Below are 144,179 nucleotides of genomic sequence, written 5' to 3'. Positions count from 1 at the left end.
CTTTACTTATTTCTCACAGATTAATTATTTAATTAAGATTTCGCGTTTCCGAGGAAACTCACGCACGGCATGCAAATGTGCCTTTATATTGCCCCCTGAATTGCGAGGCGAAAGGACACACCTGCAGGCGAGCAATTCACCTAAAGGCACAAGAAAATCTAAGTTATCTACAACTATTTACATGACTTACATTATACTGTATACTATATACAAAATTTGAATGACGCGCGTGCCCCGAAAAGTTCTTATGTTGGCAGATAGAGTGCGCGCATGCGCAGAAGCGTCTGTGTAACTGCGGCACTGCCGTTATTTCGTAAATTTAGATCACGCGGCACAGTATTGCAGTTCATATTGTTCGTGTGCGCGCGCATTTCTTAGTCGTTGCACAAAGAAAATATTCCACCAAGATTACATCTGAAGACTACATTCTATGACAGGTAACGTAGTTTTAAAATTACAATATTTGTTATAATACAATACAACTTTAGATTGTTGAATGTTCTTAGTTACATAGCATTGCAATGAAATGCTTCAACGAAAAATGTTCTGTTGTTTCAGGTGCGTTGACCTATACACATCGCGTCGTTATTACAGTTTATATTCATCTACTGCACAGTACTGTTTCACAGGTTAGTGTCGTCGTGGTAAAGTTTTTTGATCACAGTAACATCGCTGTATAACAACGTTATTGATACATAAGCATGTCCATTTCCTATTTCCATTATAGTCGTTGTGATGCAGTTCGTTGTGACAAAAAGCATTGTTTATTACAGATCAGACGTGACCCGTCGAGTAATTAGTCCATATGCAGTTCGTTTTCGATATTCCGTGGAAGCTTGGTTGCAGAACCTCGAACGGCACATAGCTGGCGTCGATCCTTGGACAGTCCAGGTAAGAGTGTCCGTCACATTTCGAGAACATTTCATTCCCTGAAGTTCCAACCAGAATTCTTCCACCCGTCGTGTTGTTTTCTGGACAGGCACTTTGTGTCCATTTAATCCAGTTAACATCTTGAAGTTGGGTACTGTAGTAATGTCACTAGACGATGCACGAATTATGCACTTCACATATTCAGTTTTTTTTTTTTAAATATAGCTCACCTAAATGCTCGTAGTTATTAATCAAGGAAATCGTTCTTCGGGTTTACATAGGTACGATGCATAATGAATGGCATTAACCGTTTCCTTCACATAGGTTTCTGCGTAGTTGCAGACTTAGTAATGTACGTTAATGTCCGTGAACAGTGGTTCACTACGCATTTTTTTTTTTAAAGTTTTTCACATTTTGGCACTCGTTATCGTTCAAATTTTCACACAGTAACAGTTACATTATACATCAGTTAAAAAAAAACATAAGTAATCATACATATACACGTCACATATTTTCTTAGCATAAACATAATACAGTTACACATAAACATGTTTTCATCATTATTACATAGCTATAAATTATTACATTGTGTCACATTTGATTACATGGATTGCAGATATTTACGTCCTCTTTAATGGTTTTGCTGGGATTTTATCGATGTTTTTTGTGATGTCATCTGAAATTAAGATAGGTTAGACACAACATTCATTACATCAGTAGGCAAGACCAGGCGTTTTCACTACTCAATAAATATTCAAAATAATAAGAGACGGAAAGCTGTTAGATTCCTCGCGTTTTGTGCGTGTGTGTATAGTGTCTGTGTGGCCTTGGCTACTGGTAGATGCTTTTCTTGCTGAGAGATGTGCGTCTAATCTATTTCTCGAAGTAAAAGATCGCTTCACAGATGACGTCTGTCGGTTCTTCAGGTGTCATACCAAGTCAGTGGTACCTACAGTCACAAATGTTCCGTGAAAAATTTATATATCATTCACTGCTACGTAATCATAAATTTTACTTTAATATTCAGTCTTCTCGGTGGTGCCGCGGCGTTGAAAGAAAAGTTCTTCTGTCTTCAACTGCGTCACTGGAACCGCTGAAATGAAAATTTCTATACTACTTATAATCTATGTTGTAATTTGTTTTAGTTCTTGCCACACAGCAGGTCGTTGAGATAACGGTACGTTATATGTCTTGTGGTAGAAGATCTTGTGAGGCTTAACTTCAATCTTGTACACATACGTGTTGATAACACCTAATCGTTTGGTAAAAACTTGTAAATATTTGGATAACACTTCCTGTAGTTTTATACGTTCATGTACACTGAGAGCTGTAGCTTCACTTATCTTATGATCAAGCAATGTTTTCAAGTCCATTAGCTCTGTGTCAGATGAGTGTGTTTGCATGTCTTGAATGTCTTTGTCAAGTACTAACTGAACCTTGTACCCTGTACAGTGTTTGTCAAGCTTTAGAGTTCTCCTGTCCAAATCAATAATAATTACACTGCCTTTATCATTTAAAATACATTTACCTTTGGAGAAGTCTATAATGCAGTCCTTCTCGCTCATAATATCTATTCCTAATATGCAATCTGTCACAAGGTTTTGTACAACCAGGAATGGCCATTGTACGGTTCCATTACCTATTTTAACGTTTACAAAAACTTGCTTTGTAACCCTACATGACTTATTACCTAGAGCGGTAGTTATTTTACAGTTTTGGGCAGGAAACTCAGGCACAGGCTCCAATTCACACATCTTTTTATAGAAATTAAAAGACAAAACGCTCACAGCTGCACCTGTATCTAAGATAATAGTAGTTGGAATCCCACCTACTACACCAGTAGTAGATGCTAAAACAATTTCATTTGTGTTTAAACGACATTGTGTACTGTCTTGTAAAAGTTCATCTGATATATTGTCATTGTGGTTGTATCTTATAAATAAAACAGGTAGCTTTTGTTTAGAATTATTAGGCACATCAATATTTTGTTGTTCAATTGTGGTGTCAAATAACTGATTAACATTGACGTCGCCCCCCAAGAATTCTTCAGCCACGACCTGGGGAAAGGTAGTGACTGTTTCTAGTTTGTTGGATTATCGTTTGTACTAGGTACTGACACAGATTGGGGTTGTGCATCAGGTGTCATTTCTATTATATTCACATTCGGATATTGCCTATTATGATCTCCAAACTTTTGCGGTTGTTGTTGCTGTTGCGCATTATAACTTACCTGTCGGTCGTAAGGTATGCTCCAATTTTGTCCTGGTGGCTGCTGTGGTAAAGCAGTATTTGAATCAAAGTATTGATCGCAACGAGTCCAGCCTTGATGCTGTCTTGGCTCGTAGTTATTATTATTTCTATTTCTGTTTGTGTTTTTGTTGTTACATTTGTATCCGTTGTTACCGTTGTTGTTATTACCGCGGTGCCTTTTGTATGGATTGCCGCATGAAGTGTTATTACTGTTGTAATTGTTGTTTGTATTGGAATACGCGTGTTGATTTTGATTTCCGTATTGAGACGGCATGTGAGTTTGCTGTTTTTGCTGTACCGCGTATCCAACTGTGGGCGCGCCAGAATTGTGTTGGCAAGCCTGCATGTTTTGCATACCACTAGTGTAAACATTGTGGCTGCTGTTTTGCCGCGCGAAGCGCTGATCTTCAAGTAACATGTCAACCGAATCTAAAGCTGTTAAAAAATAATCTGAATCGTCATCCGGGATATGTAGAAGTTTTTCCTTAATGTTGAAAGGCAATTTGGCCTTCAACGCTCGGAGTATATCACGCGTTGCGACTGGTTCGTCTAAAAAATGTCCCATGTTCAAGTATTTTTCAAAATATCTGCGTAAGTTACCATTTTTACTGTTAAAAGTTTCAGGTTCTAAAATTTGTCTTCTGAGTCGCTCCTGGACGGATTGCGACCAGAATTTGTTCAGAAAAGCACGCTCAAACTCACTGTACGTGGTACATACGTCAGCTTGACTGTATGCCCAGACAGCTGCATCGCCTTGGATGTAACCGACAATATATGAAATCTTTTTCCGGTCACTCCAAGTGCGTGGAAATGCGTTACTAAAAGATTTAAGAAAAATCACCGGATGAATGGTTCGTTTTTCTGGGATAAAAGCCTGAAATTGCCTGTGTTTTATTAAGCTTTCTTCTTCCTTTGCATTATGATATGGATTTGTTCCACTGTAATTACTGCAATGCTCAGCTGGCGAGTAATTACGATAATGTTGCTGTGGTTTACCATGATAATAGCTTGTGTTTGTGGTTGCACGTCGTGGTATGTGTTGTAGTCGTGGTGTGTTTTGTTCTTGTGTGTATGTTGTGTGCGGTATGTGTGCGTCACACTCGTATGTATATTGGTTTCTGAACTGTACATTTTGACTGATATTTTCGTTACATTCAGACTGTGGTTGATCGGTGAATTGTCTCATGGGTGCAGTGACGGATTGTACTGCGTCACTAATCAGCTGTTTGTTATTAGTGATGTATTCCGCTATGGAGTCGTGCACAATTGTTGGTAAATTTTCACGTATGCATCTATCAAAATGTTTGTCTTTGTTGACTACCCAATCATGAAATTCTTTATTAATATTTTGAAAATGAGCTGTGGCATCAGATTGTAAGATGTCAGTCAGGTGTTGTTCAACATTGTCAAATTTATTCTGTACGTCAGTAATTCGTTTTTCAAGGTTGTCATGTACTGAAGGATATGTTTGAATTTGTTCAGTAAGAACTTCACACGTGACATTAAGGTTTTTTACTTGTGTCTGTAAAAGTGCTACGTCATTTGTAGTCTTTTCTTGTCTCGTATTAAGCTTGGAAAATTTCGTACTGAGTTCAGTCATCTGTTTGGTCAGTGTGGCGTCTATAAGTTCCACACGTTTACACAAAGTGTCATTACATGCCTTGATTGCTATGAGGTCAGATTTAATTTCGTCATTTTGTGTCTTTAAGGTTGCCATGTTTTCCGCGTTCTGTTTCATTAGCATTTGTAACATGTTGGCAATGTTTACTGTTTGCAAGGTCTCTGCCCCCGCCGCGTCATTAGACGTGACGTCATGCATTAACATGGGCTCTGATTGAGACTTTGAAATTTTTGTGGTGGAAGGCCTATTGTCAAAATTTTCGTCAACACTTGCCTCAATGTTTGATGAATCGTCACTACCGGTTGCTGTCGTAAAGTCATTTTCTAACATTTGTCTCTCGTCCGAGTCGGATTGCGTCTGAATAGTACGTCTTTGCTGTTCCATTTTTGCGTATTGTTTTCTAGTTATTACCATGCCACACGTGATATATATTTCAAGAAATTAATGTTTGACACTGGTTTTAAAATAAAATGCAGTTGAGCATGAATCGCTCGTAGCAACAATGGCTGTCTGTTAATTTAAAAATATAAACTGAATTTGAGATTATTGGTAATGGCTGCTGGCCATGTTACATGATATCGTACAGAAGTCGGCCATATTGTACACTCGTGTATTGGTATTGTTGCAGAAGTTATTGTTTAAGGAAAAATACTGAGAATGAAATTTATCACTGAAAACTGCTACGCGCGAAAGAAATACTACAGAATCTACTGAAGAGCTAATACACTGAATTATGCGTCTGGTCAAGCCTGCCAATGCAAAGATGCTGCGTCTTACCTTATTTTGCTGGAAGCTTCATTGCGTCTTCCCACAAAATTTTAGAATTGGAAAATATCTTCAGATCTTTGTTATTTCTCATACATTCACGTCCAGAACCAGAAAGTTGATTTTTCACATGAAACAAAGAGAACAATGTAACAAATGACAAAATAACAAGTCCTGTCACGGTCGCCAATATAAAATAAATAAAATAAAATAAAATAAAATATTAATTATGTATTATTGTATGATAGTGATTGGTTGTAATTAATATTTGCGTGACGTTTAATTATTCGGTATCAGACGCTTGACAATGGCTTTTTCGTAAATGTAATGTTATTCGTAGTTGACCGTGAAATAAGACTCAAATAATCGGACTTCGTATTTAAATCGTTTCCAAAGACTGCTGCGGTAGGTGCGGACTCAAATCTAAATCTCAATATTAGAATAATTTGCCAGCCATGTCAATACGTCGTACAGAGGTGACTGTCTACTAAACATAAAAAGTTTACACAGTTAGTTAAATCAGATATATTCAACGAATAAGCCTACAGTTAAATAATTCTACTTACTTTCATAAATATAAATTCTTTACAGATTCGAGTGCCTAGTATGGTTGCAACTCGCAGTAATTTTCTATAACATGAAATATGGCGGTGTGCCAGACAATAAAATAAAAATACGTGCTTCTCGCACCACTTCAACCACAGCTCTCCTTTCTTAATCAAACATCAGAGTATCGTAATTCTGTTTTTGTTTTATCAGCGACACAGCGCTGCAGTTCTGTGCCATAGGCCTTATTTATTTCTCACAGATTAATTATTTAATTAAGATTTCGCGTTTCCGAGGAAACTCACGCACGGCATGCAAATGTGCCTTTATAAACGCTATCACAAAAAGATTTATTAACTGAAATCAATGTCAAGAGAGAACACATATAAGCAGAAACTTCAACTGTATAACATTTAATTAACATGAACTCACGTTGGTTGGCAATAGACTTGTGGAACCCAACTGGAAATTACGCATAAATGAGACTGGCTACTAGGAGCGGAAGGCTGCCAATCTAGGCAAGCACACTCTTCTGTAACGTTCCACTGATTGGTCTCTCACGTCAAGATACAGTTAAGCAAAATGTGGACACTGGGAGTGGCTGCTGCGGGTACAAGGCTGCTATGAATATAGATGGTTGTGGAAACGATTGAGAGGCTTCTGAATTTGCCGAAGCTGCGCGACATTACCGATATAGCCGGTGAAAGACGAGATGCAATCGTCTGTGTGAGGATGCTGCCGAAGCATCGCACTAAGGTAATGACACCCCTGTCCATCGGTGATTGTCTCACATCTGCAAAAATATATAGTTTCACCGGCATGTCCAGACGTCTTTACAACTAACTGCTCTCTCCGTAGAATACGGAAGAGCTCTAGCGATTGTACTCTGTGATGGTCGAGAAGCAAGTCACTGGCTCTCCCTTTTGTCCAGAACCTTCCAAAAACCAACCGTTCTCCCGATGTTCTCAAATTAAGCTATCATGGAAAACCAATAGTTACCGTACCAATCATGTTTTCTAGCAAGGAGACTCGATCTTCTTCAATCAGTCGCAGTACACATTCTGTTCTACAAAAGACAGCACACAATGACTAGAGGTCCTGCAGCCAAACCTCCGGCGCATTTCAAAGATGAGGGAAGCTTCCTAGTTAAAATAAGCACCATCTCGCCCATAAAACGATTTAGTGGGGGCTGTTTTGGCGGGACGCGGTGCCATCTGAGAAACGCGGCATCCGGAGAAATTCGTGATCCAAGTACGCTGTTCTTGTAATAAATACATTAGCCGGGTGCCAGCCTGACGCCGCTTTACCTGGACCTGCACAGAGGATAAGGAGACCAGACTCCCACATGATGTCCACTTGCTAATAAAACGGTTATGCCGGCTCCAGGATGCCCGGCGCTGCCAGTTAGTGTCATTTTGCATTCAGTCATGGCGTTCATATCCTCTTGCTTGGCCACTAGCGGAACAAGGCCGGCCGCCAGAATGGCGGCCCATAAACCACTGCCCTGCCAGGCCCACGGCCTGCTTTGCTAATCACAAATGAATCCGTGAACTTGCTTGCTGGTTGGGGAAAGTTCTAAAGCTGCCACTAATGCAGTGGCTACCTCCAGCGTCCACAAATCCGTCTCTATAGCCGGGTTTAATTCTACTACTGCAACTAACAAAGTACGCTGTTCTTGTAATAAATACATTAGCCAGGTGCCAGCCTGACGACGGTTTACCTGGACCCTAACCATCAGCTTAATATCAATAAGGGAAAATTTAGACACGCTAAAGGCGAATGAGATTATACGATAATCATCGAAACAAAATGAAAGTGGAGGTGCCTCATGGGTGCTATCATGGCAGTGACCTGCCGGGAAGGCAGCGCCATCTTTCATTACCCCCCACCCCAGTACATTATTTTGCGGCGTTTGTGGCTCACTTAAGGCAAGGGATAGTGTGACACAACAGAATGAAAGTGTTTCAATTAAAACATCGTAAGAGCCACTAGTCGTCGTAAAGCAAGAAAGGGCAGATATCATTGAGGCGAATACTGCCAAACTCATTGCCAAGTTTACTCTCATACCTAAAGGGACACTCAATCATTCACAGAGATGCCCACATGCGCTCACACATCCTCTTCTCCACTTGCAAGAAAGTTGAGCGCTGCTTACTGAAAGATGGCGGTGCCTTCCATGGAAAGCCACTGCCATGGTAATACCCATGAGGCACCTCCACTTCCAGTGCTACATTTCAGGTGACTTCCAGTAATCGGCTATTTAATTAGTTGTTATTAAATGTTTCATAACAATTCCTGTACCACATTTCTTCTGATAGTTTTTGATCTATCATACAGTATTTGGTTAACTATGAAACAATTCCCTGTGAATCACCTCCAGTTTTCAGAAAAACAAACACCTTCCTTCGACCAGGCACAACTAATAAAACAAAGTTATCTCGTTCTGGCACTTCACAGTAATTACTAATTTATTTAGACAGAACTGGATGGTCATGGCCTTTGTTCTGCATCTTGTGCTACGTACCAGGCAACCTGTATCAAATTCGTAAAATGTGATGACACAGACTGGCAGTGCAGAAATGACTAAAGTTTAACAATACTGTTCTGCTGATAAACCTGAAATGCAAAGTACTGTCGGTAATTATATTGTCTGACACTTATCTGAAACCTACTTTACAACACTAAATTTTTTTTTAATCGAGAGGCTGAATTACACTATTGGTTCCTAAAGGAATTCGAATTACATTAGGTCTTTCCGTCCTTCTCCTAAAGACAGAGCTATCGTTATGACCACGCCAAGAGTCCAACAAAACCAATGAATCATTTTCTGCAGATGGTAAGAAGACGTTTCTGATTCAAAATTCATAGTCATTTTCCCCGATTTTTCTAGATTTCGGTATGTGAATTACAAGCCTTCTGCAAGCAAACAGTCCTGTTTTTTTTTTTAATTTTTGGTCCTAATTTGCATTTTATATTCCTGAAGACAGAGATAAAGTTGCAGAAACAATAATCCACGGAAACTTACCACTGGCGTTGTCGTACACGATTGTGTCGTGGCGTTCATTGACTGCACAAGCGACTCTGTCTTTTTTTCGCTCAAATTCATAAAGTCCAGTTTCCACGAAACCTGACCGATTGGCTTTGTACTGCGCTTGTGAGGGATAACAAGAAGCTTGAACTCCACGTCAACTAGGAAATCCTCTACAGTGTTACCGACTAATGATGCCTCCTCTAAACGTTTGCTTGAGGTAAACTTCATAATTTTCCGACTTCCTGCTCCGTGTAATTTCCTGAACCTGTTTAATCAGTTCGAAGAAGGGTGTAAATCTGTAGTGTTCATCTCACTTGCAATTCAGTGCGCCCAGTGTCGTAAATGTTCCTGAGTAACAGTGCATTGACTCTCAATAGCAATTCTGAATCTATCGAAACGTTTTTCTTTCACATTTATGCGAATTTCATTTTGGTGCACATTTCGTTCATCATGTATATCTTTTCTCCATTTTTAAAACTCATGTTGAGATTTTACGGGACACAGCCGGCGATGCACACTGCTAAGGTTTAAGTGTTTCCTTCTTTCTTCGTTTGACAAAAAAAGTGTACAGCCTATCCTTTGTCACTGAAAGCTATTACCATACATGTTTTCTTTGGGCTTAAAGGTACTAAATTTTTGGTCTGAACCTTACTTAGTACAACAATCGTCGGTCGAACCACAATTCTCGAAACTGTCAGAGTCAATTCCTGTTTCTTCGAAAGATACCATCATTTCTACGAAATGTCGACATCGTAGAAATGGATGTTCAAGAAATTCACTAATAAATAAAACATATGTAGGTTTTCAGGAGAAGTAGGTAATTGCGATTGCATACCATGTTCTTCATATTTTATGTTTGCTGGAATGAAATCATTAAATCGATTTCTCATTACTGTGAAATTCTGGAACTTGCAGAAAGGCAGATGCTATTAGCAAGCATATGCCATGAAATCACAAAGGAAATTAATTCAGTTTTGCTCCATTGTTAACACTTAGCAATACCTCAAAGATAACGCTAATTATTATGGATATTAAATGAATTGCAAATTCGGGTGAACAGCAACTGAGCAATTGTGTCAGAGAAACTACCAACGGAAACTGAAATTTGCCTTACAAATTACGATCGTATTGTGCCGTGTTATCTGTTTACCGATGTGCCGTCAATCAAAGATATGTGTCCGCTGTGTGGAGCGTGCAATGTCTGCCACTGCTACGACTGCCTGCGAGCGAGGGATTTGACAAATTTCAACATTTATTTTAAATACTTGCAGTGTTCCTCTTCAGCTAAATATGTCACTATATTCCTTTCGGACTGTTCTTAGTGTATAAAAACATCAGGGCTGATGTCACATGTCGGATTCGACACTTCCTTTGTCAATGCATTCAAAATCTGCTGAAGTAATTGCCTGTTTAAAATCAGAACTTGTAGTTGTCGCTCATGAAATTACCTCATAGTATAAATGTCCTTCACTTCTCGTTATGGTCAAAAGTTTTTATGCCCTCAGACTATTGGTTTCGGTCTATAATGACCATATTCAGATATGCAGCAAAGTTTTGGAAAATACACAAATACAAATAGCAGATTGTCTACAGCTTAAAATAATACAACAAAGCATGATAAAAGTATTACTGACATACATGTGCATTTGCGCGCTTTACATATGGAGAGGCATGCCTGTTATATAAAACCTTGTCCCAATATACTGCAACCATAGAGACTAAACGCAAAATCAGCACGAGCATCGCGAAACACAAGCAAATGATAGTATACACAAGTCATCTTGTCAGCAGCACTACTGTTCAAATCAAACTGCCGTACAGTAGGCACAAAATGTTTGTGTTGCAAGTTCGCCAGAGGTTGCTACTGTAGGAGTACATATATTCTTCGGTGATAACTGTATGATGTAAAATAAAGGAGGATACAATCCGTAAAGTCTGTAATGGGCTTATAAGTTGTACAAGGCATTGCAGTAAGAAAAAGCGATGAAATAAAACACAACAAAAGTTGCATTGTTAAAAAGGAAAAATTTAAGGGACAGTAATGGACATACGGACAAGTGGTGATATTTTATAGAACGACAAAAATAATAAGCAGCTTTCCAAGTACACAGAATAATACAAAAATTACAAAACAAATAACTAAAGGAACACAATGTGAGGAAACAGGCTGCCGCATATAAGCATCACCCTCTGCTAGCGCTAACGCCAGAACGCCTCATAGGCGAGAAATCGTTAAAGGTACGTGACCGCAATAGGGCGCCTCGTACTCTGCGGCACGCCTTTCCAAGAAAAGAAGGATAAAATCCCGTACCAGTGCATGAGGAAGATTATCTAGTGTATTATATAAACAGAGAAGAAACAAGGAAACACTAGAGTTATGCGCACAACGTCACAAAACAAGGTAAATATGTAAGGCACTCTGTAGTAGGTAAAAGTATCAGCAACACATGTAAAACAGAGGCGTTCAATAAGTAAGACTCTTCCATTCCATGACATCGATATCTGGTTCCTGTAACCATCATAGAGGAATCGGATACCGACCTTGGCTACCGATAGGTGTGGCACGCCTATCGCTGGTAGATCCTTCGACGCAGCTACATTGTTCTGTGATATAATTTACTGCCGCAACAACACACTTCGACTGCGATCGAACGGTGATGGTGCACTGTGCCACACCACATGAAAATAACAATAATTAAAGTAGAACATTATAAAATAAAACACAGGAGATTTTGGGCATGAAATCGCTTTGCCAATTGGTGTGGCCGAGCGGTTCTAAGCGCTTCAGTCTGGAACTGCGAGACCGCTACGTTCGCAGGTTCGAATTCTGCCTCGGACACGGATGTGTGTGATGTCCTTAGGTTAGTTAGGTTTAAGTAGTTCAAAGCTCTAGAGGACTGATGACTTCAGATGTTAAGTCCCGTAGTGCTCAGAGCCATTTGAACCATTTTGAACCGCTTTGCGAATTAAGCTGTATTATTGGCTCTTGTTTGTTCGGTTTATAAATTTCAAGCTGCTATAAGAAAATAGGAGCACCGCCTTTTACCGTCATACTATTCTTAATATTCGATATAGAATGACCAGTTTCAGATAAATGCTGTCCCAAAGCAACGTTTTTCATTTTCTTTAAACCTTACGTTACAGGAGCGGCCGTTTGAGTGATACAGTATTTGTCACGAATACTTCAAAAATTTGTGGTCATAGACGTGAAGTAAAGGAAACTTATTGTATTTTCTCGTTGCAGTTCAATTTGTGACAATGTCGCAGCTTGTGAAGTTACCTCATACGCTCAAAACTAACACTGCGGTCTGCGTAGTGAGAAAATGTCACCAGTCTACAGAGAAGATTGCTAACAAATCACTTATACAAAACATCCTAGAATATAGCTGAAATGTGTGTGATGTCAGCAGATATTGAACGTATACATTGAAGAGCATCACAAGTTTTCGCACGCTTGTTTCACCCAAGGAAAAGCGCAACGGAAAGGCAGAATGAATCTGCGTTGACAGATGCTTGAACACTGACGAAAACTTGCGAAAAACTACATGCAGTATTGACCGAGAAATCTAGGATTTTAAGCAGTTATTTTTCCCACGATCCAAATGCATATGATGCGGGAAGAAACCTTAACGTGTGGTATAAAGCGAGGAAGGCCTACCCTCCGACATGTATCTGACAGTATGAACGAAGATGGAGATGGAGGTAAATACGAAGATGCATGTTGTTGAGGAACGGTGTACATAAGGAGCAGTTCGCTAAACGAAAGCGCTGCTAAAGCAACCTCGAAGTAGGAAATCACAGATCAAGTTTCAGGGCGAGCGGCGATGGTAGCAGCATGAAATACAAATGGTTTGATATCCTCGCCTGGCCAGGTTCAAAGCGAGCAGAGCAGTGGGGAGCGATGGTGCACGCGTAACTCGCCGACTTGGTGGACGTTTTGATTAGCACTGCGCTACGGCCGTGAGCCACGAGCAGCGAGTTACTGAAAAAGTGCACCCTGGTAGTACGGGGCGAGAGCAAGCTGCAGTTGAGAGGCTACGCAGGATGTGGCAGTGTCCCAGTTAGCCAGGTAGAGAAATCATCGGTTCCAAAAGATGTGAAAGACATCAATCAATCCGCTTCTCATATAATTTTGTGATTTCACTGTATCAAGTTCGGCCGAGTATCTTTTCTATGCCTGCATTTCCTCATATTATTCACTCTAATATTTTCCATGCCACTGAGGAAGAAACTTATTTATGTGTGTTTAGACTCCTCTTAATTACACGGATACGGATCCTCTACACCTCCCATAAACTCGATCCTCCTCACCCGTTTGTCTCACCCATCCTCTCCCACCCTCGCCCACTGCCGCGCCTGTATTCCCACGTCCCACCTGCTCTCCGTCTCTCCACCCTCCTTACCCTCTCCCAAGGTGGCTACCGCCAGTTCCCCCTCTCTGATGATGCCCTCCTCCCATCCATCTACCCCTCCTACCAACTTTGATCCTCCCTCCCTGTTTCTTTGTTTGTTTCTTTGGGCACCCTCCCGCCCTTCTCTTCTACTTCCCTCCCTCCTCCCTTTCTCCCCACTCCTCCCCCAGGCTTCCCCTACCCTCGTCCCTCTACTCCTTCTCCCATCTCCTCTGCCATTGGCATCTTTGCTCTCCCATCTCCCTCCCCCTCACCCTTCTCCCCCTCTTGGCTGGTACCCGGACTCACACATGTTACGAGACCATTCGCGGGCTGGAGATCATCGCCATCCGTTTCTCGTGTGTGCCGTCGTGTTTTGTGTTTAGTGTTCACCGTCACTCTCCATCGTTCACATGTGCCATCGATATCATCAGTGTTTGTGCATCGTGTCAACAGTTTGTCTTGTGGATTAACGTCGAGTGTGAACGGCTTCATGTTTTTTTCTGTTACTGTGTCTACTGTTTTTTACTCGCCGATTGTTCAAATTTATGTCGCTTCTATATTTTTATCATTGTTAACTTTTGGGCTGAAGAGCGGCGTAAGGTGCTGCTGCCACCCTACCTGTTGTTGTACGGGTATCAAAATCACAATAAAGAAAGAAAAAATATATCTCTTAATTACAATTGATAGACAGCATAACATATACCTATAATTAGCTGTCCCTAACAAGAATGATAGATTGTGTTGAATGAATGTTGGGTGCAATTAAAAATACGTGGAAATAGGCAAAATCAGGTAGAAGTTGTTGGTGCAACTTGCAATAGCAGCCTGGAAAGACAGCTGAATGTTATTTTCGAAGCCACACGGAGCTGTGCGACCCCAGGGTTGACCCTTTCTAGTTCAAGCCCTGGGACATCGTCTACAAAATTGAAGACGTTCAACGAAGTGAAAAATTTTAGGCCGAAAGGACCAGGCGGTTCAGCATCTGTCTTCATTCTGGAAAAAGCATCTTGGTGATTAACCACTGCTCCCCCATCAAGTTTGTCGAGCTCTGTACGCAGAGTCAGGACAGCTGAGAATTTGGACACAACTTCCCGGGGAGCAGATGAGGCCAGACGTAGCAAACAGTATCTGCTACGTGAGCTACTAAGAAGTGATATTTGGATGGGAGTTAGTTCCATTTTGAGTATTGATTCTCTATAACGAGTAGGCCCAATCGTTAAGAGGAGTGCAGTAGTTTTGCGACTGATGATTCCAGCACCCTTTTAAGTAAATTTAGGTAGGATAGAAATCGGTCTTTAATCGGCCACGATCCACTTCGTGCATCGTACGCCCAGTTGATTTCCACGATTCTTTTATCCGTGAGTCACGAGCTGGCTCTGATGATTCACTTACTAATGGAGACTGATGAGCTGTGTATTCGAATCGTTGTGCGTGAGTAATTTGGTATCTATGATGTGTTTATTTAATGTAACTAATCCTTTGCTGAAAAATGTTTGGTACGTTGTTTTCGTTAGCTCGTAAGGAAACATAGGATTAGTATTTTGACTTACACGCCTTGTAAGTGTTGTTTCCGATGTAGACTCCACCTGTTAAATAAATGGTCATAATTCAGCTACTTAGTTGTCTAAACTTCGTCCCATCATGCATGCCAGCACGCTTTTCTTTTCCTGTAGTGTCCATCCACATGTACCTTGTGAGAGGAAATTGCTTGAAATGCTTAGCAAAGTTCAAACTGCGCTCTATCGTTCAGGAGTACCCTAATCAAAATTCCGCTGTGTAGTTTTGTACTACGGATAGAGATTAGAGCTAAAAATCAATTAATATTCATCGGACTTCACACCCTTTGGCACTCAGAGCAGGGGAGATAACCTTAACCACGACATTTATGCTGCAGTTAGCTCCCAGCTGTCCATAATCCTTGCTGTAAGGATAACTTTTAGATGTTGCGGAGATGGTGCGTAATGTATGTGATTGCCAATGGTCGACGTGAGAAGGAATACTGTTGAGTCAAAATATGAAGACCGCTTATCTAACAGCGATTTGATACATTTCTGGAACGCAAAACAGTAATGATCCTGCGTGGCGTGAATTCGACAGGTCTTCGGTAGATTTTCGGAGGTGGCACGAATTCAGTACGTCTGTGGAAGGTTTTCGGAGGCACGTTGCACGAGATATCTAAGCTGTTCAGCTAACAAGCCGACGGCGAGTAGTCGTCATCACCGATTTCGTCCAAATTTTTGGCGTTTGGAGGGCTTAGCCAGAAATGAAAGTGACAGAAATTGGAGGTCATAGCATTTAGAAGAAAATGTGTTTTTGGTTTGGGCCGAGCGTGGCATGAGCCCTTTATCTCAACGTAACTTAGAGGCAGCGGGTGGCGCAGCCGAAAGACTACGAAGCATCAATCTGAGAGTTGTGGGTTCGATTCCTTCTGCGGGAACTTTCCCTTTTATTTTCAGTCTTTACGTTCCTTACACTGGAAATAAACTGAAATAATACTCAGTATATGATGGTTGACAATATTTTCATAAAAAGTATGAAAAGGAATAGTAAAGGAAAATTAGGTAGAGCAGTAAATGTCATCAAAACCTGTAAAACTTATAAAAACCGTATCTGATTCCCCCGAAAATATACTCTCTAGTGCGGCACTTCAGTGTCTGCTTCTATCGACAGGGAGATAATTTCATGATAAAACTTCGAAAATGCTCTTCCTTCATCGAAAGAGAAAAAGAAATCACATCTCGAGAAGACTGCATCAAAACACATTCCAACATTTCGCTTCCAATAGTCGATGAAATGATGTGTTACGCATGGTTTACTAGTAGACTGTATAACTGTAGACCACGTTTGTTTCGCTGTAGAAACTTTGTAGAATTACCACATTGTGGAAATACGCCGTTTATAACATGCGCAGGATACCTAGAAAATTACTGTCTCTCCTGTTTTTACGATCACTATCACCTTAGAACGTGTAAATCATTAACTGCAAAACAAACAAAGTATATAATTTTGTATAGGTAATTCTTAACAATCTGTTATCAGTCTCAAATTTTTGTTTAAGTTCCCTTTCCATGCCTTCACGAAATGTCAGTAAATACATACATCATGCATTATTTCGGTTTATTTATATTGTAAGTAACTTAAGACATTGAAATTTAAAAAAAGTTTCCATGGAAGGAATCTAACCTCGGGCCGTTTTCTGCTCTTTCTGTTGCACCAACCACCGCCTGTACGTCATATTAACGTTAAAGCCTCACGCCTGACTCGATCTATGCCAAAGACGCTATTTTGTCTAAACTCTTGGACATCTGAGCTCCAACTTCTGTCAGTTTCATTCCTTGCCAAACCCTGGGTATACCATAAATATGGACAAAATCGTGGATGACAGGTAGGCGTGTTCCCCTTTGTAAGTTATGGGGCGATGTTCTGTGAGTGCAGAACTGGAGTCCTATAGAGTCCTAAATGTGTCCCAACGGGTTCAGATCTGGGAAGTTCGGTGGCGGACACATCAGCGTGAGTTCAATGCCGTGCTCCCCAAACCACCGTAACGTGGTCCTGGTCTTGTGACATAGGAAGTTATACTGCTGGAAAAACTCATCTCTTTCGGGGAAGTATGAAGCATTAATTCATGCAGACATCCAGCAACAGTGTTCATGTACACTTCAGCTGTCGTGGGGCCTTTGATAAGTACCACAGCTTCCATGGAAGCGAAGGCGATTTCCCCCATAGGATAGTACATGCCACCTATCCCTCCTTCGCCTGTGATGCACGGCATGTTTCGTGCTGGCGTTCGCGTTGATGACGGTTTATCCGGATATGACCCTGGACCTAATGAAACAATGAAGGTGACTCATCCGAAAAGGCGAAAAGTTTCCGTTGATCTATCATCAGATCTCATGCCCGCTGCGGTAGTAAATGACGCTGCTCTTAGGTCAACAGGGCAATAATAGGTTCTCTCTGCTACAGAGCCCATGTTCAGTGATATGCCCTGAACAGTGTGTTCCGATATAATTGTACCCTCACCAGTATTGTAGTCTGTCGTGAGATATGCCACAGGTTTCCTCCTAACCTGATCAATAAGAGGAAGAGTGTGAACGATCTCGTGATCTGATGAGGTGATCTCGTAGCCTTCACATGATTTCACTGTCATTCAATGATTTTCAAAAGATCTTCGCGTCAGCAGTATGCCTTACTTCAGAGAATGTCGTTCCCAGGTTTCAGACAGTGTCAGAGTCGCTTATGTCAATGGATTGCCCCATTTGTGGAGCACATCTACATTTGTTGATTATCCATTACTCAATCTCGGCCGGCCGCGGTGGCCGAACGGTTCTAGGTGCATCAGTCCGGCACCGCGCAAATACTACGGTCACAGGTTCGAATCCTACCTCGGACATGGATGTGTTTGATGTCCTTAGGTTAGTTAGGTTTAAGTAGTTCTAAGGTCTAGGGAACTGATGTCCTTAGATGTTAAGTCCCAAAGTGCTCAGAGCCATTTCTGAACTCAAGCTCGCGGTGAGCAGTGTGTCTGAAAATAAGAACGGGACGGTGAGATACGCTTGCAGTTTGAGCGCCAAGAATAAAATACTTAACAAATATGAATCAAAGTCGACGAGAGCCACAGCGATGGGCCAAAGGATTAGTCTACTAAAGTATTTACTTATACAGATATGGTGTCTGTTCTTTCGGACATGTCCGAAAGAACAGTCACCATTGAAGACCTGTAGCTGTCTAGAACGAAATTAGAAATACATTAATACCTTCGGCTGCCAACGGGGGTTGATATTTATCAACGGGGACAGATGGAAGTGTGTGCTCCGACTGGGGCTCGAACTCTAGGTCTCCTGCTTACATGGCAGACGCTCTATCCATCTGAGCCACCGAGCGCACAGAGGACAGCGCGACGGCAGGAAATATCTCGCCCACGCCTCCCGCGAGACCCACATTCTCACCTTGTATGTCCACACAGTACATTCGTAGTGTCCCACCCCAACACACTCATTGTTCGTGGAAGACATTCTTACCAAGTCCCGTAAGAGTTCGTGGAATATGTGTGCATCCGTACAGAAGAAGAAGGTTATGGCCGGTGTTGCCAGAACTATACACTTACATGGATACCGTGTCTGTTCTTTTGGACAAATACCGACGCCCGTTAGCAGCTGACGGTACTAATGTTATTCAAATTTCAGTAAAGTATTTCGTGTGCTAATTCTGTGTTCAGTTACCCAAAAAGTGAATGTCTTATATAATAATTTCTACCGGTTTATTGAGCCGGAACCTGCCGAAGCGGGCACGAATGTTGTCGAAGTGTGACTGAAATTTAGCCCGCTAGTCGCATTTAAGAGGCTCACCTTTGTTCTGAAGACATTACATGTCACCACTCTGGAACTTGGGATTACGTCTTTATTTTCTGTGTCGCTACGTCGGTCGGTACGCAACAGGGACAATACGGACTTCGGAATAATGGCAAATCTCGAGTGACTTATGCGCCATCTAAAGAGGCGAGTTTGTTAGGAACATGACACATTCTTCAATTGTACAATAGTGAGTTTGGAACCAAAGTAGGTTTTATCGGTGTTGGATGACTTAAATTCTGTAATTTATCCCCTTAGAGAGATAGAAACTTCCTAGACGTGTCGAAATGACATTGCAAAAACGAAGCGCGTCCTGTTCTGTGCAGTGAATACAATGACTTCAACGATTAACGTAGCAGGAAACAATCAATAATGGAGAGGTTCCCAATTTTTGGTTGTATGTATTGATATATGAACTGGATGAAATATACTGCAGAGCTTTTCAAAGTGCGATGTTCAGAAACGTCTGCTTTTCATATCATCGAGTACTTCGCTAATACATCAACTTCTCAACATATTTTCGGTAGTTATTGCCTGACGGCGGTATTTTCAGGGATTACTGATTACGCAACTGCGAGCAGAGGGAATAATATGTGACGTTCACAGTAAAGGTGCCATTACCTCAGCGAAAACATCGGTATGAGGGACTCCTTTTTTTTTAAATATAGAGTGTTCTAGAAGGTCGGAAGTATGGGCCAACTGTAGCCACCGGGAGAGTGTGTGCGCATTTGTATCGTGAGACTGGTACTCGGTGACGAGTAGTCGAGGTAGTTGGTTTTGGAGCAGAGCATCCGCATCGTGTATCCGCTTGAGTACCATTCGCCTGTCACTGGCTTTGCACGCACCTCACGAGAGCACGCAGCTTGCAGTTCACTCATTCCCTATCACGCAGCACTCACTCACCGAGTGATGGATAAAAGTCGCGTCGCCTTGGAAACTACACAGCTTCATCCCAACGTAGCGGCAGTAATGGGAGCGGCAAGCGAACGAAATTGATTTTCGAATATTGAATGTGGTTGACGGTCATCGTTTTGGCTGTGGAATATTGTATTTCTGTGAAGGAATACCTAATGACGTAATGCTCGCTTTCAGTCAGCTACTAAAATTGTACTGACATATTAACATGAACGTATTCTGAACAGAACAAATAAAAGGATTAATGTTGAGGAGCATGACAATAGACTATAATTCTTAAATGTGTTTGTAATTTGCCAAAAAAATTCATTCCAGCTGCACCGACGTATTTCGTGTGTACATACTGCAAAAGAGCTAAATTGACTCGTTACAGTTGGTAATAAGGACGGAAAGAGAAATGAAGAGGAACGTGTACTGGAGAGAACAGGTGGATATCCACGTGGCTGCGAGAGGCCCTCAAGTGGCTGTGCTACCTGCGTGGCTGGTTGTAAATCAGCTCACATGGCTGCAATTAGCATCTACATCTACATCCATACTCCGCAAGCCACCTGACGGTGTGTGGCGGAGGGTACTTTGAGTACCTCTATCGGTTCTCCCTTCTATTGCAGTCTCGTATCGTTCGTGGAAAGAAGGATTGTCGGTATGCCTCTGTGTGGGTTCTAATCCCTCTGATTTTATCCTCATGGTCTCTTCACGAGATATACGTAGGAGGGAGCAATATACTGCTTGACTCCTCGGTGAAGGTATGTTCCAGAAACTTCAACAAAAGCCCGTACCGAGCTACTGAGTGTCTCTCCCGGATAGTCTTCCAATGGAGTTTATCTATCATCTCCGTAACACTTTCGCGATTACTAAATGATCCTGTAACGAAGGGCGCTGCTCTCCATTGGATCTTCTCTATCTCTTCTATCAACCCTATTTGGTACGGATGCCACACTGGTGAGCAAAATTCAAGCAGTGGGCGAATCAGTGTACTGTGACCTACTTTCTTAGTTTTCGGATTGCACTTCCCCAGGATCCATCCAATGAATCTCAGTCTGGCATATGCTCTACCGACGATCAACTTTATATGATCATTCCATTTTAAATCACTCCTAATGCCTACTCCCAGATAATTTATGCAATTAACTGCTTCCAGTTGCTGACCTGCTATATTGTAACTAAATGATAAGGGATCTTTCTTTCTGTGTATTCGCAGTACATTACACTTGTCTACATTGAGATTCAGTTGCCATTCCCTGCACCATGCGTCAATTCGGTGCAGATCCTCCTGCATTTCAGTACAATTTCCCATTGTTACAACCTCTCGATATACCACAGTATCATCTGCAAAAAGCCTCAGTGAACTTCCGATCTTATGCACAAAGTCATTTATGTGTATTGTTCATAGCAACGGTCCTCGACAACTTTCTCCTACTTTCGTGAAAAATACTGGCGCTCTCATTCACACAGCGCAGGCCCATTCGGGCCACGCGTACAGGCCATGTGTTTGCAGAGCTATAATTGGTTGGACGGTTTGAGGCACAGAGGCTGGGAAGAAAGCTTAATCCTAAAGTATATACAGTGTAAAAGGGAAAAAGAAGAACTACATTTAACGGAAGTAGTTTGTGGAGGAAAACTGAGCGAGTGGGAAGTGAGGGACGTCTGTGGCTAAGTGGGCTGAGTGTCACTCGACTAAGAGAATCTGACGAGGAACTGTGAGCTATCTGCGGGTTAACTAATAATCTGTATTAAACTGACAGGTACCAAGAAAGGTATTAATTATTACTTCCTACATACAAAGTAAGCAGTGCATGGGTTGGTCTGGGCACGTAGCTGAAACAACTGCCATAGTAAGTGATACATCGAACTCGTTTTACACTCATCCGATAGCAACAAAGTTGAGTAAAAATTTTCATGTAGACGAAGTAGTGGGTGGTTACATCACCTGCAGAATTCTTGTGGTGGGCCTCCATAAGCGGTTGTAAACTGGAACTACTGCTACAGAATGGGTGTATTTGGTAACGAAATTTGTGACAAATAAGATTACAATATAATTATATTAGTTATACAAATGATCCCTAAGAGTTTGAGTTTAATAGTCATATCCACAATTCCAGTACTAAATAAAAACCATAAAAATCATTCACGTTATGCACTAATATAACTGGCAATTAAAGAAGCAAGTTACGAAACCATACTGAAGACTTTTCTCTATAGATGAGTCTTTAATTAACAGTTATGCAGGTTCCATTAACTTTTTGTCCGTAATACTCATGAGAAATATATCACGACGTGGCCAGGAATAATAAGCCACTCGAAGAAGAATTGTCACCAACAAGATAAGTCATACTAATCCATGTAACACAAACTCAGTACTATACGTTTACCTCATTTTGGAGAAGCCGAGAGTCAAAAAATTTCATCACGTATGACGTATCCATGTTGTTGTTGTGGTCTTCAGTCCTGAGACTGATTTGATGCAGCTCTCCATGCTACTCTATCCTGTGCAAGCTTCTTCATCTCCCAGTACCTACTGCAACCTACATCCTTCTGAATCTGCTTAGTGTATTCATCTCTTGGTCTCCCTCTACGATTTTTACCCTCCATGCTGCCCTCCAATGCTAAATTTGTGAGCCCTTGATGCCTCAAAACATGTCCTACCAACCGATCCCTTCTTCTAGTCAAACTGTGCCACAAACTTCTCTTCTCCCCAATCCTATTCAATACCTCCTCATTAGTTACGTGATCTACCCACCTTATCTTCAGCATTCTTCTGTAGCACCACATTTCGATTTCGAAAGCTTCCATTCTCTTCTTGTCCAAACTAGTTATCGTCCATGTTTCACTTCCATTCATGGCTACACTCCATACAAATACTTTCAGAAACGACTTCCTGACACTTAAATCTATATTCGATGTTAACAAATTTCTCTTCTTCAGAAACGATTTCCTTGCCATTGCCAGTCTACATTTCATATACTCTCTACTTCGACCATCATCAGTTATTTTACTCCCTAAATAGCAAAACTCCTTTACTACTTTAAGTGTCTCATTTCCTAATCTAATTCCCTCAGCATCACCCGATTTAATTTGACTACATTCCATTTTCCTCGTTTTGCTTTTGTTGATGTTCATCTTATATCCTCCTTTCAAGACACTGTCCATTCCGTTCAACTGCTCTTCCAAGTCCTTTGCTGTCTCTGACAGAATTACAATGTCATCGGCGAACCTCGAAGTTTTTATTTCTTCTCCATGGATTTTAATACCTACTCCAAATTTTTCTTTTGTTTCCTTTACGGCTTGCTCAATATACAGATTGAATAACATTGGGGAGAGGCTACAACCCTGTCTCACTCCTTTCCCAACCACTGCTTCCCTTTCATGCCCCTCGACCCTTATAACTGCCATCTGATTTCTGTACAAATTGTAATTAGCCTTTCGCTCCCTGTATTTTATACCTGCCACCTTCAGAATTTGAAAGAGAGTATTCCAGTTAACATTGTCAAAAGCTTTCTCTAAGTCTAGAAATGCTAGAAACGTAGGTTTGCCTTTTCTTAATCTTTCTTCTAAGATAAGTCGTAAGGTTAGTATTGCCTCACGTGTTCCAACATTTCTACGGAATCCAAACTGATCTTCCCCGAGGTCCGTTTCTACCAGTTTTTCCATTCGTCTGTAAAGAATTCGCGTTAGTATTTTGCAGCTGTGACTTATTAAACTGATAGTTCGGTAATTTTCACATCTGTCAACACCTGATTTCTTTGGGATTGGAATTATTATATTCTTCTTGAAGTCTGAGGGTATTTCTCCTGTCTCATACATCTTGCTCACCAGATGGTAGAGTTTTGTCATGACTGGCTCTCCCAAGGCCGTCAGTAGTTCTAATGGAATGTTGTCCACACCCGGGGCCTTGTTTCGACCCAGGTCTTTAAGTGCTCTGTCAGACTCTTCACGCAGTATCTTATCTCCCATTTCGTCTTCATCTACATCCTCTTCCATTTCCATAATATTGTCCTCAAGTACATCGCCCTTGTATAAACCCTCTATATACTCCTTCCACCTTTCTGCCTTCCCTTCTTTGCTTAGAACTGGGTTGCCATCTGAGCTCTTGATATTCATACAAGTGGTTCTCTTCTCTCCAAAGGTCTCTTTAATTTTCCTGTAGGCAGTATCTATCTTACGCCTAGTGAGACAAGCCTCTACATCCTTACATTTGTCCTCTAGCCATCCCTGCTTAGCCATTTTGCACTTACTGTCGATCTCATTTTTGAGACGTTTGTATTCCTTTTTGCCTGCTTCATTTACTCCATTTTTATATTTTCTCCTTTCATCAATTAAATTCAATATTTCTTCTGTTACCCAAGGATTTCTATTAGCCCTCGGCTTTTTACCTACTTGATCGTCTGCTGCCTTCACTACTTCATCTCTCAGAGCTACCCATTCTTCTTCTACTGTATTTATTTCCCCCATTCCTGTCAATTGTTCCCTTATGCTCTCCCTGAAACTCTGTACAACCTCTGGTTCTTTCAGTTTATCCAGGTCCCATCTCCTTAGGTTCCCACCTTTTTGCAGTTTCTTCAGTTTCAATCTGCACTTCATAACCAATAGATTGTGGTCAGAATCCACATCTGCCCCTGGAAATGTCTTACAATTTAAAACCTGGTTCCTAAATCTCTGTCTTACCATTATATAATCTATATGATACCTACTAGTATCTCCAGGATTCTTCCAGGTATACAACTCTCTTTAATGATTCTTGAACCAAGTGTTAGCTATGATTAAGTTATGCTCTGTGCAAAATTCTACAAGGCGGCTTCCTCTTTCATTTCTTCCCCCCAATCCATATTCACCTACTATGTTTCCTTCTCTCCCTTTTCCTACTGACGAATTCCAGTCACCCATGACTATTAAATTTTCGTCTCCCTTCACTACCTGAATAATTTCTTTTATCTCGTCACACATTTCATCAATTTCTTCATCATCTGCAGAGCTAGTTGGCATATAAACTTGTACTACTGTAGTAGGCATGGGCTTTGTGTCTATCTTGGCCACAATAATGGGTTCACTATGCTGTTTGTAGTAGCTAACCCGCACTCCTATTTTTTTATTCATTATTAAACCTACTCCTGCATTACCCTTATTTGATTTTGTATTTATAACCCTGTAATCACCTGACCAAAAGTCTTGTTCCTCCTGCCACCGAACTTCACTAATTCCCACTATATCTAACTTTAACCTATCTATTTCCCTTTTTAAATTTTCTAACGTACCTGCCCGATTAAGGGATCTGACATTCTACGCTCCGATCCGTAGAAATATTAACTGTTAAATAAATACTATGGAGCTATGAAATTCGCGGATGCCGATTACTTGATTGCAAATGCATTTGTCAACAGCCCAAACATTTTCTGTGGGCTTAAGGTGTGGTTAGTTAGCGGCCAAGGAGCGATGGTGCGATAGAGCACTTCTTCTCAACACAGGAATGTATGTGTGCAGTCCTGATAAAATGGATGTTGTCGTCTTGCGTGGAACTTACACCGACTACTGATCATGAAGATGTTGAAGACTGAGCTGCACTTGACGAACAACGCATCACCCAATAGAACACAGAAACGACTTTGACCTGAACCAAACACTCCACACATAGCAAGCTAAACGACTCATTACGTCGTAAAGCACTCGATGCTTTCCACAATTTAAAAAGAGACCAAATGTCGACTCTAGAGGCCCCACAATGCGATTCCAGTCGCCTAATGTCCGGTTCTTGTTTTGGCTTGATGGAGACGTGCCGCATTATATTTCGCTATGAGCACTCACTGGGTACAGCATCTCTTCTCGGGTTTAAACCTGATTGTCTCTGGAAAGTAAAGACACTTGTCTTTGTCCCTGTCAGTTAGGATCTTACGTGGTGTAACACTGAAGACAGATGTACACGATTAGTTGTAGACACACAGGAGGATCCGAGTTCAAATCAAATAGGATAACTTCATTCACGGACTGGTCAGTGGCACGTCCCACAGCGGCAGATCCTATCAGACATTCTTTTACGTCTCCACGTCGAGCATCAGCCGGTTGCGTCATGCACACTTCTTGACTGCCATGCGGCCCACCACGACTTACTTTGCCTCGCCAATCTCTTCATCTCAAAATAGCATTTACACCCACTGTCCTAAATTATATGTTAGGTATGTTCCAAACCCTCTCTTCCTCTACACTTTTTACATTCTACAGTTCCCTTTTGTACCATGAAGTTTATTCCCTCATGTATTAGAACATCTATTATCATACTGTCACCTTTTCTGGTCATTTTTCTACGATTGTTCCTCTCCTCATTGACTCTTTGGATAAACTTCTCATCTCTTATCTTACCAGTTTAATTAATTTTCGACGTCCTTTTATATCATCACATATAAAACACTCGTTTCTCTTCTTTTCCAGTTTTCCAATAGTCCACGATTACTTCCATGCAATGGTTTATACGTCTACATCTACACCTTCATCTACGTGGCAACTGTGCTATTCACAATTAAGTGACCAGCAGAGGGTTCAATGAACCACCTTCAAGCTTTCAATCTACCGTTCCGCTCGTGAGCGGCGCGCGGGAAAAACGAGCACTAATTTCTTCTGTGCGTGCCATTATTTCTCTTATTTTATCTTGATGATCATTCCTCCCTACGCTGGTGTTTTCGCAATCGGAGGACAAAACTGGTGATTGAAATTTCATGAGAAGACCCCGTCGCAACGATAAACGCCTTTGTTTTAATGATTGCCACTCCTCTTCATGTCTTATGTCTGTGGCACTATCTCCCCTAATTCGCTATAATTCGAAACGAAGTGTCCTTCTTTGTACTTTTTCGATGTCATCCGATCATTCCCATCTGATGAGGATCCCACACCGCATAGCAGTACTCCGGAGTAAGGACAAGCGTGGTGTAAGCAGTCTCTTTAGTAAGTGCTCTGCCAATGAACCGCAGTCTTTTGTTGGCTCTAACCACAACATTATCTATGTGATCGTTCCAATTTAGGGTATTTGTAATTGTAATCCTTAAGTATTTAGTTGAATTTACAATTTTTGTGTGACTTATGACGTAATAGAAATTTAGCTGATTTCTTTTAGTACTCACGTAGATAACTACACTCTTTTCTTTATTCAGGGTCAATCACCACTTTTCGCACCATACAAATATCTTATCTAAATCATTCTGCAATTCTTTTTGGTCATCTGATGACTTTACAAGACGGTAAATGACAGCATCATCTGCAAACAATCTGAGACGGCTACTGAGATTGTCTCCTATGTCGTTAATATAGATCAGTAACAATAGAGGGCCTATAACACTTCCTTGGGGAATGCCGGATATTATTTCTGTTATACTCGATGACTTTCCGTCTATTACTACGAACTGTACCCCTTCTGACAGGATAACACAATCCAGTCGCACAACTGAAGTGATATTCCATAGGCACGCAGTTTGGTCAGAAGACTCTTGTGAGGAACGGCATCGAAATACTTGTGGAGCTCTAAAAATACGGACATCCCTGTCGATAGTATTCATTACTTCATGAGCGTAAAGGGCTAGTTGTGTTCCGCAAGAACGATATTTTCTGAATCCGTGCTGACTACTTGTTAATCAATCGCACGTTCCGAAAAATTAATTCCTGAAATTAAGACCAATGTTGGCTACTAATAGGATTATTTTGGCGAGAGATGATCTCTTTGCCTGTGTCAGGTTTCTACATCTTCCCTGAGGCCCTGTCATGTGTTTCTTTGCTTCCAAGGCAGCAGAAATCAATCGCATCATCTAGTCCATGGTCCTCTGTTATGACTTTATTTTTATCGTTGATTTCGTTTCTCCTACTCCTAATTTCTTTTCATTTTTGTTTGGTTCTCTCTCAGTCCATACACTTTACACATTCCGTTCCACAGGGCCAGTAATTCTTCTTGACTTTCGCTGTTCATAGCAATATCATTAGCCACTCTTATCATTGATATTCTATATTTCACGAGTGTTGTCCAGAAAGTAAGTTCCGATCCGTTGCGAAATGGAAACCTCTCGGGGAATCGGGTAAAGCCTTACACGGTTCTGTTGGGCGGTGTCTCTAGTATGCGTGTCGATCGTGTCGTGTCGCTCTTTTCAGTTTTGAGTGAATAGTGACCACGTAAAGATGCGTAGGAAATAGCGTCTCCCTCCATGTACGAGAGCCTGGTTAGAGATTTCGCCTTTGTCATGCAGCCCACATAACACAACTGTCGAGCATGCCAATTCTCGGCCGCACACTCCAGGGGCAATGAAGACGCTCCTCCAGCGTTTCCTATGAGAAGTGTTTCATTACCCACTATACAATCCGTAATTGGCTCCGCCTGAGTCTCATCTCTGCTCACAAGAACCGCTGGCAATGAAGACAAAATTTTTCCACAGACAACGAGCTGCAGGCCAGTGCAGATAACTGGCCAAAAGCACAGGCGGCTGCTTTCTATGTCGAGGATACTGGAAAGTTGATACAATACTACGACAAAACTCGAAATTGGAGCGGCGACTGTGTAGAGAAGTAGGTGGAAGGTGTACCTAACTGTTACAAACAAAACGTTTCTGGTTTCACTGTGGTTTCGATTTTGTGACCGATCGGAACTTACTTTCTGGACAACCCTCGTATTAGTCACAGTCGTGAAACTTTGTTCTATTTCAGTCATTGCTTCCTTGTTCTATAGACTGAAAGGTAGGATCCCGGCTTAATCTTTTGAGTTTCAGTCCTTGATTCCTGTTCTTCCATTATTCCATGGTTTCCTTAATACTTTTCACGTTGTCGAAATTTTTTTCTAGGGTGACAAATCCCATCACCGTGTCTTGACTTCTCGTAAGTCTTGCTTCCATCATCAAGCATCACGACAGAACCACTTTTACTAAAAGTAAAGCCAGACTCATAGTCTCCAGTCAGAAATAAATTTTATTTTCCACCTACAGCACTCCAAAGCGACCAGCGTGCTCTTTTAGGTGGATATTTTTAGATAGTTTCCAATCTCTTCCTCTCTGCCTTCATCTGTGCCTGAACCAGTCGTTGTTATTTCTTATTGGGTGCTTCATATCGATACGTAGAGGAGGTGGACGAAAATATGTAAAGATTCCAAACACAACACGTCACCATGCCTAATACGGTGTAGGAATCCTATCATCATTCAAAACAGCTTCCAGTCATCTCGAATCGTATAATACAGGTTCAGTATTGTTTTCAAGGTTCATGCGTACTTCTCTCGCAAGTGCACCTCAAATGTTCAATAACACTGACATCTGGTGACTCTGGTGGCAAGGGCAGATGCAATAATTCATCGTAGTGCTCACGAAACCAGGCCAGGTTGATGCAACCTACATGAACACACGGGGCCTGTCGTCTTGACATGTAGAGTCACCATTGGGCAAAAGCATTTTACCTTGGAATAGTCCTGATCTGCCAAAGTAGTCACGTAAACCTTTGCAGTATTGCGACCTTTCAGAGTAACCATGGTGCCCATGGAACACCACGACATGGCTTCGCAGATCCGCTATTAATCAGCGCTATGTTTCACCCTTGTGACGTAAACTCGGCCAGAAGTGGGTAACAGTGTGAGACAGCACTAATCTCAACAAATGACTAGGTTCCATTGCCCCACAGTCCACGTTTTGCGAGCTTCGATACGGTGACTCTTGAAACACAAAACACTCATCTACCTTCTCCTTACGGATGCAGCCACCAACAATTTGCCTACGTTTGAATTTACTTAGCTCCGACATAACCCACTCACAATTACACGGAACATTGTTCTGACCATGAGTAACACAACTTACTGACGAGTTCTCACAGGTGCCGTTCGCGAGAAAATAACAACAGCGGTACTTGCAGACTTACATAGCATATACACTTATTTTGTAGCATGCATTTCTCGCTGTGTTCTCATGTATTTGTCCAACCACTGTACATGACTCTGTCCCTGTGGGCTGCAGCTCCGTTGTCTGCTGCAGCTGTGCTGCGCGGTTGCTGGGGCGGCAGGAGCAGCGCACCGGCTCTCAGCGGCGGTCCTCTGGGCGAGGGCTGCTGGCCCTTCGCGTGGGCCGAGTTCCACTGGGGGCCCAGCGACGACGAAGGCTCGGAGCACACCCTCGACTACTGCCGGTACGCCCTCGAGCTGCAGGTCGTGCACGGGCCCTGCGAAGGTGCGCAGTACGAGTACGTCTGCGTCGCCGTACTCTTCGAGGTGAGGCAGTATTGAAACATTTTACCCTGTAGCTTCTTTACTCGCTTCCAGACATAACAAGAGGTTCTAATCAACACACTCTGCGCTTCAGTGAGATATGTTAGAGGGTCATGCTGAAACAATTTATATGCGTTCAATTTGTAATGGACTGTTTCACCATGATGCTCAATTAATGTAAACAATATAGAACCTTTCAGGTCTTGGACGTGTTCATAAAAAGCAGAGATTCTAATTCATGCACCGTGCTATAGTGCGAGATGTTAATGGTCATGCTGAACACTAAATTTGTACCCAATTTTTAATGGATTGTCTGATCATGATGCACAATTAATGGAAATAATAATTATAGTACCTTACAGCTCTTAGGCATGTTCATACAAAGCAGTGAAGCATATTGATGTTAAATGAATGCGTTGTTTTAAAAACTAGGTAGAAGAGGTAGGAGGTGCTAAATGTAGCCGGCCGCGGTGGTGGAGCGGTTCTAGGCGCTACAGTGTTGTGACTGACGGTTCACAAGTGGTAGGGATATTTAATTATTTCTTCCCAAATGTATTAGCAAAGAGAGGACAAAACGACCCAGTTTAAGAAATAAGAGAGTATATAGAAAATGTCTTTCCATGAAGCTTTAACCTAGTAGAAATAGCAGCAACATTCAATTACAGAAGCCGTCTAAAACAGAAGCTCATATGATGCTGAAGGAATTTCAAACCGAAATCTGAACAGTTGTCCTTACTTAATAATTAATGTCATCAGTGATACATAGAATACACAGGGAGTATATTGAAACATATGGAGATATTTGGAAATGTAATGTAGTTAAGAAGAGTCTCACGGTAGAAACAATTTACTTAGCGCTACACAGTTTGGTTTTCAGAAAGGTTCCTGTTGACACATTCTGTCACCAATATTATAAGATTTGAAGAATAAAGTGATGTGTTCAAAGTATTTGATTGTACAGATCATGTTACTCTCACTGAAAAAAAAAAAGTTTCGCAGAACTGAGGGCTTTGCAGACCACTAATTTGATTCATGTTTAACAAACAGAAAGCAGAAAGCAATGCCAAATAATTAAAACAATGTTGAAACGAGAGAAAATTTTAGTGACGGTGAAAAAATCATGAAGGAACATACGAAAATTCAATTTTCGGTCCATTCCTATTCCGTGTGTATGTGAACGTCCTTCACTTATCTTTAATCAAGGGAAGCTGGTGCTTCGTGTACAAGAAGTAAAGCCATATCGACAATTTCTCTAGCCCAAGAACAGGAGTCGATAAACAGGGTATAATGCTCATAATCATGGGTGTACCTACAGATAAAAACTTCAACTAGAAGAAACAATCACATTCAGCTATTTGGCAACTTCGTATATAGCTAGTCTTGGAAACAAACGAATCAGCCTTCTGACATATGTTACACACATCCACTCAATTATATCTTCTGGAATGATTTTGTAGTAACTCGTCACTCAGGAAGGTGGAACTGATATACAAAATGCGAACACTAATAATAATATGTTGTGTTGACCTACATTTATCTTGTAGAGACCTCGTCAAGGAATTAGGCATTTTAATTGCACCATAATAAATAAATTTACTAATTAAATCCGTGATACAAAGTCTACCACACCTCGAAAGAATAGCCATATCCATACCTACACAAGAATAAAAAATGACCTTCATTGATCACTATTAAAGCCTTCAGTTACTCATAAATTTGCTCAGTATGTCTCTTCCAAATTGACTGATAATTTGGTTAGTAGGATGAGGCTTCTAACAGATAGTAAAGCAAGTATAAAATCGGACTTAAAATAATTTCTTCTGGACAACTCTTTCTAGTCCATGGACAAATATATGTTAAAAAACTGGTAGTCAATAACAAAAAACGTCTAGTTTTAAGTGTAGGTGTATGAGTAGGACTGAATGTTCGTTGATAGTTGACCATTACTTAGCTGGTGGTGGTGGTGGTGGTGGTGGTGGTTAGTGTTTAACGTCCCGTCGACAACGAGGTCATTAGAGACGGAGCGCAAGCTCGCGTTAGGGAAGGACTGGGAAGGAAATCGGCCGTGCCCTTTCAAAGGAACCATCCCAGCATTTGCCTGAAACGATTTAGGGAAATCACGGAAAACCTAAATCAGGATGGCTGGAGACCGGATTGAACCGTCGTCCTCCCGAATGCGAGTCCAGTGTGCTAACCACTGCGCCACCTCGCTCGGTCTATTACTTAGCTCAGAACCCTTAGGGTGGGTTACAATTTGGGGTAAACAAGTAATGTAACATAGTTTGCAAATAAAACGAGTGATTAAATGACTGGTAGCCATAAAACATCATCCAAAATCGTACTGAATACCTTCCCAGCAAATTATTTTGAACAACTACTGCAGGAACGCACTCGAAGTGTAAATGGTAGCGATAGCATACTTGACGTCTTAGCAACAAATAATCCTGGCCAGATAAGGACCATCATGACAGATACAGGTATCAGTGACCGCAAGGTTGTTGTAGCTAGACTGAATACCATAACGTCCAAACTCACCAGAAATTAACTTAAAATGCATCTATTTTGAAAAGCAGATAAAAATTCGCTTGGCACTTTCCTAAGACACAGTCCCCACTTCTTCCGATATGATTACGTAAGCGTAAACCAGATGAGACTGAAATTCAAAGAAATAGTATCAATGACAATTGAGAAACATATACCAAATAAATTAATAAGATAATGTACTGATCCCCATGGCACACAAAATAGATCAGAGCACTATTGCAGAAGGAACGAAAAAAGCAAGACAAATTTAAAAGAACGCAAAATCCCCAAGATTGGCGAAGTTTAATAGTAGCTCCTACTCTAGCACGAACTTTAATGGGAGATACATTCAATAGTTTTCGCAACGAAACTCCGTCTCATAATCTGGCAGAAAACTCAAAGAGATTCTGGTCGTATGTAAAGTACACACCAGCTGCAAGACGCATACAATAGCTCCATATTTAGCAATCATATACAGTCGCTTGCTTGTAGAAAGAAAAAAATTAATTGACAAATAGACAACACGGATTCGGAAAATATCGTTTCCGTGATACACAAGTGGCACTATATTCTCACGAAGTAATGATTACTGCTGACTGGGGACATCAAACTCATTCCATATTTTTAGATTTTCAGAAAACTTTACACACCGTTTCACACAAGCGGCTTCGTAGTGATTTGCGTGCCTATGGCGTATCTCCTCAGTTGTGTTACTGGGTTCGTGATTCCTGTCAGGAAGATCACAGTTCGTAATAACCGGCGTAAAGTCATCGAGTAAATCAGAAGTAATATCTGGGGTTTCCCAAAGAACTGTTATAGGCCTTTCGCGGGAATCCACTAAATTTTGGTTACACTACAAATCACACAAACCTAACTCAACTAAATACTTACGGATTACAATTACCAATAACTTAAACAGGAACGATCACATAGACAATGTTGTGGGGAACGCAAACCAAAGACAACGTCTATTATTCTAACACTTAATGTAGCAAGTCTATTAAAGCGTCTGCTTACTCTACACTATTCTGCCCTCTTGTAGAGTGTTTGTATGCGATGTGGGATCCGTATCAGATACAATTGACAGAGGTAACGAAATGATCACATTAATAAAATAAGAGAAATCAGAGCTAGGTCTGTGTTGGGCGTTATGCGGATTCCAAAACCTGAGGGTGAGCTGCGAATCCGCATTCACTCCAGCCCTTTCGTCTAAGTGAACAAGGCAATAATCTCTAGAATAGGTGCTCGAGAAAATCACTGAGACTTTTAGCGCTTTAAGCTGGCATGTCAGCAACATTTGCTCAAAGAGCTGTACAAAAACTCAAGCTAAAAATATCTAACAAGGTACTGGGAGTGTGCCAACGGAAAAATTGAGGTATTGTTGTGCAGCGTCAGTACTGCAGCTGTGTCGTGGTCTTTGTATGATGGTCCGGTTAGCCCTGTATCACAGTTTTTTTCTGGTAATTACATTTATCAAGATACGTAAAATCGTAGAACAGATGACTTTGGAGTTCTAAAAATCCACATTAATTACTTCAGGATCAGCTTATGTTTATGTTTATTTGTTTATTTATTTATCCAACTTTAAGCATTTACATGCAATCGATGTCGTCATGAGTAATGTACAATTTACATATTAAGAAATATAACTATTGAGAGGTATCACACAAAGCTAAAGTATACATTTTAAAAGAACATACATAATAAAGGAATACATTTAATATACACTCCTGGAAATTGAAATAAGAACACCGTGAATTCAGCGTCCCTGGATGGGGAAACTTTATTGACACATTCCTGGGGTCAGATACATCACATGATCACACTGACAGAACCACAGGCACATAGACACAGGCAACAGAGCATGCACAATGTCGGCACTAGTACAGTGTATATCCACCTTTCGCAGCAATGCAGGCTGCTATTCTCCCATGGAGACGATCGTAGAGATGCTGGATGTAGTCCTGTGGAACGGCTTGCCATGCCATTTCCACCTGGTGCCTCAGTTGGACCAGCGTTCGTGCTGGACGTGCAGACCGCGTGAGACGACGCTTCATCCAGTCCCAAACATGCTCAATGGGGGACAGATACGGAGATCTTGCTGGCCAGGGTAGTTGACTTACACCTTCTAGAGTACGTTGGGTGGCACGGGATACATGCGGACGTGCATTGTCCTGTTGGAACAGCAAGTTCCCTTGCCGGTCTAGGAATGGTAGAACGATGGGTTCGATGACGGTTTGGATGTACCGTGCACTATTCAGTGTCCCCTCGACGATCACCAGTGGTGTACGGCCAGTGTAGGAGATCGCTCCCCACACCATGATGCCGGGTGTTGGCCCTGTGTGCCTCGGTCGTATGCAGTCCTGATTGTGGCGCTCACCTGCACGGCGCCAAACACGCATACGACCATCATTGGCACCAAGGCAGAAGCGACTCTCATCGCTGAAGACGACACGTCTCCATTCGTCCCTCCATTCACGCCTATCGCGACACCACTGGAGGCGGGCTGCACGATGTTGGGGCGTGAGCGGAAGACGGCCTAACGGTGTGCTGGACCGTAGCCCAGCTTCATGGAGACGGTTGCGAATGGTCCTCGCCGATACCCTAGGAGCAACAGTGTCCCTAATTTGCTGGGAAGTGGCGGTGCGGTCCCCTACGGCACTGCGTAGGATCCTACGGTCTTGGCGAGCATCCGTGCGTCGCTGCGGTCCGGTCCCAGGTCGACGGGCACGTGCACCTTCCGCCGACCACTGGCGACAACATCGATGTACTGTGGAGACCTCACGCCCCACGTGTTGAGCAATTCGGCGGTACGTCCACCCGGCCTCCCGCATGCCCACTATACGCCCTCGCTCAAAGTCCGTCAACTGCACATACGGTTCACGTCCTCGCTGTCGCGGCATGCTACCAGTGTTAAAGACTGCGATGGAGCTCCGTATGCCACGGCAAACTAGCTGACACTGACGGCGGCGGTGCACAAATGCTGCGCAGCTAGCGCCATTCGACGGCCAACACCGCGGTTCCTGGTGTGTCCGCTGTGCCGTGCGTGTGATCATTGCTTGTACAGCCCTCTCGCAGTGTCCGGAGCAAGTATGGTGGGTCTGAGACACCGGTGTCAATGTGTTCTTTTTTCCATTTCCAGGAGTGTAGGAATTAATCAGCAGGCTTTCAGACACACAGGTGCATAACTTTTTCAGTAGATAGATAACTCGCGAAATCTTTCGAGATTTGTTGTGTATGTGCCTCTGCCGGGTTAATTTCATATCTAAGTATATGCCAAGAAGTTTTGCAGATGTGTACTCAATATCAGCATTGGATAACCTGAAGGATACATTTACAGTCTTTTCATAGCTAATCGCCGGCCGCGGTGGTCTAGCGGTTCTAGGCGCGCAGTCCGGTACCGCGCGACTGCTACGGTCGCAGGTTCGAATCCTGCCTCGGGCATGGATGTGTGTGATGTCCTTAGGTTAGTTAGGTTTAATTAGTTCTAAGTTCTAGGGGACTAATGACCTCAGCAGTTGAGTCCCATAGTGCTCAGAGCCATTTGAACCATATTGAAACTTGAGTGATATGAGCATAGGAGCGTGGTGGAGCATTTGTCCAACATATATTGTTCGACCAGTCTTTTTCCAGCGAACTATAGCTTCTGATAGGCATGAGAACAATATACTGTAACTATTGTTCCGGGAAATCAAAACTACGAACAGTTGACAGGGCGCACAAGATTTGTGAGCCGACTTATTTATAAGATGAGCTTCAATATATGTGGTCGACATTCAAGACGAATGGTTATTCGAACAAAGAAACAGATCGAGCCTTCGCCCTAGGGTGAGAATCAGGATCAGCGACGAATGACGACCGCCAAGAGGGAAAGTTTTCCTTCCGTCCATCAGTGCGATTACAGACCACATTGGGAAAGTGTTGACCAAGTAAGGCGTAGAAACTGCTTTGAGACCCACTACGAAGATAAATGAATGTTTTAAGATCAGTGAAACATATACGACATCCCATGGGTACACCGAGTGTATATGGAATTCCTTGTACATGTGGTCTAGTTTATATGGGTGTCATGAAAAAACGTGTTAGCACCAGTCTGATTGAACACAAGTGGAACTGCCGTCTGGGACATACGGAGGAATCGTCTGTAGCGGAACATCTTTACCAAGCGGTTGATTATGAAACAAAATTGGCGGAGACGAGTGTTATATCGAAAACACCGCATTATCATGCCAGTATATGTAGAGAGGGTATTGAGATTTACAAACACCGTAATAATTTTAATAGAAAAGAGGAAGGTGTTAAACTAGATAAATTTTGGATATCTGCACTACAATGTAAGAATGGCGATCGATTACATTCAGTCGGGAATGTAGGCACTACCAAAGATAATCTTGCAGCCGACGTCACCTGATGGACTGTGGTGCCCTCTACACTGATCATTCGACGCTCCCTCTATTTCTGGTAGCAGTTCGCCACTTCATCTCTGAATATGTCTCCCGCAGTCGCAGAGGAAACGTTAAGAGGAGGTTTTATACAGTGACCACGGCCTATTATCCCAGAAGCTTTAAGTGATAACGAAAAGTGTTACCTACAATTCTGTCATATTTCATACATGGTAAACAAGAACGCACACAACACCAATAAGGTGTCTATAACAGTACGACGAGGTAACTGGTATAATCGAAAACGTCCAGCCAAGTGATGGATGGGAGATAAACCAACAGAACTTCTTTGTGAGATTCCAATAGATAAGAAACTACAGGCTAGTAAACGAAACGTATATCGAGCTAGAAAATGTTCAGAAGTAACACAAATTCATACGCGATAAATGTCACATTGCTTACAATACCATATTCCATGTTCTGATCGACCAAATACTTTGGAAAATAGGTTTAGAGTCTCGAAATCTTTCAGCTACAGTTTTTATTCAGTAAGCAACGGTACATAGTATATTTTGCTATCTTATTTCAATTTTCCTCTTCCAGTCTGGAATGGTGCGCGGCTAGGGTTACCCGAAGAAGCCTAACACCTTCGCTTTTATCGTGGCGGTCGTGATGTGAGACGAAATGTGTGAGGGAAGGTGTAACATATTACTTCGCATTTCTTGGAGGCACACTATGCAAAACTTAATCTCTCTGTGATGCACAACATCTGTCTTGTATAGCTATCTACTGAATTGAATGAGTCCTTGTGTGATGTTCTTTCACTTGTCAAACAAAACCTTCAGGAAAAGTGCTACTCTTCATGCGTTCATTATTTCTTTTTTTTTATTGATACGTCATAAAGACCTGCCCTCTTGGATTTCTATTACGGGTCGTTTGACAAAAACGTTACGCTGTTTTTGTTTAAAACGAATTAGAAACGAACTTTATAAACACCATTCACTCCCCACTACTTTGTTTATACTCCACAAACTTTCAATTTTCCTGACCTCAGTAACTACAAATGTAGTTATAAAATTTTAAGTGTAACGAAAAAACCAAGTTACGTAATTAACATTTTGTTGATTTGTAGGTACATGTCAGAAGACCCGGTAAACAATGACATGCACGCGTCAAAATACCGTAGCACGGTGCTAAAAAAACTTATGCAAAATGGCGCAGCCCACTCATAGCGGAGTATCACGCGTAATCCGTTTTCGGAGGCATGGAAAGTGTTGCAGTTGCGTCAAACGAGTCTAATAGACATCTTCAGGTCCCATAATAATTCTTACCATCGTTGCCAACGATAAAAGTATGCTAAAAAGTAAGTAAGTTCTATTTAGAATCGTAAAGGCACCACAACAGATTAATTTGCCCCTTTTTTTAAGACTGGTTACAGCTGGCTGTTTTTTGCACTGTCACTAAAAGTGTCTCAAAATTTGTCATCTCCACGTTCGTGCGACTATTAACAGTGAACAACACAGTCTGATGTCTGTCAGTGAACAATTTCGAAAGATGGACTTCACAATGTCGACTTTCCATGTGTCATTCGCATTACGGTACGAGTATAATCTTTGATGATGATGTTTGGTTTGTTAGGCGCTCAACTGCGCGGTTATCAGCGCCCGTACAAATTCCCAACCTCTGCTCAGTCCAAACTCGCCACTTTCATGAATAATGATGAAATGATGAGGACAACACAAACACTCCAGTCATCTCGAGGCAGGTGAAAATCCCTGACCCCACCGGGAATCGGACCCAGCACCCCGTGCTCGGAAAGCGAGAACGCGTCCGAGAGACTACAAGCTGCGGACTAAAATCTTTGAATGACTGTATAAATGATCTTCATCCGTTTACTGATTTAATATGAGTCTTCAGCAAGTTCTCCAACGCTTTCTTTCTTCGACAGTTTCGGTTGAAAAACGTAGATTTTGTTGAGACATATTCCCGCTTCGGCCCTCGTTGTTTCATGGAGTTCCGATATGTAACTGCGCTAAACATAGCTTTCAGAATGTCATCTGTAACTGAGGTGCGTTCTAAGCAAATGGCTGTCTTTGAGTTTCTTTTGGTGGAAAACTGAAGCATCGCAGATATTCATAGGTACTTGCTGAATGTCTACTGAGACCCTGAAATCAACAAAAGCACGGTGAGTTGGGCGAGGAGTGTGTCGTCATTGCAACAAAGTCACACAAACCTGCCACATCTCCCGCGTACCGGCCGACAACAGACAACTGTGACTCTCGCGATGTGTTCGTCGTCACAAAAATGCAAACGAGCTTCTCTTTCTCCATGACATCGCAAGGGCTTACGCAAGTCTCCGCACTAGAGAAGAGCTCACAAAACTTCATTGGATTGTTGTTGCTCATCAACCCTACATCCCTGATCTTGCACCTTCTTACTTCTATACGTTTGACACAATGCAAGAAGCAATACGTGGATCGTGGGGAGGTTATTGGTGCAACAAGACGTTGGCTCCAACGTCGACCTGGTGATTGGTACCATACGGGCATTCAAGCACTTCCAGTAATGTGGCGTAAGACAGTCGCACTGAACGGAGATTATTTTGAAAAGCAGGGTTTCGTAGCCTGAAGAATGGGGAATAATAGGGTGTACTAAAATCCTGAATAAATACAATCTGCTTTCAGAGAAACACGTGTTGCATTAGCTGCTGAACATCCCTCTTACCTATGACCCAAACGTCTTAGTAGATTTCTTCGGTTCAGGATATAGTACTTTACTTTAGAAGTATCGTACCTTTCTCCCTATGTTCATTTTGGCTTCGTTCAGCTTCTGTGTGTCAATCATGTTTGGGATCGTTTAAATCTGTGATGAAACTGTGCTTCGGAGCAAGTTGACGACACGGCTGTTGAACTATGGTCGATCTTTCTATCCCACATCTAGATCGATATATACTTATGTAAAGTTTTTTGCACGATGTTCTTCAATTACAGCCATAACACCCCACATTTGAAACTCCCAAACGGAGATTTATCGATGATTTCCATGGTGATCTGCAGTCTCTTCCATGTCGTACTTGTTAAGCAATTACATAGTCTTAAATTTCTTAGTAAACCTTTAAACATTTGCAGCCTCTGATTCTTAAATACATGTGTGGCAACTAATCCACTTTTCTATATGCACTCAATTGAAAATCTGTGCTTTGGCTAGCAACGGGTCTAATTCAGCATGTCGCAAAACCTTTATCTTCAAAATAATAAAGGCAGTAGATGATTCCAAATCGAGTATTTGGAGATAACCAATCAACAGTCAGTAATTAGCAGGGGAAGGAGTGGGAACAGTATGCACTTCAGCAAAAGTTATTGATTGGAATTATTTAAGAAATATAATTTAAAAACGAGAGTATCTAATACTACTGCAGTATCTCTACTTTTACTACACAAAATCAGTTTACATACAGAAGACAATACACTGAAGTTTAACAGCGATAGCACACAATTTCCCAACCAGTTGCGTAATTACACATTGCGGTTGGGCAACTATGTGCTTGACAGGGGAGGTTATGTCAGGTATTCATGAGTGAAAATTATAGCCATTTAAATTAACTACCAATTTCTGTTACGAAATTACTTAACTGAAACATATTTATATAGTAACATGGAGTATGTAATCGCTTTCATTATTACATTTCGACAAATTTTATAATACTTATTTCTTGAATAAGCGCTCATTACGAGCACAGCCTTAAGGTATCTTCTGCAGTGCGTGGAGCACGATTCCTATCACAGAATGCAAGATAACTGCAGCGCAAATACTTGTCTTTACCTACATCTACAGAGATGCAACATACCTTATTACGTTCTTTAGTTACGTAAGTGTAGGCAGTGATTCCGAAGCATCAGTAAATCGTCTTATGGTCGTCTTCGTCTTCATAAAAAATACTGATAACGTCTGTTACATCCGATGACTCTGGTATTTCCACAATAATTCTGGTTTTCTTCTTAGTTTTTTCTGGCTGCTGTGTAAAACACACTTGTACATCTTTCCCTCCTTTGCTCTTTCATTGCACCATTACGCACAGTTTGCTATTACGCACTGGCGAAATCACATTCTGTGTCTTAATATCGTACCTTTAGGAAACAACTCCGTCTATATGTAATGAATTACAGGTGGTAACAACACATTCATAGAAAAGGTCAACTTTAATATCTACAATCTAACTTTTTTACTTTCTGCCTGCTGAATATAGCTAGAAATTATCGTGTTTGTTACGTACAGGAAGCACAAGAGTGCAGCAGTTTTCAGAAGTCATTATGTGTTGAAAAATGGCTCTGAGCTCTATGGGACTTAACATCTGAGGTCATCAGTCCCTTATAACTTAGAACTACTTAAACCTAAATAACCTAAGGACATCACACACATCTATGCCCGAGGCAGGATTTGAACCTCCGACCGTAGCGGTCTCGCGGTTCCAGACTGTAGCGCCTAGAAGCGCACGGCCACTCCGGCCGGCTCATTATGTGTCACACGAGCTTCAAGTATTGAACGCTCACGATAACTTGTTGTATACAATTACCCTATACCCCCAACTCGTGTGGTTTGAAACCTTAAATCAGCAGGAACTGTGTGGGATGCATTTAAAAGCGGAGTAGTTTTCTGCATCGCCGTTCGTGCCACGCCCTTCAAAAATAATAAAAAATCATCTGTGATGTGAACATGGCACATTATTCCCTATGAATTTATAAGAATTTGTTGTTCTATTGAAGTCCAGTATAGAAAGCAAACGAAATGGGTGGTAATGACTGGGACAGATTTTGTAATATTTTTATGATAAATGCCGTCTTGCTGTAAGTGCGGATGAATGTACGAGTATATCAATAAACAATCACGTAGATTAAATATCTAGGTGTGGTATGATACTCCGTCTTCAGACCACCAGTGGCCTACTGGGACCATCCGAACGCCGTGTCATCCTCCGAATTGGATGCAGATAGGACGGCCGTGGGGTCAGGACACTGCTCTCCCGGTCGTTATCTGGTATTCTTGACCGAAGCCGCTACATTTCGGTCGAGTAGCTACTCAATTGGCATCACGAGGCTGAGTGCACACCGAAAAATGGAAACAGCGCATGGCGGCTGGATGGTCAGTCATCCAGGTGACGGCCACACCCAAATATCTAGGTGTAAGGTTGCAATAAACGACGTGAAATGGAACTGTAGTGTAAGGACGTTAGTAGGGACGGTGGATGGTTCCGTTTCGTGGGAAATTTCTAGGTAAGTATAACTCACTTATAAAGAAAACAGCGTACAGAAGACTTGTGCGACACATTCTTGAGCTATGCTGGAGTGTTTGGGATCGCAACTAGGTCGAATTAAACGATCAAATCGAAGCAACTTGTAACGCCGGAAATGCATATCCTCCTATTTCCATCTATTGTACTATTATTTTTTTCCTTGTTTTGTTACCTCAAGATATGACATTTCTGTCTCTTTATATATTGTAATTGCTTTACTGTTTGGATATATATATATATATATATATATATATATATTTATGCACTTATGTCGATGTATAATTGGTTTGTTTCGTAAATATTATTTGTATTTCTATGCTGGGTCTTGCCTAGGGAAAACTGCTATCGAACGATTACATCGATAGGTCGTGTGAAGAATCAAAGTGTGTAGGATCTTTGGTAGTGTGAACTCTGCCGCGTGGAGCGCGGGCAGTAGAAGGGCTGGCGGGAGTAGCGAGTGGAGCAGGTGTTGTGTGACGCTCCCGCGAGTTGCCGCGCTTTCGGGGTTTGGCAGCATGTAATTGCGCTCGACTCGCGATGATAGTTTCTGACATGGTGTCGCGGACGGGAAGCATTAGCTGGCGCACATCAAGAGCCCGTTTCGCCTGGTGACCGTGTCGAGAAGAAGGCGCGCCAACATCCAGCTTCTGCAACAGCGACGGCCGACAATGAGTGACTGTCGCCACCTCCTCGATCGACGGCTTCAAACCTTCAATCAACCGACAAGGAAGACTGGACGCACGTAAAGTTTTAGAGCTGTATGGCAGACCTCAGCTTTTAATCTTGTTCCATTTTCGTAACTATAATTACAGCAACTTAGCATGAACGTTTGTTGCTCATTGTCCCAATTGCATCACCAAGCAGAGTCCCTTCCTTTTCCGAAATGAACCCGAGTGTCGTTGAAATTCAAACGCCAGCATTAAAGTAATATAGCTAACTCGTTTTCACTGCTTTAATTTCAAAGTTCAATTATGGCATTAATAGCTGGCTACAATATTCAGATTACACAAGCACGAATTAAGAGTGCGAGCTTTGTTACCGTATTTTAGCTTACCTGTGACTGCAGCTCAGCTTGGTACGTACTAAATTTTACTATTGTTAATTGTTCAGAATCATTTAATTCAAGTTCAAAGTTAAATCTCTTCTTTCTAAATTGCGTAGATTCAAGTAGCTTTTGAAATGATTGTTGAGGTAGTCCAAGACTAACCGTATTTTACTGAATTTCGATGTGCTTCAGAAAGAAAGCTCACTATTAACTTCAGTCACTAAATTAACTTTCGATTTTCCGGTTTTAGTAATTCTTTTGCTAAATTAAGTCAGAGTGTAGCGAAATTTATTACTTCTGACAAACTTTCAGTTTTCACACTACACGTGTCAACCTTCAGTTGCCACGCTTCTAGTGCTAATTATATGTGTAATTACCTTTCTTTTTCAGTTACTATAGTAATTGTCCTTAGGACTGGCGACCGTGATTTCCCCAAATCTCAAATACCTAATTACCGCTAGTTAATTGTTAATGTAACGGCTGCACATTTACTTTCTTTATTAACTTTACCCCTTTTCAAAATTAATTTCCACCAGTTTCATTAGCACATTTCCTTTCATTTAGATGTAACCCTTTCCTCCCTCTTTACCGACAGGTTAACTTCGGTGACGATTGCTTTTCCAAAACTCCCATTAGGTACACGCGGTTTCATTTTTCACTGTCATTAAGGTCGGTAAGTGAGGGGGAGGTTACACGTGGCGACCTGGTGACAGGACAATCTTCAGATTTGAGGTTGTTCTGGACACGAATTTTCTTTGGTGCAAATGTCGTAACAAAGTACTGGTTACGTACAGGCCGTTACGTCAGCGAGAATAAGTAGTGGGAGTAATCCTAATTACATTTGAGATTTGTCATTTATATTGAAAATTATTAAAATGAGTGAAGGCAACAATTACCAAAATTTGGTAGACTTGGATACGGAACAATCGGTCGAACAGTGGAAAACGCGCACGGCGGTTCCCATTGTTCAGGGGCAGGCGGCTAGCATGAAAGACGCGACCGCCGAGACGCAACAAAGAGCAGAAATGGAATTCCAAACTTTAGAAAATGTTTCGGAATCGGAAGCGAAAATCAAATCTGTACCCCTTGATGATGAATACGGGGGAACATGTATAGAGGAACCAGCTACGGAAGTAAAACCGGTAGTCTCCGGGAATTTAACTGATTTATTGAATGTTTTGATTAATGAAATCAAGAGTCAATCGGCAGAAATTATAGCTCTGTCTGCCAAGCAAGATGCTCAGTCTGAAAAGATTGAACGAAAGCTAGACAATCAGAACAAAGCTATTAATGTTGTTAACAACAATGTTGGAGTTGTTAATACAAAAGTTGATAAAATCAAAGAAGATATTGTTGTAATTAATACCGAAATCGGTAATCTTAAACAGGAAATGATAGGCGTTCAGGCGGAAATTGCGAGCATAAATACTCGTTTTGATTCCGAAATTAGCAGAATCGAGAAAAGTGTAGGAGAAGCAGTTGCTCCGATCATTGAGAATAAGGTGACGGAACAAATTCAATTAGTGAAAAAAGAGGATCAACAGAAGGTGGAAACTTTAAAGGCTTTAGTGTCCGAAGTAGACACTAAAGTGAGGGAGCAGGCTAATACCTGCGAAGAGAAAAAGAGGGAAGTGGAAACGCTTGCGACAACCACTTGCCAAGTAATTACGAGAGTGTCGGAATTAGAAAAGAAACTTGACGAAAAACAGAGCTATGTGCCAATCTGTGCACATAGTTCGGAATTGTTGACGAAAGAGGAGCGGTTCGACCCCTTGAAAAAAGGCGGTATACACGCGACGGATTTCATTAAAAATTGTGAAAGAGTTTTACCCAGATCATGGACTAATGAGAGAAAAATTAATGCGGTTATTGATGTGCTGGCTGGTGATGCCAAGCGTTGGGGCTTAAACCTCGACATTACGAACCTGACTTTTGACGAGTTTAAAAATTTGTTTCTGGCTGAATACTGGTCAGAGCAATAACAGCAAAGTGTCTGGCGCGAATTTGTCGTATCGAGGCCTTTCGATGCGAATTCGCGCGGTTCGATGAGGGAGTTTTGTGAGGGCTGGATCCGCAAGTTGGAATATTTGCGTGATCGCCGCACGGAATCCGAAATAGTCTGGGAACTCTACAAGAAGCTTCCAGATGATACAAAACGCTACGTAGGAAGCAATTACAGGACAATCAATGATTTCCTGGAAAGAGTTGAGGACGAGGACAATTGGCGCAATAATCGCGACAGTGGTAGAGGCCGTGGTAACAACAACGGGTACCACCCCAACCATAACAACGATAACCATGGGAATAATGCATACCGCAGCAATAACAATAATGGTTCGGACCGTAATAACAATCGGTACAATGCAAATAATAACAGGAATGACAGAAACCAGTATCATACTAACGTGATACGGGCTTCACAGAATAGTAATAACGCCAGAGGGTGTGATCAGCCGCCTCAGCAGCATCCGGGGAGCGTATCTGCTGGGACGAGACAGGGAAACCATTAGCCGCGCCGGTGAGGGGCCGAGCGGGCGTGGAGAAATTTTGGCGGCCCAATAACAAGAGAAAACCCAGGTGTCGCCGTTATGAAAATTCCGTATGGAATAATCAACGGCGGGAGAGTGTGCCAGTGTTAAGAGAAAGGAGTGCGCCCACAAGTAGTAGATCAGCTGTATACACGGCAGTAGGTAGTACATTCACTGTCAGTGAGAACAATTTAAGTAGTGTTCCGGAAATCGATTATAAAGTGGCAGCTGTAATACCCACAGCGGAACTGGAGATTGAGTTTAAGAATGATTCGCAATTGTTGAGAGAAGATCAGATGTCGGATAAAACGTCCGTCATCGAGCGAGGGGATGCAGAGAGGGATGAGGTCTGGTTAAGGCAGTTCGGTCGCTTATACGACGAACTAAGAGATTATAGGGGCCTGTACGGGAGGAGTGTTTATAGGGAGCGCGGGCAGGATTTGCCGCGTCTCGTCCCGCAGGAAGATAGTATTTGTGAAGTGATGGAAAGTTCTGGCCCCAACCGGCAGACTTTACCAGAAATAGTTGATGTTAAAGGGGAGCACGAGCAAGATGCGTCGTGTTTCGTCCCGCAGGAATTGAATGTTGAAGTAGTAACGGAAAGTTCTGGCCCTAACCGGCAGACTTTACCGAAAGTTGTAGTGGTAGAAGTAGCCGACCCATGCGACGCAAACCTCCAGTTTAAACATTGCGAGAGTATTAAGGAGAAAGATTACGAAAATTTTAGTGATAGCCGGACACGATTGGTAGAAAAGCACATAGATTACAGCGTGTATGAGGTTAGAGTTGACATTATACAGTCAGACGATAGCAGTGTGGGTTGCGCAGATCCAGAGGAAGTAATTGCAGATACTACTGGGCACATTTCTCCAGGTAGATTGGCAGATGAGATCAATCTGACCAAAGAGGAATCAACGAAGGTGACAATTAGTGAATCGATAGCAAAGCAACACTCACTAGTTGACGAGTTACAGGAAAAGGTTTCGGTATTGGAGGCGAAGCTACAGACTAAGCCTCAGGACAAACGTGTTGAAATTAAAACTGTATGTGAACAGAGGCTGAAAAAGCCGCCAGATAAACCGGATTTAGGATCAAAGCCGGATGGTTTTTTCTGGAATGACCTGGATATAGACGAGGATTTACTGTGGGAAAATAAAGAAACAGTCGAGGACAAGTGTAGACAGATAGTAGTGTCTGTTAATATGCACGACCTACAACTAAACGTGTTGATTGACACCGGTGCAGAATTGAGTGCTGTATCTGGGAAAATATTTGAGTTACTGAAAGACAGACCTGGCATCGTAGTTATGCCAGTAACAGGAGTGAAAATTATCGGTGCTACTGGGAAGGCCAGTAAACCGGTCACAAAACAGATTTTTGTCAACTTCGAGATATGTGGGGCACGATTTGAACAAGACTTTGTCGTCGTGCCAGACTTAACTACGGAAGTAATTATCGGGTTAGATTGGCTATTAAAGTACCGTGCAGTGATTAACTGCGAAAGCAAAACTTTGACATGTATGTCACTAGATAAAACAATGATAGTTAGTTTTGACGAGGCAGGAGACGGTGTGCATAGGCAATACCAGCCTATACACATTGTTAACTGGCCGGATGACATTGACGTAGGAATGAGTTTGAACTGCCGTAGTGTGAGGAAGTTCGGCATTGACAAAAGTGTAGAAAGTGAATTGGAAGAGATAATCAAATTCCCTCCACGGATTGACATTAGTATTGGTGTGAAAAACGATCGTTTGCGAGAAGTAATGAAGCTAAAAGCCGATGCTCGCATACGTCGTAATGACGCTAAAGTGCGTTTTGCTAAGTTTGCAATCGGAGACTTAGTACTTGTAAAAGCTCATGAGAAATCGAGCGAGATAGACAATGAAATCGCTAAATTTAAGTTTGTTTATAATGGACCATATAAAGTCATTGGTATACCTCACACAAATGCTTATTGCTTAGAGTATCCAAGCTCTGGAAAGCTATTGTAGACCTGAAATTGTACCAACCAAGGATTGATTAGTACCACAGATAGGGTAATTTGTACAGTATGTAGATATAGAGTGTAAGATTTAAGGATGTGCCATGTGGCGATGCTTTTGCCTGACCTAGAGGTCATTAAAGAAGTTGTAATTAATAAGTAATTTATGTTGATTAAATGATTTAAGAGTGATTATTTATCAATTGAAAAATCCAAGCTGCTAGTTTAAGTTTTGAGCTGAGTCACAGTAGATTAAGGAATGTAAATATGCTTTTGTAAATAGCTGTAATATTTCATAAATATGTGATTTACTAGTCACTGCCGATGTACTTAGACGCTGTTTTAAGTTTCAGGCTAGTACATGCGTGTGATGATGGACAGTGTTGAGTTATCCACTGTGATAGTACTAAGGGACTCCTTGAGATTACTCGGGAGTGAGTTTTTCCCAAAGAATTCAATGAAACGGACGTTCTGGAAACGCCGTCACAAGGGCGAGTGAGATCAAGCTTGCCGCACACGCGGGCGCAACAATACCGGCGAGGCGAGCCGCTGTCGGCTCTTCTGCCGCTGTTGGCTCTTGTGCCGCTGTCGGCATTCTTTGTACTTGCGGGTACGGAAGGCGGAATTGTTTTTCTTCCTGGACAGCTGAAAGAATTCTACTGTCAATATTTGTTTTTTTCGATCTGATGTGTGTTATTTTCTTGTTTAGCGTTTAATGGACTCCCATGACGAGAATATTAATTATGAAAGGGTTACGTAAAAATGCGTATTGTATGTAATTAATTATTAATTTGCGTATTTTGATCTACCTGTTTTTATGACCATGTACTCTGATTGATTTTGTAAATAGTATTCCATTTCTTATAGTGTTACGAATTTTAATGATTTTGGAATAGCTAAACCGTTTTCTATGTTTTCTATGAATTTTGATATGTTGTCAACCTGTTTTATTTTGTGCAAGATGACAGAGTGGAATAAGATTAGGAGTTTCTCCACTCAATTATTATTGTCTACAAATTGGTTTATGGTTAATTAGACGAATGCTAAATTTTTTTGATGTTTTGAGCATATGCATTTCCGCTGTTTCTTTTTTGGGACATTTTCTGAGTCTGTTTACGTTACACGAACATCCTCAGACAATGTGGGGCACGTGTAACGCCGGAAATGCATATCCTCCTATTTCCATCTATTGTACTATTATTTTTTTCCTTGTTTTGTTACCTCAAGATATGACATTTCTGTCTCTTTATATATTGTAATTGCTTTACTGTTTGGATATATATATATATATATATTTATGCACTTATGTCGATGTATAATTGGTTTGTTTCGTAAATATTATTTGTATTTCTATGCTGGGTCTTGCCTAGGGAAAACTGCTATCGAACGATTACATCGATAGGTCGTGTGAAGAATCAAAGTGTGTAGGATCTTTGGTAGTGTGAACTCTGCCGCGTGGAGCGCGGGCAGTAGAAGGGCTGGCGGGAGTAGCGAGTGGAGCAGGTGTTGTGTGACGCTCCCGCGAGTTGCCGCGCTTTCGGGGTTTGGCAGCATGTAATTGCGCTCGACTCGCGATGATAGTTTCTGACATGGTGTCGCGGACGGGAAGCATTAGCTGGCGCACATCAAGAGCCCGTTTCGCCTGGTGACCGTGTCGAGAAGAAGGCGCGCCAACATCCAGCTTCTGCAACAGCGACGGCCGACAATGAGTGACTGTCGCCACCTCCTCGATCGACGGCTTCAAACCTTCAATCAACCGACAAGGAAGACTGGACGCACGTAAAGTTTTAGAGCTGTATGGCAGACCTCAGCTTTTAATCTTGTTCCATTTTCGTAACTATAATTACAGCAACTTAGCATGAACGTTTGTTGCTCATTGTCCCAATTGCATCACCAAGCAGAGTCCCTTCCTTTTCCGAAATGAACCCGAGTGTCGTTGAAATTCAAACGCCAGCATTAAAGTAATATAGCTAACTCGTTTTCACTGCTTTAATTTCAAAGTTCAATTATGGCATTAATAGCTGGCTACAATATTCAGATTACACAAGCACGAATTAAGAGTGCGAGCTTTGTTACCGTATTTTAGCTTACCTGTGACTGCAGCTCAGCTTGGTACGTACTAAATTTTACTATTGTTAATTGTTCAGAATCATTTAATTCAAGTTCAAAGTTAAATCTCTTCTTTCTAAATTGCGTAGATTCAAGTAGCTTTTGAAATGATTGTTGAGGTAGTCCAAGACTAACCGTATTTTACTGAATTTCGATGTGCTTCAGAAAGAAAGCTCACTATTAACTTCAGTCACTAAATTAACTTTCGATTTTCCGGTTTTAGTAATTCTTTTGCTAAATTAAGTCAGAGTGTAGCGAAATTTATTACTTCTGACAAACTTTCAGTTTTCACACTACACGTGTCAACCTTCAGTTGCCACGCTTCTAGTGCTAATTATATGTGTAATTACCTTTCTTTTTCAGTTACTATAGTAATTGTCCTTAGGACTGGCGACCGTGATTTCCCCAAATCTCAAATACCTAATTACCGCTAGTTAATTGTTAATGTAACGGCTGCACATTTACTTTCTTTATTAACTTTACCCCTTTTCAAAATTAATTTCCACCAGTTTCATTAGCACATTTCCTTTCATTTAGATGTAACCCTTTCCTCCCTCTTTACCGACAGGTTAACTTCGGTGACGATTGCTTTTCCAAAACTCCCATTAGGTACACGCGGTTTCATTTTTCACTGTCATTAAGGTCGGTAAGTGAGGGGGAGGTTACACGTGGCGACCTGGTGACAGGACAATCTTCAGATTTGAGGTTGTTCTGGACACGAATTTTCTTTGGTGCAAATGTCGTAACAAAGTACTGGTTACGTACAGGCCGTTACGTCAGCGAGAATAAGTAGTGGGAGTAATCCTAATTACATTTGAGATTTGTCATTTATATTGAAAATTATTAAAATGAGTGAAGGCAACAATTACCAAAATTTGGTAGACTTGGATACGGAACAATCGGTCGAACAGTGGAAAACGCGCACGGCGGTTCCCATTGTTCAGGGGCAGGCGGCTAGCATGAAAGACGCGACCGCCGAGACGCAACAAAGAGCAGAAATGGAATTCCAAACTTTAGAAAATGTTTCGGAATCGGAAGCGAAAATCAAATCTGTACCCCTTGATGATGAATACGGGGGAACATGTATAGAGGAACCAGCTACGGAAGTAAAACCGGTAGTCTCCGGGAATTTAACTGATTTATTGAATGTTTTGATTAATGAAATCAAGAGTCAATCGGCAGAAATTATAGCTCTGTCTGCCAAGCAAGATGCTCAGTCTGAAAAGATTGAACGAAAGCTAGACAATCAGAACAAAGCTATTAATGTTGTTAACAACAATGTTGGAGTTGTTAATACAAAAGTTGATAAAATCAAAGAAGATATTGTTGTAATTAATACCGAAATCGGTAATCTTAAACAGGAAATGATAGGCGTTCAGGCGGAAATTGCGAGCATAAATACTCGTTTTGATTCCGAAATTAGCAGAATCGAGAAAAGTGTAGGAGAAGCAGTTGCTCCGATCATTGAGAATAAGGTGACGGAACAAATTCAATTAGTGAAAAAAGAGGATCAACAGAAGGTGGAAACTTTAAAGGCTTTAGTGTCCGAAGTAGACACTAAAGTGAGGGAGCAGGCTAATACCTGCGAAGAGAAAAAGAGGGAAGTGGAAACGCTTGCGACAACCACTTGCCAAGTAATTACGAGAGTGTCGGAATTAGAAAAGAAACTTGACGAAAAACAGAGCTATGTGCCAATCTGTGCACATAGTTCGGAATTGTTGACGAAAGAGGAGCGGTTCGACCCCTTGAAAAAAGGCGGTATACACGCGACGGATTTTATTAAAAATTGTGAAAGAGTTTTACCCAGATCATGGACTAATGAGAGAAAAATTAATGCGGTTATTGATGTGCTGGCTGGTGATGCCAAGCGTTGGGGCTTAAACCTCGACATTACGAACCTGACTTTTGACGAGTTTAAAAATTTGTTTCTGGCTGAATACTGGTCAGAGCAATAACAGCAAAGTGTCTGGCGCGAATTTGTCGTATCGAGGCCTTTCGATGCGAATTCGCGCGGTTCGATGAGGGAGTTTTGTGAGGGCTGGATCCGCAAGTTGGAATATTTGCGTGATCGCCGCACGGAATCCGAAATAGTCTGGGAACTCTACAAGAAGCTTCCAGATGATACAAAACGCTACGTAGGAAGCAATTACAGGACAATCAATGATTTCCTGGAAAGAGTTGAGGACGAGGACAATTGGCGCAATAATCGCGACAGTGGTAGAGGCCGTGGTAACAACAACGGGTACCACCCCAACCATAACAACGATAACCATGGGAATAATGCATACCGCAGCAATAACAATAATGGTTCGGACCGTAATAACAATCGGTACAATGCAAATAATAACAGGAATGACAGAAACCAGTATCATACTAACGTGATACGGGCTTCACAGAATAGTAATAACGCCAGAGGGTGTGATCAGCCGCCTCAGCAGCATCCGGGGAGCGTATCTGCTGGGACGAGACAGGGAAACCATTAGCCGCGCCGGTGAGGGGCCGAGCGGGCGTGGAGAAATTTTGGCGGCCCAATAACAAGAGAAAACCCAGGTGTCGCCGTTATGAAAATTCCGTATGGAATAATCAACGGCGGGAGAGTGTGCCAGTGTTAAGAGAAAGGAGTGCGCCCACAAGTAGTAGATCAGCTGTATACACGGCAGTAGGTAGTACATTCACTGTCAGTGAGAACAATTTAAGTAGTGTTCCGGAAATCGATTATAAAGTGGCAGCTGTAATACCCACAGCGGAACTGGAGATTGAGTTTAAGAATGATTCGCAATTGTTGAGAGAAGATCAGATGTCGGATAAAACGTCCGTCATCGAGCGAGGGGATGCAGAGAGGGATGAGGTCTGGTTAAGGCAGTTCGGTCGCTTATACGACGAACTAAGAGATTATAGGGGCCTGTACGGGAGGAGTGTTTATAGGGAGCGCGGGCAGGATTTGCCGCGTCTCGTCCCGCAGGAAGATAGTATTTGTGAAGTGATGGAAAGTTCTGGCCCCAACCGGCAGACTTTACCAGAAATAGTTGATGTTAAAGGGGAGCACGAGCAAGATGCGTCGTGTTTCGTCCCGCAGGAATTGAATGTTGAAGTAGTAACGGAAAGTTCTGGCCCTAACCGGCAGACTTTACCGAAAGTTGTAGTGGTAGAAGTAGCCGACCCATGCGACGCAAACCTCCAGTTTAAACATTGCGAGAGTATTAAGGAGAAAGATTACGAAAATTTTAGTGATAGCCGGACACGATTGGTAGAAAAGCACATAGATTACAGCGTGTATGAGGTTAGAGTTGACATTATACAGTCAGACGATAGCAGTGTGGGTTGCGCAGATCCAGAGGAAGTAATTGCAGATACTACTGGGCACATTTCTCCAGGTAGATTGGCAGATGAGATCAATCTGACCAAAGAGGAATCAACGAAGGTGACAATTAGTGAATCGATAGCAAAGCAACACTCACTAGTTGACGAGTTACAGGAAAAGGTTTCGGTATTGGAGGCGAAGCTACAGACTAAGCCTCAGGACAAACGTGTTGAAATTAAAACTGTATGTGAACAGAGGCTGAAAAAGCCGCCAGATAAACCGGATTTAGGATCAAAGCCGGATGGTTTTTTCTGGAATGACCTGGATATAGACGAGGATTTACTGTGGGAAAATAAAGAAACAGTCGAGGACAAGTGTAGACAGATAGTAGTGTCTGTTAATATGCACGACCTACAACTAAACGTGTTGATTGACACCGGTGCAGAATTGAGTGCTGTATCTGGGAAAATATTTGAGTTACTGAAAGACAGACCTGGCATCGTAGTTATGCCAGTAACAGGAGTGAAAATTATCGGTGCTACTGGGAAGGCCAGTAAACCGGTCACAAAACAGATTTTTGTCAACTTCGAGATATGTGGGGCACGATTTGAACAAGACTTTGTCGTCGTGCCAGACTTAACTACGGAAGTAATTATCGGGTTAGATTGGCTATTAAAGTACCGTGCAGTGATTAACTGCGAAAGCAAAACTTTGACATGTATGTCACTAGATAAAACAATGATAGTTAGTTTTGACGAGGCAGGAGACGGTGTGCATAGGCAATACCAGCCTATACACATTGTTAACTGGCCGGATGACATTGACGTAGGAATGAGTTTGAACTGCCGTAGTGTGAGGAAGTTCGGCATTGACAAAAGTGTAGAAAGTGAATTGGAAGAGATAATCAAATTCCCTCCACGGATTGACATTAGTATTGGTGTGAAAAACGATCGTTTGCGAGAAGTAATGAAGCTAAAAGCCGATGCTCGCATACGTCGTAATGACGCTAAAGTGCGTTTTGCTAAGTTTGCAATCGGAGACTTAGTACTTGTAAAAGCTCATGAGAAATCGAGCGAGATAGACAATGAAATCGCTAAATTTAAGTTTGTTTATAATGGACCATATAAAGTCATTGGTATACCTCACACAAATGCTTATTGCTTAGAGTATCCAAGCTCTGGAAAGCTATTGTAGACCTGAAATTGTACCAACCAAGGATTGATTAGTACCACAGATAGGGTAATTTGTACAGTATGTAGATATAGAGTGTAAGATTTAAGGATGTGCCATGTGGCGATGCTTTTGCCTGACCTAGAGGTCATTAAAGAAGTTGTAATTAATAAGTAATTTATGTTGATTAAATGATTTAAGAGTGATTATTTATCAATTGAAAAATCCAAGCTGCTAGTTTAAGTTTTGAGCTGAGTCACAGTAGATTAAGGAATGTAAATATGCTTTTGTAAATAGCTGTAATATTTCATAAATATGTGATTTACTAGTCACTGCCGATGTACTTAGACGCTGTTTTAAGTTTCAGGCTAGTACATGCGTGTGATGATGGACAGTGTTGAGTTATCCACTGTGATAGTACTAAGGGACTCCTTGAGATTACTCGGGAGTGAGTTTTTCCCAAAGAATTCAATGAAACGGACGTTCTGGAAACGCCGTCACAAGGGCGAGTGAGATCAAGCTTGCCGCACACGCGGGCGCAACAATACCGGCGAGGCGAGCCGCTGTCGGCTCTTCTGCCGCTGTTGGCTCTTGTGCCGCTGTCGGCATTCTTTGTACTTGCGGGTACGGAAGGCGGAATTGTTTTTCTTCCTGGACAGCTGAAAGAATTCTACTGTCAATATTTGTTTTTTTCGATCTGATGTGTGTTATTTTCTTGTTTAGCGTTTAATGGACTCCCATGACGAGAATATTAATTATGAAAGGGTTACGTAAAAATGCGTATTGTATGTAATTAATTATTAATTTGCGTATTTTGATCTACCTGTTTTTATGACCATGTACTCTGATTGATTTTGTAAATAGTATTCCATTTCTTATAGTGTTACGAATTTTAATGATTTTGGAATAGCTAAACCGTTTTCTATGTTTTCTATGAATTTTGATATGTTGTCAACCTGTTTTATTTTGTGCAAGATGACAGAGTGGAATAAGATTAGGAGTTTCTCCACTCAATTATTATTGTCTACAAATTGGTTTATGGTTAATTAGACGAATGCTAAATTTTTTTGATGTTTTGAGCATATGCATTTCCGCTGTTTCTTTTTTGGGACATTTTCTGAGTCTGTTTACGTTACACGAACATCCTCAGACAATGTGGGGCACGTGTAACGCCGGAAATGCATATCCTCCTATTTCCATCTATTGTACTATTATTTTTTTCCTTGTTTTGTTACCTCAAGATATGACATTTCTGTCTCTTTATATATTGTAATTGCTTTACTGTTTGGATATATATATATATATATATATTTATGCACTTATGTCGATGTATAATTGGTTTGTTTCGTAAATATTATTTGTATTTCTATGCTGGGTCTTGCCTAGGGAAAACTGCTATCGAACGATTACATCGATAGGTCGTGTGAAGAATCAAAGTGTGTAGGATCTTTGGTAGTGTGAACTCTGCCGCGTGGAGCGCGGGCAGTAGAAGGGCTGGCGGGAGTAGCGAGTGGAGCAGGTGTTGTGTGACGCTCCCGCGAGTTGCCGCGCTTTCGGGGTTTGGCAGCATGTAATTGCGCTCGACTCGCGATGATAGTTTCTGACATGGTGTCGCGGACGGGAAGCATTAGCTGGCGCACATCAAGAGCCCGTTTCGCCTGGTGACCGTGTCGAGAAGAAGGCGCGCCAACATCCAGCTTCTGCAACAGCGACGGCCGACAATGAGTGACTGTCGCCACCTCCTCGATCGACGGCTTCAAACCTTCAATCAACCGACAAGGAAGACTGGACGCACGTAAAGTTTTAGAGCTGTATGGCAGACCTCAGCTTTTAATCTTGTTCCATTTTCGTAACTATAATTACAGCAACTTAGCATGAACGTTTGTTGCTCATTGTCCCAATTGCATCACCAAGCAGAGTCCCTTCCTTTTCCGAAATGAACCCGAGTGTCGTTGAAATTCAAACGCCAGCATTAAAGTAATACAGCTAACTCGTTTTCACTGCTTTAATTTCAAAGTTCAATTATGGCATTAATAGCTGGCTACAATATTCAGATTACACAAGCACGAATTAAGAGTGCGAGCTTTGTTACCGTATTTTAGCTTACCTGTGACTGCAGCTCAGCTTGGTACGTACTAAATTTTACTATTGTTAATTGTTCAGAATCATTTAATTCAAGTTCAAAGTTAAATCTCTTCTTTCTAAATTGCGTAGATTCAAGTAGCTTTTGAAATGATTGTTGAGGTAGTCCAAGACTAACCGTATTTTACTGAATTTCGATGTGCTTCAGAAAGAAAGCTCACTATTAACTTCAGTCACTAAATTAACTTTCGATTTTCCGGTTTTAGTAATTCTTTTGCTAAATTAAGTCAGAGTGTAGCGAAATTTATTACTTCTGACAAACTTTCAGTTTTCACACTACACGTGTCAACCTTCAGTTGCCACGCTTCTAGTGCTAATTATATGTGTAATTACCTTTCTTTTTCAGTTACTATAGTAATTGTCCTTAGGACTGGCGACCGTGATTTCCCCAAATCTCAAATACCTAATTACCGCTAGTTAATTGTTAATGTAACGGCTGCACATTTACTTTCTTTATTAACTTTACCCCTTTTCAAAATTAATTTCCACCAGTTTCATTAGCACATTTCCTTTCATTTAGATGTAACCCTTTCCTCCCTCTTTACCGACAGGTTAACTTCGGTGACGATTGCTTTTCCAAAACTCCCATTAGGTACACGCGGTTTCATTTTTCACTGTCATTAAGGTCGGTAAGTGAGGGGGAGGTTACACGTGGCGACCTGGTGACAGGACAATCTTCAGATTTGAGGTTGTTCTGGACACGAATTTTCTTTGGTGCAAATGTCGTAACAAAGTACTGGTTACGTACAGGCCGTTACGTCAGCGAGAATAAGTAGTGGGAGTAATCCTAATTACATTTGAGATTTGTCATTTATATTGAAAATTATTAAAATGAGTGAAGGCAACAATTACCAAAATTTGGTAGACTTGGATACGGAACAATCGGTCGAACAGTGGAAAACGCGCACGGCGGTTCCCATTGTTCAGGGGCAGGCGGCTAGCATGAAAGACGCGACCGCCGAGACGCAACAAAGAGCAGAAATGGAATTCCAAACTTTAGAAAATGTTTCGGAATCGGAAGCGAAAATCAAATCTGTACCCCTTGATGATGAATACGGGGGAACATGTATAGAGGAACCAGCTACGGAAGTAAAACCGGTAGTCTCCGGGAATTTAACTGATTTATTGAATGTTTTGATTAATGAAATCAAGAGTCAATCGGCAGAAATTATAGCTCTGTCTGCCAAGCAAGATGCTCAGTCTGAAAAGATTGAACGAAAGCTAGACAATCAGAACAAAGCTATTAATGTTGTTAACAACAATGTTGGAGTTGTTAATACAAAAGTTGATAAAATCAAAGAAGATATTGTTGTAATTAATACCGAAATCGGTAATCTTAAACAGGAAATGATAGGCGTTCAGGCGGAAATTGCGAGCATAAATACTCGTTTTGATTCCGAAATTAGCAGAATCGAGAAAAGTGTAGGAGAAGCAGTTGCTCCGATCATTGAGAATAAGGTGACGGAACAAATTCAATTAGTGAAAAAAGAGGATCAACAGAAGGTGGAAACTTTAAAGGCTTTAGTGTCCGAAGTAGACACTAAAGTGAGGGAGCAGGCTAATACCTGCGAAGAGAAAAAGAGGGAAGTGGAAACGCTTGCGACAACCACTTGCCAAGTAATTACGAGAGTGTCGGAATTAGAAAAGAAACTTGACGAAAAACAGAGCTATGTGCCAATCTGTGCACATAGTTCGGAATTGTTGACGAAAGAGGAGCGGTTCGACCCCTTCTTTATTTGTCGCTAGAAGGTTCGATCAACAGGCGAATATTAAGGTAATGCTCCTTGAACCCAAATTAGAATCTCTGGATGTAACCCTACCACAACTATTGTAATTTAGTATACATTTACATAAATAACAGAAATCATGTCTCTATGTTGCCACCGCATAACCCTCTTACTAAGATTTAGTTTAATTTACAAATAAAGTACACTATGGAAGGATAGTTCTGTTAACAAGAAAAGCTAATCAATAGAGTTACCGTTTTTACAGGATTTGACAGTGTGTTGTGTCTAATGGATAAATAAATTACACTATTCACTTCTTTTCCTAAGTTCTTACCCAGCGGTTCGAAAGAAATGTAGTATGAATATTATTATACTGAAGCTAGGACAACTCTGTTTCAGGTTCATTTAGTGGTTTAAATATGTTAACGATCGCCAGCCTATCCAGGCAATGAAACGGTGAAATATTGGAAAAGCAGAAGTATGAATTGCACCTACTTTCTTGCTACTGTTTAAATTGATTTTCCAAATAAATGTTACTCCACTTAAACAATGTAGGACTACACCCTTATACAGTATGTTTCTAAAAGACAAAAGCCCAGTAGATAACTTCAAGGAAGCTACAAAAATTTGGCCAGCGGGAACCTTTCCTAAAGCACTTTTTGTAATCAACAAACTTAAATGCTAAAATACTTAGATACTAAAGCACACACTTTTTATACTGAACTTTTCAATTCAATAAAATCTCTTTCCTACTGGAACTTACTTTAAAAGGGATTACTCTCCGAACTAACTTTGTATACTCTTTTAATTGATTTTATTAGCTTATATCACTCTGCCTGAATTTTACGTAAGTTAAGTTTTACTAAAACACTTTGCAATAGTTAAGAAAACTTTCTCATTATTTACACAAAAACAATTTAAATGGTAAAACAGGATACTCGGGTTAATCAAACACCAGGAAAGAACCCTTTATAGATGTATGATTAGGATGAAACAACAGTGTGAGCCAGTTTCTTTAAATTTCAAGAATGATTATTAAAACACAGTTTAATTTATTACTTCACGATGCACAAAAGCAAATACAAATAAATCTCATCTGAAAGCTGTAGGCTTGGGTATGGTGAACAATAGTGGCTACACTCCCATACTACGGCCTCCAAGTATACTGCAGTATGGGCTTAGTTTCTCTTCTTGGCGTCGTTCAGTTTTACATACAGTAGCCCAACAACTCGCAGCTATGTCGTAAGCACTTTGCAGTCTTCTTCCGAGGCTTTTTTGTGCAAATTTGCGGGCGAAGTTACTCCTGCTCCACAAAGGTGTTGCCTCAAACACTGCTTCCTACAGACTTTGTGACTTAGTTCCCGTGCTTGCTATATGTAGCGCGCCCTTTCGACGTTGCCACCTTTTCCACTCATCAGAGCTGCTTTCGTTTTAAACAAAAGCACTAAGGCTTTTACATAACACCTATTTCTTACATTGTTCCTAAGCGTGATCATTTCTTACAGTTGTCAATTTTACATCTACGTGAGTATTTTATACATGCAAATACTTTTAAATACAAATATCATCCGAAAATTAATTAACCTAATTAACAATGTACATAGTGCTTTACATACATTACTGACGTACAATGCAAAGAGCTTCAATCTCCAGTATAGTGGACTTTACATTACATATATAGAAAATCTGGTATCAATATGCGAAAATTTTAAAGCAAAAAATTATAAAAAATACAGATGAACCAGAAACAAATAGTGTTATATGGTGGGAAGGAAACTACTTTTTCCCAAAATACTGTTGAGAAAGTTTAGAGAAGAGGGATTTGCGGCTGACTACAGGACGTTTTACCCGCTGCCAGCGTATATTCCACGTAAGGACTGTAAAGTCAAGTTAAGAACGAAGGAAGCATATGAACAGTAGCGTTTCAATCACTCTGTTTGCTGTTGGAACAGGACAGGAAATTGCCAACAAGGGTATAGGAAACCCCCTGCCATTCACCGCATGGTGACTTGAGGAGTATGATGATGCAAAAATTGTTTATAACACAAAATGTAAATCAATTCAATTTACATGATCTGACATCCAGAATTAGATTTTCACTCTGCAGCGGAGTGTGCGCTGATATGAAACTTCCTGGCAGATTAAAACTGTGTGCCCGACCGAGACTCTAACTCGGGACCTTTGCCTTTCGCGGGCAAGTGCTCTACCAACGGAGCTACCGAAGCACGACTCACGCCCGGTACTCACAGCTTTACTTCTGCCAGTACCTCGTCTCCTGCCTCCCAAACTTTACAGATGCTCTCTTGCGAACCTTGCAGAACTAGCACTCCTGAAAGAAAGGATACTGCGGAGACATGGCTTAGCCACAGCCTGGGGGATGTTTCCAGAATGAGGTTTTCACTCTGCAGCGGAGTGTGCGCTGATATGAAACTTCCTGGCAGATTAAAACTGTGTGCCCGACCGAGACTCGAACTCGGGACCTTTGCCTTTCGTGGGCAAGTGCTCTACCAACTGAGCTACCGAAGCACGACTCACGCCCACTACTCACAGCTTTACTTCCGCCAGTACCTCGTCTCCTGCCTCCCAAACTTTACAGAAGCTCTCATTCAGCAAGTGGGCCGTTAAGCTGTCGGGCATCTGTTTCCATTGCTTGCACATTCGACACACATATAACGCTCGTGACTTGTAACTGACATCAACAAGGCTTAAACCTCCTTTCCTTGTTGGGAGTGTTAGTGTATTGAACTTCACTTTGAAAATGTTGCCTTGGCATACAAAGCTTCCTATCGCGGATAAAATTCTTCTGGCTGTTTCTAATGGCATCGGAAAAACTTGGACAACATAGTTAAGTTTGGATGTTATATACACATTTACTAGTTTTATTTTCTGTATCTCGTCCAGTTGCCTCATACTGTTTCCTTGTACAGATGCTGGTATGATTGCAAGTAGCTTTTTATAATTGACGGCAATAGTGTGTTGGATGTTGCTCCTAAATTCAATACCCAAACATTTCAATGTGGATACTTCCGTCAATTGTCCCCGATTTTGCATGGATATTCCTCTGCCTAGGTTCATGATGCCTGACTTCCTTTTATTTAGTTTGGCGCCAGAAGCAAGTTCATATGTGTGTACAATCTGAAGAGCTTTCGCCACTTCATCTTCATTTATAACCAGGACGCCCACATCATCTGCGTAGGCGTTGCACACTGTTTTCTTGCCGTTTATACACAATCCTTGCAGGTGATGCGTGAGTGTCGCGAGGAGAGGTTCTATTGCTATTGCGAAAAGGGCCATTGACATTGGGCAACCTTGACGTACTGATCCAGTCAATTCAATCTCTCTACTTAGTTGTCCGTTTATCATTATTCGTGCTACACTGTTTTTCAGAATTTGTTGAATAAACCTCACGAATCGTGGTGGGAATCCCATTACTTCCATGATACCAAGAAGATACTTATGATCGACTCTGTCAAACGCCTTCTCGAAGTCTAATGACACTAAAGCACATTTTATTCGGCATACATTTGCGGTTGATATTATATCCCTATATTCGCATATATTCTGATAGATGTTTCTGTCTTTGCCTACACATGTTTGGTACGTGCCAGTTACAGAGTTAATAACCATTTTTATTCTTCTTGCTAATACGCGGGCCATAATTTTGTAATCACTGTTGAGTAATGTTACTGGGCGAAGGTTTTCAATTGCTTTGCTAAGTGAGTTTTTAGGAATTAGAACTATGATCTCTTCAGGAAATTCTTTGGGAGCGGCAACAGTGCCACTCATGATTTCGTTGTACATACATAGCAACTTGCTTTTCATTTGTGGCCAGAACACTTGGTAGAATTCCACGGGGATACCGTCAGGTCCTGGAGACTTATTTTTAGGACTCTGTGCTATTGCGTCTTTCAATTCGTCCTCTTCTATTTCGGCCATGAGATTTTCTACTTGCTCTGTACTAATTCGTCCTGATACGTTTCTAACAAGATCACGCCGCGCCTCGTCGGCGGTAGGTTTGGTGGACATCATATCTGAGATATATTTATGAACAGCGTTTTGAATTTCATGCTGTTTTGTGTGCCTGGTCCCATCAGGTAACTTAACTTCTGTCAGTATTTTTCTGTTTCCTCTCTTATTCTCACGCATTACATGGTACATAGCCGTTTCTTCCCCTTCTACAATGTTGTGTAGTCTCGCTCTGACTTTAAAACCTTCTGACTGTCGGCGCCTCAGCGCTAAAATTTTTGCTTTGACTTTCTGAATCCGGCTACAGTTCTCCATTAATCGTGTGTCCAAGGTGTACAGGTCTCTATGGCAGCTAAAATAAAATTCAGTCGTCTTTTTAATCCAGAAACTGTTCTGTCGCGAGTAAACCATCAGCATTCTTCTTATTTTAGGCTTCGCACATTGTAACCACCAAGCTATGGCAGAACTGTATTGCGGGAATCGTTTCTCGCATTCTTGCCACACATTAGTAAATGCTACGCGACATTCCTCATCTTGGAGATGTGTAATGTTGAGTTTCCATATGCCCCTCGCTCGGTAAGTCTCTTGTTTTTCCAAATTTACTGTGGTGATGTACGCGGCATGGTCAGAAAACATAGTGGTTGTTGGTTGTTTTTTGGGGAAGGAGACCAGACAGCGAGGTCATCGGTCTCATCGGATTAGGGAAGGACGGGGAAGGAAGTCGGCCGTGCCCTTTGGAAGGAACCATCCCGGCATTTGCCTGGAGCGATTTAGGGAAATCACGGAAAACCTAAATCAGGATGGCCGGACGCGGGATTGAACCGTCGTCCTCCCGATTGCGAGTAAACATAGTGGGCCAGACCTCAGACTGGAGTACATGGTTCTTAAGGTTGGACGACACGTAAATTCTGTCTAGCCTGCTTGCTGAGTGACTGTTAAAATATGTGAAACCGGCCCGTGCGCCATGGGTATGTTCCCAGGTATCGGTTAACTGCATTTGGTGGACTATTCTTTCCAGTTCTACGGACTTGTTGAAATTCGGTGTCTGGTCTTTCGGGCTAAGTACAGAATTAAAATCGCCGGCTAGGATTATATAATCTTGACGTGTACCGAAGAGATGAACGATTTCCCTTCTAAAAAAATTCGCTCTAGCACGCCTGTTATTGTTGCCTGACGGTGCATAAACGTTGATGATGCGGGCATTGTTAACAGTCACTGCAACCCCTCTGCTGTTTTCAAGTTTTGCTATTTGTGTGACACGGATGCCTTCTTTCGTGAGAATTGCGGTTCCCAGCTCTGCACCGATACCGGGGTTTATTGTGGCGTTGTATCCACGTATGTTTTCTAATTTAGTATCTGTTACTTCCTGTAACAGTAGTATATCAACGTCAGCTGCGTATAGAAAGTCTTGCAGATGTTGTAAATGCAGGGAGGAGCGTATCTTATTAATGTTCAACGTAGCGATTTTGTAGGCTTGCGCTGCGTTCATATTGTCCTATTCATTACCGAAGTCAATATTCGCCATACGAAGTGCTGTCGGAGGAAAATCCTTTTTCACATGTATGTTCCGGCAATGATGTATTCATCGTGTTCAGTTGATCTCTTGGGGCAGGAGTCTGTTCCGTTCCTCCAGTTTCGTTCAATTCTTCATCTTGATGCATTTCATCCGATTCATCAGCCCAGGTTTTGTGTTGATTAGCTTTCGATGTCTCTTTTTCTGCATTTCTATTATCAGGGAAAACCTTGTTTGCATCGAAATTTACTATCAGTTTCAACCTCTCGTTTGACGACTGGTCCGTTGACATGGGGCATGGTGTATATGATTTGGCTTGCAAGGGGTCAGGTGCCTGCATACTCAGAACCGGATTACGATGTTGTTCTTCATGCAGTTTGTTGCTAATCTGCTTTGCTTTTTCTCGCAAAGGGGGTGCCAGTTGTTCAGCTCCCTTATGAGCTAGTCTCCTCTTTTTATGTTTCCTTGGAGGACTGACTCTTGGGGCGGTTTGATCGTTTTCCGTTACATCTTGGGTTTCTTGCGCTCGGTTCTGTTCTCTGGCAAGTGATGGGTTGGTTTCCTTGTGGTGTTCTGGAGAGTGCTCATTCTGAAGGACTATAACCGGTTCAAGAGTTTGTTCTATTTGAACAGAGATATTTAGTTCTTTTTCTTGACTCTTTGGCTGTGTTGTCACCGTCGAGTCGCTAACTTCCATTATCACTTCATTGTCGCGAGCTGCATCATCCTGGGTAGCGTCCCGAGTAGCGTCAGGAGCGTCACGCGTATGGAGTTGTCCAGCGGCTGCCGCTGCGTAAGTTAAAGGCAACGTCGACATGGCCGGGGGTCTCACTGCTTCGCCCTCAGGTAGCTGGGCCACTCGGCGTTGGATACACTGCGAGCGGACATGGCCTGTTCCGCCGCAAGACGCGCAGGTTCTTGGCTGCCCATCATATATGACTATAGCCCGATAACCACAAACATTTATATACGAGGGTATGTGCTTGTGTAAATCCACTCGCAGTTGCCTGACACCATTCAAGGCGGGGAACTTGTGAGCAGGAGACCACTTTTCTGCAAAGTTGCTAATTATTCTCTCATAAGGAGCTATCACGGAATTGATCTGCTCAGCGGTGATTTCAAATGGTAGCTCAAAGATACGGACAGTTCTTAATCCAAAGCCAGCATGCGTAACACGAACTTCACTAACACTGCCATCGTGATGTTTGAACTTAAATGTTCCGCCACTAGATTCAACAATTTTGTCACACAATTCCGTGTTTTTAAGCTTGACATACACAATACTACTCACAATTGAAAGGTGAATACCTATAATATCCTCAAACGAAATTTTCACAACTTCTTCTAACCATGTCTCAATTTCGAACGAATTCGGTCTCTGCCCTTTCTGGTCAAAAACAAATTTCTATGTGTCTCTTCTATTAGGCTGATCCATCTCTCCTTCTAATATGAATCCATCAAGAGTCTCAAATAACGCAGTAACTACTGCAACAGGCGCTTGACTTACCGAGCGGAGCGCAGCAGACCGCAGCGCACAGCACACGCCGGAGGTCCGCACACCACGGCCGCCAAAAGCCGACTGACCAACTGAGCTACCGAAGCACGATTCACGCCCGGTACTCACAGCTTTACTTCTGCCAGTACCTCGTCTCCTGCCTCCCAAACTTTACAGAAGCTCTCCTGCGAACCTTGCAGAACTAGCACTCCTGAAAGAAAGGATATTGCGGAGACATGGCTTAGCCACAGCCTGGGGGATGTTTCCAGAATGAGATTTTCACTCTGCAGCGGAGTGTGCGCTGATATGAAACTTCCTGGCAGATTAAAACTGTGTGCCCGACCGAGACTCGAACTCGGGACCCTTGCCTTTCGCGGTCAAGTGCTCTACCAACTGAGCTACCGAAGCACGACTCACGCCCGGTACTCACAGCTTTACTTCTGCCAGTACCTCGCCTCCTGCCTTCCAAACTTTACAGAAGCTCTCCTGCCCGCGAAGGGCAAAGGTCCCGAGGTCGAGTCTCGGTCGAGCATACAGTTTTAATCTGCCAGGAAGTTTCATGAACTGACATGTCTTCCAATTTTCTTTTAATATGAGAGATTAGCGAAGAACGATCTACATCAAATGAAAAAATTAGCCAAGAACGTTGTACATCAAAACGAAAAATTAGCCAAGAACGTTGTACATCAAAAGGGAAAAGAATGTGAAAGAAAATGTATATATTTACTTTCATATCATTTGCCATGCAGACACAGTTTACTGTCTTAAAGAAAATGTAGATGTTTCATTGGTAACAAGTGGTTATTCGATGTCAAAAATGGCCCCATGTTATCGTTGACGCAGTGTTGTTATCATTATTATTGCTAATTGATCTTTGGTGTCTCATTTTCGTTCCTATTAGTATAGACGGTGAACATTAATAAAATCGACACACTTCAAGGACTTATCCCTGACTGGAAAGAGAGGAAGAAAGGTCCTATGTTCATGTGTCTGGAATTCCGTAGTTGTCAGGGTAGATGATGCTGACAATTGAAAACTCCGCTGACCATGTAGTGCATTCCATGGGCGTTGCAGAATATGTGAGTGACGCAGCGTACAGCAAGGAGCAGAATGATCCGGTATTCATGTCGGGAACAAGCCGAGGTGGTGTTTGTGCACGGCCAAGCACATGAAAACGGTAGAGGGGCAGCACGGCTGTACCAAAGCAAGTATCCTCACAAACACCAACATCATCACACAACATCCGGAGCCCATGTTGAGCGTTTGTGTGATCATGTGTCCTTTCAGACAGACGAATCTTCTTGTCGTTTTGCGTTCATTCATCCGTATCGTCAATTTCATCTGAGCGTGAGTTTGTTTGCGAACAAACTGTAACTTGTCATGTGTATCACCAGTCTTCAAAAATTGTGTACCCTAATCTTCGTATTTCATTGTTTAAACTACTTCACCCTCTTATTAGTAGGTGAAGATCAGATATCCGCGCAAAGAAGAAGTAGTTTAAACGATGAAATACGAATATTATGGCACACACAATTTTTGAAGACCAGTGATACACATGACAAGTTGCAACTTGTTCGTAAACAATCTCACGCTCAGATTAAAATGATAATACGGCGGCATGAACGCAAAACGACAAGTAGTAAATTAATTAAAAAATCATATAGGTGCCATCATAACAAAAATAGAAAAATCGTTAACCCAATAAAGCACGAACAAAGGAGATGCTACCTCTGTTTTACTACCATTGTAACCCCCCCCCCCCCAATAAAGTTAGTCAATATTAACTGAATAATAAAATGAGCCAAGCGTAACCTCCTTGCAAAATTAAAGAATAAAAATTGCGCAAATGTAAACTCCCCACAAAATATCGTTAAGGAATGAAGATTGATCACAAACCCACAATAACATTAATTAAATAATGAACCATGAACTGAATGTAACAACTCAACAGCAATAATTAAACCTGACAAATTTTATAAGGACAGCAGCGCTGACCTACGGCCCTGTGAAATAATTAAACCAAACTTCTTGCCTCAGTAAAACTCCATCTATATCTGCTCTTATTTTTCGGCATAGTTTCGTGCAATGCTGGCTTATATTTAATTTTGATTCTTGGAGGGAATGCATAGGAAATATTATTTAGCTTGAAATGAATCTTTTTCTTTAAATGAGTTACTTTATAAAAAGTTATTATTGGGGCATCATTTTGAACAAATTAATTACAATTAACATACCTTATTAGCTGAGCGCAATGCTGCTTCATTACCTTCTACAATAGTATACATATCGTCCACCACATTCCTGACCAGTCTCGTGGGCAGAGCACACCGCGGACGCATGCCGACTCGCTACACACTACTGCCGACTGACTACTACTGCAGACAGAGTGCAACTCGCAACTGAACACTCGCGTGGTCAAGCGCAGACTAGCAACGATAAATAACTCTCTGGCCAGAGATTCTGTCATGCCTCGCCATCGCTGGTAATGAATACATATGAAACGTACGCGTTTCACCATGACACGTCATTCTGTTCCGAGAGGCTGCTCAATCACCCTACGCCAAAGGCAATACTCGAATGTTATACGGAGGAGTAAGCAGAAAGCTCTAGCAGCCACTGTCACCTTCCCAGAGTTTGGAGTCACAACTTCTCACTCAAACAGTTACCCAGTTAGCGACATGAGTATGAGAGCATCCTGTTCCAGTTCTCGCGACGAGCAGAAAACACTACGGAGAATTTAATCTGGACCTTCCCCATGACAGTCATATACTCCGACCACTCAGCTACGAAGGGGGACGTACAACAGAAAAATAAGGAACATGAATACACCACTTACACAAAACACGATCACAGGTATTTTTCTAGTTAAAAAATGGTATTCCATTTTTGTGACGCTGACATGTCTGCTACCGCTAAAAATGATGAATTGTATGAATACATTATTATCCATTGGTCTATGGTAGATGTGTTATTTTGTTCCGTAATTTCACTTAAGACTCTTACATCCCCAGACGCTTTTTGGTCTATCTGTCACTCAAGGGCAATTGATAAAGCAAAGCTACATGTGTGTGATGAGGCTGGACAGTCACCATTAATTATGTGACTACGTGGAGACTGTTCTTCCGGACAGCCATTCATGAACTTCATGTTCCCAAACAACGATGGAATTTTTATGGATAACAGTGGGCCATGTCAGAACATTCTGGACAGTTGGAGCGAATCATTTGACCACCCAGATGATCCGACATGAGTCCCATCGCGCATATATGGGACATAATCGAGAGATCAGTTCATGTAGAAGATCCTGCAACGGCAACACTTTCGCATTTATTGGCGGCTGTAGAGACAGCATGGTTCAATATTTCAGCAGGGGACTTCGAACGACTTGTTGAGTCCATCACACATCGAGTTGCCGCACTACGCCGGGCAAAAGTAGGTCCGACATGATACTAGGAAGTATCCCATGAGTTTTGTCATCTCAGTGTATGTAAAATTACCCGCAGATTTTAGGGAGAAAATAATTGCTTTTCAGACAACCGGCCCTACACGATGTCTCCAACAGACCAACATCCAGTCTTTTGGCGTCAGATAATGTTTTATTCGTAAGTGATGCTGCTTGTTGTTCACTACTTTACTCTGTGTGTGCTAAAGCTTGCAGTGGCTTTTACATCTACATCTACACCTAAATCCAAATCTACATCATGATCCATACTCTACAAACCACCTTATGGTGCGTGAGGGAGGGAACTTCTGGTGTTATTATCTTTTCGCTACCTCTGCGCTGCATTCACGAATGATACACAAGAAGCACACCTGTCGATACAACCCCGCATTAGCTCTAATATATCCCATCTTTTCGTCAAATCATTTGGCTAGATGAATATCGAAATAATTAAACTATTTCCTGGCTCTTCTTGGAGCATAAGTTCTAAGAATTTCAGCAGTAAACTTCTCCGTGATGCACATCATCGCAGCCGGCCGAGATGGCCGAGCGGTTCTAGGTGCTACAGTCTGGAACCGCGTGACCGCTAGGGTCGCAGGTTCGCATCCTGCCTCGGGCATGGATGTGTGTGATGTCCTTAGGTTAGTTAGGTTTAAGTGGTTCTAAGTTCTAGGGGACTGATGACCTTAGAAGTTAAGTCTCATAGTGCTCAGAGCCATTTGAACCATTTGAACCACATCATCACACTTATTGCGTCTACTACTAAACCATGTTGAGCATTTCCGTAATGCACTGTACACGAAACTAAAAGGTCCAGTGACGAAACGAAGCCGTTGACTAGACCTTCTCTTCTGTGAATACAACTTTAAAGTGGTCTCAGAGCGATGAACAAGACTCTGGACTCGGTTGGACAGGAGTTTTGTAAGCCACTTCTTTCGTGATTCTGTTAGTTTACCTTAACATTCTCGCATTGGATCTCTACGTGTTATGAGTTTTTCCTATTATCTGTTTCAAACTGTCATTCCAATTTTAGTCGCCGCGAATGGTTACCCCTATGGTTATATAGTAGCTGATGTTCCCTGTGACCCGTCACAAAAAGTGTAAACGAAGAGTACTGGATTTCTTCGCCTACTTAGGCACTACCGGATATACACTACATTTATTTACGTTCAGGATCAAGTTTCAATCCTTACACCAATCAATGATCTTCTGCAGGTCTTCCTGCAGTTCGCTTCAGCTTTTTCGCGCTGCTCTCTTCCTACAGCCAACAGCATCTTTCGCATGCAGTCTCACTGAGTATCCAACATTACTCACTAAATCGTTGATACATATTGTAAACAATAACGTCCCTGTAACACTCCCGGTTCCCGTGAAGTTAGCTCCATATATGTCGATTACATCAGTTATGCATGGTGTATCTATCTTCAAGGGAGTCATGAATCCAATCACCTTTTAAGATGGCCATCGTCAGTGACCATGGACTATTATATCCGCGGATATCCGCAGTAATTGCTGCCTTACGGATAAAAGCGTGCGCTGTTGCAGGTACCTGTGGGTTATTTGCGGGTATCAACAATAGTTTCTCAGTACTTAAAAATTAAAGGACAATAATAAGTTTATTATACGCTTTTGGTAAAACTGCGTTACGTGCGGCCAGTGAACTAAATTACATCACTCGGCTCCACACGTCTGTTGTAATGTTACCTGAGAACGTGAAGGCTATGAGGATTCTTGGAATATTTGCTCGGTTCAGATAAAGTGGAGAACTTGTCCGCGGAAGGCAAAGATCCCGAGCTCGAGTCTCGGTCGGGCACACAGTTTTAATCTGCCAGGAAGTTTCATATCAGCGCACACTCCGCTGCAGAGTGAAAATCCCATTCTGAAAGCGGAGGACTGTTTCCTCTGGCAACGGCCGCTTTAGCAGTCGGCGATCACGTGAGGCACATGTGGCAGATCACAAAGCTCCGCCGTGCCGGCATATTTTTATTGTTCATAAGAAGCCACAGTGCCCCACGGTATCCCCGTCCATTTGATTGTTCACCACCAGACGTCTACTTTTCTAAAGAAGCATGAATTGCTGCAAGACATTTCATTGGAGTTTCCAACAGCTTTTTTTTTATTATTTTTGGTACCACTTCGAAAGTTTGACTGTACAACGCCCTGAAAAAGGCTTTATCTGTTGTTAACATCCGCTGGGACTAAATATGGCAACATGTTCTTCTTCCAGGTTTTTCATGTTTTTAAATGCGCATTCTATATCAACCCTACATGCAGCTGTCTTAAATCGAATTCATGTTACATTTGCCGTAATGGAATTCAATTATGCAATTTTGGAAAGCCAGCGTGATAACTAGCGTTACCTTTTTTGCGATTTTCTTTGCATAATCTCACTGCTGTTTCCGAATCACATACGCTATAAATAATGTTCTGTATGAAAGCTGTGAATCTATCAACGGTTTTATTAGTAAATTGGGAAGTATACGTTACAGTGCTTGCGACAGTAAGAAGAGAAACACGTCGACACAATTTTGCAATATCGTATTGATGTAAGTACACTGGAGCGCCAAAGAAACTGGTATAGGCATGCGTATTCAAATACGGAGATATCTAATTAGGCAGAATACGGCGCTGCGGTCCGCAACGCCTATATAAGACAACAAGTATCTGGCGCAGTTGTTAGATCGATTACTGCAGCTACGATGGCAGGTTATCACAAGTTAAGTGAGGTTGAACGTGGTGTTATAGTCGGCGCACAAGCGAAGGGACAGAGCATCTCTGAGGTAGCGAAAAAGTGGGGACTTTTGCCATACGACCATTTCGCGAGTCAATCGTGAATATTAGGAATCCGATAAAACATCAAATCTCCGACATCGCTGAGGCCGGAAAAGGGTCCTGCAAAAGCGGGACCAACGACGAGCGAAGAGAATCGTTCAATGTGACAGAGTGCAGCCCTTCTGCAAATTGCTACACATTTCAATGCTGTGCCATTAACAAGTGTGAGCGTGCGAACTATTCAACGAACCATCATCGATATGGTAACAGTGTACCCTTGAAGACTGCCCAACACGAAGTTTTACGCGTCGCCTGGGTCCGTCAGCACTGACATTGCACTGTTGACGACTGGAAACATGTTGCCTGGTCGGACGAGTCTCGTTTCAAATTGTACCGAGCTGATGGACGTGTTCGGGTATGAAGGCATCCTCACAAATCCATGGACATTGCATGTCAGCAGGGGACTGTTCAAGCTGCTGGGGGCTCTGTGTTGGTGTGGAATGTGCAGTTTGAGTGATATGGGAACCCTGACCTGTGTAGATACGAATCTGACAGGTGACATGTACTTAAGCATCTTGTCTCATCACCTGCATCCTTTCACGTCCATTATGCATTCTGACGGACTTCCGACAATTCCAGCAGGACAATGCGACATCCCACACGTCCAGAATTGCTACAGAGTGGCTCCAGGAACACTCTTCTGTGTTTAAACGCTACCGCTGGCCACTAGAGTCCCAGACATGAACATTTTTGAGCATAACTGGGATGTCTTGCAACGTGGTGTTCACAAGAGATCTCCACCCCTCGTACTCTTACGGATTTATGGACTGCCCTGCAGGATTCATGGTGTCAGTTACCTGCATCACTACTTCAGACATTAGTCGAGTCCATGCCACGTCGTACTGCGACACTTCTGCGTGCTCGCGTGGCCCCTACACGATGTTAGACAGGTGTACCAGTTTTTTTTTTTTTTTGGCTCTCTAGTGTATGACAAACCAACTTTGCTACTAACATTTAACAGTTGGCAAAATAGGACAACTTGTGCCACGATTTCATTTTCTTGTTGCCTGCGAAAATGTTCCAGGGAAATATTCGCAAATTCTGCTTCGGTAGACGCGACAGTATGTTGTTATCTGCTGTCTGTATCAAGAAAATAGCAGGAAATGTATTAAAATACGGTTATCTAAATTGTGAGACCCGTGCGTAAAATGTTAGAACTCGGATACGAAATTTCTTCTCATCAGATTGTTTTCTACATACATAAGAAATAAATACGTTTCGTGCCACTACCATACGAAAAAAAAAAGAGTTTTAATGAGATACAGCATTACTGTCGTTGAAGGACGATCTCCGTTAATCTGCATCACGTCCGATTACAGACTTCAGCAGACGAAAATTCAGGCAGGTATAGGCCTTTTCTCAGAGCAGTGGCGGTTTAAAGGGCTTCACAAAACTTAAATACCTCCGGATGCGGATCCGGATAAGAAATTTGCTGATGCGGATAACGGAATTGCGGATATCATTTTTCTTATCTCCGCAGACGTCTTCGGTTCCATCCTACGGTGGTCGTTGTTATAGGGAAACAGCACCAAAATCTAAGCCTTTATTATGCTCCAGCAACAAGTGGAACCAGAGCCGTGCCTTGTGGTGTACAGGCGGTCATGGAGGACAACCCGTACATGGACCCGGTCGTGCAGGCGCTGCACCAGGTGAGGCGGCCCGGTTGCTGCACGCAGCTGCTGCCCTTCCCGCTGGACTGGCTGTCCCCGCCGATGGAGCAGTCTTACCTCTCCTACAGCGGCTCGCTCACCAGGCCGCCCTGCAGTGAGGGCGTCCTCTGGATCCTCCGCCCGCACCCGCTCACCATCTCCAGTCGGCAGGTACCTACCTTTAAAAATTGTATTTACACGGGACGAGTCTCTCATCGTGAAGCACTCCAGGTCTTGTCTCCAATGGGGCTGGTGCAGAAAGGACCTGGGACACGACACGCAAAGTGCTGCTCAGCGTAATTTACGATTGCATCGCCCTCCAACCTTGGTTGCAGGCGCGCTAATCACGAAGTTACTGGGTTACGGCGAACAGGGTGCTGCACGAAATGAGTTACCATTTTTTAATACAATCTGAAAGGACATATGCTACAATGAAGAGCCGTCCATGGAGATTTGTTCTAACTTAGCACATGCTCAATATGTCCACCATTTCGTTTCCTAACTTCCTTCAAACGTACACTGAAGTTAGAGATTACCCTACGGCGCATGTCTTCCGTAATTTCACTGCAAGCTTGAAGAATAAGTCTTCTGAGCTCCATTAAATCACGTGGACGTTTCGGGAAATTGTTTTCCTTTAGGTACCTCCAAAGAAAATAGTCACATGGATTGAGGTCTGGAATATTGCGGGGGCCTATTTTGTCCGTCATTAAAGCGACCTGGAAACCTGAGTGAAATGATCCGTATGTCGAAATGCTCGTGTAAAAACTCCAACACAGTGTTTGCAGTATGTGGCCCTGCTCCATCGTGCATGAACCACTGCGTGTTGAAGGGCAAGGCAGTAGCAAGAAGCTATGGAATGAAGCTATTGCGAAGCATGCTCAAATAACGCTCACAGTTTCTTCAAGGAAAATGGGTCCAATAAGTCCGTGACTGGAAATTGCTGCCCACGCTGTAATCCTCGGAGCATAATGTTGTCGTTCATGAAGCACTTGTGGACTTTCAGTGCCCCAAAAGCGTACATTTTGTTTATTTACCACGCCGTCTAAATGAAAATGCGCCTCGTCTGAAAACCAAGCGTTGTTGAGAGTTTCTTCCCTATCCTCCGCCCACTGAGCAAACTATAGTCTCTGCTCAGGTTGCCCTCCATGGTTTGAGCTGTGTAAGCATTCACTTGAGCACGAACAACTGCTACAATTCCGCTCTGCATTGATAATAACCTGACACAGGCCTAAATCGGATCTGCGTTGTGACTATAAATGCCCTATTAAAGCAACTTAAGTCTACGACTGATTGCTGCTCTATCTAACCCAATAGTCTCTGCTGCTTGTGTTCCTCAGTGAGCTTCTGTGCACAGGTCACCTTGTATGGGTACATAAGGAAGTCACTTTTAAGAATGCGATGAACGGAGCGTCTGGATATTCCCAGTTGCACTGCTGCCTTTCTACATGATATCCCGGGATATTGCCTTTCGCTCTCATTTGCCTTTTTTGTCTTTACGTGAAGACACTTTGTCAATAAATCAAGGTTTGCCAGAATCCTGAATGTCGGCTTAATTTGCATTAAAGACAATCGTCTTTCGGACACAGGTTGTGCATTGGTGTTTGGTCAGTGGGTAGTCTGTGTAAAAAATTGTCCACACAGCAAACCTCTTTGGGATGTGTCCAACATATTCCAACTTTTTTATTGTTGAATTGTACGAATTTTTATCTGTTACAGCTTTGAACAAAGAGGAGTCCCCATCGCCAAGGTATTTAGTATGTCTAACACCTTACTTGTCCTCAGATCTGGAGAATATCGTGACAACTGCACCAGCCTCCATGCCCCCACTTGAGCCACTATAATTTTTAGAGCATGCTGCTGCATGCTTTTGTTGCCACAGTTTCTCGCTGTCTTCATTGTTGGTCATTTCCCTCGTTGCACACTGGTGCCAGTATTTAGACATAATTTCTACATCTAAAATTTTACCTGAGTCAATGCCAGTAACAGAAAATGACCAACAATGAAGACAGTGAGAAACTGTGGCCAGAAAAGCATGCAGTAACATGCTCTAAAAATTATGTTCTTCGTTTCGAGCTGCTTCCTATTTTTTGTTGGTAAACCGAATTCCATGAAACCTACACTTCCTAAAGACAGTTTTTCCCCCACCCTTTACGCATAAATCTTGACTTCCACGTGAAGGTTTGCGAATTCAGTCTTCCACCTACTAATATTTGTTAACGTTGTCAAAATGTAAATAAACCACACCCAAGAAAGTTTTCAGGCAAGGATATAGATGTCAGGCAGAAATATAGATGTCAGCCAAAGATATCGAAAGAAAATAGCCCTCACACTGACAAAAATTCCACTGAAGCAAGCAGTTTCCCAAATTCGGAAAAGGTGGGAGTGGCCTCCAGTGCAGAGTTAATCAGTTTAACAATTTAAAGGCATTTCTAAAGCCGCTATCACGATAAAATTCATACACAACATAGATTAAGCTGTGTATATCAAGAAAATAATGTTTTTAAAAAATCGATTTTTTGGTCCAAAATACATTAAATACCTTCTTAAATAATAACAATGAACTACAAATAAAAATGACAATCGATAAGTAAGCCCATAGCAAAAGGAATGCCAACATGAAAAACGCAAACGCTACGAACTTACGCACCAAACTAACAGTGTACGAAAATCGACGCAATAGATCTAACAGCGATCATCTAAGATGAGGGGAGAAATTTGCGAAGAAAGTTCTGGTCACGTTGATGGATTGAGCAACAATTTGTTACGTATATTTAAAAATTTGCTTTGGCGTTCTTTGGCAGTCATTAACGCAGGTCTGACACATCCAATCTTTCCAAATACAGGTGTTGGGCATAACTGGGTAACACCACGAGCACGATATATAAAGCGTAATACGATGCAGGAATACCACTGGCATTCAAACCTGCATCCAGTGGTCACCGAATTGATAAATCCTGTATGGTTTTCAGTGAAATCTTGTACCATGCTTCCTGCGATGATGGAAGTGGATGGAGATCAATCACCCTTTTCTCCGAAGCAGAGCACAAAGTCTGAGTAATATTGAGGTCTGATGACTTCGGTGATCAGGAGAGAAGCGACAGTTCGTCCTCGTCTTCAAAAAACAAGTCTTGGAAGATGCGAGCAGTGAGAACAGGGGTCCTGTTATCTCGGAACATAGCCCCGTCCTGTTTCACTCTCAGCAGGAAGCAATCTGTATTGTAGACATGGGACGTAGTAACACAGACGTAAGCTCGGGCAGAAATTTTAATTGTGTGAAACAACACTCATCCAACGAAGCGACTTTCTTCCATTGCTCCTTAGTTCGCGTTTCATGGCTTCGATACGACGTTCTCCTCCTACGTGCATTTCCATCACTGATGAGTGGATTGCAAGGTGCAGCTCATCCTGCAGTTCCCTGATTCTGGATCTCTCTTCGTATTGTTGTGGAGCTCATAGGGTCCGCTATTGCAGCACTTAGTTCTGCAGTAACGTTTGCCTCAGTCGTTCTCTTATTTCGACACAATCCTCTTCAGTGACTGACTGTTACGATCACTGAACACACATTTTCGTCCGCGTTGTGGTTTACAGGATGATATTCCGATTTCCCTGTACGCGTAATAAATTTTCTTTATGGCGCCTTGTGAAACACCAAACACTTCGGCTAGCTTGATTACGGAAGCACTCACCATATACGCATCAACAATTCACCGGTTTTCAAATTCACTTACCTCCGATAGACGCAATCACGACTACACAGAACATTGTTACGCCACGACTGACACTTTTAAGTGCTGAAGGCAATGCACGGGTGTCAATCTGATCAAATAAAACAGCGTAACCTGCTGACTTGGCTAGGATCTGCATTTATGTTGAAGCATGTGCGTTGCTTGGACTTTCTCCACGTTTTTGTCCAACCCCCATATGTGGTAAAGGGCCAGGGCTAGGCAACCTTTATTGTGCTAACTGATACTTTTAACATTTTATAAACTGATGGCTCTCGATCTTCCACCATAACCGAGTCCAGTAACATGAAGTAGAAAATATGATGTAGCCAAGGTGGTGGAAACGTGGGTTCGACAATGCCAAGACTGCTTGGTAGCTACAACAGGAAAACACAATTAATTATCAGGAGTACAAAATAAGAAAGTATTTATTACTTAACTTTGTAGTAGTCCACGATCTACTAGTTGACAATCATAGAAGACGCAGCTAGACTAAGCGTCTGCAGAATAATATAATTTTCAAGTGACAAATCTTGCAGTGACGAATTAATCTCTCGTAATCTTGAATGTCGAATCCAGTGAATTTGAAGACTAACTTGGCACTGGGCTACAAAGACGTGATTGCAGCGATGACTGAGCTGCAGACGATGCCTGACTAATATCGGCGCTGGCTGACCGCTGAGCGCGGCTACGAACTGTAGACTGGTACAACTATACTACACTCCTGCTACACATGACGTGGCCTAGCGGCGCCTCGCGGCGAGCTTCAGTACTGCGACTGGCTGTGTACTCTTTGGTTAGCACAGCCGTTCTTCTGTTCCGTTTATCGAGAGACTCGCATCTGGCGGATCGATCTCTCAGGCAGCGGTGTGGTCGTATGACTGACGACATCACATGAACATTGCCCCTCCTTTACTGCGTCTATTAAAGCGTATATTTTCTACCTCCTCCCTGTGCTAGCAACATTATTCAGTTTGTAGGATTACTATACTGCGTAGCGAAGCATCAGCCACTGACAGATAGCAATATTGCATTTAGTTTGTCGATATTTCTTAGCATTTTCACAGAATATATCGAACTCATTTCCGTACGGAGAGCGCTGTTATTCATGTAGACTATAGAATCTTCCGAAATATGCACCTATGAAGCTAATGACAAAGTCCAAGAAACTTTTAGAAAGAACAGTTCGTATACGTTCTTTTTAAGGGGTTGACTGCCATTTGAATACAACAAATCTTGCGAGAACGACGCGAATTTGATAATCTTCAATGCACCGATGTCTTGGAACGGCGTACTTTCATAACACGCGGTATTAACAATACGAAAAGCAGTAAATACGTATAGCCCTAAACCATCATTATTTAGTATCCCACAATTTTTGTTGTAACAAATTTTACCAGAAACGAAGCGTTTTCGAGATATTTTCAATGTACCGGTGCTTTCAATCAGCATATGCTTGCATCGCGTAAGTTATAACACAAAAGCCACCACAAACGGGCTTCAGCTGCAATCGACTTAATCCAGTACACTGATGTGACGTTATGGACATCTGCGTAATGGTGTGAAATGATGTGTCGGTCGAATTTTAGGGCGCTATATGGCAGCGAAAGTGAATGGAACGGATTCGACAAGCCATTGGGAGGTCTGCGGCGGTGTGTGATAGCAGATGTCTATGCATATGTCACGCAGTTTCTCCAAATTACGGATCGGTGGCGCAGTGGCTAGCACACTGGACTCGCTTTCGGGACGACGACGATTCAATCTCGTGTCCGGACATCCTGATTTAGGTTTTCCGTGATTTCCCTAAATCGCTCCAGGCAAATGCCGAGATGGTTCCTTTGAAAGGGCACGGCCGACTTCCTTCCCTAATCCGATGAGACCGATGACCTCGCTGTCTGGTCTCCTTCCCCAAACAACCCCAACTCCTCGTAAGTCACTTATTGATGAAACTGGCAGTTGATAGCGTCCCATATGTCTTCCATGGGGTTAAGATCTGGTGAATTCAGTGGTCAAGCCACCGACATGAGTTTAATATAATGCACCTCCGACCCCGGTAGCCGAGTGGTCAGCGCGACGGACTGTCAATCCTAAGGGCCCGGCTTTGATTCCCGGCTGGGTCGGAGATTTTCTCCGCTCAGGGACTGGGTGTCGTGTTGTGCATCCTGATTTAGGTTTTCCGTGATTTCCCTAAATCGCTCCAGGCAAATGCCGAGATGGTTCCTTTGAAAGGGCACGGCCGACTTCCTTCCCTAATCCGATGAGACCGATGACCTCGCTGTCTGGTCTCCTTCCCCAAACAACCCCAACTCCTCGTAAGTCACTTATTGATGAAACTGGCAGTTGATAGCGTCCCATATGTCTTCCATGGGGTTCAGATCTGGTGAATTCAGTGGTCAAGCCACCGACATGAGTTTAATATAATGCACCTCCGACCCCGGTAGCCGAGTGGTCAGCGCGACGGACTGTCAATCCTAAGGGCCCGGCTTTGATTCCCGGCTGGGTCGGAGATTTTCTCCGCTCAGGGACTGAGTGTCGTGTTGTGCTAATCATCATCATTTCATCCACATCGACGCGCAAGTCGCCGAAGTGGCGCAAAATCGAAAGACTTGTACCAGGCGAGCGGTCTACCCGACGGGAGGCCCTCGTCACACGCCATAAAGAATAAAAACCGCAAATCAGTGATGCACGCTTATTCTTTTTGACACCGATAGTTATCCCACTGAATGATGCCATTTTGGGGGAGGACACTAAGGGGTAAGGGATTCAGATGGTTCGAAATAACATTCCCATAGGTCATAGTGGTCATGTTATCTTCGTTTACTACCAAAGGTCCTCTAGAAGACCTCATGAATGGCCCATAGCAATCTCCACCGGTCGGCATTCTTGGTATGTTACAAGTTGCCAGCAGCCGATCATCAGGACGACGGCTAATCGGGGTATGACCATCCATCTGAAGTAGCTAAAAGCGTGATTCATAAAACACGTTGACACATCTCCATAGATTTGCGATTCAATTTCGAAATTCCCGTGCCTACTGCAGTCGGAACACACGATGTCGCTAGGTGAACAATGGGGACCAGAGTAGTCGTCTGCTGCAGAACCCCATTTCAGCAATATGTGCCTAACGGTGTGCTCCAAAACACTTGCCTCTGTTTCGGCATTGTACCCAGTCTTCTTGTCTTCCTATCCTTGTCTACAGAGCGGACAAGCCTGCGACCTCCACATTCTGTGATGGGGAGGAGACTTCAACACCTTGACGTCTAGATGTTCACGATAGTAACACGCGACCATTCGGCCACCTCCTCCGTTTCCGAGACGCTCGTTCCTGGGTGCCGAGTCGTAACACTGTTTTTTGTCCAAGTCGCTTATGTCAGCTGAATTCCCAATATGCGGCTCGAGTTGCTGCTAGACTGGTTCCCCATCCGTTTTGCACACCTTATATACTTTCCTTACAGCGCCACGTGCCCGCAGCGCCACAAGAGGCATTCAATCTCGCGGTAAGCTGTAGTCATAGTGTTTTGGTCCATCTGCGACCGTTGTCTCCTAAGTGCAGTTTTCGTCGTAGAAGGCGATCTTGAAGCCCAAGGGCCGGGCACATCTCCAGGAAGGAAGAATTTGATATTCTGAATCTGCCTCTCATGTTTCGCAATGCTCCAGAAGTGCAGTTCCACGTTGTGAGGCGAGAAAACTCAACTCGCTCAACGTTCACATTCGTTTCAGGTCCCGTGAGAGGACGTCTTAAAGGTACTGTTACACTGTGCGTCAACGGAACATCTCTGTCAAATGGAGTTTAATTATTATTTCTACAGGGTGGTCAGGAACAGTCTGAAAAGCTTGTAAGAGTGTCGCAGGGTACGTTGTGCTAAGAAATAAATATTGAGAACAAAATTCGATACGTAGTCCCGTTTCCGGGTTAATTAGCACCTAAGTTAGCCAGTAAGGCCGTTGCGGGTGCTAATTCAAGAGGACTGCAGGAGACAGTGTCGACAAACGTGATCTTCGTTTGTTTTCCTAAAATCAAAGAAGAGAGCGATACAATAATTGGATATGGGACAGTAGTAAGGATCGGACTCGAACCAAAGGTTGAGCAGCCTCGTGGGCTGTCATCTACGCTTTGAATACAACTGACACGGACTGTATCTGGCGCTCCGCTGTAATTTGCGCGCGCAATGGCCTGTTAGGCTAACTTCGATGGTAATTAACTCGGGAACAGCAAAACCTACCCTGCAACACCCTTACCAGCTTTTCAAACTTTTTCTGACCGCCCTGCGTAGAGCAGGCCTAACGCCACCCTAAGTTTCACGATCACAATTTAATGTGTTTGACGCTATTATGAAAGATTTATTATTAGCTCCCATGTACAGAAACATCCTTAGAAAAATGACCTCTATTTCAACAGGTTAATAAATCTAACTCCTCCATGCACCGTATGTGAAGTACTGAGCATATAACAAGCTATGTAATTCTCAAATTTTTCTAACACATTCCGCAGTAGTTGGTAAACGTTTTTATATGTTTGTATAAAAAATGAAGAAATTCCTCCAGCTGTATTTAAGGTGTCGATTTTATTTTGGCAACTAGTTTCAACGTTGTAACAACGTCATCTTCACGCCCATACACTTGTTGACGTCAACTGCGTGCGACTGATACTAGAAGTCAGTGGTGAGATGTGGAGGTGCTCCGTGTGGAAGGTAGCAGGTATTGTGTTAAAAAAATCTAAGGACTTAAGATTATGAAGGAAGCCTTTTCTGTTTAATGTATGGAAAAACTAGCTAGTTACATTTTGTAGCTTTGCGAGGTGAATCGTCCAATACTTCCTAGTAAACAGAATCTACTAGCGTCGATAACAACGCCATCTGAAGACATCCTCTGCCGATGGCTTTTTCGAAGAGTGAAGAGGGGTGGACACAAAATCGGAGGAGAGTCTTGTCATTAGCGAGGGAAACTGCACATAAAAGGCGGAAACAGCAACAATGATCAACGGCATGAACATGTAGAAAGCACTGGGAACAAATATATTAGAGATACTTTACGTACATCCATATAACATCATAACATCTGGACTGTAAGTGAGAAAGTTTGTTTCTGACACTCTGTATACGGGAATACAGAGCATCAGTTCATCGACTATAACATACGTTATTGCAAGTTTGGCAGTTTCACATTAGATTTCGTATTCTTGCGCCGTCAACCACTTAATGACATAATCGGTCGCTTAATTCAGATATCTGGTCGGTCCTGAATACCTTCTGAGAAAACTTGCAGTTGTCGTCCGGAGTGGCCGTGCGGTTCTATGCGCTACAGTCTGGAGCCGAGCGACCGCTACGCTCGCAGGTTCAAATCCTGCCTCGGGCATGGATGTGTGTGCTGTCCTTAGGTTAGTTAGGGTTAATTAGTTCTAAGTTCTAGGTGACTGATGACCTCTGAAGTTAAATCGCATAGTGCTCAGAGCCATCTGAACCATTTGAACCAAACTTGCAGTATGTGTTAGATCAGCTTACCCCCTCCTCTCCCCAGTCACATGTGCAGAATTTGACAAAATGGTTCAAAAGGCTCTGAGCACTATGGGACTCAACTGCTGAGGTCATTAGTCCCCTAGAACTTAGAACTAGTTAAACCTAACTAACCTAAGGACATCACAAACATCCATGCCCGAGGCAGGATTCGAACCTGCGACCGTAGCGGTCTTGCGGTTCCAGACTGCAGCGCCTTTAACCGCACGGCCACTTCGGCCGGCTCAGAATTTGACATACTTCTTCTCTGCTCCAAGAGGTTGTACCTCGGATGTCCTCTCTTTATTCTTCCCAGCCTTTTTCATCCGTTCCAAAGGATATTAATCCTCTGACGTTCTTGGATAAGACGTGCGATATCTAAGTGGTAGGGAGTAGTTGTTCATCTAGTCTTTCAGTCTTCACCCACTGGAGGTTACGTAACATAACTTTTACCGCATTTCAGAAACCTCTGCTAGTAGTAGTCTATGCTGTAGCTATCGTAATAATACAAAGACGCTTTGCACACGACATTTGACTCTTTCTAAACCTTCTAGTAATAATTTGAGAACAGATTCTTCGGAATATTAAGTTCGCTAAGGCAAAGATTATTGCCATCACCAGTCTGTACGATTCAAAAATGGTTCAATTGGCTCTGAGCACTATGGGACTTAACTGCTGATGTCATCAGTCCCCTAGAACTTAGAACTACTTAAACCTAACTAACCTAATGACATCACACACATCCATGCCCACGGCAGGAATCGAACCGGCGACCGTAGCGGTCGCGCGGTTCCAGACTGTAGCGCCTAGAACCGCTCGGCCACCCAGGCCGGCGTTCTGTATGATTCCACTCAAGCGGTATTACAATTTCCACCTTCGAGTCACTTAATATGTGTATTCAGATTAGAAGTATCTAGTTTTGTTACAGGTCGTCTCTTCAGATCAATATCTAGTTACAATGAATTGCATTTTAACTGAATCTTTGTACTGCTGACGAACTACGATTTCTTCGCTATGTTAAAACGCCTCAACGTACTCTCGAACGGTTTGTCTTCAGTTATGGTTTTCAGAATTACTTTTACTCGGAAGGGGCTGTGCTCTAAACCCTATCTGACCATCCAGAGTTGGGTTTTCTGTGGTTACCCTAGGTCGATTAAAGTGAAGTCTGGCTTGGCTTCGTTGAGGACACACCCCAATTCCTTCCCTGCCGTTTCTCTTTCTGAGGTTATGAGTACTTCTGAACCTCTCCTCGTCAACTGAACGTTGAAATCTAATTTTACATCCATGTCTAAGAAGTATAGAACAGTAACAAGAATGAAAATATTGATTCGTACGAATGTGACTAACGAATTACTCACGAAGTATTAATGAATCAGCTACACTGAGCTCACGCTAAAAGATTCTCCCTGAATATTAACCTAGATTTGTCAAAAAATTCTGGAAAATTTTGCCACATTTGTCTTGTCGTAAACTGTTTCGCGAAAGTTTAGTGAAATGTAACACATCCACGAAAGAAGTCGTTCATATGACATATTTTTGATAGTTGTTCAACAGTATGGGACGATTACAGGTTTACTTAATAGAAAATAAGGAGAAGCTCCAAAGAATGGCAGCACGTATCGTCACAGTATCGTTTAATAACGCATGATCGTACGGGAATACTCAAATAACACTATTCGCAGTCGCTGCAAGAGAGTCGCTGTGTAGCACGTAGAGGTTTACTCCCAAAATTCCGAAAGCGTATGTTCCAACATATTACTTACAGCGCACATACGCCTCGGAAAATGAGCACTACAAGAAAATCAGAGCTCATAGGAAGATTTATTGATAGCCATTCTTCGCACCCTCTAAGACTCTAATAGTCTGACTGTGTCTCCTCCGAATATACTTTTTACACTATCAGGTCTGATATGACAGTTAATGTAAAGCTTATTCCATCTGAGCGAATAACTTAGCGACACTCTCCGGTGTATAAAAAGGATTTTTGTAACACGTGTACCCAAGTACCGTAGTTATTGAAACAGGGCATCGTATCCGTACATCAATATTCCCCGTTAGCATGTAGATAGCGACCACCAGATCGTTACTGTACGAGTGTTTACTGAGTAAAACAATAATCAAAATGTTAAAAAAAACTTAATTAACTAAAGATTCATTGTAGTTAGCTGTAGTACTTTTGTACCAGAAATTGCTAAATGAGTTTACATTTCAGAAAAGAGCGACCACCAGCTCCAAACCGTGTTTAATCTTATAAATGACTTTGAAATCGCTCGAGTAATGGGCAAGAATCGTTATGCAATGACTGAACAAAACAGACTCGCAGGTGACTGGATGTTGAAAACACACGTAACGTGAACACTAAGAACCCTAATTCAAAGTTCAGTAATTTTCATTGTGATTATGAGAAGCAGTCACATGCAACAACTTCATAGAGAAAGTACTGTGCTACGTAACCCGCGATAACGCGGTTTTCCTGGATGTTTGCGTAATCGCGACTAAATTTTATTGCTGTTCTCTGCTGATTGCTTTTGAAGTGACGCCGAGAAAACTTTCTTCTATGGCAACAACTATCTGTCAATACTAATGTTCCTTAGCCATATGCACGTAATATTTTTTACAGAACACAACATAAAATCATAAATTACTTTGACTACAAGAGACCCAGCATATTTTTGTCACTGAAATATGAACTGCGTGTTTGGATCACTTTCAGTCTGACTTGATTGTCTGCAATGGTAGGTAACAAAATATTAACAATTATAGTTACGCTGGCGTGCGTATTACACAGCTACAATAATACTGGCTGGACTTTTGCAATAAGCTGCTTGTGTTGCGGTGTAACGGTTATTATGAAATTCATTTTTGGCAATAGTCTCTTTTTGATTACCGAGCAGCTTGGATAAATTTAATTCACGCAGTATTCTTCAATGATTCTAAAACCTTTTTGCGTTACTTTGCCTTGCCACATCATTTCCTGTGGATTAGGGAGGGTGGGACATATAATAAGATTAAGCAGGTATGCCCTCCGCCACACACCGTGACTTGACTTACGGAGTTCAAATTTAGATGCAGCTGTAATAGTAGATATGAAGGGCGCGGATTATGGTGTCACACAATAGGTTAGTTGCCAAGGTGCAAGAAGCTTCTAGAAATGACAGCACCAGGCCAGGCATGTCCTGGAAATGCATCGGTTGATGGTTCGCAGGAATTAGGTATGTTATTATTTTGGCACGCGTCTACGACACTTCTTGCAGTTTTTTTTGTCTCCTCTTTGTTTTAACCTGATTAATAATAAATTTTATGACAGGTCTGTCGTGTATATTTACTCAAATCTGGTAGGTTATTTAATTTATATCTCTGTAAATACATGGTTTATGTTATGGTTAAGAATGCTATTGACATCGTTAACCTCTAATTTATTGTGGATCAAAAATTACAGCCATATTTTTCATGGTGAGAGTGGCGTTGCTCGAATGGTAGATGTTGGCTCCACAACATCAGATCCCTGCAGCACTCTTAGACGAGTTTTTTGGACATGGGTATTTGTTCTCTAATTGTTCCTCCGCGAAACATCTGCGATATATCAAAAATTACCATTGTTTTTTGACAAGAATTTTTAAGGATTTTCCCTGGACACTTGAAGATTGAAGCGCTGAGCTAAGTAGCTTCCAAAAAAAAAAGTGAGATGTTGCTATGTTTCAACGACCTTATTCTCAGTAACATCCATAATGCTGAGGATTTGTGACGAATTAAAATTGTGTACAGCAAGAGTAATCCAACCCAAGTTCCTAACTTCAGTTGATGGAATTATACCATCTCCACTATGCGTGCCAGCCACATGGACAAATCAAACATACTTCAAATGCCAAAGGTATGGACTGGGGCTCAATCTCAGTTTTATAAAACGTCACAAATGTCTAGAGCATAGAGTATGCCACTAAGGAATAGGTACATGTCATCTCGTCCATAATATTTTTATAGATCTGAAAACAATATCAAAAGGATTATTGTGACGAACTGTATCGGAAACAAGACATTACGAAAACTCCACTAACTGATTTGTAGCGTAAAAGAAACATTATTTCGCTCCAAGCAAAATACTATTTTTCTGAATGAAGTTACACAACTATGAGTAAGGATACGCTCATTAGCGTTATTGATTAAATGTTTTGTAGATGCTATGTAACGGATGTATAAAACGAAAGATATTGTAATACAGGTATTTGAAATGCCCGTTGGTTCTTGTACTACGATACTTCCTCTAAAAATGTAAGGGACGTCATTAGGGCTTAAGAACCCCTATACGATGAGGACAATAGAATTGCAAAACAAATTCAGTTGGACAACGATTGGAAAGGAATCAGACGTTTAGGTCTTAGCGATAGCTAGAAGTTTTGAGAATTTACCGAAAATCTGAATCGCCATCAAATGCTTCATGACTTCAAGAAACCGCTCTGTACATTTCTTAAAAGCTTTTATAAGATTATGTTGTTGGTTTTCTCATGTTAGGCCCACATGAAGAAATGGACCACACCTGGAATAACATAATGGTTGCCTTACAGTGTGTGTGTGTGTGTGTGTGTGTGTGTGTGTGTAAGTGAGTCAGCGGTTATCATTTCTTCACTGTCCTATTAATTACGACTGTTACCAGTAAATTACAGTGTAGACCCTAAGTGACAATATGAAGGTCGACGAAAATGTTACATTATCTGATTGTCACTATGCAGATGAAATATCACCAGCGTAAGGAAAGGCTTTACGCAGTATGTGATGCCCTCAATTTATTCTGAAGGCCATATCTGTGGAAAACCCATACTGTGCTGTTTGATTACACCAGAGGTTCAGTGTGAGCGGAATCCCTCTTTATATTACACGATCCTTGCAGTCTCTTGCTGTAGCCAGCATCGAAGCACATGACACGACTCAAGGGAAATCATGCTTCGTATTTCCTCGTAGACTGTGCTGGAGTTGAAACGTGCTGAAAAATCTGAGAAATACAGCTTATTGCTGCTTTATTCTGACATATACTGTGTCATACAGTTTCATGACATTATTTCACTGTGCCAATATGCTCTGTTTCGCAGTAATCACGGTATCCGTGCGAAACAGTCGCACTTCCGTAGTTTCAAAAAACGACAGTATTTGAAATAAGAATAGTCGTTGGGTGTAGGCGTTGAGATAAGGGAAGTTGTGAGAATGATGAGAAAACATCTATAAAAATGAACTAAATGACATGAAATAATAATTACTATTTTGTGATATGTCCTTTAATATGCATTTCCATGTGTGCAGAAATGTCTTTTGCATTCAGGATGTTTGTCCCGGCTCGTACAACGGGCAGATTTCAGGGACTACCAGTAGGGCCATATAACCTATAACTTTAACTCGACAAACATTTTCAGTTATAGCAAGCACGTTAGGTCGTTGCAGCAAAAGGCAAATCACAATTGAAGGTGGCAATGATAAATATGTTTGTTGTTTCTGAAAGTATAATAGTTCAGAAAAGCCAACTTGTAAAACAGGCCGATATATTTGACTACCGCAGTATTTAAGGCTATTATCTGCGATAAAGCTGTATACGAATTATCCAGTTACTAAGTACTTTAAAACAAAATTGTATTTAGAATCGGATGTTATGAAAAGGAAGTCTCTTATTCCTGATTAATAATTCAGCTTCCTAAAATATAGGTTTGAAGTTGGGCATCTCTTTTATTCTGCAAATAGCATGTCTTTAGCGCAAAATCGGTATGAAGTGTCAGAAGCCGATTAAAATACCTTTGTATCGATATATCTGTCATCCTGTACGAGTAGTATGTGTTGGGAAAAGGGATGCCGACTTGAAGAAAGGAAGATTGGTTTTAGCGTCCCATTGACAACGAGGTATTTACAGACTGACCACAAGCTCGGATTGTGTCAAGGATGGGGAAGGAATTCGGCCGTCCCCTTTCAGAGGAACCATCCTGATTGCCTGGAGTGATTTAGGGAAATCACGGAAAGGCTAAATTTGGATGGCCGGACGAGGGTTTGAACCGTCGTCCTCCCGAATCTGAGTCCAGGGTACCAGCCACGGCGCCATCTTTGTCGGTGGGTGCCTACTTGAATAATGATATATTCGTTTTAAGAAATGCTATATTTATTGGTGTCCACTGTTCTCGTTAAAAAGTACGGCAATCTACTAATAGTCACTTAATTTCAGCCACAACAGCGGGTTTCTTAAATTTCGTATTGCCTAGAATAAAACACTCGCAGTCAGATACCATGTTATTTGCATTAATTATATGCATGGAATTATAACGCAGTCGCTTTTAAGGAATTTTACCTTATGCCTTTTCACACGAGAGTTCGTTCGAGGCTTTTGTGGAATACAAATATCCATTAGTTTCAACAAAAACTGAAATGAATTGTACCTATAAGTTGCCATTTTATTGTTACTACTCTAAGAAGTTGGAGAAGTGTATGTGCATCTAAAATGGACGACACGTTGTCTGTGTCCACACCACTCGATAGTCTTCATTTGTTAGTTATGAAAACTGCATATATATATATATATATATATATATATATATATATATATATATATGCCCTTCGCAAGTCTCCTCGTGGTGTGTGGTGCACGGTACCTCACATATCACTGTTCTAGTTATCACTGTTCTAGACGCCCCCCCCCCCCACCTTTCACCTCCTCCCTCCACCCCTTCATCCTCTTCCAACTGAGAAATATGCGTTGGAAGAACGACTGCTAGTAAGCCTCGGTGTGAGTTTTAATATTACGTTCATAGATTTCTGCAGAGATACACATACGAGAAAGCAGTGTTTTGTTTCACTCTTCTAGGACCATAATTCGACAGTAAACTACAACGTGATACAAAGTGCGTCTCTTGTAACGTCCACAAATAGGTTTGGATGAGCACTTAAGAGAATTATTCGAGCTGGCTAAGCGAACGTGATCAATCTGCTTTTGAAGACTCTAGCTCAATTTGTTTATGTTTGTGATAGCATGTGATCCAGCTCAGTGCCCTACCCAGATATCATAAGGCATCCTCTCCTTACAAGTGACGTCATCACTCTTGTCAGTGACATCAGTCTTATCAATGACTTCATCATCATCGTGTGACAGGACCCGCTCCTCCTCCTCCGTCTCCCATCATCTCGTCCCTTCTTCACTCACATTCCACCATTTTACAGTCCATTAAAATGAAACAACCAGTCAAAGAGAAAGTAGCTTGTCTGTGTTCACAAGTACCTGAAAGACCTTGTAACTTACGTTACGGGTGTCATTTGCAGTACTTTCACGTCTAAAATACAATGATACACACACATACACACACACACACACACACACACACACACACACACACAACCACACAGCGTACCTTCTCCAGAATTGCTTAAAGTGGCTATATGTTAAAAAATACCAACTACGTTTTCATTCCCCAATAAAAAAAACTGTTTATTTCAAATACTGAACTTGCTTGAATGTAAATTTCCATCTGGCATCTGGCACATTCATTGGAGACTTTATAGAATTCGCTATGAAATATGGAAACGAGTGTAAAACAAAATCTCCATAAACAGTTTAAAACTGACTTTCACTTACGCAATGTAACTAAAACATTAAAAAGACACAATAGTCAAAGATGAGCTTTACTTCGAACATGCTTCCGCAGTACTTAAAAATGAGAAATAACATCAGTTGCTGCTTTATGCTTCTGTTGTTTGTCTTCATCAACAAACGGCAGCGTTCATAATTGAGTTATGATACCATACATAGTGTAAGGCACAATACACCCTCAAATCAATTATTTCTCACACCTAAATTGTTCTATGATGATTGCAAGTGTCGCAGTGATTTTTTTTTTCTTTTCAAATCTAAGAAGCCAGTAAACATACGACAGCAGTACAAAAATATGAAATTTTTACAATTACCACAATTTTATTTTACACACACACACTTCTCAAAATAACACCTAAAACCGGATTAGTAATTTAGTGCGTCGGTACTATTTTTATGACTAATCACAGACGGCCTGAAAACAACGTGCTACACAGTTAACCATTCAACTTCAGGCTTAGTCAGAAGATGTAGCAAAAATAGCTCTGCTGAGCTTATAGTTGTAGAATATACGTGTTATCCAAAATAATACAGAAGCAGGAAAGCATATAAAATTACCTAGTTTCAATTACTGTCACCTACTGGACGAATGTAATTAATTCCATTCTTTAGGTCTACTCTTGGTATAAGGCACAATTCACTGTCAAATTAAATGCAAGTGACGTTCAATAAGTAATGCAGTACTTCTTTTGTTGAAAGCAAGTCAGTTTTTATAGATTTTATTAATATATTTTCCCCTGAGACACTTAAGTCTCTTCTTTATCTGCGTTAATGATTGAAGCAGAATAAATGAATTAAAGTCCGTGCTGCGGTCGGGACTCGAACCCGGGTTTTCTTGCTTGCTAGGCAGAAATGCTAACCCTTTTTTCGACTTTTTTAGAATGACCTGAGTGACGGGTCGAGGACAAGAGGGCAGGGTTCGTCTTCCGAGGCCTGTCCTCAATGTCCCATTCCCATCCTTCCAGAGCCAAGGAAGGAAAGGGGTTCCACAGGATCAAGAGACCGTTATTGTATCAAATTAATATATATATCTGGATCCTACAAGCGCCACCAGAAGCTTCCGAGTCGTCTTGGCGTAATGAATGTAAGGGGGAATCCTTCTGAGTCGTTTTCTCAGTGGATCAGTCGTGTGCCGTAAATCATTTTCCAGTGTGCCTTCCAGTACTCGGAACGCCACAGAGTGCAGGAGGATCCTCGAACTATGCCCCTAAATAATTCGATAGGCGTGTGCGATACAATACATGGTGGTGGAGTGCCTCATGAGTCGTCGTCAGGCGGACCCACAAGTCCAGAGCACTTTCGGGCGTTGCTGGCAAAATACAATACGCCACCATGCCCTTCAGCCAGTTGACGGCGTTCGTTCTGGTAGTGAGGAAAGTAAACGATGTCTGGGTGTAGGAGTTTGTACGGCGTGATAGACTCTGGCTGTCGTCGCAACAAGAGCGCCAACATACGTTGTACAAGATCCCAGCAGCTGCCTGTCACAGCGCAGGTCAAGCGGTGCGAGTCCGAATCAACGACTGCGCAGTGCGGACACAAAGAGTTTCCAGTGAAATGGATGGAATGGAGGCGTTGGCGTGTGGCTAATTTGTTGTTCACCACCACATACCACAAGGAACGAACGTACGTGGGCAGGTATGGCATGTCGACGGCACGCCACACCCTGGTACAGCGGATGGCTGGGTGTTATTGTTCGACGTTGCTACGGGGTTGTCGTTCCTGATAGATGCGGTAGTAATCTCTCGTACTCAGCGCCCTCGTCAGCGGTAGATCCTCGGTGATGTAGCTCAGTTCGACTAGGAGATCGCGGATGTGGGCAAGAGACGGAGCTATGTGGCCCCACGGCGACCGATGGACGAAGATCTAGCGGCGCGACGATCTGTAGCAGCGTCCCCGCCAGGCTGTTGTTGAACGCGGTCCATGCGAGCCGCATCGTACGCAGGTACAACGCCCGTGCACGGTTGTGGACGCGGGTGAACTCCAGACCCCCTTCCAGTGGAGATCTCGTTAAATAAATGTATCGAACTTTGAATATATGACCTGCACTCACAAATTGTCGTTACGCCACCTGTAAACAGTGCTCCATGGTGACTGTTAGCGGAAGAATGCGCGAAAAATAATTATGTCTGGACACTTCGAAAGTGTTGACGTAACGCATTCGGAGAATCATATCCATATTGAGGAATCTGCTTTCACACAGCAGTGCCCGTATCCTTTGTAGTAGACGGCGATATGCGGCTGACGCAGTTCGGTAAACTGTACTTGAGAACAGCACCTCCAGTACATTCAGTGAGGGAACCTTTTGAAAGGAAATCGCTGTCGGATAGAGAAGACCTCTCCCGACATCCATGTACGTCGTCTTGAGCATGTTGACGTGCGCGTACGCGGAGAACTTGTTTGCGCAACAATCGCCGACATAGTGTGGCTGAGGCGGAATAAGGGGAACCAGCCCTCATTCGCCGAGGCAGATGGAAAACCGGCTCACTGGACTTCGACACAAGTCCGCCGGGTGGATTCGTACCGGGCAGCAGGTGCTCCTTCCCAATCCGGAAAGCCGTGAGTTAGACCACACGGCTAACGGGGCGGGCGTCTTACGGATATTTTGTCGAGATTTCAATCAAACCTGACGAGATTTTTTTATATCAATCATTAGACACAGCTGGAGCAGCTTCTGAAATTGCGTTCTCTCCCATGTATGTCATCGTCTCACAAAAACGATTCACTGCCACTTTTATGTAATGTAAGCTTAATGATATAGGTACATTTTGAGAAGTATGAAGCCACTCCCGATGTCACACATTTCATTCTTTTAATAAGCTTATTCCGTTGATCATCGATTATAGCCATGTTATTGTCTTAATCGAATTATGACTTTAATAATAATTAAAGAAAGAATCAAATCCTTTTGAATCATCCTGTCTCTGCTGTAATTCAGTTTCTGTACGTGTAATGGAACATGTTTCGCTTGTGTCAGCAGAAGTGCCCGAACGTTATGAGAGCAGCCTGGAGGTCCCACTGTGTTATTCTCTAGGGAATTGGAGTGACTTGAGAAGAACTCACCTCCTGGTGATATGAGGTGTTGATCCAACCAGAAACGTCAGATATGAGGATGGTTGGTATTGCTCTAGCCGAGACGTTGGTCTGGCACCTGCAGCCGACTTTTTCGGCATCGTCTTGATAACAGGGCACAATATGACAGTCAAGCGTTTTCAGGAAAGGGAAGTGTACCCAGCCCCGTAACCTCTCAGAAGACAGATGAGAAGAGAATCCATTCGAGAAGATTGCTACTTGCATACCACTCCCAAAAGCAGCTGAACACTTTCGATTCTGCACTTGTTTCTCACCGTTCGGTGAAAGTCTGACAGGAAACAGATGCCAAGAAGCTGTGGAATAGATGATTCTTTCTTCAGTCACACGCAAGGAAGAAACACTAGCCTGGGAGGCCAGAAATCTTTTTCCGAAAGTTTCTGCTCGAAACGGCCGTGGACTGGGGGAACAAAGAAACGATACCATGACGCAGTCTCACAACTGCAGAACTCTGAGACAGTACATCGAAGAGCTAGCCAATTGGAGCGTGACTTTTACACAGTTTTTGATGAAAGAAAAACAGTAACACAGTTAGCGCGCTATTTTCTAGAGCTGGAAGACCTTTTTTCTCATTGTTTTTCGACTTTTTAGATGCGAGCTCAGTGCAGAGTTGATACAGAAGACGCAGTTAGCAGACACCTACTTGTTTGCAGATCTTCTGACTACAGGGTTCAGCAGCGAGATTTATTGACACAGAGATGAAGAGCACAGATGCTCTTGATATGGGGCAGATGATACTTGCAATTAGATTACTCGGTGCTTGCGAGACTGTCTGAATTGTCAGATGAATTCCAGTGGCATACATCTACACCATCCACAGTCTAATCTTCAGCACACAAATTATAGCCAGCCGGCTTGGCCGAGCGGTTCTAGGCACTTAATTCTGGAACCGCACGACCTCTACGGTCGCAGGTTCGAATCCTGCGTCGGGCATGGCTGTGTGTGACGACCTTAGGTTAGTTAGGTTTAGGTAGTTCTAAGTTCTAGGGGACTCATGACCTCAGATGTTATGTCCCGTAGTGCTCAGAGCCATTTGATTTAGAACAAGTTATATTTAGAGCATCTGCTGTCGTCAGCAGGTTTATGAAGGAAAAAAGTCAGCGACATTCCAGTAATACAGTAAATTCATGCACTCTCACCCACGACCAGGCGAACGGGCATATTTGTATGTTTAATTTCATTTCTGCTTAGGGTATGAGCGCCGGATCACAGTTGTCAACGTACGGCTATGTGTGCTAAGTAAATACGTCAGGAAACTGAATACCACTGACCTCTACCTTGAGAGATAACTTTGCCAAACTTATCCATGTTGACTGAAACTTACTTTTATATTTCAGTTAGATGTTTAGATGATCTTTCTTGTTCAGCTGAATTCTATGCAGGGTCCTTTATTAATCTGTATGCACTAAATATTCCCTTTACAATAAATTTTGTTTCACTTGGATCAAGTCTTAGACTTTGCAAAGTACCAAATCGTTTTCATTTTCTCTATTAATAGTGAATTATGGAAATGTCGGTACCCAAGACTCTATGCTGGGATCACCCTATCTGTTAATACCGCTAGTTAAAATCGGTTGGATTACATTTTTATCGAGTGTCTGAGTACTTCGCGGAGCGATTTGCCCCTCAGAATCCCCTGTGACGCTGGTTCTTGTACCATTGCAGAAGGATGGGTCAGCTAGGTGACCATTTCGAAATTTACAGCCTCTGCTGCAATTTGTGTGTTGGTGAGATATTTCTGTTTATGAACATTGGTATCCGTGAGAATTTTACCATAATTTTGAAGACCCTCTCATATATAACACTTCTTAGGAAGTTTAATTTTAAACAGAAGATTAAGTAGTCCACTAATTCCTGGTAGCTTCGACTATGAATTACTGAATCATATCCATTGACGACTACTGGTGAGTCACTAGTTATCACCACATTTACATCAGTTCAAACTTGATGCCCTACAAAATAAAAAAAGATTTGTCTGTTGGTTTAACAGAACGCAATGCTGCCAGTTTAGCCCCTGTCCCATTTATAATTTTCTTTCACGACGTTTCTTGATTTCCATACCACCTTACACGTTGAATTCACTTTTTCTTCTTCTTCTTCTTCTTCTTAGTCATCCTCACCTTCATTACCTCAGCCTCTGCGCTCATATTGTATTGTTTTCTTAGGCTTCTGCTTCTTTGTCCTGACTTAAATAACGAAAACTGTGCCAATTACTTATTTTCATGCTTGCACAACGAGTTTGGAGAACTTATCCTATTTTCAGTTGCATATTTGTTTATATGAATGTTTGAGGTGATGTTTGCATAGGTGATTTTCTTCCTCTCTGGCGTCTTTTTTGATGTTTGGTGGACAAAGTGATTCTCTGAGTGTTTTTAAATGCTAACGTTGGCAGTGGTATTTCTATTTGTCTTCTTACAGGTATTGAGCCTCTTCCTTTACATACAATACGATAGTCACACAAATCATCAGTTTTACTGCTTGTTTTAGTAATCAAACCATGCTACAAAGATATTACGATATTATGGTTTCACAACGAGTTTGTACACAGTCAGTGGTGTTACACTGTTTTTACATTACATTATACATAAAGCTGTCAATTATGAAATGTATTTTTACCACTGTGGGTTTATGAATTATCGATCACATTTTTAATGAGAAAATACAAATATTTACGAGTACCACTATAGCTATCATGTGCAGGAGAAACATTTGAAAAAGTTAACTGATTCCCTAGCTTGTTTGTCATTGAGAACGTTTTCCTCTTGCTTTTTGTGGTGTACAAAAATTTCAAGCTGCTCCATTAAATCCATGATATGTGATTTTTAGAAGTGGTACGCTATTAAGGTCTTGTTCTGTGTTTTAGAATAGGTGTCCCGTTATTTTATGTGTGTTGATAGTGCTCATTTCGTAAATTGGTAGCATTTGTAACAGTTAATGTCCTGAGTGTATCTAACTTGAATATTCCTGCCACTTTATCCTAAGTAGCTGCTTGAACGAGTTTTACATGTTAATTTGTGTATTAGTAAGTCTGAAAGTTTGTCTTTTTTATTGTTTAAGGTGTGGAACGATATTAAGTTCTTTGTCTTGGTGTCCCTCCTTTGAGAATATTTTAAGAATCACTGTAGAGTTTGAGAATTGTGTTTGAACACTTTTTCTATTATGGTGTAAGCTTCAGCTAGCGTTTTTCGCAGCAGCGCCAGTAACTTGCGGGTAATTGAAGACCTGACTTTTAAAACTTGTGTTCTTCGCAATGGAATCAACAATTATACAAATTAATAACAAATGTCTCTATTTATACCGCAATCCAAAACTGCTCACATGTAGCAAGTAGCGTCATACAAATACAGTTATCAAAATTCAAATGGTGTCATTCACGCAGTGGACCTTTGTGAAACGAAACAGGTCGAAGTTGAATGCACTACAAAATAATGGATTGAAAGTAGACCTACATCTTACAAAGTGTGGGGAATCATAACTGAAAAAAATTACTAACGTAGATGTCGAAGCCAAATATCCATTGTATGGGGTCTTATACGTTTGAGACCATTTCCGTTAATAACGTTTATAGTATATCACAGTGCTGTAAAATTTAAAAATATATATATATCGTTTCTTTACCCTGTAAAGTGATATTACTGGCCACACACTGAATGACACATCACGGATAGGCTATCAAAGTGAGAAGATTTGTCAGCTCCAGTGGAACTAATTCACTGACAATCTAGTAAAATAAGAACTCTATTCTACATGGAGATACACCTCTATGCAGTTCTGTTTCTTTGATATGCACAAGATACGAAAACGTGCCTTGTTTCTTTCCGCACTGCACGTGTTTAAGGGCTAACAATGAATATATAGCTAAACTTTTAGCTAACGTTAATATTAAAAATGTGCATATGAGTCTAATGCTGAAAATGTGACTAACAAGAAGCAGTACCAGTAGGGAAACAAGCACTAGTTTCGGAGTTCCAGCTTCATTTGCTGTCGATACAAATACAGCAAAAGTGGAATAAAATGCGTTACGGAAGCATCCTGTTCACATCACAGCTTTCTCTTCTTCGTTATTCGAAATACATCAACAAAAACAAGTTACATTAACGAGGGAGGCTAAATGTGTCATTGCACTAGAGCAAACACGTAGTTAACAACAGAAAAAGCACTATAAGTTTTAATATTTAAAACAGTTATTGCATGCACATGACAGGATTAACGAGCAATTATCAATCGTAAACAGTAGTCTGCTAATGTTATGGGCTACTTAAAATGGTGGCAGGCCCCGCCCCCTCTGGCTTAAAAAAAAAGTACAGCGTAAGTCTATAGTGCCATCTCCCTTCTCTCCTTACATCCACGATGACACTACGCGATAAATTTCATCTTCAATCATATCGTGTTAAACTACATCTCTGAAATCGTCTTAAAACGTGAAAATAAATGCTTGCCTTGAGCTTTGTGCTGGGATACACCAGAATGAATAAACCAGCACATCCTGACCTCAAACGGTTAAAAATATTTTTCTTTGCTTGTTCGGTAAGTTCTTCACTGTTTTTCCAATTTTTTCTCTCGTCTTTTCCGCAATGGATTGACTAAATACGAAACGTAGCATTTTTATCATTACAGGAGAACATATTTATATCAGTCAGGAGCGAATTTAATTTATGTGTTAGACGATGATGAACCCAACGGGTCTGAAATCCATCTCGTACTTTAATAAAACACGAGAAACATGTGTCTGACGGCGAGGCGTTTTTATTTATACTTCATGTGTGTTTGTAGTTATACAGGGATTAAAAAAAAAGTGTCGAGTATTCTGTGTGGTGGTAGTATTCATCTAAACAAGGAAAATAAGTACAATAAACATGTTTTTTCAAATGCATACTATCTGAGATAAGTCCAATAAACTTGGGTCCGAAAATGCATACGTTTTGCGATAAACACATGTTTATAGGAGGTGTTCAACGTGGCGTCCATTCATGACAGTACACCTTTCTGCCCTCCGGCGTAAGCAATGACGCACCCTTTGAAGTACATCCGGTTGTTGTTGTACCTATTGGCACGCCTTGAAGACACTATAGTATCCGCAGATCGTTGACTGGTGTGGGGTAGACCAATTCCTTCAAGTGTCCTCATAACCAGAAGTCTAAGGGATGGAGGTCTGGGGAACGAAAAGACCAAGACGTGATGCGTCCCCGACCAATCCAGCGGTCCTGAAATACCTGCGACAGTTGTTCGTGCGCACTGCGAGGAAAGTGCGCTGGTGTGCCGTCATGTAAAAACCACATCTTCATTCTTGCCTCCAGCAAGGCAGGCCATACATTAATGAGCAAGTCCACATAATGCGCCCCTGTTAACCTTTGTGGTAGCACATATGGCCCTATCTATCTATCGCCATGTACGCCTGCCCATGCGTTGATTGAGGATCGGTGTTGATGTCCGCTTTCCTGAATTGTATGAGGATGTAAATCGCCCCGTTATGGATATTCACAACTCCTTCTCTTGTAAACCCTACCTCATCGGCAAATAATGCCATAGATATGAACTGTGGATTTGCAACATGCTTCTGCAACAGCCATTGGCAGAACCACCTTCTGCCTGTGGCCTTAGGGTCTGAAAGCGCTGTAGATGGCATAGGTGCAGCAATTCTTTCATAAAGTACCCCCCCCCCCCAATTAATGGAGTGAGAAACGCCTTCATCCCACACTGGTCCCACGGGTTTCTTCCGCCCAGCCTAGCACAACTTCCACGTCAGGCGTGCGCAGTGTATGGGGCCTTCCACTGTCAGTCTTCCGAGGTGCAAGGGCACCTGTGTCCCGTAAACGCTTGAAAAGTCTGCCGAACAGCTTATCAGAGGGCACTCGCAAGCTAAGTCCATTTGCTAAACCATACCAAAATATCATATCCACCATTTCGCATGTCGAGTACTACGATTCAATTGCTAGCAAGTGCTGCAAGAGAGAAAACGTAAATATACTACATCATTTGTATGCACAAACAACGTGATAACGGTAAACAGGTAACTGAATCAGCGGTGGGAGAAGGTAAAACTCGTTGATACGCACACAGAGGTTCATAGTACTGCACAATAATGCAAAGAAACACGACGAAAACTAATGTAGACTACAACACGACTTGCTTTTTTCTTTTCTGTGACTGTTACCACTTCTGAAAGTATTCGACACGTTTTTGAACATACTGTACTTGCATATTACAATATGAACCTGCGTTCATTTTGCACTCGGTAAATGATAAAGAATTTTATTTCAGTGGCAAAAATTTTGTTTTAGAGATATCGACCTTATACTTCTGTCTTGTTCAATAACAATCTTCTTGAAGAACCGTCTTTGGTGATGTTTTGATGTATGTAAACATACTAGGGGTTCTCCCTCTGTACTGAAAAAAATGCAATTATGGTAAGACATCATGACTTCTCACCCAAACACCTCATCGCTTCGTATTTGAATAGTTGGTTTCCCTCTTGGTTGTGTCATGCGTCAGTGTAATGTTTTGACATCACGTATTTTTCTTAGATGTTGGTGTTACTTCGAAGTTGCTGTCGTAAAATACTGTTTTAGACTACCTTTGAACCCTAGTTCTCATTGGTAAATATTACAGCCTTCGCCAAATGTTATTATTGCACGTAACCCTAACTAGGCACAATTATTTGTACAAACAGCTGTAACTGCCTATCGATATTACCAATTACAGTGTCTAATCTAGATAATGACTGTGATCTTGTTCTCCCCTAAACTGCTTCTAGCAAACGTGTGACATTACTAACATACTTCTAGAAGAGTCCAGCATTTACAGTTTTTTCTATGAACCATCAATAACATTTCCTCAGATTGAAATAACACCACATTTTGCGTATTTTAGATGTGGGGATACCATTGTAAACCTTGACAAGCTTCATAGAACTACTGAGGTATGGAAATATTTAAATTGAGCGTGCATTGTGTCTTATAGCAGAAATAGCCTAGAGAATGGAATTAATTACTTTCGTCCAGTAGATTACAGTAATTCAAACTATTTTTTTGTGCACTAGGCAGGCAATGCCTAGCACTCGGTTTTAGACGACACTTGTATTCTACAGCTATAACCTCAGTCAGGTTTATTTTGCTGTAGTGCCTGGTTTAGCCTTAACTTCAATTGTCAACTGTCTGTGTAGCACGTTATTTTGTAAGCGATGTATGGTTACGCATGAAAAGAGCATTGGGACTCTTCATTTGAGAAATACCAATCACGTTTGAGGTTCAGTTTGACAGATATATACAGGCGTGTGTGTGTGTGTGTGTGTGTGTGTGTGTGTTTGTGTGAAATAATATTGTAAAACTTGACGTAAAAGTTGTATACTTTTGTATTGCTGGAGTATTTTTGCGGACGTTCTAGACGTGAAAAGAACATTGTAACACTTGACAAGCAGAGAGGCATCGTAGAAAAATTTTAACGTGGAAAATAATAATTTTTTTGTGTCTGTTGTGCCGTACATCATTCATGGTCTAATAACTCTAGGGTGAAGTCTGCCGTCTTCAGTTGGTGATGGTAAGCAACAGAAGCCTAAAGCAGCAGTTGCTTTTATTTCAGTTTTGAAGTTTTGTAGAATTATATTTACAGTAAAACTCATCTTTCATTCAGTTATGTATTTCTAATTTGTAAGTTACATTGCATAAATGAAAGTTACTTTTTAACTATATATGGAGTGTATTTCTTAGCGAATGCTATATAATATCCAGTGGAAGTACCAGATGCAAGATAGATATTTGCTGACGAAGAGGTAGTCTATTATAGGTTAGCAGTTCTTTGCAGCGAAAAACAGAAACACCGTTGGCAGTATTGTTTCTTCATACGAACTACTATATTATGCAATTCAGGCGAGTGTTGTGTAGTTTTCTTATAGAGCATGTGTGCTTGTGTGTCCTTGTGTGTGTGTGTGTGTGTGTGTGTGTGTGTGTGTGTTTATTTGTATTTGTCGTAGTTTAGGTGTGGAAAGACTGTAGTTTATCCCTGTTACCTAATGTTTTGGAAAATACCTGTGAATATGATACAAAAAACAAAAGGTATCACATCGTTCAGATATCCCTCTGGGTGTACATTGTGATTCGTTGTTTTATTTTAATGGACTGTAAGTTACTGACAGCAGAGAGTAGGGGAGTGTATTGGAGGAACAGCAGGAAGGGGCTTAGCTTCTCAGATGTTGATGATGACATCGTTTATAAATCCGAAATTATCTCTAATACGGCTTATTTTATCACTGATAAGTAAGGCAGGCATTCTGGCGCTAACCTGGATGACATCATACAATAAATCAGATGTAGAATACCTCTATTAATTTCTTTCGGGATAATGTTGAGGGAAATGTAAACGACGTAAAGACTGTAGTCATCGGTAGAGGTATTGTTCGTCCCTTGTGCCAGAGCTTTCATCAAGCTTATTGGCTGACATTATCCGCTGTAGTTGGGTTACGAACCAGAATGAAGCACCTGACTGTATATAATCTTTACCGGCAGTAACGAGGGGTAAAGAGGATACAGTTGGTTGACTTGTAAAGATTCACATCGCAGCTTACGGCCAGGAAATTCAAAAAATTTGGAAAAAAAGAAGCATGTGTATAAACATAAAGAAATCCTTACTAACTAAAGACGAGAAAGCTGAAAGGTGGAAAGAAAAAAGAAACAAGAACTACGCCAGGGAAATAAACTTCAAGAGAATATTATTATAGAAATGGAAAAAAGGTAGGTGAAGATGAGATGGTAGATACGCTACTGCGAGAAGATTGTGGCACGGCACTGAACGATCTAATTCAAGGGAAAGCTAGTCCAGATGAAGATATCACCCCAAAATTAGTGAGATCCCAGGGAGAGCCAGCTATCGCAGAACTATCTCACCTTGTATGTAAGCTAAATAAGAAAAGCGAAATACCCTCATACTTAAAGAAGTCAACACGATGGGTGTCCGGCACACTATTCGCTGATGGCTAAAAATGGGTTGCAGAGAGAATTCGCAAATAGTTGGATTGGACGCAGATGAGATGTGTCGTGGCGGGCTCGTTCGCCAGACTTGTCGCCTCCGGATTTTTTCTTGTGGGGATTCGTAAAAGACATTTTTTATAAAGACTTTCCTACTACACCTGAAGACATGCGAGAGAGAATTGTCAGAGCATGTGCTTCGATAAGTGCCGAAGTGATAAGGAATACCACTCAATCCATTGTAAGAAGATTGCAGCACTGCATTGATACCAGTAGTCATCACTTCGAACACCTTCTGTAAATGGACGTTCATGCCACCTGTTTGGCCTTCGTTGACCTTCAACGACCTTACTGTTAGACGTCATTGGATTCGTCTCGATAGCCGCTATCAGAAAATAATTACCAAACTATAGAATCCAATTTACAAAAACAAAGTTGACCTACATATCTCTGACGCAACCTCACGTAGCACAAAAAAACCAACGTCATATTATGGACCTCGTTGTCCCATGCAACATTTGTCCCACAAGCTTTTCAGCCCGTATCGTACTTTCGGAGTTATTCCAGGTGTCCATGGTTTGTGACTCACCCTGTATAAAAAAGATTTGGAGATCTGTTCAATTAAAGGTAGAGGAAAAATTAGAAAGCTGTCTAAATGCTTGTCTTGTTCAATGTAGTATTCTTCCACTTGAGAAAAACGCACCGTACATTCGTACAACCATGTGAAACTGCCAGAAAAGTGCTTGTTTGGGATGTTGTTCAACTCACGTGTCACGTTTCTCGATCTCGGCGAAGCACCAGAGACCCATTCTCCGCTTCGGTGCTTTACGTTAGTTTCATATTGGTAACACCAAATCTTTTCACTGTTATGAATTGCTTTGCAAGCTATTCGGTTCTCTAGTACATACACGAGCGGACAACCCATGCAATTCATGAAAAGAGAATTCAGATATAAATTTATTGAACGTCTAATATCAAATGATAAAAATAATACATAGGTTTGTTGTTATATTTGCAGATTCGGTTGCTAACAGTAGATCTGAATGAAGAAATACATACTGATACAAAAGATTTATAGATCTGTCACTCTTCAATACAATGCCTATTCTGAAGATGCCGATTCCTGGCCATCTAAAAGTCCGTAAATCTTATTGAACTGGCAAACACACAAATGAGGGCCAGTTCATGAATGTTCGAATTTTAGTACGCCCAACGCTGCAGCTCCGGAGAGGGGATATTTGCCTTTCATTGACAGCGGCGTAATCATTCGTGGCAGCGCAGTCGTGCCGCGGTGGCGGCTGTAGGAAACGTAGCGGCGTAACTGGCGGCGCCCGTATTTGGAAATGCGGCCTACCGGATAGTGGACGAAATTATAATCAAATCAAGACCCTAGGCTGTCGACAGACGGCAATATACATCAACGGGAACAGTTGAAAATGTGTGCCCCGACCGGAACCCGAACCCGGTTTCTTCTGCTTACAAGGCAGACTGTCTATGCATCTGAGCCACCGAGGGCACAGAGGATAGTGCGACTGCAGGGATTTATCCTTTGCACGCTCAACGTGATACCGACATTCCCAACTTAATGTCCACAACCTGCATTCGTAGTGCCCCTGCCCACTACATTCATTACTCGCGGCAGACAATCTGACCGAGTCCCGTAAGAGTTCGGGCAATGCGTGGGCATCCGCACGGAAGAAGATCAATGGCTGGTTGGCCTTACCTATACATAGAGATAGTATCTGTTACTTCGGACATACGGATAGCATCTCCATATATAATTAAGGCTAATGGGCCATTGACCTTATTCTTCTGTGCGGATGCACACGCATTGCCCGATCTCTTATGGGACTCGGGCAGATTGCTGCGAGTAATGAATGTAGTGACCAGGGGCACAACGAATGCAGTGTGTGGACATTAGGTTGGGAATGTGGGTCTCACGGGGAGCGTGCAAGGGATAAATCCCTGCAGTCGCAGTGTCCTCTGTGCCCTCGCTGGCTCAGATGGATAGAGCGTTTGCCATGTAAGCAGGAGGTCCCGGGTTCGAGTCTCGGTCAGGGCACACATTTTCAACTGCCCGTGCTGATGTATATCAACACCTGTCGACAGCTTAGGGTATTTATTTAATTATCATTTCATTGTAGAGAGCTGCATGGTCACCGATGGTATCTGTTCTTTCCGACATGTCCGAATTATAATTAAATCAAGACCCTAAGCTGTCGACAGACGGCAATATACATCAACGGGGACAGTTGAAAATGTGTGCCCCTGCCCACTACATTCATTACTCGCGGCAGATAATCTGACCGAGTCCCGTAAGAGTTCGGGCAATGCGTGTGCATCCGCACGGAAGAAGGTCAATGGCTGGTTGGCCTTACCGATACATAGAGATACATGTCCGAAAGAACAGATAACATCTCGACATATGGATAGTGGACGATACCGCAGTCCACCAGTGATGTATTTTTTCCAAATGTGATCTGTCCACGTTTTCCATTTTTAACAAGTTACAGCACGTCTTTTTATCGGTAGCCAAGGTGTGAGCGACAAGCTTTGCAAATACATTTATCTTATTTAAATCATTCTGGACCGCGTCTTGAACACTTGATTTAAAGTTGTTGCTTTACTGCAGTTTGTACAGAAAAACGTTGATACACTACGGCCGCATGTCCACTACTTAACACTGCCTACTCTCATCTGCCTGGTCGAATGCACATACGTGGTTTATAGTTGTTACACATTTACAGTTGCCACTGCAACCTGCCAACCGCCGACCTGACGACGGCCGATCTACAACCCTCCGCCCCTCCGCCCAACTTGAGGAAGGTGCGGAGAGAAGACTGTGCCGTAGACAGTAATGAGGCTGGTTGCTTTGATGGGGGCAGAGCAGTCCAACCCGTGTACGGACATAGCGTCGTGCGAGGACGAGGGAAACTGCCCCGCAAAACCAGGCACAGGACGCATCGACGGCGCAGGTAGGATAGTGTAGGGTGCTGCAGAGGGTGTCGGCAACTAGCCGACGGTGACGGCGTCGATGTCCATGGGAGAGGCGTTGGCACCAACGGCGTCGCAGGTGGACAGGCGGAGACTCGGTAGATTGCGTAGGAGGATGTTTCGCGGTGGATTGATGTGGCTGCGTCACTGCGGCTGGACGTCGTGCAGAGAAGAAATCTGGAATGGTTTGATCTACGGCAGGATCACTGAATTCACGAAGCCGTAGCTGATTCTGGTGGCACTAATGATTCCCTCCGCTGCCACGAGTAGTATAGTGCGCTTTGCAATCTGAAAACAACGCCGGATGCCCATAAATATGGCTTGTTGTACATTCTTTATTGAACTCTGTCGTCTGGGTGAAACTTCTTGATGATGTCTAAAGCTGGAGCAGAGCGGTAAGGACGAAGCAAATGCAGAAAGATGCGATGGCGTCTTCCATGCAAACATTATGCCGGTGAAATGCAAAGAGCAGGCAAAGTACGATATGAACTTAAAAACATCAGTAAGGCATCTACATGTGAATGTGAAGCTCGACGTTTTGACATTTGGATCTTTAACGTTCAAATGAAACGTTACGTCTTGTCGTTAGGCTGTAGTAGGAATGGTTCCGTCCTGAAATGATGGGTTCCATTGTTTTTGTAAAATTGAAGAAACCGGTTGGAAGAAAAAGGCGGTTCATTGGCAGAGATAATTGTCTGTGAAAAGAATTCAAGAGAAAATACAGAAGCGAACGCCTTGATAGTGAGGGCGAAATTCGTTGAATACTCCGGAATAATAAAAGAGTATTTATTGTAGACAATGACGATAATCAACCAACCGGTTTGCCAAAACGGGCAAGCAAAGTCTATATGGAGTATCAGAGTGTGGCCAGGAGAAAAATTCCTGGTGCGGAACGCCCTGATTGTCCGCGTAAGTACGACGTCGTGCCTTCGCACACTCTATTTGCTGATCCCAACCAAGCCACGTACAACGTTGGCGAGCCAGAAGCTTAGTATGAACTGTTCTCCAGTGACCTCCGAGTAGAATACTTAACATTAGTTGTTGCAATGAGTTGGGGATGAATTCTCTTGCCTGTTCATTAGGCGTGTAAAGCAGAATTATATCATTCAGAAGAGATAAACTGCTGCGATACGCAAAGTACCCTCGCACTAAGGGGTCGGGAGCATTTCCAACCTTTGCGAATGTAACGTCTTGGCAATCGGTCATACTCTGTGGCTTGTGGCAGCCGCCATGTATCAATAGGAAATAATCCAGGGCTGGCGAATCAGAAGAATCAATACGTAAACAAAAAGCTTCCGATGCGTCGACTACTGCATGTGTACCGCCGGTAAACGAGATAAAGTGTCGGCGTTTGCGCTTTGCGCCGTCCGGCTATACAGATTTTCATGTAATTTAATACTAATGGCGACCAACGTGGAAGCTTTTGCGCCGTGCGGTCAGAAATTTGTTTCGATAGATGAAACATTGCGTCAAAGGCTTATCATCCGTGACCAGGAAACATTTTCTGCCATACAGCTTATGATGAAGTTTGGTGACAACATATATTACAGCGAGGGCTTCCTTCTCCAGCTGATTACATTTAATCTGATTATTGTTCGTAGTTTCGGAAGCAGAAACCATAGGGTGTTCGGTTTTGACAGTTTAATGGTACAAAACAGACCTAATGCCATGGGACTAGGCATCGACTGTAAGCACAAGTGGTTTGAGTCTTGCACAAGACAATGTTTACGTTTTCAGTCTTTCAAAAGTTTGGTCACCGTCTTTTTCCAACGGAACGAAACAATTGTAAATTTAAGGCAGTTCAGAAGCGTGACAGTTTGTGCTGCATTGCTAATGGATTTTATATAGTATGTCAGTTTTCCAAGAGCAGCTTGCAGTTCACGTAAATTCTTGGGGGATGACAACTATTGAATTTCTTGCAGATGTTTCATCGAGGAACGAGCACCGCTGGCGTCTATGATATGTGCTACGCATTCAGGTTTAGTTTCGAAACAGGAACATTTCCTCGAGTTACATTTGAGGCCCCCTTAGTTAAAACTTGAAATAGACAGTGTCAACTTTTAAGGTGTTATTCTAGGGTTTGTCCGGAAACGATTATGTCATCAAAATAGTTAAAATAAGAAGGTACCTTAGACGTTAACTGTACGAGAAATTTCTGAAACAACACAGGCACGGAAGCACTTCCGGAAGACAAGCACTGATATTCAAACAAGCCAACATGAGTATTAACAGCAAAAAGATTCGTTGTCTCTCCGTCCAATGATAATTTAAGATAGGCTTCTACAAGATCAGTTTTTGAGAAGAATTCTCTTCCCATTAGGCGATCCAAAATTTCGTCTGTACGTGGGAACGGGTAGCAGCAGTCAATGATTGTTTGTGAATTAACCGTCCATATTAAATCTGCACAAAGACCAATGTTATAATTTGGTTTAAGAACGACAACTAAGGACGATGCCCACTGACTCACTGAAATAGGTTTGAAGACGCCAATGGATTCCAGCCTCTAAATTTGTCTAGCCATATCGTCACGTAATGCATGCGCCACATGGCGCTCACGGCAAAATTTGGGTTGCGCATTAGCATTCAGGGTAATCTGAGCATCAAAATCTTTTGCGCATCCTAGGTACCGTCGAACAAATGTTGATACTTGTCACAGAATAGTTTAATTGCGGCATGGGAAACTTTTGCGTGAATTGCATTCACATTGTCCTGGATGTCTAAACCGAAGCCGGCCGCTGTGACCGAGCGGTTATAGGCGCTTCAGTTTGGAACCGCGTGACCGCTACGGTCAGAGGTTAGAATCCTGCCTCCGGCATGGATGTGCGTGATGCACTTAGGTTAGTTAGGTTTAATTAGCTCTAAGTTCTAGGGGACTGATGACCTCAGATGTTAAGTCCCATATTGCTCAGAGGCACTTAAACCATTGTTTCTAAACCGAAGGAATCAAACGCATCCATACCGAAAATATTTGGGCCCGTGCATGAGCAGTCTACAGTCAAAAGTATTTCCTTAGTCGTGATTTTTTTATTTATTTTGCAGGTAAGCGGGCGTTCCAAGCACTGAAATGCTATCGCCGCTATAGACAGTGAGGCGCAGACTTGGTGTCTGCAAAGGTAGTTGGCCAACTTTTTCGCTATACTCGTAGGCAGAGAGACGCAGCTTTGATGTCTGCATAGGTGGTTGGCCAAAGTTTTCATATGTATCTTGGTTAAGCCACGTGACAGAAGCTCCGGTATTTAGTCGAAAAATTTGCGATGTAATCCACGGTTTGTGGTGTTTCCTCTGAATATAGTTGTCCATTATGTGTTGTGAAAGCTGTTTTCTGTTTCCACCTACGAACTAGGGCACTTATCCGAATTTAGTATTTGGGGGAGCCTTTTTGAAGTGTTGAGGTATTCACAGTAGATGCCTGTGGGATCGTTTCCTGCGTCTTCACTTCTCTGATTTTTGAGCAGGAGGAGGCGCAGAATCTGAAAATGAAATGAAACTGATTTCCATCTTTTTTCAATTTTGGTAAACATTTTTGGAATACAGTGATCAATTGTTATATTTAGATTAAAGTTCAGTCTTGATCACGTTATGTCTGTTTTAATGGGTAACCGGTTTCGGTTTTTTCTATAAAACCATCATCAGACCCATTGGCTCCCTTGGGTTGGTAGGTGGAGCTCTCCTTGCTGCTGTGCAGTCAACTGATCAGTTGACTGCACAGCAGCAAGGAGAGCTCCACCTACCAACCCAAGGGAGCCAATGGGTCTGATGATGGTTTTATAGAAAAAACCGAAACCGGTTACCCATTAAAACAGACATAACGTGATCGAGACTGAACTTTAATCTAAATGATTTCCATCTGTCCCGGCTTTCCATTGTTCCCCTCTTGAAACAGAGGAAGGCCATCAAATCCATCGCAGGCAGACCGGTTTTTGTACGTCCTGTGCTATGACAAAAATTGCATTCAGCTTGTCTGAAGAAGCAATTCTTCCGATCACGAGTGACGTAGCATTTCACACATTATTTCACTTTGCCTAGAGCTGGGGCTGTGTAATTAGCGTTGCGCCGGCGCTGCAAACGCTGTGTCTTGTGTGTCCGGCCTTGTTTACGAGGGGGTTGCTTGCGAGTGCAGGGGCCGGCGCTGCGCCTGAGACAAAGGTTGCCTGTCTTAAGTGAAGCGATAACTAGTTGGCAGAAATCTTGCTCGCCTAATTCTCGAACTTCGCATGCATCGATAAATTCAAGCACTTCACTGCGATGCTTTAGAATTTCGGCCCTCAGTCTCTGATGAGATTCTGAATAACAGCACTTCGAAGCATTTCAGCCTGATAAGTTTCGACACAGATACAACTGAATTTAGTTTCAGCCATGCCCTGCAATTCCACAATCCATTCTTCTTCTGTCACGACGTTGCAAGCAGAAAAATTAATATCGTGCAGAAGCAACGCTTATCTGACTCTCAAAGAATTCGTGTAATCTTGCAATTATGATCTCGTAGGGCTGGGTTTGGGGCTCACTGAGAGAACAATATCACTAGAAGGCACTAGGTGTACGCTCACACACATGAAAAGTGCAAGACGTGATTCACTTGTGGCCAGCCGGAGTGGCCGAGCGGTTCTAGGCGCTACAGTCTGGAACCGCGCGACTGCTACGGTCGCAGGTTCGAATCCTGACTCGGGCATGGATATGTGTGATGTCCTTACGTTAGTTAGCTTTAAGTAATTGTAAGTTCTAGGGGACTGATGACCTCAGCAGTTTAGTCCCATAGTGCTCAGAGCCATTTGGTTCCCTGTGATTCTGTAGGCGTCGAAACGTTGGTGCAGCTGAGTTATTTATTTCTTCCATGTTTCCTTCATCTCATTGAACTGTCGGAAGGGCAAAGACAGTAGTTGAATTTCTTCTTTAGCTGTTGCCAACCTTTACTGCGTTTGTACGAGGCAAGAAACTCAGACAGCAGTTCTATTATTTGCTGATTCTGAGACTGAATAAAGAATATTAGACGCTGCTCAGTACTTAGACGTTATCCTCCCCAGTTTGTCATGATTCCTTAAATGTGTCATCTTAAATATTTCAATTTATAAATTTCAAATTAACACACACACACACACACACACACACACACACACACACACACATTAACACACACACACACACACACACACACACACACACACACACACACACATACAAGAATTCAATAGAAGCAAAATGTTCGTCTCTGATGTCCAAAATTTCTTGCTCGTATTCCATTTCCTCCTCGCCAGTCTGTTATGACTTCCTCTGCATGCTGTTTGGTTTTTTAGTGGATACAGGAGCGAAGGACAGATGCTGTACAAGAACGGAGATTCGGATATTAATACACTACTGGCCATGAAATTTGCTACACCAAGAAAAAATGCAGATGATAAACGGGTATTCTTTGGACTAATATATTATACTACACTCCTGGAAATTGAAATAAGAACACCGTGAATTCATTGTCCCAGGAAGGGGAAACTTTATTGACACATTCCTGGGGTCAGATACATCACATGATCACACTGACAGAACCACAGGCACATAGACACAGGCAACAGAGCATGCACAATGTCGGCACTAGTACAGTGTATATCCACCTTTCGCAGCAATGCAGGCTGCTATTCTCCCATGGAGACGATCGTAGAGATGCTGGATGTAGTCCTGTGGAACGGCTTGCCATGTCATTTCCACCTGGCGCCTCAGTTGGACCAGCGTTCGTGCTGGACGTGCAGACCGCGTGAGACGACGCTTCATGCAGTCCCAAACATCCTCAATGGGGGACAGATCCGGAGATCTTGCTGGCCAGGGTAGTAGACTTACACCTTCTAGAGCACGTTGGGTGGCACGGGATACATGCGGACGTGCATTGTCCTGTTGGAACAGCAAGTACCCTTGCCGGTCTAGGAATGGTAGAACGATGGGTTCGATGACGGTTTGGATGTACCGTGCACTATCCAGTGTCCCCTCGACGATCACCAGTGGTGTACGGCCAGTGTAGGAGATCGTTCCCCACACCATGATGCCGGGTGTTGGCCCTGTGTGCCTCGGTCGTATGCAGTCCTGATTGTGGCGCTCACCTGCACGGCGCCAAACACGCATACGACCATCATTGGCACCAAGGCAGAAGCGACTCTCATCGCTGAAGACGACACGTCTCCATTCGTCCCTCCATTCACGCCTGTCGCGACACCACTGGAGGCGGGCTGCACGATGTTGGGGCGTGAGCGGAAGACGGCCTAAAGGTGTGCGGGACCGTAGCCCAGCTTCATGGAGACGGTTGCGAATGGTCCTCGCCGATACCCCAGGAGCAACAGTGTCCCTAATTTGCTGGGAAGTGGCGGTGCGGTCCCCTACGGCACTGTGTAGGATCCTACGGTCTTGGTGTGCATCCGTGCGTCGCTGCGGTCCGGTCCCAGGTCGACGGACACGTGCACCTTCCGCCGACCACTGGCGACAACATCGATGTACTGTGGAGACCTCACGCCCCACGTGTTGAGCAATTCGGCGGTACGTCCACCCGGCCTCCCGCATGCCCACTATACGCCCTCGCTCGAAGTCCGTCAACTGCACATACGGTTCACGTCCACGCTGTCGCGGCATGCCACCAGTGTTAAAGACTGCGATGGAGCTCCGTATGCCACGGCAAACTGGCTGACACTGACGGCGGCGGTGCACAAATGCCGCGCAGCTAGCGCCATTCGACGGCCAACACCGCGGTTCCTGGTGTGTCCGCTGTGCCGTGCGTGTGATCATTGCTTGTACAGCCCTCTCGCAGTGTCCGGAGCAAGTATGGTGGGTCTGACACACCGGTGTCAATGTGTTCTTTTTTCCATTTCCAGGAGTGTAGAACTGACATGTGATTATATTTTCACGCAATTTGGGTGCATAGATCCTGACATATCAGTACCCAGAACAACCACCTCTGGCCGTAATAACGGCCTTGATACTCCTGGGCATTGACTCAATCAGAGCTTGGATGGCGTGTACAGGTACAGCTGCCCATGCAGCTTCAACACGATACCACAGTTCATCAAGAGTAGTGACTGGCGTACTGTGACGAGCCAGTTACTCGGTCACCATTGACCAGACGTTTTCAGTTGGTGAGAGATCTGGAGAACGTGCTGGCCAGGGCAGCAGCCGAACATTTTCTGTATCCAGAAAGGACCGTACAGGCCCTGCAACATTGGGTCGTGCATTATCCTGATGAAATGTAGGGTTGTTCAAAGACTTAATGCTGCAATTTTTACTAATCGAACGGCATGTGAAGTGAGTGAGGTTCGGGCAATGAGTGGTGTAAGTTCACAAACCTCTTGTCGACCCCTGTTCACAAGTCTGGGTATTTTGACATTGGCTTCCCAATATATATATTCCTTACTATCATTTTTTGTTAACAATATTAGCTTATTTCCAAGAATAAGCAGCTTTCACTCAGTTAATACTCAGCAGAAATCAAACCTGCGTTTGGGTCGAACTTCCTTAACTCATGTGCAGAAAGGTGTGCAGTATGCTGCTGCATTCATTTTCAATAAGCTGCCATTAGGATTCAAAAATCTTAGCAGTAATCCACGCACTTTCAAATCGAAACTGAAGAGTTTCTCATGGGTCACTCCTTCTATTCTGTCGAAGAGTTCCTTGAAAAATTAAGCTGATTCTTGTTGTATTGTTGATTGCACTTACTTAAACTTATCATTGACTTTTTGGGTTCATAAACATTTTATTTTTATCTGTTATTACTTTTTTGTTGTAATTTCGTGTACTGACACGTTTCGTGACCTTGGAGATTTGTTTCTCAATTTGGTCCTATGGAACTTGACATGTAAATAAATTAAATTTCTGTGGACCAGCTGCATCCCTTCATGCATTTCTTCTCCGATTGCGACGGTTTGTTGCAGCAGGATAACTGTTCGTTTCACAGGGTCAAAATCGTGCTTAAGTTGTTTGAGGAGCGTGGTAGTAAATTGCCGTCGGTGCCTTGAAAACATAGTAAATCTCAGCTGAACCCAATGGAACACACCTAGGATGTACTCTGGCGTCATCTTTCGGCCACAGGCCACCGAAAACTGCATTATCTTTGACTAAACATCTGCTGCAACATACCTCTGGAAGCCTAAAAGGACTTGCTCAATCTATGCTACGCAGAACCGTTTGTGTATTGCGTTCCAGAACTTGCTACTGAACAGATGATCAAATGTAGTTTCTCTTCACTTATATAGCAATGGTGATACCTCCCATTGTGCTTGTCATATTAGCGACTGTATCGTTCTTGCAAAAAGCTGGTAAAATGTCGGAAAATAGTAAATCTCAATGCTTGCAGCGTTTTTGATGTGGTTCTCTACAGATGGTTGCAAAAGTCTCACACAGAACTAAAAGAGGTTCTCCATGATAATTGAAAATTTTTGTATAATGCGGTAGTGACAGAATCATCATTTATTTGCATGAAAACTCCGTCGTCGGTAAAAATTTTACGTTTGGTTTAGATCTGGAGGCAACAAATGTGTTTGTAGGACTGATCTTTGCCTACTAACTTTAGCTATATTCTGAGTGTCAATGTGGTTTCAGTCTGGCTGCTTTCTCTGATTTCTTTCCAGAGGCTAATAGTTTGTGTCAAGTTCTTTGCAACACTACTGTGTCGTATTAAATAATCATCAACCCTGATAACTGCGCCATTGATGAATCATCAGTGCATGAGAAATTACTATCTCAACCATTAGATCAACTCCAGCTCCATTAAAGTTTCTTCGTTCATGGTTAACTACTATGTTAGCAATAATCTTTGCCTCCTTGATACTGATATGTTGTTTAATATTTTATAAGATAACAGGTTTCTTTTCGGTTATTGAATATCAGATAATAACGTTTCCACCACTCTGTATTAGCGTAGCATTAGGCAGTCAACATTTGTAAAAGGCTGTGCCTTTTCGCTGGAAACATTCACTTCTCTCGCGTCCACGTCTCTTTATTTATATAAGAAGTGGATATTCTCGTTATGTCCTACTTCTGGTACCAAAGATTATTTGAACTCCGTTCGAATCTTAATTTGGGACTCTTTTTAGTTCCAAGATGCATTTTACCGATGTTATAAGGACGTAGGGTACGTTCTAAGGGTGATGATCTTCATCTTTCAGCTGGTCTTGAGAAGATTTCTTTACGTGATCATTTCTTAAATCTGTAACCTTTACCGTCCCTTATGTACAGCATTATTTCCGTTTGATTTATTCCGTGCTTCAAGAGCGTCCCACTTCAGCAGCCATAGAGTAACACTGTTTGAATTTCTCAACGGTACGTAACAATTTCTCTTAACTGAGGGTTAGGGTGGTTACAATTTCTTCTAGTGTCTAAACTCACTCTTAAGATAAGTCTCCTTCTAATGTCTATAGTGTATTAATGACACTGACATCGCTTGAATTCTGGTACGTAATGGCCGTATAACCTGCTTCAGCGTAACACATTCAGTCTTCATTGTTTCAGAATTTACGTAATTTTTTTACACATAACAGCAGCTTTTGTCTCAGGAAAGAGATACCATCACTAGTCCAGCTCCCCCAGCAAGTCGCATTGTCTCTAGCTTTCATCAAACGCACATTCCTCAGCCACATGAATTTCGAAGGAATAAAACAACGGTGGCAATTTCTCCCGTTATTGTCAATGAGCGTGAGGGGTAGTCAAGACAACTCTCCAACCTGTCCCGTGTAGGTGTTTCTCCAGTAGATCTTACTGAATTGTCATTGCCACTGTAGTGAGCAGAGGTCCTCATGAAGGGCCTCTCATAACTCAGCAAGTGCTCTACTAATAGCTTCCTCTGACCCGTTTTTTATTTTTAGGTCTGTGTCTAGTTGATGTTACTTTAGCAAGAACAGCATGTTTACTTCATCCGTTATGTTTAATGCTGTGACTCACTCACGAAAGCAACGGGTATGATAAAAGTTGTGTTACACATGTAGTGGCACTCTCTCTTAACACTAAAGCAGTCGACAAAGCAACACCGTCGATCGACGAATTACCAACAGCAGTGTCTCATGTCCTCAGTGTGTATTATATTATAATTTACAACACTATACGCTGACGCAGAGTCGCAGTATACTATTAGTATGTCACTAACTCTCTTCTTTAATCAGGTGGTGTTTTGGTGAAGAAAATTACAGAATTCGTACAAGTTAACTGCATCTTCAGTTTCACCGGAATAGCGTGCGTTACTGGCTTCCTTTGTTAATGAGATATGGGATATTGGTTAACAGAGGAGAATCAAAGACACTAGGCCACATAGTATAAATTTAATGCAAAATTATTCCCTATCCACTTCTGCCTATTTGTACTAATCTTTACAGGGAATGGTCAACAGGACCGGTTTGAGATCTCGCGGGGACCACAAGAATGTGAACTGAGATGCTCCTATTCGGCAACACGTACTCATCTTCACAATATAAAGTATTATTTTACTTTCGTGCAACAAGTGAGAATAACGTCCAACGAAGATTCTGTCATAGGTTTAAGAACGAGAAAATGCTTTGAACTGTATCAGGCGAAAACTAATAGACGTTAGTCAATTCAGTACAACTTCCCGTCGAATCCGACTCTCACTAGCTCCTCTCGAATAGAGATGAAAAATCACCATGTACTATGCACATATCTCTCTTACATCAAATAGAAATAAAATTATCAGACAATTATCTATGTGGAACATGTATACAGGCTAAATCATAACTCTACCAAAAAGGTTTCAGAGGTAGTTAGAGGATTTTTCAGAGTGTTCTGGCGTAATGAAACCTTGGTCCCCAAACGTTCGTTACAGAGTAATGATGTACGAGTAATTATGATTTCTTTAGTTCATCGCCCCAGTTCTATTTATTTATGTAAAATACCTTCTATGTCTATAATACGACAGCACAAAGTACATAGTGGTGCCACTATCCTAAAACAGATATGAAAGATGTGTAATGGAGTAACTTCTATGGCAGAACAACTCACTCAGCGTCCTTGTTCCGCACTTCACCGCATTTTGTGAACAGCAGCTGCGTTTCGGTAAACTCCACATCAGCAAACCTATCCCTACTGCTCTGTATCACTGTTAAACAGCAACTAACTCAACCGAAAAATTGAAACAGAACCAAGCAGTACTGAATACAATGTAGAGGTCGAAGAGTAAAGTGGGCTTTATGGCATACAACAAGTACCACGAGGAAATGCAACAAATGTTTCCAAACAAGGCACGTAGTGCATACCCTCCACATTTGCAATGTTACGCAGATATGTTCGGTACAATATAGATAGAATAACATATGAGGGCAAGAAATCAAACGAAGTGTAGTTGCTCAGTAACGAGCTATCGGTCACCACGGCGCCTGATACAAAAATACCCAGAGAAAATCGCTGAACAAACTCCGAATTTATTTCGGTGGAGTTCTTGTTCACCCTGTAAATTTGATACTGACCAAGTGCCAAGGATAATGTTACTTTGCTTCCCCTAACTGAAAAAAAGTACAGTGTCTACTGTTCCAGATTTTTACTATCATTTGAATTATGGGACAATCAGAATTAAAAGAGGCTTACCATTTCATCCCCTGATCTGTACATAATGTCTGGACATCAGTTACAAGCTATTACCGTTCAAGTTCCAAAGCAGAGTACTTAGTATTGTAAAGCTACTGATGTAAATCTTTCCAGAGAACACAATTTCGCAATGGACTCTGTAGAAATACTTCATGCAGTAAAATAATGCGGCTCACTGGTTGGAACAGCATTAAGTAATTCTGGGTTACTACACAACGCTGTGCGACGTGCAATGGAAGTGAATGAACACACTAAACGGATTAGCATTACAACACATTACAACACGCATGGAAACTTTACGTAAATACATTAAAACATGGTAGACAAACATACTATAGGGTACAATGTGCCCTAATTCAACTTTAATGGAAGGAACGTACAACAGATTTGCAAAAATAGCACTACGAGAACTATATTATCATTTGTGGTGTCACCGCCAGACACCACACTTGCTAGGTGGTAGCTTTAAATCGGTCGCGGTCCATTAGTACATGTCGGACCCGCGTGTCGCCACTTTCAGTGATAGCAGACCGAGCGCCACCACACGGCAGGTCTAGAGAGACGTACTAGCACTCGCCCCAGTTGTACGGACGACGTAGCTAGCGATGCACACTGACGAAGCCTCGCTCATTTGCAGAGCAGATAGTTAGAATAGCCTTCAGCTGAGTCAATGGCTACGACCTAGTAAGGCGCCATTAGCCTTACATAGCTTGTATCTAAAGAGTCTCACTTGTCTCGTCAATAGCGATGTACCAAGGATGGATTAAAGTTAAGTATTCCAGAAGCTACGTTCTTTTCTTTATAGCATTCATTACGTATCCTGTTTCAGACCTCACGCCCATCTGCTTGAGCTTAGCGCGTGCCTTTCGGCTTCCTGTCTTTGTGTCTAGGCTGTCTTGTCTAGACACAACATCATTAACCTTATTTCAACCAAACGCCTGCAAGACTAGGGAACCATCCAATACTTAGCAGCCGACGAGGTTTGCTGCGTGCGTTTCACGACTTTTGGATCAGATTTAGTAACAACGCTCGTAATATTTCACAGCAAAGTAGAGTGGAACAGGAAATGTGAACACGTGAAAACGACCCTCGTATCAGCTTTCATTACGTAAAATGTGCTTGATTAAAGATAATTATAACGTTCGTATAATGCACAACTTTACATCAGTTTTCTATTATTTCCAGTGTTTTAATAATAATACAGCCCCATCTGCGTCATTCGAAACAACGTGACTGTCTTCAAATCGAAATGGCTAGCTGTCAGGTTTCATACGAAAAATTTTGGTAGAGTGGTAGTGGGACTGCTGCAAGCATGAGACATTTGGCAAGTGCTATAAATGTGCTTTGTAGATAACTCATCCCTAATGGTCGTTTGACATTTCCTTTTGTCAGCCATAGTTACGACTGATAAACCCTCTAAATGGGATAGCGCCTAAGCTTTCAAGGACAGCCACCTCCTTTATCAGTGTTGGTAACTTAGTTTTGCGAAGATGATAATTTGAAATGCAATTCTACATTAATACGTAGGTATTTGTTTAAATTGTACTGAGCAAAAGAATCTACAGGTGTTAAAGATCGGAACTAGGTGCCAGACAAAACCCATGCGAGCAGCGTATCACAAGTGGCTCTTTCTTTTCTTGCCGCTGAACTCTTAAGAAAGAAAGAACAAGTCTGATACAGAATCTCACATGCCTGAGTAGAATTCGCAACGAAGAGCCGTGACAAACTTCACAAAATAAGGCTTGTGCTGTGCAAAGAAAGTGAATTCTGGAGGCCCTCGTGCACATCGCTTCCTGACACGTTTTCCTTTCCGCCCGTGTTCCGGCCCCCTGTGCCTTCCTCAGGCTCACGTTCTTCCTTCCCCCACCACCCTCGCGGCGCGGAACGCAATGGTGGGAGCTAGAAGGGTCGGTGAGAGGGTGAGGGGGAGTAGGGGGAGAGGGGTAGCGTCTGGCGCTGCAGCAGCTGCTGCGCTCGGGGCGTGCCACTAAAACAAACTCTAGCAGTTTAAACAGAATCCCGTGCAGGCCGGTATTTAATTTCCTCCCGTACCGTACAGCATGCAGGCGCGTTGCGCGAAGCCCGAGGCGCTTCCGAACAGCACGCGAGCGCACAACACACGCGGCTCAAGGGGAAAAGTCTGTCTGGGGAGAACTGTGGTGAGGGGGGAGGGGGATGAGATGTGCGCGCCAGTTGCTGACGCGGCTCCCCGGGCAGTGCGAGCTTCCGGTGGGGCAGCGCCTACCAAGTTGGCAAAACAGAGCGGCCCAGCCGGCCAAGGAGCCCCACTGTGCATCTGTACAAGCCTGGCGGCTGCTGCTCTGTTCAGCAGTTACACAGGGGCAGGCGATGAATTTGTATGGGGGGATCAGAGTGTGGACGCAATAACAGAACTCAGTGTGGGCAGCACATAAATTTTACGCGATTACTTAACTGCTTAAGACAGCAATGAAATATCATCTCTACTGCTTCCTTTATTCCACATTAGCAGTATGCATGCGACAGCATGCGTATTTATATAGTGATCAGCCTGAACATAATGCCTACCTGTCTAATAGCCAGTATCCACCGTAGGTACAGATAACAACGGCGACGCAGCATGGCAGCGACAGGGCCTTGGTAGGTCTCTGGAGGTTCTTAGCACCACATCTTCAGGCTCAAGTTACCTAATTCTCACAAATTCCTAATAGGGAGATGGTGAGCACTGGCGCAAAGTACAATCACATCGCAGATGTGACCAATCGGGTACAGATGTGTCGGGTTTGGGGACCAACACATCGATTGGAACTCGCCATTGTGTTCCTCGAACCACTCCAACACACTCCTGGCCTTCTGACATGATGCCACTGCCGTCGGGAAAAAGTGATCGTCACAAATGGGTACACGTTATGTGCAATCAGTGTACGATACTCCTTGGCCATTATGGTGTCTTGCAGGAACTGCACTTGATCCCAGGATGCCTGCTTGAATGTCCCTAGACATGTTATGGAGCCGCTGCCCGCTTGTCTCCAGCCCGTAGTACAGGTGTCAAGAAGCTATTCCCTTAATGACGAATTCGTGCCCTACCATCGGCATAATGAAGAATGTATCATGGTTTATCAGACCATGCAAAACTCTGCCACTGCGTCCAAGTACAGTGCCGATGGTAGTGTGCCCATTTCAGTCATATCTACCAGTGTTGTGGTGATAATATTGGCACATGCATGGGTCGTCAGCTGCAGAGACCCATCGTTAAGATTGTTGGGTTCACTGTGCCCAGCATTAAAGTCTGATGTTAGTTCTGCAACGCGAACGGCCTTGCCGCAGTGGTAACACCAGTTCCCTTTAGATCACTGATGTTAAGCACTGTCGGGCTGAGCTAGCACTAGGATGTGTGACCATCTGGTCTGCCGAGCGCTGTTGGCAAGCAGGATGAACTCAGCCCTTGTGAGGCATACTGAGGAGCTACTTGATTGAGATGTAGCAGCTCCAGTCTCGTAAACTGACATACGACTGGGAGAGTGGTATGCTGCCACATGCCCCTCCATATCCGCATCCAGTTACGCTTGTGACATGGCGGTCAGTCGGTATCATTGGGCCTTCCAAGGCCTGCTCGGACGGAGTTTCAGTTCCGCAACAGTTAGCTGCCTGTCCTGTTATACCAGCCTGTCCAGCCTACGACATCCGACTGATGTAATGAGAGCTGACTAGTGGGTATACAACTATGATTCTAAAATGTACATTATTAAGTTGATTTATGTATATATATCTATTATTATTATTGTTAACTTAATGTGTACATGTGTAGTTCATTCCTTTTTTATTTACTGTTTACCGCTACTGCTACAACGCGATATGTGCTCCTCTTTTGTGCAAGCCACTGTACGCCACTGAGTTATCGTCTTTATCTTCAGTTTCATTTATGACCACAACAACAATAGTTTTAACATTTGATGCTTTATTTCATAATCCTCTTCCATTTCGTGTGGGTACTTTAAACCAACTTTATGAAGCCAAATCTTCCGTTTTTGTCGTCTTTAGTTCAACTTAGGTGCACTTACTTGCAGTTCTGCTTGTCGTCGCTCCTGCTTTCGTGCATCAGAGAAACAACATGTTTATGCGCGCTTTGACTGACTGCGAATGCGCAAAAATTGAGCGACAACAAGCGCAGTAGTAAAAAAGTGCACCTAACAAATAATAAATAGTAAACATACAACTTGTGTAGCAGCACATTAATGCTGTTTTGCACTGGGCATGTGCAGCTTCCAAAACTCAGTCGCTGTGTTTATGATGTGCTAATAAATATTTAAAGATGTTTTACACTAGATGGAGATGGACGAAACTTTTATTGCAATGAATAAAAAATATAAAGAAAGGCTAGTGCTGTATTTCTTAAATTAAGTTCGTAAAAACCCGCCCGTTTAGCTGCGTTTGTTTACACGACCGCTTCCTGGGCGGGGAGGTACTCTGGCCCTGATCGAATCTGCTAGGTAGAATAACGAGGTGGGATCGTCGTGCTGCTCATCCTGGATGTGGTTTTTATACGGTTTTCCACATCCCACTGGGTGCATACAGGGCTGATTCCGGTGTTACAGCCCATATAGACGCTACGCAAACAAACAGAGCACTTTCTCGCTCTTGCGTATAGAATTTTCTCTATATACAGACAGAATTGGTTCACTACTTCTGACTGAGTGGGTTAATAGGAAATTGATGACCTTAGCTGTTTGGCGCACTTAAACACTCAGTGAGAATCAGAGTATTATAAATCCAAATAACCTTTCTTCTTTCACATTTCAGGTTATGCGATTTGTTCATATAAATGGACAGATGTGCAGTATATCATTTACTTCAATTACTGATCTGTTTCCTTAAGGAATAGAGAGATCTGTTTTCAGAACATTCTGCCGTACATTTAATAAATACTTGAAGAACGTCACGCTTTACCGCCAACAATTCCTGATAATATTTCTTTACTGAATAACCAGTTTCGATCCATGAACCATTATCAGATTCTTTGTCTAGATTAATGTATGTGTAAGCGTTACGTTGAGAGACAAAACTAAAATTAGCAAAATATTCATCAAGGGAGCGAAATTTAGTAAGCTTTATCAGTATCTGAAGGTAACTCCTACATATGCACGGATCAAAGTAAAAATGTCTGAAGATGCTCCGCGTAACGAAACTGGTTGTCCAGTACAGTACCTTTTTCAGAGACTCTTCGTGGTAAATCATTACGTTCTTCAATGCAGGAATAGTTAAAGTGTTAAAGTAACAATCGACTCCAGTGCACAATTCTAAATTTCTGATGCATGCTGAACTTCATTAATTTCTTTTAAAGCTATGAAGCCGGAAAGAAAAAGAAGAATTAATGTCTAATATTCCACCGAATAGAAAACATAATCAAATAGCACAAGGAAGTACACTGCGCTCCTTTCAAAGGAAATTTACCGGCTTTCGCCTTGATTATTTTCAGGAAACAAGAGGAAACGAAAATCTGGATCGGCTTAATGTCCATCCTTCAGAATTCTAGGCAACCGAACCACCGCCACTCCTAATATTTGCTTCCGGGTCTGTAGCTTTTTCGTGTCTGGACCGTATTCATAGCTATGCAACAGTACTTAGTATGTATCACCACGAAAAAATAAAAAATTACATGATTAGTTGCTTAGTTTGTTTTTCAGGTGCTACGTATTGGCATCTCAGCACTGTAGTACCGTACCAAACCGTTTGAATACCAAAACTAAAATGGGTCATCTCCAGTTTATCACAGGGCTGTGTTACTTTGTTCTGAGTCCGCTAACAACGTGCTACCGTACTGTGGAGTGGTCATCTCTATATGTTCACAATTGCCCACTCGTACCTGCAAATATGAAAAAATAACAGTTGCATTAAATAGTTTTTTAGGGGTGACAATTAAAACTTCGTTATTTTACCTCATATTCTGTCTGGAAATTCCATGAAATACAATATTTTCCGTCGTTTGCGATGGTTTTTTCAGTCTCACGAGCCGTAATTTTATGTTGCCTGATTTAGTGAAATATATTTTGATGACATGAGGTAATCGTTTTAGGAAGTTGTAAAACATGTATCCTGTCAATCGTTCTGTGCTGTCTAATATTTTTATAATTCTTAGCAACTAAAAGTTTTATTGTATTTTTTGAATATTTCCAATTTTTACCGTCATTGGTTTTTATTTGTAGTTCTTGCACTTCATGTGGGAGCTACTGTTTGTGCAGTATGGTATACGCTAATATTTAATCTTTACACTAATGTGATTTTAAATCGAGCGGTTCTAGGCGCAACAGTCTAGAACCGCGCGACCGCTACGGTCGCAGGTTCGAATCCTGCCTCGGGCATGGATGTGTGTGATGTTCTTAGGTTAGTCAGGTTTAAGTAGTTCTAAGTTCTAGGGGACTGATGACCTTAGGAGTTAAGTCCCATAGTGCTCAGAGCCATTTGATTTTAAATATTTTTCTAGTTTAGATTTTTATCAGTCACTGTTCTAATGGAATGTACAGTATTATGACTTAGTTATTAGAATCCAGATAGAATATTATCGATCCTGACTTACTGTGTGAGTTTTTTCACTATAATATGACCCTATTTAGAATCTCTGTAGCCTAATGTTGACCGAAAGAGGATGAAAGTGTATGAAGCGAGTTTTAGCCATAATACAGCCTCGTCTACTGACAAACTAGTTCTCTTCATTACCTCGGGCAGGTTTTATTCAAATTCAAATGGTTCAAACAGCTCTGAGCACTATGGGACTTAACATATGAGGTCATCAGTCCCCTAGAACTTAGAACAACTTAAACCTAACTAACCTAAGGATATCACACACATCCATGCCCCAGGCAGGATTCGAACCTGCGACCATAGCAGTCTCGCCGTACCGGTCTGAAGGGCCTAGAACCGCTCGGCCACACCGGCCGGCAGGTTTTATTCGTTTGTGCCCCAGCAGTGTATAATTTTATACTTTTTGATTTTTAAAAATTTATTTTCTCTTGTTTACTATGACCCCTTTCGATAGGAATTTTACCTGCAACTTTAAGCAAGATCTTTTATAAGGCATCACTGTCTGCCATGTTTCTTTACGGTTATATCTGGAAACCTACTAGCGCCTACATGCGTTATTTGCTGAGGGCTGCGTATAATAGCGTGTGCTACTTGTACTGCTTTTTGTCCTGCACTATGTGTACAGCCGGGAGCATGAGTAACTGTATCTCCTGCGTATTTACTGTGTGTTACATCTAGGTAGGCTTGATCCCCTGTGGACTGCGTCGCATATCTGACAAGGTAATCTGCTGCCTAGTCGTATATATATATATATATATATATATATATATATATATATATATATATATATATATATATACGTACTTCATGTCAGACTAAGCCGATTATTTGCTTTTAAATACTTCTTGGCTATTCTCTTGGTGAAGTGTTTAATAGAAAATCGCGCAAGGCCTTTAAAAAACAAAACTTAGCGAGGGTACCTACCTGCTGGGGCTTTCATGTATTTTAGTCGCGGTTTCCCGTGTATTTCACATCTTCCGTATCAGTAACTTGTTTTTATATATGTTTAAATTTTTTTGAGTATGTCTTGGGCTTAAGATTGTTCACTGGCTTCTGAACATTTTCTCAGCCATATTCTGGTATATCTTACTCTCATCGTATTACCGCACAGTGGTTTTACAAATTCTGTCCACAGAGGTTTCCTGCTCGGACGTTTCTATGCGTGACTTCCTGTTGTGCTTAACTTCGTAAGTTGTTTTATTTTTCTTGATAGTCCAAGTTTGGTAAATCGGGGTCACGCCATTTGACAGAAAGGCAGAATTTTTTCTCGCAAGCCAATCTGAAGGTGCCTTGTATAAGGCTAAACGCATCATTGGAGGATAAATGAAATAAAAATATCCATTTTTGTAATCAAGATTGTTTGTTCTTTCATATTGATTTAATTGACTCCTCTGACCACGCTGTAAATATATTTTAAATATTCTTCAGATTTTACTTCACATTATCTATTTCGGGATATCTTTCGCCATCATCAGACTCTCTGGAACTTAAGTATGTCGATCGAAACAAGATACGGCTGACTATCACTGTACAGGATATGGGCGTATATCTCCGTCGTCGGTCTGTTGTAAAATTTTGTAACACGTTTACGCTCGAGTGTTATGACATTTCTGCAGACCGGAAACCTCGTCTGTAGGGATAAAAATGGCTTCCGAAAACCATGAAAGCTTGCAACCATACTCGCTCAGTTCGTCACGAGACACGGACAGCATTTTATTTCGGTTACCAGACTGATGCCGTGCTCCTTGACTTCTGGAGGGCGTTCGATACTATGCCACACTGCCAGCTGATGTAGAAACTATTAGTTTGATGCATTAAGTTCGTAGCGTTTTTGTTTTGTATATCAGGAATCCGGTTACTGTAGGTTTATTTACCGATTGTCAGTTTTTATTTGCAATTCACTGTTGCTATTTGAGTTTACATATTGGGTTGGGGATGGGTTGTTTTTGGGAATGAGACCAGACAGCGAGGTCATCGGTCTCAACGGATTAGGGAACGACGGGGAAGGAAGTCGGCCGTGCCCTTTGAAAGGAACCATCCCGGCATTTGCCTGGAGTGATTTAGGGAAATCACGGAAAACCTAAATCAGGATGGCCGGACGCGGGATTGAACCGTCGTCCTCCCGAATGCGAGTCCAGTGTCTAACCACTGCGACACCTCGCTCGCTTTATATATAGCCATAGGGAGATGCAGTGTGCAGTGTGGATACTAGAAAATGGAGTATCAAGTGGAGAATTCGGAACATTTTCGACATAATATTCTGTTTCAGTTCAGTACATGGTTGGCAGTAATGGATGAAGCCAAAAACATTTGCGCCTCGTTTTAACTAGGGTTAACTGCTCTGCGCATTCAGGAAGACCTTCGGAGTTTGAGGAAGGTCGTTTAAACGCTTTAATCCACAATGATCCATGTCAGCGTAATCGAGAACGAACAAATATGTTGAACTGTGAACATTCCGGCATCGCACGTCATTTGTATGAAACGGGTAAGGTTCAAAACTCGGGTGTTTAGTTGTTGCGTGCTTCAAGGGGACACAGTCGCGAGGGAACTCCCATAAGGAATCAATGCTGAAACGAGCAAGCTTCAGGTACACTTTCTGAAGTAACTAATCGAGATAAAGCCCTGACACGTTTCCAGTGTACAGCTGAAACATCGTTCTCAAATCACATAAAATGGTTAATGTATTTTATATATTTCGTGAGTAATCATTTTTTTGTTCTATGAGACAAAAAATTAAAACTTTTCTAAACACCTTGGAGCTTGTAAATCTGTTCTTTTTATCACTACTGGTCTAATTTTTATCTAATTAATCATCGTTGTATTAACAAGAGACGCTGTAAGTCTGATGTCTGTAGCAGTCATAGTTTTTGAGAAAAGTGTACCAGAAGGTCAAAAAATTTAGTTTTGAGAAAAATGGTATTAAAGTTTTACATGCAAGAAAGTAATGTACAATGTCATACAGACACACTTTTAAAACATTCCAGGGCAATAATGTGGCTCAGCTTCTTGATCTTTATCTTCATTTCTTCTTTTCTTTGATCTTCTGGCTACCCTGGCCCACTTTGTAGCATTTCCTGCAGAAATATCAGCATAACGGATACGGTCCATGTCAATCTTTTTTCAGTCCCCTTTCAGTATTGATACCATCCTTCGTTCCCAAGAGTCTTAATACATCAGTCTTCTTTGACACACCAGCATTGAAGCACATCACTGCATCATGAACACCAAATTTTAATGTTTCTTTTCTACCGAAAACAGTTTTTGGTAGCCTTGTCCAAATGACAGAATTCAAACTTCCATTTGGGTTTTGAGTTTTTCCACGGAGACACTTTTTCAAGAGCTCTTGTTGGCTAAGGTCACTGAAATGGGTTTCACAGCTAGCATGATTTTTTCTGGAATTGAATGTTTGTGCTTATAGCTGGAAGATGTAGCTGGGTTGTTGAATTTGCACCAGCTGTCAGGTCCCCGTGGGCAATGGTTATGTTGTGTTTCCTCATCTGTTGAAATTTTATGAAAGAATATAGCACAGATGGCTCACCTCATTGCTTCTACATTGTTGCAGTTATTTCTAATGGCCATACCATAATAAGTCTGGATCCGGATTATTTCAGCCTATGTCAGGCCCCTTTACCACCTAACTTTTTTTCCTTACATATCTTTAGAAGTCGTGATCCCATTCTTTTCTGTATATGTCCCATACATTCCAGTTTATTAATTTTGACTCTCGGCCCATAAGGTTTATCTTCTACCACTTTCGGATAAGCCTTACTGTCCCCGTCCGCACGATAGTCTGTATAGAAGATACCTCTTGACTGCAGAGACCTTTTGAAAATGTTAGCAACACCAGCCACTTCCATGCCTCTACTAGAACCATCATAGTCCTTTTTTGCACACATGTTGTACAGTGGGATTTTTGCTACAGATGTCACAGAACTTAGCAATAGTTTCAATATCCAGAACCTTCCCAGTATCAAATGAAGTTGCTGACACAATGCCATTTAGGGATGTATGCCCACGTTTCTGCCAACTGCCATCAAAACCAGCTGAAATTTGCCTTGGGTCGGATTTCGTATCATTCAACTGAACTGTTTCTTTGGCTGCTTCCAACATTGTAGATTCACTTATCTCAGCTACAACTGCACCAATAGTCTTGTTGTAAACATCAAACTTTCTTGGAGGTGGAGGAATGTTCATCACTGCTCAAAGAACCGCACCTGCACTTCGCTCTTTTCCAATAGATCTAAGTGCATACACTAATCACACATTGTTTTCATACAATCTGCTTCTTGTTACGTGGGATGACATTGTATTGGCAGTACAGCTACATTCCAAACATGTCAAAACTAAATTACAAACTATTCCCTTGGTTTTCACCACATCTTCGTGCAAAGTAACGTTTCCACCACAGTTTTTACAATTTGTGTGTTTTTCGATAAGTTCACGTAATAACCTAATGGAGATCAGAATGTTTGTGTCAGTAACAACAGAAACACTGTTCACACCACATATTGCATTGTCACGCATTTGAGAGGCACTTCGAAAACCGGCAGCACCTAGAAGCTTCTTGCTTGAAGCACTGACACTCGCACTAACTTCACTTTCAATATTATTTTCTGCCCTCTGTTCAAAACTAGCAGTTTCGCGGTTTATTTTTACATATTTATTTCCACAAAACTCAGGCTTATATCCAAACTTCCTTATTCTACCCACTGTGTAATAACGTTCCACAAAATCATTACATTTGTATCACCAAAACGTAAACAACTAGGATGAAGAAACTGACAAACCATAGTCGACAATGCAGACAGGCTGGCAAACATCAGAATAACAATTCTCTCTTGCAACCCAAGTAGAGAGTATTTATATCCCTGGAACATAAATGATTGTTGTACTATAGTCAATGCTGAATACTGCACAAGACACAGCAAAAATGGACGTGGCGCTAGTTACCACGCTTCACGAACAAATTAATAACTCCGAATTTAATAATCAGATTTGTATGAAACAAACGGCATTTTGTGGCCAAATAATTTGAGCATAGATTAAGACTAAAGAAAATTCGATTTTCTTGAGCCTGTTCGCGACTGTGTCCCCTTAAGCCAAAATACGAAAATCAGTGGCTGGTCATACGTGCATCTCTGCTTGCTAGCTGTCAATTGGCTCGTACACAACTCTGAACATTCCTATCTTGTACCGTTACTGGCGAGGGAAAATGGTGTCTTCATGCTAACGTAAGGAATAGAAAGAAACGGCTGAGCCCAAATAAAGCATTAAGTCTCCGTACGAAGACCTGCACACATCCGCAAAAGATAATGTTCTGCATCTCCTGGAACAGTGACGGCGTGGTGTACTACGAATTACTTCCCCCAGTTGTAGCCATCGCTGTCGACATTATTGTCAACAAATGAGACGTCTTGCAGACGCAGTCCAAGAATAACGACCAGGAACACTGCGTGAAGAGATGCTACTCCACTACAACCCCCGCCTGCATTTTATTAGATACAAAAAACATTATAGAGGAGCTGGTTTGGGAAGTCATTCCGCACCCCCTTGATTTCTTCGCCTCAAAACCACGTATTTCTACAATCGCAGAATCCAAAATTTACCCGAGCGTTGGCAGACTGTTGTAAATAGTGAAGCGTCTCTGGTGTGTGTGTGTAGTGTTTATTTAACTTATGAAAAAACATTACGAACTTATGCAGCAGCCTAATACAACAAACACAGCGCAGCCTGTCATTCCGAATGGAGAGAAATTTTCAGACGAAATGCTAACTTCGCGTATTCATCAAGGGAGTGTTGTAGAACCACAACCTTTCGCAGTACGTGTACATGACTTAAGGGATGACGTCAGAAGCTCCATGACACTTTTGTGGCTTACACGTCTGTGTACAAAAAAATAGCAACGTTAGAAAATTGTTGGGGGGTTGTTTGGGGAAGACCAGACAGCGAGGTCATCGGTCTCATCAGATTAGGGAAGGACGGGGAAGGAAGTCGGCCGTGCCCTTTCAAAGGAACCATCCCGGCATTGGCCTGGAGCGATTTAGGGAAATCACGGAAAACCTAAATCAGGATGGCCGGACGCGGGATTGAACCGTCGTCCTCCCGTATGCGAGTTCAGTGTGCTAGCCACTGCGCCACCTCGCTCGGTTAGAAAATTGTACCAAAATGCAAGAAGACCTGCTGAAGGTCGAAGATTGATGCAGTAATTGGCAGTTGAAAAAAAAAAAGAACAATAAAAGGCTGATGCTAGTTCTTGAGCATGCACGTCGATCTGGGATCATAGGATGGATATATGGAGGAAATAGAAAAGAGCCGTGGATTTCGTGAAGGTTTCATTTTGTTAGCTCGAAAGCGCCACGGACTTGGTCAGCCTAGCCAGCGGCAACCGCCACAAGAGAGGTGTTCTCCATCATGATGTGGTTGGATGTAAAACTGTCGAGAGATTACTCTTCTAAAAGAGCCAGGCAGACACAGTCAGTACTTTCACTGAGCACTAAATACTTGATGTTACTGATGAGAGTGTCACTACAGCAGAGTTACTAAATATAGTTTTCCTAAATTTCCTCACCAAAGACGACGAAGTAAGTATTTCAGAATCTAAATCAAGATCGACTGCCAAGCTGAGTAACTAAAAAAATGCACTACTGGCCATCAAAATTGCTACACCAAGAAGCAGGTGATAAACGGGTATTCATTGGACAGATATATTATACTACAACTGACATGTGATTACATTTTCACGCAATTTGTGTGCATAGATCCTGAGAAATCAATACCCGGAACAACCATCTCGGGCCGTAATAACGGCCTTGATACGCCTGGGCATTGAGTCAGACAGAGGTTGGATGGCGTGTACAGCTACAGCTGCCCATGCAGCTTCAACACGATACTACAGTTCATCAAGAGTAGTGACTGGCGTATTGTGACGAGCCAGTTGCTCGGTCACCATTGACCAGACGTTTTCAGTTGGTGAAAGATCTGGAGAATGTGCTGGCCAGGGCAGCAGTCGAACATTTTCTGTATCCAGAAAGGCCCGTACAGGGCCTGCAACATGCGGTCGTGCATTATCCTGCTGAAATGTAGGGTTTCGTAGGTATCGAATGAAGGGTACAGCCACGGGTCGTAACACATCTGAAATGTAACGTCCACTGTTCAAAGTGCCGTCAATGCAACCAAGAGGTGACCGAGACATGTAATAAATTGCACTCCATACCATCACGCCGGGTGATACGCCAGTATGGCGATGACGAATTCACGCTTCCAATGTGCGTTCACCGCGACGGCGCCGAACACGGATGCGACCATCATGATGCTGTAAACAGAACCTAGATTCATCGAAAAAAACAACGTTTTCCCATTCGTGCAGCCAGGTTCGTCGTTGAGGACACCACCGCTGGCGCTTCAGTCTGTGATGCAGCGTCAGGGGTAACCGCAGCCATGGTCTCCGATATGATAGTCCATGATGCTGCAAACGTCGCCGAACTGCTCGTGCAGATGGTTGTTGTCTTGCAAACGTCCCCATCTGTTGACTGAGGGATCGAGACGTGGCTGCACGATCCATTACAGCTATGCGGATAAGATGCTTGTCATCTCGACTGCTAGTGATACGAGGCCGCTGGGATTCAGCACGGCGATCCGTATTGCTCTCCTGAAGCCACCGATTTCATATTCTGCTAATAGTCATTGGATCTCGACCAACGCGAGCAGCAATGTCCTGATATGATTAACCACAATCGCGATAGGCTACAATCCCACCTTAATCAAAGTCGGAAACATGATGGTACGCATTTCTCCTGCTTACACGAGGTATCACAACAACGTTTCACCAGGCAACGCCGGTCAACTGCTGTTTGTGTATGAGAAATCGGTTGGGAACTTTCCTCATGTCGGCACGTTGTAGGTGTAGCCACCGGCGCCAACCTTGTGTGAATGATCTGAAAAGCTAATCATTTGAATATCACAGCACATTCCTCCTGTCGGTTAAATTTCGCGTCTGTTGCGCGTCATCTTCGTGGTGTAGCAGTTTTAATGGCCAGTAGTAGATACTATCGGTGTAGCAAAGTAACTTAAGCCGCTTAGTCTTAAATTCAAGGCATCCGATCCAGCTTCTGTGCCAATCACGTTTCCTTTTAGAGTATCCTAAACCAATAGCTCCATTATTTGTAACAACGTGTAATAGCTCGTTCGTTCGAAGATCCCTATCTAATGATTGGTAAGCTGCATAAGTCACACCAATAAGCAGGAAAATAGTTGGGAGTAATCCACCGAACTAAAGACCCATATCGCTAATGTCGATGTGCAGTTGGAATCTGGAACATGTACTGTGTTTGTGTATTATGATTACCTCGAAGAAAACGATTTATTGACAAACATCCAACACGGATTCAGAAAATATCGTTCGTGTGAAACATAACTAGCTCGTTATTCTCACGAAGTAGTGAGTGTTATCGCTACGGGATGTCCAACTGATACCATTTACTTAGATCGTCAGAAAGTGGGTACACGACAAAAAAAATGGTTCAAATGGCTCTGACCACTATGCGACTTAACTTCTGAGGTCATCAGTCGCCTAGAACTTAGAACTACTTAAACCTAACTAACCTAAGGACATCACACACATCCATGCCCGAGGCAGGATTCGAACCTGCGACCGTAGCGGTCACGCGGTTCCAGACTGAAGCGCCTAGAACCGCACGGCCACTCCGGCCGGCGGTACACGATAAATCACACAAATATGAACGCTGTAAATTCAACTTAATACTTAGGGATTACCGTTACGAATAACTTAAATAAGAACTATCACGCAGATAATGTTGCAGGGGAAGCAAAAAAACGATTCTGATTTATTGGCAGAACATTTAGAAGATGCATCAGTTCTCCTAAAGTCTTTGTTTACGCAATGCTTGGCCGCCCTCTTCTGGAATAATTCTGTCCTGAGAGTGATATGCATGAGACAGGATTGGCGGAGAAATTCGAAAAAAGTCCAAAGAAGTGAAATTCGTTTTGTATTATGACAAAATAAGGGAGACGGTGTCACAAATATGATACACTAACTGCTCTGGGAGTCACGAAAACCAAGACTTTTCGTTGCGGTAGAACCTTCTCATGAATGTTCAGTCAGGAACTTCCCCTCAGAGTGCCAGGCAATTACTTGTGAATTGCAGAGTAATCATGTAGACGTAGACATATACTGCTTCCTCCTATGTACACCTCGAGAATATAACATGAAGGTAAAACGAGAGAAATTCTAGCTCACACAGAGGATTAACAACCATTGTTCTGCCTGCAAACCATTCCCGACTGCGACAGCATAGGGGCAAGTGACAGTGCCAACGAAAGTACCCTCCGCCCCACGCCTTAAAGTGGCGCCCCACACAATAAAGTGGCTTGAGGAGGGTAGATGTCGGTTTAGATATAGATGTGGTTTAAGAATTGTGGATTAGATCAACAGACAGGCTTCCACAATGGATATACACTACATGATCAAAAGTATCCGGACACCGCCAAAAACATATGTTTTTCGTTTAAAGTACATTGTGCTGCCACCTACTGCCAGGTACTCCATATCAGCGACCTCAGTAGTCATTAGACATCGAGAAACAGCGCAATGGGGCGCTCTGCGGAACTCACGGACGTCGAACGTGGTCAGGTGATTGGGTGTCACTTGTGTCATACGTCTGTACGCGAGATTTCCACACTCCTAAACATCCCTAGGTCCACTATTTCCCATGTCATGGTGAAGCAGAAACTTGAAGGGACACGTACAGCTTAAAAGCGTACCGGGCGTCCTCGTCTGTTGACCGACAGATACCCTGCCTGTTTACGAGGTTCGTAATGGTGTTTCCAGACCATCACACAGGAATTCCGAACTGCATCAGGATCCACTGCAAGTACTATGGTAGTTAGGCGGATGTTCATAAAACTTGGATTTCACGGTCGAGCGGCTGCTCTTAAGCCACACATCACGCCGGTAAATATCAAACGATGCCTCGCTTGGTGCAAGGAGCCTAAACATTGGACGATTAAACAGTGGAAAAACGTTGCGTGGAGTGTCGATTCACGGTACACAATGTGGCGATCCGATGGCAGTGTGTGGTCGCGTTTTTCACGGAGGGGCTTGCACCCATGTTGTTTTGCGTGGCACTATCACAGCAGAGGCCTACATTGATGTTTTAAGCTCCTTCTTGCTTCCCAGTGTTGAAGAGCAATTGGGGAATGGCGATTGCATCTTTCAACACGATCAGGCACCTGTTCATAATGCACGGCTTGTGGCGGAGTGGTTAACGACAATAACATCCCTGTAATGGTCTGGCCTGCGCAGAGTCCTGACCCGAATCTTATAGAACTCCTTTGCTATGTTTTGGAACACCAACTTCGTGCCAGGCCTCACCGACCGACATCGATACCTCTCCTCACTGCAGCACTCCGTGAAGAATGTGCTGCCATTCCCCAAGAAACATTCCAGGACATAACTGAACGTATGCCTGCGAGAGTGAAAGCTGTAGTAAGGCTAAGGGTAGGCCAGCACCATATTCAATCCCAGCATTAGCGATAGAGAGCTCCACGAACTTGTAAGTCATTTTCAGCAAAGTGTTCGGGTACTTTTGATCACATATTGTATCTTACTTTAACTGAAGAATTTTAGTTTCCAGTCACATCTGCTAAGCGAGATATTTCTAAACTTACCAGCGGAAAAATGTTCCTATTGGAGCACAGAAACAGCGATTATGTTCCCGTTTATTTGAAAGATTCTAACAGAAAAGTGGGGTACCAGATGCCTCATCCAGACAGTGTGTTTTTAATTGAGACTGTGCTTCACAACTTTAAGAAGACACTATCTCATATCTCATTTTGTTTGTATGGCACCACCAGCACAAGGAAATTTCATCATTTGTAAGGCAAATACAGACCATAATAATAGGAAAAAAATGTTTACTTTTTGTCTTCCGCCGGCCGAAGTGGCCGTGCGGTTAAAGGCACTGCAGTCTGGAACCGCAAGACCGCTACGGTCGCAGGTTCGAATCCTGCCTCGGGCATGGATGTTTGTGATGTTCTTAGGTTAGTTAGGTTTAACTAGTTCTAAGTTCTAGGGGACTAATGACCTCAGTAGTTGAGTCCCATAGTGCTCAGAGCCTTTTTTTTTTTTTTTTGTCTTCCGATATTTACGAATAAAATGGAAAATATAACAACAAAAATCCCAAAATATTTTACTACTGCTTGAGGAGTATGTTTCCACTGCACTCGGCACAAGACAGTACCCTACTTATGGGCATGTATATTTATCGTTGCATATTCTCTTAGAACTACACTTATTATGAAAATTGTTTCCAAAAATTTTTTGTAAAAGCTGTATTATTTCTCATAAGTTATTGCTAAACGGTTATACTCAATACCCGATCCCAGCAAACTAGCATCGGCAACACAGAACTGATATCCGTAGTTCAATTAAACTCTTATTCTCAAGGAAAACAGATGCAAAGCATTGTAACGTATGTAGAATTTAACCTGTGAAGCAGTGAAATGAGGAAGGACCGTAGTTGATGAGGAAACGAAGGTGACCATACCACTCATGAGAAACACACTGTCGCTCATCCCTTCCCCATCCCCCCACCCCTCTCTCGCTCTCTCTCTCTCTCTCTCTCTCTCTCTCTCTCTCTCTTTTCCTCACACACACGCACACACATACACACACACACACACATCATCCACTGAGGCAGACGTAGATATCAGACTTAATAGTACTTCCAGAGTACTATTTGTGTTACCTTTATTTCGTATTGTATTAATAGCCTACCATTTCGCTGGTTTAAATTAAAACTGTAGTTCATTTGGTATTCATTTAAAAACTTCCGCCCCCTTTCGATGGAAACATTCATTTAAAAACTTCATTCGTCGTTTCGATGGAAGTTATTTAAGACAGAATTGCGTAACAACTTCGAGTTATGAAGTCACTTCACTTTGTCACGAAGAGCATTTTCGGATCAATAATTTATCACGCTGTCATCTTCCTTGGATACTGTAATAACTCGAAACTTTTCATCCCGTATTGTTAGTTAACCTTTATACTGATTTCCTAGAATTAGTTCTAGCCATTACAAATAAAATCTAACTTTTGATTTTTCACGTCGCTCACCTTTTTTTTATATGAATGTGCCATCATATAAAGCCTAGTATTTAACGCTCATCGACTCTCCCATAGTTACTACTGACCGTTATTCGTCTAATTGTCTAATAGATTCGTTTGATTACCTTGTCCTACTAATTTTGTCTTTCCAAAGACGTCTTCACCGCAAATAAATTGGAAGTTGTACATCATTTACCTATAAAAACATTATGGCATGTGCCCCTGAATTTTTGTCCTGTCCATGCCGTACGTAGTACGCACATCTGTGTTTTTCCTGCGCATTTGTACGTACAGACGACTCATAACTTTTCAAATAGTGCAGGTAGCTTCTCTGCAGGCTTTAGCCCATTTTGCCATCTCATGACCTCAATATCGATAGTATGTTAAAATCTAATCGTCCTTCTACCAATCTTTTGAGACGTTTTATTACGCTGATGAGTAGTTCATTATCCTGGTAGTTACATGGCTGGTTTTGTTTCGGGGAGTGGTTTCAGTTGTTTGACCGTATCAGTTCTTCCTGTACTCATTTATTTTGCATCCGACCGGAAAGGTGGAGAGATATTCACTATCTTTGCGTGCTAAATCGGTTTCTTCTTCACTAGTGCCCTCAGTACATCTCGCCCCACTGTGATATATCCATCGTCATTCCATAACTGTATCATCAGATCGGATACGTGCACCATTTTGTCTGTACCTTTGCTCAATACTAAATCTTCCTAAATCTCCTCCTTAGTAATAGACATACGCCTGTGTAATAAATCACACTGTAACATGAGTCTTATCCAAAATCATTATGCATTCAAAAGGATATTAATGGTTTATCTTTTATCCACGGCTTCGCTCCGGTATATCGCATCTGTTTTCTTTCTGTCCAAAAGAGAGCCTGTATCTTAGTCACATTGTAAACTATTCGTTTCTCATCTCTCCATTTCTGTTTTTCTTTTCCAATATCACCTGATAACCTTATCTTGTTCCTTGCTGTCCCTCTGAATAGTCAAATCCTTATCCACATTTATATGATTCTGTAAGATGTCACCACTCATATTCGACAATAATATACCGAGGAAACTGCTTTATGTTTATCTTTTCTCTGTGGTATTTAATGCGTTTTTTTGTCCATCTCCTCTTAGATACACCACTTCACGCTTGTCAGTTAAAGCTCTGAATACAGGTCTGTAGTGTATAATGTTGTTTGTAATGCCCATTTCACGATAAAGGATAAACTCTTTCGGTTTCAAGTATCCTGTTGTTTTCATCTTTCATTGAGATGGTCAGTCTACTACCGTTCATTCTAAGAAAGCGCCATAAATTTCAACCCTCTTTTCCTGAAAGTGCAGGAGATTTTCTACAAATTTTAAAATAACTCGTCAGTATTCCATCTGATTCAGATTACATCAACACGAACCGGACTAAAAATTTTACTTTGTTCTTTCCAATTTTCTTTTTCTATACCTCTAGTTACTGACTTCTGATCAATGATTACAGTCTTTGATGCATATAATGCTTCAGGTTTGATCACTGTGACGTACTAAATTAAGTTTTCGTTTCGAGATATTGATTTTTTGTTGTACCTATGCCTTATAAATCAATGAGCATTTTGTAATTTAAATATTTGTAACTACACAATTTGATAGAAAGGTTTAGAAGATTTATCCTAGATATTTAAATTAGGATACTTGAGATACTTTGAAACACAATGTAAGCATGTGTTGGCCATCTACGTATCCAAAAGAACCTTCTCCATGTATTTGGTTTTTCAAAATAAATTTTCAGTTTACTTTTAGCTGAAATTTCATGGACTTTTCAAGGTAGTTAAGCGCCAATTCTATTCTCTGTTCTATGAACGGAACGGTAGATCGCCAGCATAAGCTAAACATCGTACATGAATTTTAGTTTCACTTAGTCTGCCAATGGTTATTCCTTTTACCGTTTCTCCAAGTCAAAATTATTTTTCTAGGAAAAGAGTGAATAATAAACAGGTAGTCCTTCTTCCCCCGGAACCCTATTTTTATATCAAAAGGTTAAGACACTTCGCCCTGAAATTTTAGCTTCTGAGCTGTTCCTATTTAATGTTTGCTTAATTATATGTTTTGTCTTTCTTTCTGCTTTAAACTCTTCTGATGTATTTGACAGTATACATCTATCCACTGAATTACACGCTGTTTTCAAAACTACAGTGGCGACCACCGTTCGTCAGCCCTTGCGCGTTCTAAAACCGTCTTGAGATTAAGAATCTGTTCATCATAAAACGTTTCTTTGCTAAAACACATTTGAGATTCTTCAGTTAAACGGGCCATCAGTGCTTCAGACCTTTTAAGTATGACTTTGAAAAAAAAATTGTAGGTAACTGGCAGCAATGAAATCCCTCTGTAGTTATTTCGGACAGTTTTATCATCTTTCTTGTGTAATGGATGAGTTATGGCTCAGTGTCATAATTTAGGGATGGTTTACTGCAGCCAAATGTATGTTGTTGTACAGAGCGTCCCAGGTGGAGTTGTCATTATTAAGGAGTATGACAGGAACCATCATTCGAAACAAAAAATTGCAGTAAACATGGGCTCCAGGATGCATGCCTTAAGAACTATGAGGACTTCTTCATCTTCGGTATTATAAAACAAATGTCTTTTGCTGCAAGCTCTTTGCCGTCCTCGTTTTTGGAGGACGTAGAATGGACCAAAACAACAAAAAATTGTCTCGTAAACATGGAGTCCAAAACGCATGCTTTAAGAACTATGAGCACTTGTTCTGTAGTAAAGACGTCCTTCACAGTAGTGAAGGATCTTTCAGGTATGCCTCTAAGAGCCCATGTTTACTAGAGTTTTTGCTTCAATCCATTCGTCTCTGTGAATATTGACCATTCATCACGGGAGGCACTGTATGCTGCTCATGTGCGAGCGGCGTTCAATAAGTAATTAAACATATTTATTTTCTTCAGCCGATATAGCTTGAAAAAAAATCGGAATTTGTTGTCGAACATGGAGTGATATTTATGCTTCAGGCATTCCTATAGTTTCATGAAGTTCCGATAGGTGGCGCCGTTTTACGTAGCATTCTAACAAGGGAACCTCCCCATCGCACCCCCTCAGATTTAGTTATAAGTTGGCACAGTGGATAGGCCTTGATAAACTGAACACAGATCAATTGAGAAAACAGGAAGAAGTTGTGTGGAACTGTTAAAAAATAAGCAAAATATACAAACTGAGTAGTCCACGGGTCGCATAGCCAACATCATGGACAAATTGAGCTCAGGAGCGTCGTGGTCCTGTGGTATCGTGAGCAGCTGTTGAACGAGAGGTCCTTGGTTCAAGTCTTCTCTCGAGTGAAAATTTTATTTTTGCATAGTTACTATCTGTCCGTTCGTTCATTGACGTCTTTGTTCACTGTAGTAAGTTTAGTGTCTGTGTTTTGCGACCGCATCGCAAAATCATGCAATTAGTAGACGAAAGGACGTGCCTCTCCAATGGGAACCGAAAACATTTGATCGCAAGGTCATAGGTCAACCGATTCCCCCACAGGAAAACACATCTGATATATTCTATACGACACTGATGACGGCATGTGCGTCACATGACAGGAATATGTTGTCGACCCACCTAACTTGTACACTTGGCGAATGGGTAAAAAGATTCTTCTACCTTGCCCGATTTAGGTTTTCTTGTGGATGTGATAGTCACTCCCAAAAAAGTGATGAAAACATAAGAGTTTGTCACATAAACTGAAAATAAAAAATTAAACTTTTAACTCGATGGAAGATTTCAACCAAGGAGCTTTCGTTCCGCAGCTGCTCACGTTACCACGAGACTACGGCGCTCCTGCGTTACCAGTGTCCTTGATGTTGCATATCTCCCATGAACTACTCAGTTTGTATATTTTGCTTATTTTTTCACAGTTCCACACAACTTCTTCCTGTTTTCTCAATTGATCTGTTTTCAGTTTCTCAAGGCCTATCCACTGTGCCAACTTATAACTAAATCTGAGGGGGGTGCGATGGGGAGGTTCCCTTGTAAGCAGAGAGCTGTCATTAAGTTCGTTTTATTGGAAAATCAGGATATCACATATACTCATAGGGCCATGCAGAATGTCTGCGGGGGGGGGGGGGGGGGGGGGGGACGTGTTGGTGAACAAAAACACACTGAGCCCTAGGACGAGAAGCCTGTTATAAACACAAAAAGCTCGCTCAAACCTGTCCGATATCCCTCGTGCCGGCCGGCCGCAAACAACTGTGATTCTTGCAGTGTTGGAACGTGCGGACACTCTCATTCGAGGTTATCGACGGATCACAATCAGACAGCTCGCTGGTTAACTGAAAGTCTCTGTTGGTAGTGCTGACTCACGCGTTCCGCAGTTGGGGTACTGAAAGATGTGTGCCCGTTTGGTTACTCTCCGCCTAACGGAAAACTATAAAGGGAATCTGTTAGGTCCAATGAAGGACCCGTTCCACGGGAAGCAGCACGTGGATAACTGGGAGGTTACTGATGCAGTAACAAGCTGGCTCCGACGTGGAAAAGTAGAGTTGTACCATGCGTTTATACTGTCCCTCTTAGCAAGATGGGTTAAGGCCATCTTATGAAAGAAAGGTGTTACATTACTTCTTGAATGTCCCATGCAATGTACGAATAGCAATGTTTAGCTAGGATATTTTGTAAGTATATCAGGTCCCTGAGAGCTTCTTGGTGTTATAGAGTGCGTTTTCGTCTGAATGTACCTGTTGTTGCGTGGCGTGTAATGTCGCAGCAACTGCCTGGCAGATGTCGGAGTTCCGGCGCCTGTTGGACTGCAAATGGTGCCCTCTGGTGAGAAACACGCGGCCCGTCCAGCGGATGCACGGCCGACCGGTCTGCTGCTACTGCGACTGACCGACTGGAGCCGGCCGACCGCCTGACTTGCTGCCAGCTGGAGAACAAAGTGCCCGCCTCTTGCTGCCACCACTCCTCGTGTCAACTAGAGCTCTCTTCTTGTAACCTAGCTTCAAGTAACTATGAAATAAAGTCCCACTGCGGATATGTGCATTTGCGATCCACTTCGTCATCATTGATCCCAACTATGGTCGGAGGAAGGCAATGGCAAACCACCACCGCTAGGCCCTTGCCCAGTAGGCGGTGCGGCTCTCCCGCATCGTCGCCTACGCTCCTCGGAATATGCGACATCATCATCATCATCATCAGTCTCCAAATCTGAGCTTAGTTAACCAGTTTCTAGACACTCCACGTGTCATACATCATGTTCCACTAACTAGAGTTACGTGCCACAGTATCTAGAGGTAACAGATTAGCCGTGCACGCGAGGGTTGTCCTTGTAAATGAATTACGGTCGGCCAGTTTCTATGCACTACACCCGCCAGTCTGGCCGAGCGCGCTAATGCGCTGCTTCCGGGACTCGGGTAGGCGCGCCGGCCTCCGCTCAAATCCGCCTGGCGGATTAACGACGAGGGCCGGTGTGCCGGCCAGCCTGGATGTGGTTTTTAGGCGGTTTTCCACATCCCCCTAGGTGAATATCGGGCTTGTCCCCACGTCCCGCGTCAGTTACACGGCTGGCAGACATCTGAACACTTTCGCACTATTCCATGGATTACACTAGTCGCAGACAGTTGGGGTAAACTCATTCCTTCCCGGGGGGTACGGGGTGGCATCCGGCAACCCCTTCAACTAACATTGCCACATCCGATTAACTGGGGTGGCATCTGGTCACCCCTTCAAGTAACATTGCCACATCCGATTAACCGGGGTGGCATCTGGCCACCCCCTCAACTGCCAGCTGGAAGACAAAGTGCCCGCCTCTTGCTGACACCACTCCTCCTCACAACTAGAGCTCTCTTCTTGTAACTTAGCTTCAAGTAACTATGAAATAAAGTCCCACTGCGGATATGTGCATTTGCGATCCACTTCACCGTCATCATTGATCCCAATTATGGTCGGAGGAAGGCATCGTCTCCTACGCTCCTCGGAGTATGGGACATCATCATCACTGTCATCATCAGTCTCCAATTCTGAGTTATGTTAACCAGTTTCTAGACACTCCACGTGTCATACATCATGTTCCACTAACTAGAGTTACGTGCCACAGCATCTAGTGGTAACAGATTAGCCGTGCACGCGAAGGTTGTCCTTGTAAATGAATTGCGGTTGCCCAGTTTCTTTGCACTACATCCGCCAGTCTGGCCGAGCGCGCTAATGCGCTGCTTCCGGGACTCGGGTAGGCACGCCGGCCTCCGCTCAAATCCGCCTGGCGGATTAACGACGAGGGCCGGTGTGCCGGCCAGCCTGGATGTGGTTTTTAGGCGGTTTTCCACATCCCCCTAGGTGAATATCAGGCTGGTCCGCACGTCCCGCGTCAGTTACACGGCTCTCTCCATAGGCACTCACCGCGCATGCAGTAAATATGTCCCTCTACCTGCTGTGGATGCAGCTGGTCGTCCTTTCGTTTAGACATGGTGCTGTAACGGTGAGAATCGTAGGTAAGTACTTAGCTACTTTCCAATACAGAACACACTGCTATCGTTCCAAGGGGTAATAAATCCGTCGAGAGCGCTAGGTGAGTGTTCCTGCTAGAAAGAGCAGATAAGCATTTGTTAGTATCTCAATTAGATAATTAAATGACGTCATTTAGTTCCGGTATGATGGACGTAGAGGAACTAAGGGCAAAGCTTAAACAGATTGTAAAGCATCCTGTGGAAAATTATGTGCCTAATAAGTGGGTTTAGGATGGAGAAAACTTGCCGTGGTTCAACAACAAAACTCGGAAAATGCTCAGATAGCAATGGCTGTTGTATTTTCGGTTCAAAAGCGAACATGCCAATTAAGACAGGTAAAGGTTAGTAGAGACGCGAGCATCTGATAAAAATCTATGTGCGAAGCATACGACAACTGCCACCGTCACATTACCAAAAGGTCTGGCCGAGAACCCAGAAAATTCTGGTCCCATGTAAATTCGCCAAGTCAGTCTGAAGCTTCCATCCAGTCACTTGTTGATCATCCTCGTGTGGCAGCAGAAGATAGCCAAACGAAAGCCGAAGTTTTAAATTTCGCGTTTAAGAAATCGTTCAAGCAGGAGAATAGTACAAACATACTGCCATTCGGCCATAGTGCAGAGCTCCGTATGGATGACATAGTAATAAGCATCCCTGTCGTAGACAAACAACTGAAAAAGTTGAAAACAGATAGGTCGCCAGGTCCGGATGGAATCCCAGTTCGGTTTTACAGACAATGCTTTATGGCACTGGCCCCTTACTTAGCTTGCAGTTATCGCGAATCTCTAGCTCAGCGATAAGCCTCAAGCGACTCGAAAAGCGCGCAGGCGACTCCTGTATATAAGAAGAGTAAAAAAATACAACCGCTAAATTTCGTAATTTCCTTGACATCGAAAATGTTGTGTCCACGAATCAGCACGGTTTTAGAAAGCATCGCTCGTGTAGAACTCAGCATTCCCTTTTCTCACATGATATTCTGCGAATATGGATGAAGGGCAACAAGCAGAATCCATGTGTCTAGATTTCCGGAAACCATTTAACGTGGTTCCTCACTTAAGACTGTTAACGGAGGTACGAGCATATGGAATATGTTCTATGATATATGAGTGGCTAGAAGAATGCTTAATTCATAGAACCCAGTTCGTTGTCCTCCACGGTGAGTGGCCAGTGTGTAGTCCGGACTGGCCCAGGGAACTGTGATAGGACCATTATTTCAGTATACACATCAACGATCTAGCCGACAGGGTGGGCAGCTATCTGTGGTTGTTTGCTGTTGATGCTTTGGTGTACGGGAAGGTGTCGAAGCTGAGCGACTGTAGGAGGGTACAGGATGACTTAGACGAAATTTCTAGTTGGTATGACGCAGCCAGCTTTAAATGTAGGAAAATGTAAGTTAATGCGGATGATTAGGAAAAATAAACCCGTAATGTTAGTACACAGCATTAGTAGTGTCCTGGTTGAGACATTCACGTGGTTTAAATATCTGGGTGTGACGTTGCAAAGCGACAGGGAATGGAACAAGCATGTGATGGTTGTGGTAGGAAAGGTGAATAGTCGACTTCGGTTTATTACGATAATTCTAGGAAAGCATGATTAACCTGCAGAGGAGACCGCCTACAGGCAGCTAGTGCGATCAGTTCTTGCGTATCGCTCGAGTTTTCGGGATCCGCACCAGTTCGGATTAAAGGAAAACATCGAAGCATTTCAGAGGCGGGCTGCGAGATTTGCTACCAGTAGTTCTGAATAGCACGCAAGTATTACGGAGATCCTTCATGAATTAAAATGAGAATCCCTGGAGGGAATGCGACATTTTTTTCGAGGAGCGCTATTGATAAAGTTAAGAGAACTGGCATCTGAAGCTGACTGCAGAACGAATCTACTGCTACCAACATACATTTTTCCGTAAAGACAACTGTGATAGGACAGGAAAACTTAGTGCTCATATGAAGGCATACAGACAGTCATTTATTCCTATCTCTGTTTGCGACTGGAACTAGAAAATTGGCTAGTAGTCGTACAGGGCGGCTTACGGAGTCTGTATGTAGATACAAATTTATGTAGACGCAGAAAGCGTGCCTCATATTAAGTGGTGTAATTGTTAACGTGTAACGTGTAATTGTTAACAACACGCCCAACTTTAACAAGATGTATCGCACAACATGGTATTTACTTTCATCCAAACAGTAGACTCGTAAATAGCGATGATATCTAACTTCATTCATAAAATAATATTTTGTGATCTTTGGCTGTACCCGTGATCTACGCCACCTCACATTGTGGCTGCCACTGGAGTACTTAATAAACAATATGTCTCAATAATTGGCGAGAGTCATAACACGTACCACAGTCTACTGTGGTTCCCGCTACCAGTCTGATTCTACCAGCAATAACATCGGAATCTTCATCCAACGAAATTTAGTCATACTGTGAATGGTGGAGCTCTTCTTAGCCAATAGTAAACGAGACCGCTGTTACCAAGTGCGTGACGCTGACACATTAGCTAAATACAACACTCGAAGCACCACGTTGTCCGTCTGCCCTGACTGTAGATCTTGTGACATTTTGCACT

The 144,179-nt window shown here is 42.3% G+C and overlaps 1 protein-coding gene across 1 annotated transcript; it reads left to right on the top strand.

The window, feature by feature from the left end:
- Positions 1-29,671: 29,671 nt before the first annotated feature.
- On the top strand, positions 29,672-104,773 carry LOC124619949 (carbonic anhydrase 2-like). Its single transcript, XM_047146612.1, has 3 exons — positions 29,672-29,947; positions 72,989-73,213; positions 104,663-104,773. Exons 1-3 carry the CDS (start codon positions 29,672-29,674, stop codon positions 104,771-104,773), a joined length of 612 nt encoding a protein of 203 aa, XP_047002568.1.
- Positions 104,774-144,179: the final 39,406 nt, after the last annotated feature.

This window comes from Schistocerca americana, chromosome 6 (assembly GCF_021461395.2).
Source record: "Schistocerca americana isolate TAMUIC-IGC-003095 chromosome 6, iqSchAmer2.1, whole genome shotgun sequence".
NCBI lineage: Eukaryota > Metazoa > Arthropoda > Insecta > Orthoptera > Acrididae > Schistocerca > Schistocerca americana.
The sequence above is the reverse complement of the archived record's forward strand: the minus strand, read 5'-3'. Positions and strand labels throughout refer to the sequence as shown.

What these genes read in the sequence shown, in the direction of transcription:
- LOC124619949 (XM_047146612.1), top strand. Translation starts at nt 29,672, where the DNA reads ATGACTCTGTCCCTGTGGGCTGCAGCTCCGTTGTCTGCTGCAGCTGTG. An exon ending in GCGTCGCCGTACTCTTCGAG is followed by an intron (nt 29,948 to 72,988) that starts GTGAGGCAGTAT and finishes TGTGGTGTACAG; the next exon opens with GCGGTCATGGAGGACAACCC. An exon ending in TCACCATCTCCAGTCGGCAG is followed by an intron (nt 73,214 to 104,662) that starts GTACCTACCTTT and finishes ACACATTTACAG; the next exon opens with TTGCCACTGCAACCTGCCAA.